Source organism: Sardina pilchardus, chromosome 2 (assembly GCF_963854185.1).
Source record: "Sardina pilchardus chromosome 2, fSarPil1.1, whole genome shotgun sequence".
NCBI lineage: Eukaryota > Metazoa > Chordata > Actinopteri > Clupeiformes > Clupeidae > Sardina > Sardina pilchardus.
The window spans coordinates 30,667,605-30,811,783 of record NC_084995.1 but is presented as its reverse complement, the minus strand read 5'-3'; the positions used below and the strand labels follow the sequence as shown (position 1 = coordinate 30,811,783).

Sequence of the window (144,179 nt, the reverse complement as noted above, 5' to 3'; positions counted from 1 at the left end):
GAGGAGGAGCCCATCGTCGCCTCGTAATGGCAACACGTGAGGTGATTAAAGAACTGACCGGGGAGCAGAAGGACCGCCTTTAACACCTGAGAATGGCCCAGTCCAACTAATCCTGGACAGGTCACATCAATTTTGTTTACAGCCCCAGGGAGAGGCTATGGCCCAGCCAGGCAACGCATGAACATGCTGAAATCTGTGGGGAAGAAACGAGGAGTGGGCTTCCCACTTTACGCTGTCTCAACACTAACTTATGTTGGCAATCAAAAGCAAGTGATTTTACCCTGGGTACCACCAGACTAGACTAATTTGAGTCCCAATAGGAATTACCTATTCTGCTGCAAAACTTACAAAACAACCGATATTTGGTTAACATGGCTCAATCTAACAACACACTTTTTTTGTTTTCACATCAAAAGAAAAGTTTCAGCAGCAATCACAGGTTCAGTGACGGTAAAACACCTTCAAATCTGTTTATCACAAGGGCATAGGCTAGTTTGACATTAAGATGGTAACCTCATGCAGAAAAGGGCTCTAAATCACTGGTTAAGTAGAAACAAGATCTGAGGAAGCGTAAATGATGCTGTCCAGACTCATGGGCAGGGATAAATTCACCAAAGCAGCGACTGGAGCTGGATTAATGTGTGCTTCATAAATGAAACGCATCCGGTTAGGGCCAGACAGACAGGCATAAAAATAACAAATGTTGACGATCAGTCCCAGTGCGGTGCCGGTGCCAGTGCCAAGCGCTGAGCCAATATAGCACCTCATTGGGCTCGAGGACTGGACAAGGGATGGGGCGGGAGGGAGGGAGGGAGGGAGGGAGACACTCTTCATAGGAAAGCGCATTGGCAACTTTAAGTTCTTAATTTGGAAAGTTTAAGAGTTTTGCAAAACTCTGAGTTGGTGTCTGTGTGTGTGTGTGTGTGTGTGTGTGTGTGTGTGTGTGTGTGTGTGTGTGTGTGTGTGCACGCAAACGCGTGTGTGTGTGTGTACTGTATGCATTGTTGAGGCATATGAAACACAGGTGATGAATTATGAATGCTTGATGTTTCACCATTTAATTAGATGGTCATGAAACACTGTTGTCATAACCTGTGAAGTTAATTATTTAAATGTAAAAACATCAATCATGGGTGGTATTGGCAGCATTTGTAAGTCTGTATTATATATATCAATTCGAAACTGTGACGTTTTCAATTCCTAGAGATGAAATGACTCACTGGCTCCGTTCGAATCGGGTAAAACTGCTGCCTTCTAAGATATCTAACTAGAGAGCAAGGCAGCGAAGTATGTGGGCTACTGTACATGTACACTGACCGGATTAAAAAAAAAATCAGCTTTATAACTCTGTACGTAAGGTCTTCTGCTCCTTCTCACACCAAACAGCTTCAACCTTTTATCTTATCAAAATCAGCGTAAATTAAATGCTAATAACAGTAATTAAATCATGTGTTTTCAGCTGAAAAGGAATAATTAGTTCCACTTATGAGTTCAGTCAGAGGGGGCAGGTCCCCACCCTAGAACAAGACTTGCATCACTCTGGCAATAGAGAGGGTATTTATGACATGACTTCAAAAAAGACAAGGCAAATAACACAAAACTCATGCACTGCGCTCCTTCCAGCAGAATGACTGTGAAATTGTTTCTTTAATGATCAGATCTTTGCCCTTCAAAATCCTCTACCTACAACCTCCACAGCAGAGTTCACACAACTCTCTAACAAGCAGCTATATCTGATGGAAGCCAGTGTTGACTGAGGAGTCTGCAGCCGTGACAGGACCAAGGACATGAAGAACGAGTCTGACTCAACACAGCAGGAGCTTGTTACATCACGGCTATCTATACTCAATAGCTGTGTTCAGAATAGGCACTCATTACACGGTGCACTATATAGTGAATAAGCACTAGATAGATAGATAGATAGATAGATACTTTATTGATCCCCAAGGGGAAATATAGTGATCGAGTGGACGTTCCAAACACAGTTAATGACTATTAAATGCACCACGGCTTGGGTAGCCACTCCAAGTCGACTCTCTGGTGGACATCTAGCCAATAACCAACTCTCTAGTGGATGTATCAGTTCACAAGCACTCCCGATGGGGTAGCTTCAGTAAGGGTTTTGCAGTCTGAGAACCAAGACATAACACCAATTATTATTATTTAAAAGCTGGGTATAATGTGAAAAGTCATAGAAAATTAACAAGAGAACGACAGCAGTATCTGTCACACCATTCTAGCTGGCCCTTAGGCTGATACAGTATATGGTGTAGTTTTGAGCTTTCACACTATGCACTAGTAGACACACCACCCACACGTCTCCACCACCAAACCTCACTGGCTGTGTATCGACAGAAAAGCTCTTTAAATATGGACACGCTGTCGGAATATGGTCAACCCAAGTCTCCAGCCACTTCACCACATCAATGGCAAGACAGATACTGCACCAACAAACCTTGGAATGCCAAAGTATGAATGGCGCAACCATCCATAATGTATATAGCAGAAAAACAGCGGTATGGGCAGAGGGGTAGTGACCACACCGCAGCCTTGAGCTGACAGCCCAGAGGACTGATTTACCTCCATCACTTTTCAATCACATTGATTTACACCACACCAGCCTCACTATGGACACAGTTGCAGCAGGCACAGCAGCTACAGTAGGACCAATGTCCATGAGTTTAAACTGCAACAGGGTAACGGGCCCTCTGTTCTAGGTTATGAGACTTGGCAGATGCACTATAATAATCTTAAGGAAACAAAATATTATTGTGTAAATATATACAGACTATAGAAATAGAATATTAGTTGGAAATGTTTCAATAAACACTTCTATTTATGCTACTTTGAGGAATCTACTCTGGCCTATTTGATGCCATCAAATGCATCCTTCTTTGAAAGACTCTGTATACAACAATGACAGGAAATAATCATTGAGCAGTTATTGCAGCTTAAGATCTGACACAAGGTCTGAATATCTATCTAACAGCGCAGAAAGTACTTTAACACTGTTGGATATTGGCATTCAAAACTTTAGAGTAGGTCACATTAAGTTCACCTGCAAAGATTATAGTGGATTTTTCACCTGAAAGCCAGATAACCCTGACTTTTTGTCAGTAGTGTATGTGTCTGACCAACACTCCAATATCAGACACAATCTAACCCCAAAGCACACAGCAGCCTGGCTCCATCGTGGACACCAGTGGTGGGAATATGCAATGATCTATTGAGTAACAGACACAGTTTTTCATTCTTGTTCCTCTGTCTAAGGCGATGGTATAGATGGAACCTCCTTCTGAATAATAAAGACTATGTCCACGCTGTGGGTTCTGTGTCAGCATTAACCACCACAAACAAACCTAGTTGTTGTCCAGACGTGAGGTTTTATTATGCTCAAACAAATTGATGGCAGCCTAATAATATACACTTTTCATTAAAGATGAACGATGAAAATCAATTCACCACCACACGCATTGCAGGATTGCAAAACATCTGCAAAACATCTCCAGCAGGACTGAGACTTCCCTCACCCACATCTCATACCAGCAGAGGGCATGTGTGCGCAGTGTTTTAAACACTCCAGCACTAGACTTATATGAATCTTCATTCATAAACTACTGTATGCTAACACAGTATAGATATACCAATATGCTAATTATTCAACCACAGAACTCAATGCTCAATCTGTTCAATAAGCTGAATAATAAGCTTATAGGAATCTTTCCTTTAACCAAAACTAAATCTACACAAAATTCAGTGTTGTAAACCCCAACAGTCAAACTAACTCAAAATATTTGAGGAAACGAATTACCTATATTTTTTCGTACATAAAGTTATCAAATCATTTTAAGCTAAAACAATACGATTATATTTATGGTGACTGTAAAGTTCTATATACTGTATTGCATTTCTCACCACTGAGCAATGGGTACTAGTACCAGATAGCAGCACATTAATTTGCCATTAACAGGGAAGACACAGATGTTCAACACAGTTGGACAATAAAACCATGTGACAGCTACAGATGTGCAACTTGTTATCGGTTTCACATCGAGAGCACAGAATACTTGTTGAGTCAAGTGGGTCTCTTAAGTTTTGCAGTGGACTTCACAATGGTTAGCCTGGCCATACTCCACTTTAAAGGAACCATATGTAAGATTCTGGCCAAAACTGGTACTGCAATCACTTTCAGAATATTGTAGAGTGGTGTATCCCATCCCCCTTCCCCCTGAGTTGAAGTTGGCAACCCAGATGCCGAAATACTACTGATTTTGTGATTAGTAGATAGGTGGAGGGTGGCGCATCAGGCCAAAACACAAAATATGTAAACATCAACATCAGTTGAGGGCTGCAACTTTTTAAATGACAATATCCTGGCCAGACTATGTTGTCAGTGATATAAGTATTTGAAATGAGCATGATTTCTTAATGTCTAGTGACATATCAGGGCCATTTTATGATTAATGGAAATACATTTCTTACATACAGTTCCTTTAACTGCATCTACCCACCAGCACATATTAAAGTTCACTATTAAGACACAACCCACGTCCAACCTTGCATCAATATCTTAGCGTTCAGGCAGTAATGTCAAATCCACACCTACTATTCAAAAGGCTTGGTCTTCTGTCTCTTAATCAGTCATGGGTATGTTTCGGGCACAACATCCTATCAACCAATGAGAGTGTCATCTTTCAAATCCTTTAACAGCAAGCAGCGCAACTTCAAACAGCAGCACATTTAAAGGAATCTGCTTGCATGTAAGACCCTGTATAGAACACAGGAATTCCACTCAATCTTGCTTTACTGAAACCTATTTGTGATTACATAGTCTCATAGGCAAAACAGTTCTACACAGTTATCTATCTATCTATCTATCTATCTATCTATTTATCTATCTATCTATCTATCTATCTATCTATCTATCTATCTATCTATCTATCTATCTAATGCAAGGAACGCCTGTCTGTGTGTCACTCTGTCTGTCTGTCTGTCTGTTCCACACATAACTCTCGAACCACTAATCCGACTGCTCTCAAATTTGGTGGGTGTCATCCTAATGGCACGAGTGTGTGCAGTGCCAAATTTCACGTTATACGAACAAAAAATGCCACATCTACGGGCTCTGCACTAGTTTCACTAATGATTGACAAGGTGTTACAAAAACATAGCCTGAAAAAAGAAACCCTTACCCCAATAATGTTCGAATGAGTGAATAAAAAATCATAAGGATGTTCATCCTGCAGAGTTGTTTGGGACTGCTTGCTAAGGGCTGCTTACAGTACATCTCATGACAGTGCAGCTTCAGTTGTGCTTTACATGCGCCTTTCACTACAGACCAGGTTTTTCTGGGTCATGATTTTTAGAGTGCGAAGACGGCGAATTTTGACTATGTGTTAGATAAGAATGAGCTTTGCGTCGCGCTTTGCACCACTTTGTGACACGTTTCTGATCACCAAAATAGAGCCCTTTCAGTTAAGCTTAAGGTTGTTGCAAAGGAACATGGGAATCTAGGTAATCCCAAAAACAGTTGAGTAGCTCTTTAAACTTGAACCTGAACCTGAACATTTTTAGTTTCCAAATAGTCATGCGCTACTTTAATTTTTTTTACTGGTTAAGTTGTGTTAAATCATTATTTTGAGTTAGTTTGACTGTTCAGGTTTAAAGTCACCGATAGGGACGATTGACTGTCAGCCCTGGAATTGCAGCGCCTCCCACCTCTCCTTATTCTCCCCACATGGTGCTAGTGGGCATGGCTTACACTTACACCCTATCTCCACTATAGGCTTCCCAAGACTACGGCAAGCTGGCAGCATACTCTCAGACTATCCAAATTCCAATTCTGATGAGTAATTAGTGTGAATTATGTGTTTATATTGACACATATGTACAGTAGGTATATTAAATATCCAAACAGATTTCCCATTAGCCTATACATTAGCAACATTAGACTTTATGCTAAAATATGTGCAATCAATAATATGGCTGAAATATTGAACACTTGGCTTTATGAATACAATTATGTGTAATCATCATGGCATAGAAACAACAGTAACAGCACATGCATTCCTTCCCAAACATGAGGGGAGACTATGCAGACCCAGGACCATGGCAGATACTAAATTAAGTGAAATAACCATTTGTAGTCTTTGTGTAGACTGGAATATTTAAAATTTCAACTGAATATGAAAAATAACAATTAATTAAACTAGACATGATTATAATCCTTACCACTGACATGTTCTAGAGTGATAAAAAATGTTGTTTTGAAAAGTTTGAATTGCTTAATTGATTAAAGAGACTTGAAATTACTTCACTCGACTTTAAATATGAAACTGATACTTTCTACACTACAAAGACAATGATAAATGTTTTAATATTGCTATGCTCTTTTGAACTTAAAACTGGCTCCAGTGTTTAGTGGGGCACAGAAATGAGGAGCACAGCCATGATTGGCCGATTCACATGGGCCTCTCATGACCTCTGGTGGTGGAGATCGGGAATGCATTTTTTTTAGAACACTGAGGCAAACACAATGGAACACATCTCTGAGTGATGAACAAGTTGGGCTGATGCGACACACATGTGCTTTGTGTATCAAAGGAGTGCTCTCTGTCATAGAGATTCTCTCCTGATCCAAGCACAGCTCCTTACCATCCCTCTTATAGTCTGGCAGGCCTCTTGAGATGTCTGTGGACAATGGAGTCCACTGTGGCTGGAATCTATACACCACCTTACAGCAATTCCATTACTGTATGCTGTGTAGCTAACCTCATCTTGAGGGCTGTGACTGAGACATTTCTCTTTTCTGTAAGTCTTCTTGTGGGCAATTCCCACTGAGTGACTCAATGACATAGGTCAGGGATTACACAGACAGTTCTATGTCTGAGGGATCCCTCTTGACAAATAGGACAATATGGTCTACCACATAGCACACATGAGAGCAGTCCCGCAGGCCTTATGATAAAGCTTTCCAATATGGCTGTTATTTCTGCTAATTCATCATTTAAGCTCTTCATTTCATAGATTTTATCCCTGAAGATTCTCACTTATGTGTGTGTGTGTGTGTGTGTGTGTGTGTGTGTGTGAGAGAGAGAGAGAGAGTGTGTGTGTGTGTGTGTGTGTGTGTGTGTGTGTGTGTGTGTGTGTGTGTGTGTGTGTGTGTGTGTGTTGTAGCCTGCATGCCACACTGGAATGTCATGGTCCTCTGACTCTAACACTGTTTGGAGTTCCTATTCCTACGATTAAGTCCCAGGAGCTCAAAACCAAAATGGACAATCAACTAATTATTATCCATATCACAAGTAGGCCTATCATCTTTACAGTGAATGAAAGCAAGTCATTAAGGTAACATCCCATCTTCCTTAGTCACATTCAATTACACATTACAAACACACTCTGAATCTAAACCCTTGTGAATGTAGGCTGCATATTATTTAAAAAGTATAGGCCTAGGATTGAATTTAGCATTTCTTGTGTCAATGATTGTACTCATCACATGCATCTGTGCTTTACATGGGACATGTGTGTTGTGGATTACATGGGGCATTAGTTTGATGTCTCATCTTTAGTACCTAGGTGCAGTAGCCTATAATTCAATTTCACACCTGGGTCCATCATTGTGAAACTAAATGTAGCGGAAACAGACGCTTTTCGCTTTTTGCTTTAAACATTGGCAAACAGGAGGATACGATCCAGCTTGACACGGCTGGAAAGAGGTTATGGGTGGACCACACTGAAGCATGGTGTGCACATCAAAGGGAAATATTTAGGACTGTGTTAACACACTCTCTCTTCCGTGGTCATGACTTTGCCAATATTCAATCACTTGTAGGTCATTGTTAAAAGGCCTATTCATACAAAAATATAGATTTGGATAGAATGGAAGAAAATGGAACTTGAGGGTACACAAACATTGAATTCTACAGTGCATTGTCCCACTAATTACCATCTACCATTCCGTAAACAGGTACGGCGTGCTGGCAAAAAATGTCCAGGCTAACAGCACTATCTCACTAAAGCATGACAGTATCACTCTATTTGGCACGAATGTTTCAAGGAGAATGAGTTAAACGTTCAAGAATTCTAGCATTCATTCCAAAACAGATCAAATCAGATTCGTATTTCCATAAATTGCCAAGGGGTAGCCTACTTCAGACCATGTAGGCTAACTGATGGGACAGAAGTTTAAAATGCGCTTACCTTCTCTCCTTTGACCGAGCCTCTTCTGTAGTTACCTGCGCCTGCTGATGAGTTCATGTCTCCTTTCCCTGCGACAAAGCGCATTAAAATCAGCGTTTCGGCAGATAGGTTTTCAAGTCATTTATAGGGAGGCCGAAACGTGTCAATGTAAATATTACCTTAGCGCGCTTTTCTATTCCACTCTGTTCCTGATGGTGCGGCGCTCTTTTCTGAAGTTTCCGACTCGCAGTCACAAGTTCAGCTCGTGCCACACTCGTTTCGTATCGCCAAACCAATTTTGGCGACTTTTGGTGGTTCACTCCTGGTACTCCTCAGAATTCACACACTCGAACATTGTACACGGTATAAAAATGCGTTAAAAGCCCACTGTGTTGACGGTGGGTTAGTTTCCGTGAGAGCACATCAAAATACCCAATGCACCGCCCACCCATTCGACTGCAGTGTGCTAGTTTTCCGAACGAAGAGAGCAAAACGATCAGAGGCAAAAATAATTCCTCCTAACGCAAAATTAATTTTACGCTTACGCCACCGAAATGCTGCATTTTCTCCCACAGATGCATTCAGTGTTATTCCAGAATTAACTGGATTGTTGAATCTCTATGGTAGCCTAATCTATGAACGCATTCTCTGTTGTGATGATGTATGGGGATTGAATGCAGCTCACCTTTACCCAAAATATAACTCACATTTTTTTAAATATAGCAGCAGCAAAATCATAAACGTTTACTTGAACGGATCTCTGTGGCACTCATCAGAAAGTTTGCTAGTCGACCCGTGTCCGAGTTTATTGAACATTGTTGAGTCCAAGGTGTCTGTCTTGCCTACAATACATTCTCTGATTGAAGTGTGGTTATCATTTGTGACAGCAGCTTTTGAAGGTGAAAACCCTCACTGCAGTGCAGTGCCATGTCCCATGGCTCTTCCCCCATTAATGAATTCCTTCTGCCTTAATTGGTGGGAGCAAAAAAAAGAAGGAAAAAATGGAAAATGAACCAAAGTGAAGCAATTTTACAAGAGATGTGTTCATTAGTGAAAATAAAATGAGCATTACAGGATCTCAGTAGGGGGTTAAGCAGTGGGACTGGTTTGGGGCTAGAAGAACCTGTAAGTAGGCCATGCTGTGCCATTGGTGGATGTGTTTCATACAAGCACTACAGCCATATCCATTGGGATGTTATGGTATGGACAGAAAAGCCCATTCAGCATCTCAACCCATTTGCCATTTCCTCTCTCACTTTCTCACTCCACAGAACTGCATCTGTGTCTGTGACTTGCTTGCTCTAAAGACCCTGTTCTAGAATGTTGTAAACATTTGAGTGCATCCCTTCAAATCCTTGTCCATGTGATGGTGAAATAAAATTCAATACAGTTTGTGAATGCAAAGGGTTTTCAAGGGTTTTATTTCATATTCAACTCAGTGGATTAGTTGTGCTTTTTATGCAGTGACTGTAAAACATTATGGCCAGCATTAGTGTGCATAACTATTTACTGCGTACAAAGGTGCTTCTGAAGCTTTAACCTAGGTGTCAGCTGAAAGGCGGCGAGAACCTGTGCTTTCATAATTAATTACAGACATCAGGAACTGCATTCATTATGCTCGTCTGTGTTAATTGTGCATCAGGTCACCTTTTTCTGCCCTTGCATTTGGTTTCTTCGAGCAAAGCCAAGGACAAGACCACTTCCAAAATATAGCTGCAAACAGCAATGAGGGGGCCTTGCAGCCTTCCAAAGTATGACCAAGAAGTAGAATTTCATGTTTAATGCAAACAAATGAACAGGTTGCTAAATTGAGATAAGCACCTTTACAAATCAAAACACTAATTGGTTGGTCTGAAGATCATCTGTGTCATACAGTATGTTGTGAAGAACGGACACAATTTGTGACCAGAGAAAACCTTTTCATGTTTTTGAGGGGGAAAAAAACAACAACATTTGAGATGGATATCATCAAAATTCACATTTGATTTGAACCTGGCTTGATTCAAGGATTCTATCTATGCTTAATTTTGAGCATACAGTTCAGAAGTTACGATGCAACTGCAGCCTCAAAAGATTGGTAGCGCTTGAGGTGCAGACATGAAACTTGGTGAAATTAATCAGGGGACCATCCCAATGAGTGTGCCAATGATGCCAAACAGTTCTGGAGGCTGCCATGAAAAAATAAAAAGAAGAAGAAAAGAAAGAGGAAGACAACGTGGGAACACAATGGGTGCCTTCGCAACCTCGCTACTAGGCCATCAATAATGGAGAATGAGGAAATGGGCCCATGGCTTGTCTGGTTTAAGTTCCCATAGAGAGGGAATTTAACCTGGACGTATACACAGGAGGAAATGCCTTACTGGTGTGAGGAATGTCATTAAAGACCACAAGGAAATAAATCTTGCAAAAACAATATAATTATTTGAGCACTTGTGTCCATATCCTGTTAGGTTGAAAAAGTGAAATGCTTTAAAGCAAGCATACTATCCATTTTAATAGTCACAGATCAGATAAGATTGAAATGGTCCCAGTGAGAACACACTGTTTATTGAGTTCACAACTTCAACAAGCCCTGAAAATAATATCACCCCTCTTTGGAGCTTTTCCATGTTATGATTTGGTCTTATGTAACACTGAGTTAGAGTAAGTTTGGCTCTTTCATGTTTGTTTCCTAAGGACACAACTTTGTCCACTTGAGAGTTACTAAGACAAATAACCAGAAGGAAAACAACAGCAAATTTCAAAGCCCGTGTGCAAACATGCGGCTTCCTCGTGTTCCTGATCTAAGCGTTCATCATGGTGTCAAACAGCACTAGATGCCAACATTGCCATAGTGACAAGTCAATTTAAACGCCGTGGTGCCCTCACCTCAATTTATGGTTTCAGGGGGCTGATGAAAGAACATTTGCACTGCTGTAATAGTTGTGGTTGGCAAAATCAAGCACATCTCAAACACCATCATGTTGTGCTTTCATTGATAGTTGATAGTCAGATAGTTGACACGGTGCTGCACAGTCCATTTTCACAGCAAAGCAAAGGTAATGCAGAATGATTTTAGACTGAGATTCTAACAGCATTGATTGCAGAGATTTCAGCACCTTGGACAGCATCCTAGCTGGACGCTCAATGCAAGCAGATGTCATCTTTAGAAAGCTACTCTAGTAGTCAGTAATGCCATCCTGTAACACACTGGGGAGCTTTATGGAACACCAGAGCACAGCCATTGAGCTGCAGACAAACAGAAGTGGCCAAAGTAATAATTGGCGTTGTACTACGCCAGTTGTGACACTGGAGTAACTGGCTTGGCAAGCAATAGCAATTCTTTTTTTGGCCAAGCCAGCTGATGACTGAGTTATCTGAGCCTTGTACATTCAGCAGTGAAAGTAGAACCCTAACATAACCATTGTTGCACATCCAGTCTATTATTAAACACACCTTTGTCCATTCAGTGCAGACGAGCTCAGCAGGCTCTCATATATTCTCTACCACCACGCAACCCTGACACATCGCTGGACACCTGCAGACAGACGCTGACTGATGATGACAGTAGAGTATGTGGGTAGGAGGAATTAAAGAGCAGTGTGATTGAGCGTACTCAACAAAGGCTGATTAAATGAGTGTACAAAGTCACATAGCGCTCATTAAGATCCAAGTCATATCCCTCAGTGTTAAGATGCAAGAGGGAGATGCATGCTAAAACTTTACCACAACCATTACCAGTACATTAATGTAAATGAGTGACACATTAGCTGGTAAGCAGGTTGTATTTACAATAGGCAACTTTCCAGTGTCATAGTCCATAAACAGTTTTAAACAAATGATAATTATCAAGGTGTTTTTTCAAGCATACTTTGTGCAGGCATGGGTGAATGGGCTTTGCCAGGGAGACTAAGTGTGAATCTGTGTGAGGGGAATTTGTGCCCACAATTGTACATCTATCAGATGGTAGGGAGAGAGTATGCCTTTGCATGGTATTAAATGCATATTCATGGATGGATCTTTTTTCTCTGAAATGCATTAAGAACGAAGAGCTGCTAGATCACTGCTGGAGTCAAATTTAGCATCGCTTATGCTAGTGCACCCCAAGGGAACTCCAGATGAATTTCTAGAGTTTGCCTTTTCTTCTACACTTTTATCAAATTGCATTGCGCATGATATTCAAAGTCAGTCCTCTTAATCACTCTATCACTCACAACATTATGTATGAATGTGTAGCCACCGTGTAAAATTCCTAATGAAATATTCAAAATGGCTGTCTTTATATCCTGATGACTGGATTTCCTGGCAAAAGCAATGTCTTGAGAACTCTCCTGGGATATGCGATCTGTAAATAGAAGCTGGGTACACTGAAATCAGCCAAGTAGGATGTGTCATTTCAGTGTGCCCAATGTGCTGATGTTGCCTGTATCACCCCACCACCACCAGACTGGTTTTGGCCTTAGTCCGGGGCAGCATGTACCCTCAGTACAGCATGATCGGCAAGAGTGACTATTAGCGTCAAACTGGACTGAGGATGGCAATTAGGCCAAAGTTGAAAATACATTTTCATATTGCACCATCCTTTCATTGATTAGATTGTAACAGTCATTCTGGTGGAATTAACTTTCCAACACAGTCTGACTGGACAAAACAATCCAGATACAGGAGACAGATTGGCATTTCTGTCTGCCAATACCTAACTGTGTATACTTCACACTTAAGAAAGGGTCTTCTTTTGATGATATGGGTTTGTGTCCACTGCACACTCTGTATTTTCTAATATTATCATATCACCTCATTTGAGTCATATGAAGTGTTGAACAGGCTCTCATCTATATTAGTCATAGAGTTTATTGGCTTCAGTGTTCACTTGCAATCCATAGAAAATCACTACATTTATGACTTGGAGTCAAGCACCCAGACAAGTTATACTGAATGATGATGACACATAATTACTCTTATGTTAGCAGGTGAGTGGATTTAAATTATATATGAAGGTTTGAATGTGGTTGAGTGTCATCTGCAGCAATCAACCTGGGACTTACGTGACAAAGGATATGGAGAGAGGCAAGTTGAGAGGAACCATAACAATCAGAGATATTCAGGGAAACAGAGGCATAACGAGATGACATGTATCCTTTCAGATTCCTTTTCAAGGCAGCATCCATTTGGAGCACACTGACAATTATAGCACACAGCTTCCTGGGAATGCAGGACACCTGATATGTGCTGAAGCCTTCGATATCTAGATACAACATACAGTATGTCCCAGTCAGCAGTGGTGGTCATGTGGTCTCCTTACACAAGTACATCGATTTACCAACATTCAGAAAATATCATGTTCCCTGTCTCCGCTTTCAATAAACCTTTTCCTCTCTGGAGGAGGATAAGGCATCAATCAGCAGAAAAAAAGAAAAAAAAAACAGTGACCTAATTATGGTTTCCTTGCTAGATGAGGTTTCAAGACAAGTTCAAAAGACTGCTGAGTAAGACATTTTTGAAGTTTTTGTTCGGTTAAATATACATCTTGATGTGGATGATTCCCATCACTACTTGAAAACACTTGGCACACTTCGATCTCGAGAGAGACTGAGGAGACCACCTTCACTTAAGAAAGTAGGACAATGAAGGCAGGCTCAATTCAAAGAAGTTATTTTAAACACAAAAAGCAACATTAAAGCACATTTTCTCTGTCGTACGTGCGCCATTGCGCCATCCAGCAAATAACGATGTCCACAGACAAGGTAGAGTATGTTGCATGGTTTAATGATAATGTATTGCGACATCGAAGCAAGTCAAATTTGTAATTTCTTATGTGTCATTCCGATGAACTACAGATCCTCCACCCGATCTGGTACACTTACATAGTGCTGTTATAGCTGATATGAGGGCCACGAATGCAGAAGTGCCGTTCAGCCTGTAACGAGTTGATGAACCACTGAAATTATTTTGGAAACATTATTTTAAGGTACAAAAAGTGTTGCTTTAAAACACAACAAGAAAGATTAATCTGCTGTGGTATTGGAATTCTGAAATGGTCCGAGGCAGGTGGAGTTTTGAAAACAAAGAAACCACAATTGTTTATTTACCATTGATTACTAATTTTGTTTGTTCAAGAGGTATTCATTGCTAATAGAGCGCAATCAGAACGTTTTCAGACCTTTTCAGAAGTTTTCCACATTTTGTTATGTTTCTGACTCATCTTGAAATGAATTCAATTCATTTGTTTTTTCATCAATCTACACTCAATGCTCCAATACTCAATGAAAAAAGAAGGTGTTTGGAATGCTTTGTATTGGAATTTATATTTAAAAAAAATAAAGACTGAAATATACCATTTACCTAAGTATTTAGACCCTTTGTTATGACGTTTGCAATTAAGTTCTGGTGCGTCCTACATCAATGGTACTTGAGATGCTTTTAGAACTTGATTAGTCCACCTGTAGCTAAATGAATTCATTGGACATTATTAGGAGAGGCACACATTCTGTCTATAGAAGGTCTCACAGTTGATGGTACTGTATAGACCATAGATGTACTGTATATACAGTATGTCTATGGTATAGACCCTTTCAAGAAGAAAAGCAAAAACAATGCTTGAATGTTCTATTTTGTTCCCAAACTGCTTCCGCTGCATTAAGATAACATATGGAATTAGACAGTGGGCCAACCACGTTTACTATGCTGTTGATTGATCATAGACGTCAATGGATTAATGCTTAAGATGGCATCTCCCGGCCCACTGTCCAAATGTTAAAAACGGAAACCTTGTGGGAACAACTATGATACTGATAATGGAACTCTATTGAAATGGTCTATATAACTACCCATAATCAGCATAATAAGTCCACCATCATCAGGTGGACTTCAAATTGAGTTCCTCCTTTGTTTCTCATATTCGTTTCAAAAACACTAAAATTGTGGGGATAAACTCGCCTGTTGATCAAATCCATTTCATTTAGCCTCAGCTCCCTCAATCTGATCTGAAACCTGGGCATCTCGTGTCAATTTTCCAGCCCTGAGTGGCCTGCCTCTCTGATAATGGCCCAGGGCCAACTGAGAGCCAATTTCACTCTCCGCCTGCTTCAAAGACCAGGCTCACTTGAAGAGCCGTGACTCGTGAGCACCCACAGGGCCAATGGGGTGCCGTTGCCACGGTGCGCTGCCCCCCCACAGCTCTTGGGGTCCCCCCCACCTTCTTGGTCTTGCGCTTTAATTACCTCAGACTGCAGTCGGCTGGGTCACCTCACGATGCAGAGCCTGGAGCTGATGCCCGGATTAACATGATGATGCAATCTGGGAACTGCACTGAGATGTTGTGTAGGTGGGAAGAGCACAGAGGGGTTTTTTTTTTTTTTAATATTTTTTCACATTGTGACATTTTTATGCCAATTTTTGGTCTGTCTGTAATGCCAATTGAATGTAATGCTCAAGAATGCCAATTTGTGTGTTTTCTCTCTTCCCTTTCTGAAAAACACTTTGTTTTCTATTCATCAGTTTAGTCTATATTTGTACCATTTAAATTCACAAGCAAGATGTAGCTGTGACCTTCCAGATTTGCCCAGCATACCATTATACAGTATGAGATGAAAAAATATATCATTCAGCTATTGCAGCATTTTCCTAATTTTCCTAACACATTCTTCGGCATGTGTGTAAAATGTGTCCGACCATAGGAGTAAGACAAATTCGATTCTTTCACCAAAGCATTAACCCTGGTGAAAAACAACTGATCAATGAAGTAAAAAATCTCTTGCCGTTCAAAAAGCCCCCATGCGAATAATTGATTGGTGTTTGTTGAAACAGAGCTTTGTGGTGGTGTGGAACATCTGGGCTGGATCCAAACAGCGAAGTCAGCCAATCATTGTTAAGTAAATCCAAGAGATTTGTTATTCTTTTACTCAGTGGCCCTGTCTAAAGTACCAGGAGAGCACAGGCTATGTTGCACTGCAGGAGGCATTGATAGTGGCAGTTACATGAATCTCATTGTCCTTCTGATGGCATCTTTGGTTATCTCTTGGACTGAAGGAGAGACAGTTACACTACTCATGTCAGCCTTCCAGTACACCTTAATCTATAAACCTACAAACAATACAAGCAGAGGGGCAGAGAGGTGTCCAACTTGAGTATATCAAGTACACTTGGCTCTGTCTGCTATCAGAATATTTCATTCAGTTACTCAAAACATGTTATGAGGACATAACACAAACATTACAATATTGTATTAATGTAAATGTGGTTTCAAGGCCAAGGATACTTGCAAATACAAGGATTCTAGTCTCTGCATTTCTCCCATCTGTGAATAATAACACACAGAGCACACAGTGAGCTGAAGCACAGCACACACTAACCCGGAGCAGTGAGCTGCCTTGCTAGAGCGGTGATCGGGGAGCAGTGAGGGGTTAGATGCCTTGCTCAGGGGCACTTCAGCTGTGGATGTGGGCATGGGAAAGCAGTGCTCAACCACTTCTTCCACCCACATTTTCCCCACTGATCAGGGATCAAACCAGCAACCCTTTGGTTACAAGCCCGAAGCCCTAACCATTAGGCTGCCCCGAATATTGAAACAGATCAATGAAACTGAGTATAATAGTGTCTACTGAAGCAGCTCGACTTTCATCAATTCTACAGTTGACAATGCTGTATTAAAGGGATATTCCGCCATTTTTGGAAATACGCTCATTTTCCACCTCCCCTCGAGCAAAACAATCGATATTTACCTTGTTCCCGTTCATCCAGCCATTCTGTGAGTCTGGCGATACAACTTTTAGCTTCAGCCTAGCATAGATCATTGAATCGGATTAGACCATTAGCTTCTCGCCTGCTAGCTTCATGTTTAAAAGTGACTAAGATTTCTGGTAATTTTCCCATTTAAAACGTGTCTCCTCTCAAATTAGAAAGTGCAATAAGACCAACTGAAAATGAAACCTGGCGTTTTTCTAGGCTGATTTGACATGGAACTACACTCTCATCTGGCGTAATAATCAAGGCAACTTGCAAACGTACCATAGGCGCAGTGATATCTTACGCAGCATCTGAAAATAGTCCCCATAGACAACAAGCAGTAGTAGTGCCAGTAGCTGCAAGTTGCCTTGATTATTACGCCAGATGAGAGTGTAGTTCCATGTCAAATCAGCCTAGAAAAACGCCAGGTTTCATTTTCAGTTGGTCTTATTGCACTTTCTAACTTGAGAGGAGACACGTTTTAAATGGGAAAATTACCAGAAATCTTAGTCACTTTTAAACATGAAGCTAGCAGGCGAGAAGCTAATGGTCTAATCCGATTCAAGGATCTATGCTAGGCTGAAGCTAAAAGTTGTATCGCCAGACTCACAGAATGGCTGGATGAACGGGAACAAGGTAAATATCGATTGTTTTGCTCGAGGGAAGGTGGAAAATGAGCGTATTTCCAAAAATGGCGGAATATCCCTTTAAGCTCTCTAACCACCCAGCCCTTTCTCTTCATTCCCAGGCATCCCACGTGCAGGCCGACGGTCAGTTTTGGCTGGACAGGTGTTGGGTGTCCCCTCCCAGGTATCAAGGTGTCCAGGTGTAGCGACGCTCTGACACAAACACGGTCTGACTCTGGATAAATAGCTGTCTGCAGTCCTTCCTGGTGGGGTAATGTTTCAGCTCATTCTGGGCAGAAAGGTTGCATCCCGAACTGCTGATCGATGTGAGTGTGGGTTCATTTACAGTTCTCCCCACCACACCGTAGTTAGGGTTAGATAAGAGGGCAGGTATAGGATCTGTGATACTGTACAGTGTGTAACTGAATAAGGCCTGTCCATAAGCACAGAGGACATGCTATCATATTTCTGTTACAGTAAAAACAGCCATCGAGCAAATTCTTCTCCTCTTCCTTCCCACTTTCTTGCTGTGTATGCACCATAGACCTCCATAACACAGTCATCCATGCTGCATTCATGGCGATGATTGGACGGATCAGACTTTGTGTCCGGACAATTTGGCTGAACACCGAGGCCCATCTCAGTGGCTGTGACAGGGGCAGCCATGGCCTACTGGTTAGGGCTTCAAGCTTGTGACCGGAGGGTTGCCGGTTTGATACCCGACCAGTCCACGGCTGAAGTGCAAGGCACCTAACCCCTCACTGCTCCCCGAGCGCCGCTGGTTGAGCATGGCAGCTCACTGCTCTGGGTTAGTGTGTGATTCACCTCACTGTGTGTTCATGTGTGCTGTGAGTGTTCACTAATTCGGTTAAATTGGGAAACGAATTTCCCTCACGGGATCAAAAAAGTATATATTCTATTCTATTCTATTCTATTCTACAGACATACGCCCCATCCGGAGCACGCCTCGCTCAGGTGCTGACACCTCACCTTGAGCTCACAGCTCACCTCGCAGCTCATCCACCGTGAGCCCAACGGCACCATCACTTGCAGAGGCCCACACAAAGGGCAGAGGACAGTCTCGTGGCCTCTGCAAGTGATCATTGGGTAACTACACAGCAGGACTATGGCTGATGGTCATGTCATGTAAATACCATAAACATAAATATGAGAGTTGTGTTTTTTTGAGGGCTTGATGTAGTAGTATGTAGGCTACAGCTGGTGTAGTGCAGGTAGACAGTATGTACAGCTGATGTAGTACAGGAGTCCAGGGAGATAATATTTACAGCTGACGGAGCAGCTTGAAGACTCATACTGGGCGCCAAGAGAGATGACAGAGATTCACTCCCTGCAGGAAGTCTAGCTTTCTTCCATTCAGTTAGATGGGAACGCAATGTTGCAAATGAAATCATCTCTGAAAAAAAGCTGGGCAGTTAACTTCATCATCAGGAATGAACTGACGAGCCGCTGCCCACGACCACATAAAAAGGTCGTGCAAGTGCAAAAGAGGTCATGAAAGTGTACCATAAACTTTTACAAGGAGTGAGATACTGAACGACCTTGTGTACGTACACTTAATGGGCCCGGCTGCCTATTCAGAAGGCATAGCTGCTTTATCCTTAATGGGTGCTTCCGGCTGAGCGAGAGTGGCGCAATGCCGTGCCTGCACATTACCCGAGGGAAAAACGATCCCCTCTGGCAGCGTCAGAGGCCTGCTGCGCTTGAGTGATACCTTAAAGGTGTAATTACAGGACAAGCAGCTCCTCGCTCTCGATTACCTTGTGTTTTCTGACCCTTTTAATGCTGCCGCTGCCAATGACGAGGTGCAGGCCAGCTATTTCAAACGGAGATAAAGGCACGTTAAACTGAAATGGAGGTGCACATTGGGTGGTAAAGTTTGATAATGACGGGCTTAACCTTGATAGCCCTTTAATGGTGGCTGCTGCTATCTGTGCGTTTGCTAGGTTCTGCTCTCTGGGAGTGGAGATAGCAGAGCATTATGATAAAGGGTAATGCACATTTGTCTTGATGAGAACTCGACAGTTAATGGGGAATATGTTTATTTGTTTTTCTCTCAAACAACATAGACTATGAATTCCATGTTCTACAGTAAATATCCTCTTTGATTTTTTGTGGTGTTACGGGTACATTCTGTTTTTCAGATGGCTATGATGCTGAAATTAAACAAAATCATGTAAGACTAAGATTTTTTTTCCCCATTACATATACTTAACATAACCCCTGTGAAATGTGTCTATCCTGGAAACGCCAGACAGATAATCTTCACTGGTTTGCATGCTGTTGTCAGGCTGTAGCAGCATTCTCTCCTGAATCATTACGATGCGATGATTTCTTAAAGCAACTTTGACAATCCAGAGCCTGAGCTCATTTCAGACCATATGTCCTCTGACTGTGACATGAGGGCTCAGAGGAAGCACATGGTGTTGCAGTGCATGTGTTTCAGGCTATTCAATCCGGCTTGTGTGCTCCTTTCATTGCCAAGGGGAAATAGGATCCTTGGTGCAAACCAGTGTCCTTGGCCATGTGTTTGTCCACGCAGCTACCGGGTTAGAGCCGCGTTACACATGTGTGTGACTGAATAGTAGTGTCTGCTTGTATATTAGGATCCTAAGATCTGTATTAAGATATTAAGATTACTTCCAAATCTGACACTCCAGTCCTACACGGAATTGTGAAATAGCTTTGACCAAATAAATTAATCAACTATTTAACTACCATCTCAGCAGTTAGATCCACAGATTGATAGCACTTCAATATAACCTAAAATCATCCTGCTTCTTGTATATTTTTTGGCAGGTCATATTGCAGAGTAAACGTACTGCAATTATCAAATTTGTTATCAGAACAGAAACCGGACACAATGGCTGTTTACTTCCACTTCCAAGAGGATGACTTGGATGTGGGCTTGGTTAATAAAAAGGATAATTTTGTTGCTTGTTCTCATTTTTTCAGAGTGCCAATGGGAGCCATTACAAACCACATCTGCATCAGCTCATCTGCACTTGTGCAAATGAAAGTTGGACTTCTATGATTTAGGGGCCAATGGTTGTCACCATTGCTCGTGGTCAACATTAATCATGAGTTTGCTAGGCGCAGCAGGGGAACCAACCCCACAGTACCGGCTCCCACCCCAGGAGCCACCCATGTTGTGATATTACCGGAAATAAATCACTTCCAAGCTGGGCTTGTGGATTTTGTTTTCCCTGCCAAGCATCAATGAATGTGCAAAGACTGAATGCACAGATCTTGCAATATCTCACCAGTCAAATCGCATTGCAGGGAACACATGCAATCAAGTGCCACAGTCATGTGTGAAGGCATGCATGTTCCCTACAGATACGTCTCTGGAGGCCTTTACTGTACACTGAGCAGCTGTTCTTCTGTAGCCTCCAGCACAAGACTGATAATGAAGACACAGCACGTGGGACAAGCCGTCATCATAGCCGCGAATAACTGCATGCCAGTATTCTCCCACTTTCATTGCCTCTGCCAATGCCAATTCAATCCATGAAAACAAAGATGGATGAGGCAAATGAGATTGTTTGTTGTACCACAGACGCTTGATGCTTTTAAATGCGTCATTATCATTTGTGTCCTGTCATTTTACCAACAGTGGAGGTGAATGTCCCATATTACTTTGATGAGAACACATCCTGAAAATAAATCTACCCTGATGTTCCCATATATACTGAGGCTGATTCTGTGTCTTGGCTTAATCCTTCAATTTAAACAGCAAGCTCAGGATTTAATCTGATACTCTGCGTCTAACTCTTCTCTGTTACGTAAGTCTAGAAAACCAAACAAAATCCATGATCCATCATCACCCACACACACACATACACACACACACACACACACACACACACATACACACACACACACACACACACACACTCACACACACACACACACACACACACACACACACACACACACACACACACACACACACACACACACACACACACACACACACACACACACACACACAGATGCATACACAACCACATAGATATATACACAATTACTCATTTACCCAGCCTTACTTATGATGATGGCAACAAAATAATCATTTATTCCTGCAAACACAATTACCATTTTGAGTTCATGGCACAGTACAGAAACAAACAGTGTCATAGCTCTCATTGTATTTACTCCTACAACAATCCCCCATTCAGGATGGCGTATATTCAGCTGTTAAACTACACAAAAGAATCCAAACAGACAAAGTTGTAACTGCTAGGTAGTTTCCCAAAAGTGTAGTACGCTAACAGAAGACATGCTGGCTAAATGAAGTTCTGCCTAATATAATGAAAAGCAATGCCTTCTGCTCGCATGCTGTGATTCTCATTGACTATTGTATTTATAGTAGCAAGGTCTGCAATGCAGCTTGAATATGCTTCCCATGCACTTCAGGAGGCAGAACAGTTGACGTCAATCTGACCCACTGTCTGACAACAGTAGCCAAAGCTGCAATCGAAGAACAGAACAGAACAGCTGTATTTACCAACCCTGCCCTCCCCCTCCCCACACAAACACACACAAACACACACACAGACATGCATAGACATGCACACAGACACGCACACACACACACACACACACACACACACACACACACACACACACACACACACACACACACACACACACACATACAACGGCAAAAGGTGAACAATATTAGACGCCAGATGAAAGACTTTTTTTTTTATTTTTTTTTATTACATGTAATGTCATCCATAGGAGTTACATAGGCCGTACTCTATCTAAAACTATGTTAGAATTTTTTTTTTTCATAACTGCTGACTGATACAATTCAATCATGACAGTACACAGATTATCATAATTATGTAACTGTTTATTTGTTTGAAATGGACTTCAGTACACCTGTACATCAACTTGTCATGATCTGTACTTATCTATGTAGAAGACAGATCACTTACTGTAAGTTCTCACAAAATCAAATGACAGGTCACTTCACTTGCATGTACAGCCTCCCAACCGTTTTTATTTGTTTTTTTATTTCCAATACATATTCTCTAAACAGGTGCTGTGCAATCTTCACACATTCTATGCTTCATTTTAATTAGCCTATGCATGACATTAAGTGTGCCTGACACACTGTAAACCAGTCATTTTAAACGTGTGATATTTATTGCGATGTGATATCAAATGTAAACTTCTTGGACATTTAAGTAAAGTGCTTATCTAATTACTGTAGATTCCAAGCTATTTCCAGGTGAACTAGTTCTACTGTAAATATACAGCATAGATGTATGTAACCGCGGCGCTGCATGGTGTTGCTATGGGTTAAAGTGTGTCAGTTGCGGCGACCCATGGATAGAATTTAAAAATGAGGCGATGCAGCAACCTCCACATTGCTTGATATTGGTGCAAATGGTTTTGGCTACTGAATTGTGATTGGCCTTTGGTGGGCATTTTCTTGAGTGAGCCCAACATTAGGAAATATGAGCAAATGTGGCCCCACAAAAGCATTGTAGCTTCCTTGATATACTGTATAGAAATCTGTAAATTGCAGCGCCCTCTATGGACAGAATTTCACAGAGTTCATGAATGGTACCATATTTGTCTGTGGCAGAAGGGATCATCGTGTTTTGTGGGTTCACAGTGGGTTCATAGGTCAAACCTCACTACAGTCATTGGCAGAACACTTACACTCACATGTATTGAAGATCTTATTTTACAAACCGCATTATTAGAAATCTCTCTGTTTATTTGATCATGTTCCAGGAAGTTTACATTTCCATTATGCACACTGTTAAGCAAGGGTGACAATAGCTTAATGACTCATTAATAAACATATGACTCATTAATAAACATAGACATATTTCAATTTCCTACTTGAACGATTTCAATTGTTTAACCAACTAAACACAGTTTTATTCAGTTATCTTTATACATGTCACTCACTCTGTTGCATAAAAAAAGACAGTTAATGTGCACACATCAAAAAAGAAATTAACTCAAACACCTGACACAGAAGTAGTGGCAAGCCGGGTTGTTTGTTTCACTGATGACTGACACACTTGAGTCTATAGTCCCTGAAGTGAGAATCTGACGCGGTTCCTCTGACTAAGTCTGCCAGTGCAGAAATAAAGTGCAGAGTAACTGGCATGTGGGGCGCATGGCCACAAGGGTCCTTATTAATTTCACTTACCCCTTTACTCCAGTGGTTGATTCCGTCCCAATGGGTGGCTAATGAATTATTGACAATGAAAATCGTACACCCCTGCCAGGGAGGTTTCAATGAGTCATGTGTTTGCTGTGTGCTGTCCTACTTTTAAATCTTCTTCAAACTCCAATTTAAGGGGAAGAGATCATTATATTGTGTGTATAAGTGGCACATGTTCTCACCCCTTAATTGGTGAAAACAGGACATGATTTCCACATCCATATTCAGTTGTATTGGACATGACTTGCACAGAGGCCGAAAACATATAACATGATTTGCATCTGCATACTCATTGTAAGGTTAGGCATTGACTTTCTCCTCCAGACAGACTATAGGAGAGTACTGTATGTGTTATATCCACAAAGGACACCCCTCAGTCTCTATCTGTACAAAGACAATTCTGCTTATATTTGCTCTGGAAACTTCTCTCAGAGTTGCCAGGTGGACACACAGACATCTCTGCACTCTACTCCCACACCTCCCAGCCACAGTCAAACCACATTACAGTATGTTACAATAGGCTACTGTCTGTGGGGAGACTAACCAAGAAAAAAAGTTTTAAAACTACTTCAGTGTAGAAATATATTGTTCTCTGGAGACCCTTTCTCCACGGATGTGGCAAATTAAGATCACATACTGAAAGACTTTTTGGCATCTTGGCTACAGACATTAAAGAGCACTTTAAAAGTGATTTTGATCAGCTCCCAGATTTGAGAGATTAATTATGCTCAAGTATGAATGATCATAACGGGTTTATTTTTAAAAATCAAAGTCATTCAGACATTCTGAGTTCAAACACAAACACAAGCAACTCAATTGTAATCTGACAGATATCCCCGGGCATTAATGATGGCTTTAAGCATCCTCTCAAGTAACTGCAGCTACAAGACCAGCAGAGAGAAAGATGTTGGCACCGAGTACCTAGCATTTGTGTCAGGACAAAATACTGAGGGAGATGAACGCTCTGTATGATCAGGACGTCGGCGTGTCTCACATTAAATATGGCAATGCTACATCACAGATAACCTGGGATACTGTCATCACATTAAATATGGCAATGCTACATCACAGATAACCTGGGATACTGTCATCACTCACACACATGCTTCCGCATTTTCTCTGATAATATGCACTTCTGATGTCGTCTCTGCATTGGGCGACAAGCTAGAAAGGCTCATTAAATCCACCACTGGTGGTTTGTGAAGCGAAGTGAAGTGAAGTGAAATGTCACCTGGGGGGCTGCTGCTCTGCTCTGCTCTGCTCTGCTCTGCTTGGCTAGATGGGTCAGGCTGCATGTTCACATCACAGTTGATGCTGGGAGTGCTTTGGTTTGCGCAGGGTGCTCAGTGTCTTGGCTTTGTCTGCACAGGTTCTCCACAGAGATCCAGGCTTTCTTAATTGCCGGAGCATGATGCGCCAGGGATTTGAGTTTGCCCTCGTTTAGGACCGCCAACAGAACAAAGAGCTACAGTAATGTAAGGGCAAGAGTTCACAGATCGCCTCCCATCTTCTTTCCACATCAATAAAACCTGAGGATGGAATGTCGCTTCTAAGATGGCTTCTTCTCCTGAGATGGCTTCTTCTCCCGTTCATTGTAAGCGCTGGAGATGATACCCTCTAATGAGATGGTGAGGTCATGTGTGACAGACTACCTAGTGGGTTTAAATATGTATGGCTGGACACAGAGGGGGAAACTGGCGATGCGTAACTGTGGGGGCCTCAAACTATGTCTCCATAATGCATGAGGTTTGAATATTGTTTGAAGCACGCATGGCCCAAATGCTGGTTTATTGCAATGCACTACATTCATACTGCACTAATAAGTAGTGCAATGCTTTGTTGCGTCATCTTCATTACTGGTGGCAATAATTCGTTTATTCATTAACTTGCTTCTTTCATAAAATTCTATAGCGCACTGATGAATAAACAAACGTAATGTTCACAACTGACGTAAAAGACACAAATCAATAAAACTGACATAAAAAGACACAAATCAATAAATCATTGCCTCTTATATATTCTCCTTTGAGACACTGAGACATGAGCTCTGATTCAGACTCTTTCAGGTTTGCAAATACACAATGACAAAGTGATGGAGTGGGAGAAGCAAGCACTCACCCTGGGTAAAGCAGCTTCTCATACCCATATGCTCAGTATGCTGCGGAGTCGGACTACCTTCGCAAAAAAATAGCAGAACATGGAATTTTTATTTATTCTTTTATTTTTTTTAAGTTTCCAAAGTTTCGACTTTCTTCATTTATTTAGAGTTGAAGTGTGCTTCAACATTTGACATTATATAACACTGACCACAGGAAATGGGCTTTGAGGCCATCTTTTGATACTTTATCCTATAACTCAGAATGTGGAGTATGGTACATAATGCAGCTTTGAAGTAAAAATAATAATGGCTATCAGAAAATGTTCCGATCAATAAAGTCTTACTGACTCATCATAAAAACCTAACAAAGCTTCAAGGACTATGTGTGAATGTTAATACTCTTTGTAGTACAAAATAAAGGCAACTTCAATCAATCAGAGTATCTCCTCAACCATGGGTGTCTTCAAAAGAACAGAGAAATGAACGTCAGTGCTTCAGTCTCGTAGCTCAGAGGTTATCCCAGAGCAGACAGAGGAGTCCTCACTGGGCGTGCATGTGAAGAAGGGCAAGACTGTGAGAGACAGCAGTGAGAGGGTGTGGAGTGTAGCACTGGATGGCAAGCAATACAGCTGTAAAGAAAGAGAAGTCATTGGTCTTACTGAAAAACTTGTATTAAAATGGAGACACTTTCTAAGCCGAGTTTTAGTGGAGGGGCTAAGCAGTGTGAAGGGGCTGCACCCCCTACACACTGCTGTTGGACCATCATTGGATAATAGAAGGGAGAACACAAGGAGAAAGGTGTCCATCAAATGTTCTGAATTCTTACTTTTAGTGAGATACCATGGTGCATTTGGTCGGCATGGATGGGCACAAAATAATATTCCTTCCAGAGCTGTACAAGTAACATTATAGGAGATGACATATCTGATTGAAAACATCGTTAAGTAAGCCAGTGAGGCTTCAGGGGTGTCATAAACCAAGCTGTGCTGCATATAGCCATTTCAGCACGCCTCTCAGAGCCGTGCTAATGTGTACACCACTGAGGAATTAAGGTACTCTCCATCAGTGTTATTAAATGGTTCCCAATCCCAGAGTTTTGATGAGTGCACATAAGGAGAATGTGGATAATACAGTGTGATTTTTGAATGTTAAAAATTGGTGAATAAACTTTTGAAAGATGGCTAAACTCTAATAAGAGGTGGATAAACTCTATTTCTGACATTTCATTGTGTTTACTTGCGTTTAGCCTCCACTACAGCTCTGAATGTGGGAAAAGGGGTCATGTGTCTAAGACTCTAGAGACCAAAGGTTAATTCTATCTGAGCAGTATATCCCTCACACACATTGCAAGGTTTTAAGACTGACTTTGACCGGATTTGTTTTGGCAACGGATCTGGCATCAAGTCATGAGCTTTCTATCCAGAGGGGGCTGCAAACATCATGTCAAACAGAGGAAGGGACTCCACCGTAGGAGGCCAACGCTTTCGTCTCTGGTGTCAGCTTCAGTCCACTCCAGATATCAGTAATGTGAGAGGACCAATGCTGAACATGTAAGTGATCCGTGTTGGTGAGATGTTGTTCTGTGTGGATCTCTTTCTCACGCACTAGGGCCACAATACAACACCTGGTTCCCCGGTTGCCTTATGTACACAAATGAAACTTTGATATTTGAAAAAATATACGCATATTGTTTTTACTGTGATCTAAAGATAATGGCCGGGTTTCCCAAAATTGTTAAGAAGCTCTTAAGTGCTAAGAACTTCTTAGGAGCGTTGTAGGAATGTTCTAAGAACACTCCTAAGAAGTTCTTAGGACTTAAGAGCTTCTTAACGATTTTGGGAAACCCGGCCAATGACTTGCTGTTAGATGTTGGTGCTTAGTAGTAGTAAAAATGATAGTCATAATATAGCAATGAAGGCATAAGGCATTCTGATAAGACTGTCTGCTCCAATAAGTGTAAAGACAGTCTGATCAGAGGAGACCATGGTTGCTCTAGTGTCACCCTTTGGGAGAGATGTTGACATCAAGCGCTGACCTAATGAGACACACACCTTTTGCCATTATGTGCCCGAGTACATGGACGGATAGGCCAACAGATGACTGATCCCATCTAAATGTGCAGGCTCAAACCTCTGTGCGCTTTCTCTGCTGACTTGGCAGACCCATCTGAAGGTCTCTCTGTCTCATCTTTCAAGAGGACCCCATTGATATCTGAGAGTGTCTTCAGGAGGAAGAACAAGGTCACCTTCATCGTAATGAGGCCCCTGGAGCCCCATGTCATGGGGCCTACCTCGCTCACCAGCTTCAGGGCCCTTCTCCTTTGCGGGACGGGGAGCAAGACTAACCTGGACCCGTTATCTGTCTTCACTGTCACATTTAGTGTCTCAGTGCCACAAAAGTATAAGATGTAATATATGTATGGTATTACAGGGCACATATTACATCAGAGCAATCTTTATGAAGAAAATGTTGCATTATTAAACAATGAGTCATCTACAGCTATCTATGTGTTGAATTTTTGATTGTTAAAGATATGAATTAATTATGCATTAATGTATTGTAATACATTCTACATATCTAATATGATTCTGTTGATATATAGTGAAATTAGAGATAATTTATAGGATATTTAAATATATCTTCACTTCTGTACTGTTCTAGTTGACCCATTCGTCTTTGATGGGACATCAAATGGGACGGGACATTTTCTTGCACCATTGATTTTCATTCATGAAATACAATTTTGTTCTGAGGTTCTTGCTATTTTCATAAAAAGGCATAGACATGACAAGTGAAGTGATTTTGCAATCCCACAATGCTTATTGGTTCCGCATTTTCATCTTTCGATTGCAATCATGTTAATAAATTGGCAGGGCAGTGCTGAGGCACAAGTGGGCCGAAGTGCACAGGTTCTTATCTATGGTCATTTCCCTATCCTTTAAAAGATCACCTAAATTAGCTTAATTTACCTAAATTAGCTCCAAATAGAGTAAACCCAGGAATGACCCCCATCACCACACACACACACACACACACACACACACACACACACACACACACACACACACACACACACACACACACACACACACACACACGATGAAACAATTGCATATATCCTGACTTTTTCCCTCATCAAGGTAATGGCCAAAGGATGGCTAAAGGATCAAAGAGTTCAAAAAGAGAACGGCCAGTCCAGTCCTTCATGTACCAAACTCTTCATCACAATCCAATGCCCTGAAGCATGGCCTGCATAGCCAACTACTGCTGCTATACTGCTATACTGCTGTTATTGCATTAATATCTCACGCCTGCATGATGTGCATGACCCAGTGTCTTTACAACCCCAATAAGTCCTTTGAAAAGGATCAATTTGATATGAAGGTAGTGTAGTGGCATAGTGTTAATGCTCTTTCAGGTCAAGAATGTCAAGGCACGTCTGTCTTGACGAAGTTCTTGGATTAAAAAATAGATGACTGAGCCTTCAGCCTTTTGGAACATGAAATGCCTTTCAAAAGGCTTTGTTGTACACACTGGCAATGGATCTAAACAGAGCAGGAAACTGCAGAGAAAGGGATGACAGAAGCTTTGTAAATCTATTTCTTCAAGTCCTCTGTTAAAAAGTAAATTTAGTTGGAATAATGACTTGGCTCTCAGACTACAAAGACATAACTTGACCAGGTCAGTCACTTGATGCTGCCCTGCAATTTATTTCCATTGCACTGTTCAGAATATCTGAGCATATTTAACCCTTTTGAAATCTTCATATTCTGTCTGTCTGTTTATGCATTTATTCTGTCTGTTGTTGGTGTCAGAGTGCTTTTTAATGTCATACAGCAGTACATTTACATTGCACATTCTCTTGTAAATGTAAATTAAGACCATATAATAGGCCTGTGTATTCAATCTCTGCTTTATACCTTTCATTTCTTATCATGTCACATTTGATATACTCCATACAAATCCATCGTGAAGTTTATATGTGTCAATAAGGAGAATAATTCAGGCTTTTCCATCTAATTACAAAATGATTGGGGCACATTGTTTCTGCTCAAAATGTAACATGTACTGTAACAACGTGTATATTCAATAGTATGCACAAAAGAGAGTCAAGGGCTGTGGTTGACTGTTTCCTTATAACTTTGGTTTGTTCTGCTGTCTAAATATCTTTTCTCACTAAAAAATATTACTCATTAAAACACCACAAACACCATAAATCTCACTGAAACACCACAATATTGCTTCAGACCTTGTCCAAGGTGACCATTCTGTTTGTTATTGCTGTTGTATCTTTGGAGCCAGTTTCAGCAGATTCACTGAATGATGACATGTCATGAGATGGAAATGTCGTTTGTATTTCAACATTTAATTTCATTCCATGTCTTATTTCAAAAATAACACATTGCAATTATGGTCTTGTTTTGTAAAAGGGCTCTATTTGCATGTGTGTTTTCTAGCAGTAGCACTGAATGACCTCCTTTCTGTCTGTGTGATGTCAGGATTAGACCAAAGCGCTTTCCGCTTTCATCAAGTTAACGGCAACCTCTAGCAGTCTTCTGATGTAGAGTGACAAGTAAACACATAGAGGTTATGCTGTATACAACTAGGCCTAAATAAAGTCCACCTGCTCCTAAGGCCAGAGTGTTATGATGGTATTTGTCTTTTGGCCTGACAATGGAAACTATGTAGCCAGTAGGACAGGATGAGCTATAAGAAATGATAGATGAGGGAGGTTATGACTTTTCTGCGTGGGTCAGCGTTTTTAATCATTTAACATTTTGTCAGTATTTGATTCAGAGCACCTCATTGTTTGCAAATCTGTACTAAATTGTGAAAGCTTATACAGTATGTGACGAATAGCCGATCTGGCAGTAGTGATAATTCTGCCACATTATGATACTAGAACTCAGACCAAGGTCACTTAGCTTTTGTTAGATTCAAAGTTCTGAGCTCTGAAAATGACCGATTCACCATACACATTAACTTTCACAGAACAGCTCTGATGTATTTCCCCGAACTTATAAATAGCTGCTAATTAGTTTCAGCCGTGGGCAAAAGAATGGTTCATCAAGAAGGGACTGCACCCAATTTTGCATTACACTTAGATGCTCCTCAGAAGTTTGAAATGAGTTACAAATTAACCTTAAAATGTCTCTTTTTGGCCAAACTTTCACTATCAGAGAGCTTTGAAAATGATCGAACTTATTAATTAATCAATACAATATATAACCATGAATACTGTACTTTGTAGGTCATTCCAATATATCATTTCACAATATGTCTTATGAGAGTCTTTTAAATGTATGTGTAGGCTAAGGTTGGAGGATTGTTGTGGACGGCGGACGCTAATCATATTTCACAATCTTTTAATTGTGTTTTAATCTCCTCTCAGTTCAGACGACACATACAAAGATTGACAAAATAAACAAGTATAAGCTGTCTCCATTCTATCAGACTAAAAATACAGAGGAGACATCACAAGCCCAAACCAGGCTCACAAAAACCCTGCCAAAGGATGGAAGTGGAGACACAGTTGGCCAAGGTGCTGTTTAAGACTCTGCTTTTGACCCAGTCAGCTGGGGTGCCAACTAAGCAACTTTGATGGTTGCAATGCAATTTCCCATTGCCAACTAACTAAGTTGCTGACTGGCTAGCAACTATGGTTTTGGGAAATGCATTCCTTCCTGAAAAGGATAAATCACTTCCACAATTACAATCACAGGCATAGCTGAATGGAGTCATGACCTATGACACAACATTAAATGGAAACAAAAGTTCCTAATTCAAGTCCAGTGCACCGAAGAGAATCATAATGCTATGTGTCTTGAAGTTCCTGTACCTTGATTTGCCTATACATACTCAAACTCAAGTGTGCTGCTAACAAGGAAATAAAACAGCTATTTTTTTTAGCTTCTCCCACACAGTGAAACATACTGACTGTGTTAGTGGTTAGTTTCTCTTTTCTATCCACCTAATAAAATCCATATTTTCACTCACTTTTGCTCGGTTTTAACTCCTCAAAATCTGATACGATCATCAATTCCAACATGGTGTTCTCATTTCCTTTGGTTGCAGAGACAGTGTAGGAACATCAGCACCAGAAATCTTTTTGACCACCTATCAGGCCTTTGCTTATTTCTACATCAGAGTTGAACACTGGATTCATGCTAAAGGTTTTTTTTAAACACAATGAAGTGGCCACCCTTCATATCACTGTGAGATTCAGATAATAGTGCTTTGCACCAAATCCAATGCAGGATTTAAAAGTTTAATTCAGAGCACCAACCTGTTGTTGGTGCTAAAAGCTCATCTCCGGTGGTTCAGCATCACTCAATAGATGGATTTGGGCCTGTTTCATGGTGCTGTTTTGTGTCTTCCAGCGGACTCCTTTTTGAATGACACAAATGCAACACCTCGGTCTCAGATTTCATCATAACAAGATATTGATTTTTTCTCAGCAGTCCAATATCCTGTACAGAGCTGTGAGCCATAATTTCTAAGCACATGATGTTAAACACAGGGGGGCTAACTGCTTTTAAGTTTATTTATTTTAAAGGTGTTTATAAGGTGTTTGTATTTTTTCCTCCTCATGTCCACACCCCTTGCATCCACCTTTTTATATCTTCCTGATTCTCGTCACCATTAAAGTTGACTAAAAAAGGACCTTCATCCATTTAGCAATACATCTGTGGGCACTCAAACATTATACATACAGTATGACAAGAAATCTCTGTTAGGGCTACTTGTAGTCCACAGTAAAGACCATTTACACCCAAGAATGGAGCATGTTTGACTGACAATGTCTCATTAAAACACCTAATTGAGGAAGTAAAAATGCCCTGTGTTTCATGCACTGTGTCTTAATAAATCAACAGTCTGAAAGTGATGCTAATAATGGGTCATTATTTATGCCTGATGGGAGATGAGAAGAGTCATGTCAGTACCATGAGGACATACTCTTTGTCCTTAAAATAAGCTAACAAGATGCATCTTTTTGTTTGATACATCTTTGTGAAATCTTTAAAACAGAGACAGGACAAATGACTGTACCGAGTGTACCGTAGGTATCACCATGTATGTGCAATCTGCACTTTAGGAACACTTGTTTAGAACATTTACAGTACATTTATAGTGCTACACTGCCACCTGGCTTTCAATAGCAGCATGTCATGTTCTTTTGTAGGATGCCAGTATCAAAGATGTGGATACTGAATTAAATGTCAAGTACTTTCTCTCTTTTTTGTGATTATGCTTTTTTATATTCCATCAATAAAAAACACATCAAACAGAGAGAGCATATGGATGAGAATAAAAGATAAAATAATAATTAAAAAAACATACACACACACACACACAGAACACAACATACTTAACAAACACTGGCAGCAAACTCATATTCGCTGTAGAATATTCAAAGAAACTCTCTAAGGGCAGAGGCTATATACATCCAGGTGTTTACAGTGGTTGTCTTTGCCTTACTGATCTTTGCAGTTGTCAAGACACACTACTGAAAAGAGAAAATTTAATATTAAATACTTTGTTATAATAATAATAATTTATGAAATAAAATGTATTTTATCCTAATTGTAACCCGAAAAAAGTGGTGGTATAGCCTACTTACAAGATTTCTGTTATGAAAATGTAGTTTTTGTTGCATATTACAGAGAACATTTGAACCAACAGATGTAAATTCAGCCACGTAACTACCAACACGCACATACACTGAAGCCTATGCACTCGATCATTCCCAAACCTTGCCCACGTATTCCATCGTAAAAAGTGGCATCAGGTCGAGAAGAGGCTCTCACATTTCTGCTGACACATAAAAGAATCGTGTTCTACACCAATCCATCATGCTTATCTTTCTAACACTCGGTATTTGTTTACAGTGTGCTCTGAATAGTCCCTGAGTAAAGTAAGTGTCCACATGTCTACAATGCTAGAAGTTACAATATTTACAATGGATATGCATTTAGATGGAGATGCTGAAAACACCCTTTCCAGATGAAATACCATCAGATTAATTTTCATGAAGAAGGCAGTCTACTGAGATGATGATATCCACATCTGGATGTGACAACTATGGCAACATGAGTCTATCAAGTACCTGAAAATCATCACTGCAGTCACTTGTGCCACAATGCCCCCATCTAATTAGAATTTAATTAGAAATTCAAATCCTGGCAACAACACACACCATCTTTGTTTTGAAATTACATTAGTCCACAAATCAGACTTGTGTGACTTGGTGTTACCTAAGGTATAGCCTCACACAACCAGTACTTTGTTTCAAGATCTCTAGGCATACATAATGTCAAGTTCTTTCATTCTTTCATCATATAATCTTTCAAAAACTGAGCTCTTGGTGTTTCCAGCAAAAACAGCCATTCCCCAACAGATGAACATCCAGCTTGATTCATCCTCATTGACTCAAAAACTGAGCTCTTGGTGTTTCCAGCAAAAACAGCCATTCCCCAACAGATGAACATCCAGCTTGATTCATCCTCATTGACTCCAACTAGATCGGCACGTAACTTGGGTGTCATAATTGATGACCAACTTACTTTCTCTGAGCATGTTGCCTCAATTGCAAAGTCATGTCGGTATACCCTGTACAACATGGTTATCTCCAAGCTGGACTACTGCAATTCCCTGTTAGCTGGCCTACCTGCTTGCGTATTAAGACCACTACAGTTGATTCAGAATGCTGCAGCACGACTGGTCTTCAATCAGCCAAAGAGGACACATGTAACCCCTCTCCTAGTTACTCTCCACTGGCTCCCTATAGTAGCCAGAATTAAATTTAAATCTCTCACTCTGGCCTATAGGACACTGACTGGATCTGCTCCTAGCTACTTCAGTTCTTTGATCAAGATGTACATTCCCAACCGCCCATTGCGATCTTCTGAGGAGCGTCTGTTATGTCGACAAACCATTCATGCTAGGTCAAACTGTAGATCCTATTCTTCAGTGGTTCCGTGTTGGTGGAATGAGTTGCCCAGTGCTCTCCGTTCCAGCAACAGTTTTGAATCTTTCAAGAGGGGTCTTAAGGCATATTTGTTTAATATGCACTTAGTCTTTTGAGCGTTTGTTATGGTTTGTATAACAGTATTGTTTTGTTATAATTTGTCCATTGTTAGAATTTTACATTTATTCCTTAAATTTAGCCATACCATGCTATAGTTATTGTTATTATATAATTAACTGAGTGACTTATTTGATTGCTATTCTCATTTCATTGTTTTATTTCTCATTAGGTTAGTGCTTAATTGATTGTTTTATTGATAATATTGCTATTCTCCCTTTTTGTAATTGTTCACTGTTATTTAATTTGTATTGTTATTTATTTGTATGTCGCTTTGGACAAAGGCGTCTGCTAAATAACCATAACCATAACCATAACCATATACTGTAGATAAGGCTATCTTTGCTGCAACCCAACAACAACTTGACATTAAAAATACAGTGCTGCACTGATCTGTTCTTGCCTTTGCTACGATGTTTAGGATCACATCCCTTCCATTGGTTTGCATGTTTTAGAGCCAGTTGCTCCTTTAAGATATTAATTAATTAATGACTTAATTCCATCATGCTGTCCCCCAGATGTTACCATAATGATAGAAGTGTAAAATGCAAAATTATCTGAACTCATATTTACCACAAAAAAAAAAAAAAAAAAAACAGATGCATGTTGGACATTACAGTAGCCTTTTATCCTGCCATGAGTTTGAGCCCAACGTGAATACATGCAAAGTAAAGTAAGTTAAGGAGAATACATTAAAGAGCATTTATTAAGGAGGGATGGTTACCTCTTGAGAGACAAACATTGAAACTAGTTTTGAAGACTGGGAGTCATCTTCTAGTAGGATGGAGCAGAGGGCTTTTTTTTTTTTTTAAATCCAACATACTAGGTCAGATGCTGATCTGGTGTCTGATCTGTAGATATTCTTGAGACAGAATTGAAAAACAACTACTTAACTTAACATTTATTTTACCTGCTTTACTTAGGCATACTTATCTAATGATGGTGTGTGTTGACATAGCTTGTGACACAGATGAGGCCTAAAACTTAAAGCCTGTCTGACACTGATCTATTCTTCACAAGTGAAATCTGGCAAATGGCCCTTGATATTGCCCAATTTAATTCCAGTCTTTGATATTGTTTCACTTCATTTCATGTTTGAGTGCTAAACAATTGGATAAACCTGGGGAATTCGGAAACGTTTTCATTAAAAAATATGTTTGAGTTCTGATCAAATCTGATAGCCAGGCCTAGATTTAAGCCTGTTATGATTATCTGGGTGTTCATAAGCTAGGCATAGTCTAGTTTTTAGCCTACCCCCTGGGAAGAAATTAGCTTCATTAATTTCATTTCATATTCATAATATCCTGCAGTTTTCGGTAGGCTATTCTATGTTATTGTAGCCTATGGATGGCTCGTCAAACTGGTCAAACTCCATGCTCTGCATCGTGGATAGGCTATGAATTCTAACAGTTTCTCAAACTATGTTTGAGTTTTTGTCTGCTGTTGTTGTTAATAAATGTTATTCACAAGTGGCCAAATGCATCTAACATAAACCACAGGAGATACATTTTCAACATTTTTCTAAAAGGCTGAGCTGATCGGTAGTCTATCTACTTCACGTAATGTCCCTATTTAATTGAGGGCCTATTGTGTATTGTTTATGTCCCTCTGACTATTCAATAACTGCATTTATAATTCGACATTGCATCAGGATGTGCCCTGACCCAAAAGGTCGCATAATTTAGCCTTTAGTCCTGTCCCATATGGCCCGGTCCGGTCCGGCCAAAAGTCCCAACCATATTTTGCAAGTACCCTGGAAAAACGTCGCCTCACCTGCTGAGTGCTCCAAAATATCCCTCCGCAGGGTCACTGAGTGATTTCCAATTAGACAAATTAGATGAAAACATATATATTTGTGTTTACGAAGGACCTTATTTTTATATATCATTGCACACTGATAGTTAATTCACTGATATGTGGCCACACGTTACAAGTGGTGCGCGGTGTTTGATAGGTACTATTTGTCAGAGATGAAGCGCTTTGAGCCGTAATTTGGTCATACTCAAACATGGCTACCGTGGAGAGTGGGCAACAACTTTAATATTTGTATTTATATGGGAACAAAGTATCCCACTTATGCTCTTGCAAAATAGTGTTATTGTATAATTGATTCAAAATATGGGGTTTAGTGGTTTGTTTTTTCATCCAGTGCTCTAATTCGGGCGATTTTCTGGAAACTAATTTTTACGGGGAATTGTAGCTAGCTTGCTCCAAGGCTGAGGGGAATCAGTTGGATAGCAAGCTGGCTAGCTAATCGAATGTTGGCACAATTTCGCTCGTTCATGTATCCATTTTTGTGTCCGGGCATTCTTTTTTGCATTTGGGATTTATCGGAGGATTTTAGTTTCGACTGGTTGCCGTGTTTTTTATCTACTGGAACCTTTATGGATGAGTAAAATACTGCCGTTACAAGACCGTTTGTGTTCAGCGATGTGGGATGAAGAGGATAAAGGAAAGTGGTCTTTGGAAATTTAGGGGGGACGGAGTGGGCTTCGCTGTTGGATATTATTTTAAATATATGGTCCTCTCCTGGATTTTCTACGTTAGTTGGAGTACAGCTGAAAACCCTCGATTTGCATAGCCCACTGCATCGGCTGATAGGCTACCCGCTCCTTATTCTTTCACTGGATAGCCAGTGGTCTTGCCCCAACCCCCAAGCCATCGAAAACTAAACAAAGTACTGTATGTCACATATGACATTCATGGTCATGAGGGAAATAATTCAAAACTGATAGGGTTGGAAAGGTAAGTTGACATAGTTTTAACGGTCTATATATTTCCCATGTATTTCTCTCCCAGCAACCCAATCCTACGTGTCTGTGGCAAGCGCTTTTTTACGTCGCCGCCGCTGCATAGCGTTTCCCTACCAGTCTCACACGTCATCGGTCAGTTTTTATTCTGTCGCCCTCGTAATCATAGACGGGTCTGACGGCAAATATTTTGCGTGCTATTTATTTTTCTTAAAAAATGAATGTTTAGTTGATGCATATAGACCATGGGCACCTCTGTTTTCAGTATTAACACCCAGTATTAGCCTCTCATGCTGATCTCCGGCCACATGGTGAACGTTATTTTTCTGCCTTGTAGCCTTCTGAGGTAGCTTAATATAGGCCTAATGATATGATTTGCAAGCTAGAATTGACTGTAGACATACCAACATTATTTACTGTGACATTTTTCTTACTTTTAGTGGATGACACTCGCTAAACAAGGCTACAAGTCGTTACAGTATAAGTCAGCGCCCACCGCACCGAACAAAGAGCACAATTTCTTCTTGTAGACTTATATATTTGGATAAATAAACCTGTTTCTATATGTTGGTAGCGACATTTCTTGGTCACTGCAGTGATTAAGCATGAGTTGTCGCTTTTGCGTGAAGCTATAGGCTACTTTTGGGCTTGTGAAGTTTACAATTAGACTAATGCAGTTTGTGAAGTGAAACAATGACTTCTGGACATCGGCAATATCGTATGGAGTTATTCAGCAGACTATTTGTGTCTGTTTTGTGTAATGTTTTGATTAGAATTGCATCTTTTTTATGAACAGATGTAGGCAGCATGGGTTCTTACATCACTTTGGGAAAAGTGAACAAAGGCAAAAGCAGGATTGCTCTCCAAGTGAATCCATCCCTGTCTTTGTGCTGTCTTGTTTAACAAAAGATGCCAATTGTTGCCACACGTGTCTTGGAAACTAGTTAGCTCTCCACATCACAGTTAAGTGTGTGATCATATTTTGATATATCTCACATTTTATTAATTGGTATGAAACATTGTAGGCAATGCCTGATAGATTCTTCTTGTTGAGGTGTTCCATCTTTCCCTATGATTGGATCATAAGCGTCCATGCATAGACAATTTGCTACTGTTTACAATATAGATGTTATGTGTGTTAGATTGGAGACTCTGCGTGGCTTCATCATTTGATTGGTAAATTGAAATGAATAGTCCATGTTGTGAAGGTGGTTGTGCTCACAGAATAGCCTACAGTTTGACCTAATATGCCTTTTCCTGGAATTAATATGCCTAATTCCAGGAATAGCATAGACCCTTAACCTGCATCATACTTGTAAGAGCTTTAAGCGAATGCAAGTATGAAAGTTGTTTTCATTCTCTACTAGTTGAATGAGTGTCAAGGCACACTACTTACCAGGCAATGTCAGTGAAATAGTTTGCTACATTACGTGCCACTTGTTTGAAATATGTATTGGCCTGTATTTTGGCCCGTATTTTGGCCCGGTTAATGAATACAAAATGTAGTTTGATTAGTGAAGCTTTCCGGTGTTGATGTGCTTTGCTTTCTATCAAAATGACTGCTGAAACCAACTAATAGAACAATTTACTGAATGATTTAGGCTAGCATCAGATCATCATAAAATAGATTCTCACCCACGGTTGGAAGTTCAACTGTTGGTATCATTTCGGTATGAATGGCAGAGCATGTTTCTTGTGAAGGTAGTAGATTGTATGCACATCCATTAACAAGGGCTGTTGGTCATACATCTGTGTTATTTGGAAAACACCTTTATTGTAGGCATCGGAGTGAAAGTAGGAAATGCTGGTTGGTGCATGGATGGAAATAAGGTAACCCAATTCATGGTGATTTAGAACTTTATTATTTTCATCATCAGGCATTAAGTGTGCAGGCTACTAATAGGTTTGTGTCATGACTACACAGGCTTATGAGGCAAACAGGGTTCTTTTATGTGGTTACCTGGAAAACGCTTTCTTATTATTTTGTAGCTTAAATTAGTAACAATGTGGTTAATAGGTTAATATACCCCTGTCCACAGTTATACTGGCTTTTAATGAGTTGTCCCTGTTTCAACAATATACTGAAAGTTCTGTAAACACAGTTTTCAATAGCACATCCAGCCAGCAGTTGAATTTACAGCCAGTGGTATTGTGCAGGTTTCCATGGGAACACTGCAAGCTCAACATTTCAACCATGTGACATTTGCTTTAATACAGCACTAAATATTGCATCACAATTGTAGTATTTCTAGGATGAATTCATTGTTTTCTTAAGAACAGCTATTGATAAACTATATCAATTGCTTGCATGGCAACAGAAAATTCTACTTGCTTTGTAAGTAGTCTTGACAGGCCTTTAAATCATATGTTTTGGCATAATGGTCCAGCTTTGGGGACCGTCAGATTTGGCTTGAGTAGTTCCAAAGCTGATTGACATTGTCAATCAATTCACCACTCTTGTTCACTCATGGACGTGGTAGACTAAACTGATTGTGAGGCCTAATTGTTTACCCAAGATCCTGTCATTTCCAGAAAGGCAGCATCCCACTGGCAGCATGCCTGGTCAGCTGAGAGAACAGGTTGGTAGACAAGCTCCACAGAGGCATGCCTTAATGGAAGGAGCCTACCCTCTCCCATGAAATCACAAATTCATCTCTTCCCTTTCCCATTTTAATAGTTGTTATCATGAGCCCTGGTAGTCCTGTAGAACAACAAAATGGAGGAGAGCTCTACCCAGTATAGGCTCCTCCATCCATTGAGGGGTGGACTCCTTTTGCAGGGTTGGTGAACAAAGGAGAAGGAAAGAGAGGAGAAGCAAGCAGCAGCAACAGTCCCTGAGATTCAAGTTGCTCTAGAGAGGCAGTTAGACATACAGTACCTATGTGAGCATGACACAGCAGTTGTCCTTTAAAGAAAGTACTGTAAGACTTAATGGTGTAAAGGTACACATTTGTACTGAGATTTGTACTGAGATATTTGCACACCAAACCGAGAATATTTTGCAAACACTTACACCCCTAGTGTGACTTATTGACCCACACGTATGCACCTCAGTTACAACTTAATAAGGTTTATGTTGTGGGGTTTAATATCAATCATTAAACCAGAATTGTATAACCTTTTTGTTGTTTAGAGACCATGTCAGCTGTAAACTTCACTGTGCCCCCCCCCCCCCATTCATTGTTTGGCGTAGTCCCTTCCATTTACTATTTGCATTGAGATATTATGTACTATTAACAACACACACACATCATGGATTGAATTGCTGTCTAAGGTGTCCTCTTAGAGAGGTAGTGTAAAACATTAGAGTAGGGTTGACTTCAGTTCAGTTACATGCACATCCACACTTAAAAGTATGAAGTCATAAAGTAAGATATACTGTTTAACAACAACTGTGCAGCCCCTCTGTTTACCTTCCAGAATCTCCTGTCACATTTAGAATTCATAAGTAAATGGCATGACAATGGCAATTCCCCTCCAATCCATTCATCAAGTGTTCAATCTTCTTGGACTGTAGGTGTTCTTGGGTGGTGATGAGTCTATTACACTGGATCAAATGCAGAGAGATATTTAGGATTAGGGCCTTAAGTGAGATTTTTTCCATGCGCTGTGATTTAGCTGTTTGCTTTTGGTCCTGACCAGTTTTAGTTCTGCAGTCTATGGAACAGCTTAGTAAGGCTTTGCCAAGAACACTGCAATTTGGTCTGGTCACTGTGCACACTGTCTCAGGTATGCATTTTGTCACAAGTGAATATATCAAAAGACATCGTCTTGCAGTGTCAGACTGCCAGTGAAAACCTTCAGCACACAGTGCTTTGAAAAGCAGAATATGGAATATCCACTCTCTTAAATGTGTTGAAAATAACACAACTTGTGTTGTTTTCAGCATATCTCTATGTCCAGATTCTCTCAACACAGCTTGTGTTGTTTCTAATACATTGCTTTTGTTATACTGTGAAACACAGCATTTGTGCATTTTTTATACAAAGTTAAGCTGGCATGTAGAGCTGAGTAAATGGATAAACCCCTATATTTCCCCCTTATTTCCAGGATCATGACAACTATTTAGTAATGATAAAAGCATACACATATATTGTACTGTAGGGTTAGCCTAGAAATCTAGACGCATCTTAGCGGCAAAAAATATCTTTTGCCTAGCGGGATGGTCTAGTGTCACATCGTTAAGGCCAATCCTGCGTCCGGCACCAAGTCAGCCGGTCCAATCAGAACGCTCTATCTGTGTACCGAGTCCTTGAGCCCGCCTTAGCACGGTGACGACAGAGCTGCGCTACAGCGAGATAGCAGAACAACCATAGAGAACAACGAAGATGGATGAGGCTAACGAAGCGCGCTCGTTTGAATGGGCTTTGTCATCGACTTTGGAAAAGTTAGACTTGCACTCAAGCACTCAAGTCATTCGTTTTAAAGAAGGATGTATTTGCCGTTTTGCCGACCGGCTACGATTGGTCTCAAGTGCTGGCCTATCGTGCAGAGGCAGTTTGAAAGACAACAATTCATCCCCACAGGCTTCAGCTCTGTGAATGGTCCGACTCCAGACTATACATTTAATGTATAGTTTGGCTTGCCCAGATACTGTAGGGCAAATATAGTACAAAAAACGGCAAAATGTCAGAAATCAGAATGAGTGTTTAGTTAGGTTACAGGTGCATTTTGAAGCTCTACGCGCAGGGGTTCTCAAACCTCTTGGGACGGAAGCCCTTATAGGGAGAAAAATGTCCAAGCCCCCCCCCCCCCCACTCCTTATGATTAACACACATTCACAAGATCAACTTTTTTTGCTCTTCAGTATTGTTGGAACTATTTGTATTCTCTGAAGTTGTGGCCAGGTTAATCATACCATATTTTGCTGGCAGGTGTATTACTCACTCTTTCGACAAAAAAAGAAAGACACCCCCCCCCCCCCCCCCCCCACACACACACACACACATTTGATTTGTGTTTAAACCAAATTTGTGTACCAGAAATGAGATCAGACTTTTTTTTTTACTATCATAATCTTATAGCTTCTAACCAAATGGAATTGTTCAGACTTTTGGGAGAGACTGCTAATGGATGGTCAACTATGTGTGATAGGTGAACACACAGATAAACTATCCATTTCCTTGGTCTCAGTCATGCCTATGTTTTTGGTGTAGAATTTGGGATTAACTGCAGCAGAAAGCCATGATTTACAGTTAGGACTATTTGGATGGCAACACAACTTGTGTAATTTGCCTCTATGCACCACCACATTTTTATACATTGCCACACCGTTTTTGATGCTCAAAATGAAATGGACAAATGAGTTAAACACAGCTTCATGACTAACGGTCTCCTCGTTATTTGAATTGTTTATGTTAGTGAAGGATGCCACAACTAGGCTGGGGGGGAAACAAATCTGTAATAGCAGGAACCTTAGGAGCAACCAAATGAACAGTTTGGTACATTCTTAAAATGAAAGAATGCCCTGGTGAGTTCACCAACACCAAAAGTTCTGGAGGAACATGGACAACTAAGGTACATGAAGGCAGAATTCTGTCCTTGGTAGGAGGTAGATGCATCATTCTCAATGTCTACAATCAAGAGATGTCTGCAACGCATGAATACAAATACAGAGGATTTTTAATCTAGGTGTAATCCACATCAATCAAGAGGTTAGAGTAGGTTTTGTTTGGAAAACAATGAACAAGATTCTTTGAACAGATAAACTCAAGGTTAGGTTATCCCCAAATCAGGGGAAGAAAGAAGTATGGTGATTTAAAGGAATGGCTCATGATCCAAAGCATGTGTCCTCATCTGTAGAGATGGCAATCAGAGTACCATCACAATACTCTTCTCATGATGGAAATAATATCACGATTCAGTGATTCTACATTACTCGATACATTGGAGAAGTTTAATCTATGATACATTAAGCTATCTTTGTTAATGAAGAGGAATAAAAGAGCAAAAAGATATAAATTACATTATGTATTATTTCATGGCAGATTCGAAACCGTTACAAAGTGAGTGCATGTCGTGTATAGGGCTATACTCTGCTAAAATGCTGTCAAATGCAGCAAAACTGATCGGAGAGTGCAGATGGATAATATCCCCCCAAAAATACTGCAAAAGTAGCCCAAGATGAAATATTCTTCAATACCTAAGTCAGTCACCAGGCCTCAACCCAATTGAGCAGGCTTTTCACTAGACAAATCTGAAGGCTGAAAGACCCACAAATAAGGAGCCATTGAAGGAGACTGCCTGAATTCTGGAACCCATCAGTAAACATCACCAAATGCTGAGTTGCCCTTCACAAGATTTTTTCCCAGACTTTCAAAGCAATCACTGATTGCAGAGGGCTTTCCTTCAAATATTGAATCATTATGATTATAGGCATATATTTGTCCAATTTCTTTTGAGCCTCAAAAATGGTGTGTCAATGTACAATTCTTAAACAGTCAATGCAGTGTTTTTGTTCAACCCCTTGAATTAAAACTGAAAGTCTACGCTTCAAGCCCATCACAATTGTTTTGTTTCAGATCCATTGTGGTGGTGCATAGAGGAGAAATTACAAAAATATTCTGTAGTCTGAAAGTCTGAATAGCCAAAGACCTGACAGTATGCCTCCTGCAGTTGGCAGCTTTAAGTTTATTATTCTTTTTTTAAATAATAACTTCAGTGACATCATGACTTTTGACATCAGTGCTTGGTAACATGGTTGATAATGTGTTTAAATGTTGCCTTAAGTAAGACGGTGCCTTATTTAAACTGTTACATTTGTAAATTGAAAGTAGTTGATCGGTGATGAAAGTCCTTAGCCATCTGCACGTAAAGGCATCAAAAGTATCAGCAGTTACATAATTAGAAAATAATGTGGAGAAGAGCTGAAACTACACAGCATTTGCCATGTTTTAATTTCTGTTTTACACAGAAATTCAGAAAATGGGGATAGCATTCAGTGTATACGCAAAGTTCAGTAATTGACTTGACATTTCAAGTTTGTTGTTTGGGTGACGTTTGAGATACAGCTCTGTGTTTTTCTCTCCCAGAATGTCATCAGAGGATAAGAGTCTGGACACCTCTGACAAAGGACCGTCTCCGCCTCCTGGCAGCACAGGGGCCACGCCTACAGGAAGTCCTGCCCCCCCTGACAGACGCCCTCGAGGACGTCCTCGGAAAGATGCAGGGTCCACAGCCCCCCTGCCTGGCCCTGCGACCAAGCCCAAAAAAAAGTAAATTTAACCTCTGCTTTCCCAAAATCCAAAAATGCTTTGGTATAGGGCAACATTTGAAACATTTGCTTTTGAGTATCTCTAATTTAGGGTGAGGATATAACCCCTTTTTGATGCTTCACATACAAGACCAGCTCGATGACCAATTGTTATCCAGACCAATTGAGTCTCTGCTTCAGTTCAGGTCTCCAGGACTATACGAGTGTCATAGGAAGAGTTGGCTAATTGTAGGTTTGTGTACTACTAAGATCTAACTCAGAGATGTATGCAGCGTAAGTAGTGGCAAAGAGGGTGAGAGGGGAGTTGTTTGACATGTTTGTGTGGGAACCATGAAAGACTCAGGTGTGTCCTCACTTTACCCTCTCAGGCCAACCAGGTTCGGTATCAGTTTTATATAATATCTCCCCTTCTGCAGGCAGGAGACAAAGGAAGGGGTTAAATCACATCCCAACTGCGGGTCATAGCTACAATATGTGCATTGCTGTATTTCTTATGACATTGCTAGGTAAAACATGAAGAATGTAAATTGCACTTAAACCGTTATAAATTATATCCTAGATGTTGTTGTTGTTGTCGTTACGAGGTGGTTTTAATAATGGTCTGGGTTAGACGTGGTTTGGAAGGCTACTGGAAGGCTGTTTTTCTGTGTCATGAGTGCTGAATGCATGATTTAAGGTATTGGACTTGAACAAAAATTGTACCGCCTGCTCAATACACACACACACACACACACACACACACACACACACACTCGCACAATATGCTTTGAGGGTTGGGTTGGATTGGCTGACGTGAGATTGGTGTGTGTGGAGAGCCATTCCACCTACTCCAGTGCCATGTTTTGGAGCTCTCCCTCAGACTGGGAACTACTTATCACAACAGCTTTTTTTTCTTCCCTCTATGGTGGGATCATGGGGATAAGTTATAGTGCACTGGGGTTGGGGGGTTGGGTGCCCAACAACAACCTGAAAGGTTTTGTTCTGCTAAGGACTGAATCTCTCTATTAGCAATAGCCAAGAGGGTCTACTTGTTCATGTGAAAATGAATATGTGTGATTGCAACAACAACTACAAACCCTGTTGGTTGTTTCTTAATGTCTATAAAATGCCTTTAGGTAGATTCCACAATTTGTTACGATGATTTAGCCTGGTAGTGTGCTAATGCTACAAATATAGTTGTAGTGGTCTATAGTGGTTTGAAAACATGTCACAGGTATTGGTATGATATGAGGCTTTGAGGTGAAACAATAGAGTGTTTACAGCATACTTTTTACAGTTCAAAGCTTTGTTGCATCGAAAATGAGCTGTTAGGTTGGTGATATCCCTCAATATTGCCACCAACCTGCCATCCAGACGGCTGGATGTACCTTCACATAGAGCCTCAATGTGCACAGCCAACCCTCTATTCGGGTGGCTGCTAGTGTGTGTATGCTTCAGTATAGAGCCATATACTGCCAGCCCTCTCTATCCAGACGTGACAAGAGATTGTCTGAGAGGAGTTATGCATTTTTAATCCACTGTCTACTACCAGCCATCACAGGACCACCTCTAGCAGCTGCATGTTTTGTAGCTGTTGAATACTCAATCCAGCGCAAAATGTTCTCTTCAGAATATAATTATCATTCTGGTTTGCGGGACTTTTCCTGAAATTACATCTCGGCCGTTTTGCAGTGCATCTGACAATGCGTTTTCTTTTATACGAGTGTTACGAGGGTGGTCCTCTGGTGCTATTGGTGTTTGTGGTGACTGTGAATTGAATCTGTAGACTGTGCTTGGACCGTGAAGGTCTGGCAGTGAAGGGTTTTACTTGTGCCGTCTCATGGGGGATGATGTCAGAGGGTTTAAACAGGAAGCACAGGCCTACGTATTTCTCAGCAAATTTCCTAATCAGAGATGCTGGCTATTAGACAATAAAGAGCTATTTCAGTCACTTTTGTTTGTGAAGGGATTATTTACTTACTTTTTGAGACGTCGAAGTACAGTAGGGCCACGTATTCTTGTGCTCGTGTATTTTCAGCTCTGATTACAGGAGTTTGCCCCCATTTTCGAGGGCGGGGCCACGCTGGTTATCTGGTGGAGGAAGTCATTTGGAGGGAGGGGTGGGCTGGCATCAGGCAGATTGTGATTTCTCTCTCTAGTGGCATCGATAATTACCCCTCCTTTTCTTCTCCCACCCCCACGCCCATCATACCCCCCCCAGAGATCTGTTTGCTCTCGCCCGCCTCAAGTTTACTCTCTCTCCACTTAGCGGGCTTACTGTGGATGTTGCCGTTTAATTTGTGTCCCTGACAATTATCACCTTGATGAAGTGATACTACTATGCTAGGGTTGGAGAGTTGCCCAGTCGGATTCCTCACATCCTGACATATATCTCTCCCTTTTTTTTACTCTGTGCACACGTGCCGCCATGTGTGTGTTTTTTAATGTGCGGAGAGGTGCTCGAATATCATTTGCAGGCTCGTCAAGTCTTATTTGACATTGAGCCCTCATTTGTGAGCCAGCAGAGTTTTGAAGTTATTCAGAGTCAGGCTCTGTGTCTCTCTCGTTGCGCCGCGCCGCACTGTTCTGTTCTCCCACCTCACAGAGGAAATGATTTTGCCCCGTCATGCCATCGTGCATGGCGTGCATCACTCACACTCTGACTGATCGTGCATGCGGTCGTGTCATGTCGTGTGCAGATGCAGGTGTCGACTGGTTAGCAGCCGAGCTGCAGAAGCACAGTGCAGAGCAGAGCAGAGCAGAGCAGAGCAGAGCAGAGGAGAGGAGAGGAGAGGAGAGGAGAGGAGAGGAGAGGAGAGGAGAGGAGAGGAGAGGAGAGGGAGATGTAGACAGATAGGCGATGGGCATGGAGGGGCGCTGTCCTCCAAGCTCTTCTTTCTCCTCCCCTGCTGGCTGCTGGTCAGTCATTGGGAAAAACAGCAGAGCAGCTGAATGAGTTGGGGGAATACAGGCGTATGTGTGTGTGTGTGTGTGCGTGCGCGTGTGTGTGTGGAGGGGGGATGGGGTGTTGAGCAGCAGCGGGAGGGAGAACGAGGCGTCCATGTGAGAAGGCCGCGAGGCAGCACGGTGGGAGGTGGACATTTGAGTCGACGCGCCGCTCCTCCCGACCGCGCCAGAGATCACAAATCAAAATAAACCCACAGCAGTGGCAGGCCCACCGTTAACCAGCCAGCCAGCCAGCCAGCCAGCCGAGCTGAGCCCTCCCCTTAACCCTCTCAACACACACACGCGCACACACAAACACCCACACACACATACACCCGCACACACACGGGAGTGTGTAACCCTCTCAACACACACACACGCGCGCACACACACAAACCCACACACACACACACACACACACACACACGCACGCGCACACACACACACGCCAGACAGTGGGCAGTCATCTCGGGGCCAGGTGTGCCTCAGAGGCATCTGAATGGTATGGTTTAACCCCTACGGTTTACTATGCGTGACTAGACATGTGCTGTAGCGGTTATCTAGGCTGTCTGCTCAGTGGATGGGTAAGAATAGTCGAATGCAGTGGTTAGTGGATCCAGTTTTCATATCTTTAGTTTGTTTCACTGATGTGATGGCTTTGGAGTGAAAAAAAGCTTGAAAAAAACAAAACAGTCTAGTGACCTCAATCAACTTCTGAACTATATTATATTATAATTATATTGTACTTGTAGATCTTAAGATGAGCCTTCAGTTTTTTTCCCCCTACAATAGGTGTTGCTGTGAGTGAGAAATCAATTTAAACAGAAACTAGACAAAATAAAGTACAGAAGCGTGTGATGTTTTCAAGCTGAGTTGTTAAGAAAAGTGATGAGTTGATTTGCTCTCTTCAGAGACGGCCCAGCTTTAAAGGATAGATGTGCCTAATTGTCTTGATGAAGACAGCTTGATAACGCAAACTGTTTTCAAGTTCTTATCCTACTACACAACACTCCAAAATCACCTCTGAAGGACATTTTCTTCAAATGATGTTCTGATCAAATTAGTAAACACTTACAGTAACTTGCTCTGAGGGCAGTTCTAAATGCAAATGCACCTTTGACTGTCTTGAGCACAATTTTGCATTGGTGTAATGGTGATGAACTCTGTTTGTAATGTGTGTGTCTATCTATCTGTCTAAATATTCAGCTCTGGGGAAAAAATTAAGATACCACTGCAGATTTTTCTGATGTCTTCCTACGGTTGCTGAGTGACATTCGAATGAGTTGATGGTCATATTCAAAATGAAGAGACCATTGCCAATTTGACTTGTCAACTCATCCGAATTTCCACATATATATGTATATATATATATATATACATATATATATATATGCATTCAGGTCTATGTGTGTCTGTGTCTATAAATATGTGAGAGTACAGTATGTGTATATGTGTATGTGTATATATAGACACATACAGTACATGCATGCATTCATGTGTGTGTGTGTGTGTGTCTATAAATATGTGAGCGTATGTGTGTATGTGAAATGAAAGACCTCGCCCCGGTCTTCTTCATGAGCAGCATATACACGTCCACCCGTTCAGCTGGGGCTAGCCATTACTGGCCATTAAGAGCCAGTGACAGCTGTGACTGTATGCAACTAATTCATGATCATCTCCCCATTGAGCTATCGAGCACTGTCCAGACAATAATTAGTTTTCCTTTATCTCTCTCTGTCTTTTTCTCCCACTCTTCCCTCTCTTTCTCCCCGTTGCTCTTATCTCTCTCTCTCCTTTTCCTTTGTCTTTCTCTCATTATCACTCATTCACATATTCTTTCATTCACGCTCTCCTCTCTTCCTCCCTCTTTGTCCCGCCCCCTCCACACCACCCTGTTTCTCTCGCAGGAGTCGAAGCCGCGGCAGGGCACTGTTGGAGGATGACGAGGTGGTGGAGACCGCAGAGTTGGCTGAGCCCGCAGCCAGTCAGGAGATAGGTGAGCCACCCCCCCCCCCCCCCCATCTCCACCTGCCTCCTTAGTGCCATCCCTCCTCCATCTCTCTCCCTCTCTCTCTCCTTTCCTCTCTATATATCTCTCCCTCTTACCCTCTCTCCCTCTCTCCATATCTCTTTCTCTTTCTGTGTGTCTCTCTCCCTCTCCCTCTCTCTCTCCTTTCCTCTCTATATATCTCTCCCTTTTACCCTCTCTCCCTCTCTCCCTCTCTCTTTCTCTTTCTGTGTGTGTCTTTTTCTCCCTCCCTCCCTATCTCCTCTCTCTCCCTCCCTCCCTCCACTCCATTATCCCCCCCCCCCTCCCTCATCCTCCTCTCCCTCCTCCTCCTCATCCTTCTCTACCTCTCAGGCTGCTGGAGCGTTGTGCGTGTGGAGCTCTCCCAGATAATGGGTGCTGGTGTGAGCGAGCGGCCGCCATGTCTCGCCCTCGCAGCCTCCACAGTCAGAGAGAGAGAGAGAGTGAGAGAGAAGGATAGAGAGAGTGAGAGAGAAGGATGGAGAGAGTGAGAGAGAAGGATGGAGAGAGTGAGAGAGAAGGATAGAGAGAGAAAGAGAGAAGGATAGAGAGAGAGAGAGAGAAGGAGAGAGAGAGAGAAGGATAGAGAGAGAGAGAGAGCGAGGCTTTAGCGAGTCTGTCTGGCAGCCAGTGCGTGGAGGAGCAGTAGTACGAGCTGATGAGGGCTCCTCTGCTTTCCATGTCCCACACTCCACCTGGCCCCACTTGTGAGGTGTAATTGAAAGGATTTAACTTTAGCCACGAGGCTGCCCCTGGCTTTTCCCTCAGCCCCTCTCTTATTTCTCTCTCTCTCTCTGTCTCTTTCTCTCTCTCTCTCTCTCTCTCTCTCTCTCTCTCTCTCTCTCGTTTCCTGCATTGCTCCTGGCAATGTGATTTTAGGTGGAGTTGGAGCGAGTGGGCTTGGTAATGCACTCTGAGAGCTTCTTAAAATCCCCCTCTCTACGCTCCCCTCATACACAAACAGTTGTGTCCATTTTTTTTTATTTTTTTTTTCCACTCCCAACTGATGTATCGAGTGAGTTGTGAGAAGTCCACAACTGCCAGACAGGAATCCCTTAGGAGCTTCAGATTATGTGGCAGCTGTGTGTCTGGAGTAGAAATATCAGCTCACCCAAGTCCCCACTATACCACTACACCATCTCATTTATTTCTGTGTGGGTCTGAAAATAAGAAGATGGTGGAAACAGAAGATGTGGAAGAAACTCAGTAGGTGCTCAGTGAATGGGTGGAGTGCTACTAGCAAGTGAAGTGAAATGCACAAAAATTGCATTTTGTTTAATCTGTTGCTCTACATTTGTGATATTTTGTCATATTTTTCGAAACAAAAAATGCACCAACAAAAGAATCAAACTCTTTCTAAATTCTCATAAAGCCTTTTTTCCTTGAAGTGGAATGGTGGTCTCATTACGTTTACCCGCGAGTGAGTCACGTCCCTCCACTCCAGGAGTGTGTTGGGCGGCCATTTTCTCTTGTGTCTCTGAGCATGTGGTCTCTGCATTTCTCCACAAAAGGGTGGCTTGGATATAAAGCACCTAGACACCCCCCCCCCACACACCCACCCTCAACAACAGCAAAAAAAAACCCATAGACTCATCACATCTATCTGGCTCATTTGTAGTTGTTTGTGTGTGAAGTGGTTGTGTTTTAGGACCAGGATATGGGAAGGACTATGGGTTAGAATGGAGGCAGTGAAATGGAGAATTCAGAAAATTAGAAAATGGTTTGAGTCACTTGGAACATTAGGAATTTTCAGTGGTCGGAATATCTCTTGTAGTGTAGTGATTCATTGGCTTTGACACCTGAGTCTTAAACTGCACCTGCTCCCTCTCCCCCCACCCCCCAACCCCCCTCTCTGTGTCTGTCCCTCAGAGCCAAAAGAGCAGCAGGAGATGGGTGAGAGTGCCATGTTGGCGGCAGGTGACGGCGAGGGGGGGGACAGCCCCTCTCTCCCCCTCCACCAGACAGAGGAGGCAGCAGCGGCACCATCAGCCTCGGCCTCAGGAGTAACCAAAAGCAGGTCAGACAAGCGCTCAGTCATGACAGTCTGCTGAGTCACTGCTGTGTGTGTGTGTGTGTGTGTGTGTTTGTGTGTGTGTAAGTGTTTGAGTGTGTAGTATGTGAGCGTGTGTGCATGTGCACATCAGCATGTCTCTGTGTGTGTAATACAAGGGCACGTTTGTATTGTAATTTTTTGTGTGTGTTCTGTGTGTATTTCTAAAGGGGTTTGCAGGGCTTGAGAATAGAATGAAGATATGTGTGTTTTTGTGCTTTTGTGGATCACCATTAGCCAGCACATTATCAGTACTAGGAGTAGGGAAGCTACAGCACCAGTGCGGTCTGGCTGAGGAGATGGCACTGGAGGGCTGAGTATAATAGTCTCCAGATATTCCTGACAGTTCCGAATATAACACCCCTGTTCACCAGGCTGAATAGAACGCCTCTGTCCAGCAGTCTGGTTTTGGTAACGTCGCCTTACTTGCACAGGATAGTGGGTGAGTCATGAGGTGCAGATACTGGGATACAATCTTGGCTATGTGAGAAACCATGCCGATTTATACTGGATTTGTACTGCAGTCCTCCTCAACCTTGGCCTTTGAATCCAGCTCCAACCAATGATTGCTGTGGTTGCTTCCTTCCTGTCTTGACTTTGTTTTGATCGAAACAGCCCTGTAACAGTATTTAACTCATTTGGTAAGTGTACCAGTTTTAGGATCAGTGGGAACAACATTGCTAGTCTGAGCAAGGTTTGCTAGTCACACCTTAGATGGCCATGTTCTATCACATGAACAGATTTGAAAATAACAGCAAAATGACTGATTCCAACTCTAGATATTTTGCTTACAAACTGATGTGATTGTGCACATTGTTTCAGCATAATGAATTGGTGGGCCAGCCAGTATATGTACTAAGTATAGATGGAAAAGCAGTGTAATGGGTAATGTTGTGCGCTTTCAGACGAGGCGGGCTTCAGACCTGGAATGCAGAACCCTGTCCTACTGCCTTAGCATTTCAGCATTAACCAGTGCAGTGAGGTTAATGGGTAGGGGCATTCTCTGACATCCAAGCGTGCCCAGTAGACCTAAGCAGTGCACATGTGTGCTGGTGTAATTTGGGGAAGAGGTCCCTGATGCTTTCAGGAAATCCACCCAGAATGCATAAACAAGCATCAAAAGCTCCACAGCCCCCTCAGCAGTCAACCTGCGTTAGCCCACCGGGAGTTGTCCTGGGTGCCAGTCCTGGAAAGGTCGCCCATTGATCTCAGTGCTAGACAGCTCTGTCAGGATATACTACTCTCATTGGGACAGGAGGAGGCCCTCGTTTGTCAGACTTTATTGGCTGTCTCACCTGTTTGTTTATTCATAGCTCCCTTTAGCTACTGGCTAGCTATCAGCTAACTGCTCTAACCCACTGCCAGGGAATTTTGCTAAGCTACACTAACGGTGTCAGACTAGGTTATTGCACACACAGAGAAGAGAAGGTCATGTATCCATGTGTCCTCTATTTACATGGGAAATAAGCTTATTTCCCAGAAAATTTACTTTAATAACAGGTGTTTGTTTGTTTGTTTGTTTATGCAGTGAACAGCTGTGTGCCTTATATTGATAACCTTTCTGCTCTTTGGTTTGTTTGTTTGTGCAGTGAACAGCTCTGTGCCTTCTGTTATTGTGGTGAGCGGAGCCTCCTGGGTCAGGGGGATCTGAGGACATTTGAGGCCACACCCACTCCCAGTAGCCAATCAGGAGGCAGCACGAGGGATGGCGACGATGGCGACGGTGGCGGTGACCCGGACAGCAGGACCCCCAGGCCGACCGTGGCTCCCAGGGCGTTGTCGAGGTAAGCTGATTGGCCGGGGCTCGGGCCGGGCGGCGCTGTCACATTGCGTTTGCCGGCGACTGGTCGGCGCTGGGAGAGAGTGAAATGGCCTGTGATGGCCTCTGTAGCGGTTTAATGAGCTGAGCTAAGTGGCTTGCTCTCACGCGCGCGAGGCTGCCGGAGGAGGAGAGTCGCCCGCCTGCCAGCCGCCGCAAACGCGAGGGCGCTGCGAGGGTGATGCAAAGACGGCAACACAAAGAGTACGTCACTCGCGCCTAAAACGGGCGCGCGCGTGTGTGTGGGTGTTTGCGCGAGCGCACGAGCTGTGTGCATCTGCGCGGCTGACAGAGTGTGTCAGAGCGTGTCCAGAGGCAGACACACACAGACAGTGTGCGTCACTGGTGCGTTCACACTCTTTTTGGCTGGTCTGACTCACGCGGCTGACCGTGGTCATGGCCCTCTTCTGCCTGGGCTGACTGATGGAGAATATCGCTGCGAATATGTCACGTCTGCTCTTTCCATTTCCTCGGCTACGGCCTTTTCCTGGTCAGACGAGGCCAGGTCGACATGATGGGGCTAACAGGCTAGGCGTGCTCCCAATCAAATCTTCCTTGAAGCCGCTCCATGCTAATCAGCCAGATTAAGTCTCCGGACGTCTCCCCTCATATGCTCTCCAGATGCGACTTCTTCTGAACTTCCTCCCCTGCGTAGCGCCATATCCTTCCTCGTCTCCTCAGCCTACGCGAGGCAGCAGCGGCTTTTAGCGTTAGCGCGCTAATATGCTCGCCTGGCATTGTGCAGGGAGCGCCCCTGAGCACAGCTTCTGTGAAAGGCCACGTTTTTCTTGCCCAGGTTTTAGCCAGATCAATTAGCGTGTGTCAGCCCGGCGTTAGGCCCAGCGCTGCTGCCCTTTTCTCCGAGAGCCGCGTGAAGCCCGGCGATATGAAGGCCCAGCTCACTCCTCTCTGAGCCTGTGCCTGGCCGCACAAAAAAAAGATCCTCCCTGCGCTCCCTTGGCCAGCTGCCTAATTTGTCTCGGCTTTTCAGAGCCAATCAAGCGTCTCCCAGGGGGTGGGAATGGCGAGGGGGGGGGGTGGGGCGGGGGGGGAGTGGTGGGTGGTGACGTAATGCCCCCCCCACACACCCCCCGACAAACGTGGCCTTGGCTGCCTGCCAGCTCAGCCGTGCATTGTCACAGCGGGAGCTGCACGATTGGTTGCCGCATCTGGAAGAGTGCCAGTGTGTGTGTGTGTGTGTGTGTGTGTGTGTGTGTATTTGTGAGAGAGTGTGTGTGTGTGTGTGTGTGTGTGAGAGAGAGAGAAACACAGACAGAGAAAGAGGGGGGAGATGGAGAGAAGGCGGGGGGGGGGAAAGGGAAGAATGAAGTAATACCTTGAGAGACCTTTGTTGAGGACGTGACATGGCAGAATGTGTGACTCTGTAGACCAGTATTTAAAAAGGTATTTTGAATAAACGTCTATTCAGCAAATCAAATTAGTAGCCCTGCATTGATTATGATTCTTTTTTAAAAAAAAAAATCTTTTTTAAAACAACAAAGAATATGAACGAATCAGCAAAAGATTTCAGGGCCTCACATATAGCTTAGGCCAGTGTGATGATGAGGGTGAGGGGACAATGATGCAGGGGACTGCCTGTTAAAACTAGGGTTTTTGGCTTGACCTGGTCATTCCTGCTTCTTGGTGAAGAATCTGTTGGCATGTTTGCAGTTGTGATGTCTGGAGCATCAACCTGTAGCATCAACTCTGATGGGAACTTAATTGACTATGTACACATTAACTAGACTCCAAGGACCATGAATTGATGTTGAGGTCAATTTTTGCATCAATATTTATGTGTGACACATCAAAATACTATATGTGCTTTCTCTTCACCTCTGGAAGTATTGTCATTACTTGTTGAGCGTACAAATGAGATACATGTAGGCCTCTTCTTTGAGTATAATGGTTTCACCTTGAAGAAGCATTACGGAGTTTTGGAACTACATGTAACGAGCGGCTTCCTTGCACCACCACCACCCTGTTGGCTCTAATAAAAGCATGCTAACGTGCTAATTGGAATCATTTTGTGATTCGTCGCTAATTTCATGCTGTGAAGAGTCTTCTCCTTCGTCCTCTCCAGAACCACAGAAATACAAAATGCGTAGCCTGGAGAAGGACAGCTGTGTTTTTCGGTCCTTCTTCACATTACTATATTCTATCACAACAAATTTTGAAGATACCGAAAGTAGTTGATCGCCAAACTCGCCGGCAAGTGGCTAATTGTTGCTTTAAAGTACGTAATATATCTCCCACCGCTTCAGGTTGATGGTGCTACTTTGTTTTTTTCTCCAACTGGGCAGCCAGTAGCTATAACAACTAAACTGTAGAAATCCCAGTGTGTTGCTATTATGTCTGTGATGTTATGCTAGATGCCAGTATAGTGGCTAGCGCTCTGCTAATTTGGAGTCCCCCGGTGTGAACGCTGCTTCTCCTGGGGGGCGTGGTCGGTGGAGGAAAGACTGAGCTGGTTGTGCTGTAATGAGGGGCACTGCTGCGCTGTGATGATGTGCCACTGAAGGTGCTGACATGTTGACACGAGTCCTTTCCCCAGAACGGGCCAATCAATCAGTTGAGTCTGGCTGTGACCAGAGAGGCGGCCTCGCTCCCACCCCTCAGGCCTCCTCATTCTCCACCATGCATCCACACGGCATACTGATGAGTGGTAATGGGAAGGGATCCATACGCGCCCAGGGCCCGTATTAACAAAGGATCTTAAGACTGAAAGTAGCTCATAACTGGCCAATTTAGGAGAAAGAACTACAAATTATTGGCGTGTCAGTCTTTACTTTGGAACCTGTCACTCATCAGCCAATCGAGCTTGTGCATGGGAGTTGAAATCAACCATAGCAACGGAGCTCTGCTTCTCCCTAGGAGTTTTCATTTTTCCATATTAAAAGTTTTGTGAATAAGTTGAAGAAGAGCCGTTTGGTTGAAAATAATGTGTGCGATTCAGGAGTACACTTTGTGAATATGGGCACTGATGCTTAAATGCGTTTTGCAGTCTTGTTTAAGCTAGTAGGTTATGGCCTCTTTACAGTATTTCAATAGCATTTTTACAGCATATATCTATGTTTGCAATTTTTTCATGTCGGTATCTCTCTCCCCCCCCCCCCCCCCCCCCCCCCCTCTCTCTCTCTCTCTCTCTCTCTCTTCACAGCGCGGAGGAAGGAGCTGGCAGGTTTTGGGATGAGCTTAGTCACGTTGGCCTCCCTGATGGCACGGATGTCCAGACGCTCTTTGATGAGTCAGGTGAGGCTCCGCTGCATTAATGGGTTCGGCATCTAAACCCCCATGCCCACTGGGAAGGATACCCATAATGAGAGAGGGACCTTTGAGATGCCAAACACAAGCTCGTGACGCAGAGGTAACAGATGCGGTGTGTTGCTCTTGTCTGCTGTTGCAGGACGGTGCTGGGCCCATCAGCGTTGTGCCGTGTGGTCGCAAGACGTGCGCCAGGGCGAGGACCAATCACTGCTCAACGTGGACCAAGCCATCCACTCAGGGAGCACACAGGTGAGGCGCCTTGGGGGTTATGTCTCGGCACAGATTTTCACTCGCTTTTAAACACAGGACTGCTGGTTTGCTTGCTCGGAAACACACAAGAGATCGAGACGAGTCTGGATTGGGATAGAACCTTGATTTGCACCCTGTCAAGCTCCATAGGAGCCTGGCTGTGACACTGCTTCCAGACATCTGTCCAAAATAAAAGCTAGAGACGTATTTCAAACAGCGCAGAACAGATAGAAGCTTCCGGGACATTTTGCGGTGTAGTTGGTGAATCACTACCGTATCACATCGACTAGACTAGAGTAGAGACGACCAGCTCCATAGCCCATGTCATAGCCCGACTAAGGTGAGTATGGTATGGTAAGAGACATGGTCGTTAACAGCAACAATAGACTGTTATCCATATACATCTGGCGCAGCTCCACGACTGGTCCTGTGAGTAACGCCACGTGCTGTCAACCTGCTCCAGTGCTGTCGTAAGCGACGTGAGCGGCGTGATGGATCTGTCTGGCGCTAAAGGTCACCGCTGATCAGCGTGGCACAGCCCGCCCTCCCCTCCCTCCCTCCTGCCCGCCTGCGCCGCGGAAAAGGTCAAGGCACTCAGGAACACTCTTGCCTCCGCGGCTTAGCACTTAGCATTTAGCACTCCCCTCCCCAATCCCAGCCCCCAAATGATGGGCTTTTAAAGCCTTCCGTATCCTTTTTCCAAGTGGCTAAAGCGGCAGCAAATAAGCCACAGAATTATCAGCGTGAACTGTGAGTCGGCCTGCTCGAGTGGGCGGGTGTCAGGCTCGGCGGTTTGCATGGGATGCACGGGGCGCATTAAAAATGCTGGTCTTCCCCGACCCCAGTGTTTTTTTTTCCCGACGGATTAGTTAGATGTAGCTCTGTGGCTAATTGCAGTTCGCTAACTGTGGGTGTTGTTTTGCCAGACTGCGACAGACAAAATGGAATAATTAAAGAGCACAAACGCATGCTAGCTGTCCTGTACCTGGCTCTTGACAGCCAGAAGCAATCAGGAACATGTACATCGATAGGGCTGTTACTTTTAGGGAAACTCTGTAGCGTTGGGAGGAAATGTGTAGGAGCGTGTGAGGGACGCTGAAGAGGAAGAGAGCTGGTGTAAAAGGGAAAGTGAGTCTTGAGAAGGAGAAGTGAGTCAAGCTGAACTGGGAATTATTTCCCCTTCCCGTTGAGGTATTTGGTTCACCTTTCGCAGAAAAAAAGTTGGAAACTGTGGCAATGCCCTCGACTGATGTCTGGGTTTAGTTTGTTTTTTTATTTGCGTGTAATGGTTTTGGTCTCGGCTGATATAGTTGCACATGACCGTGATGGGAACAAAACAGGAGGTGAACTATACTCAGTTTGAAGGTAAAGTCTGTGGGAGTGTATACGTATTCCCACATGAGTGTGAAGAGTGCCTGCCATAGGCGTAATAGTATGTAAGTCCAGCCAACTGGAGTGGTAAACCTCTCAGTAATTGCACTGACCCTGGAAAACCTTGAGTCCAGTTTTCTGTGAGCTGTAATTATAGTTTGACTGACATGCAGTTTTCTATGAGCTCGGTTGCTGAGATGGGTTTTTGAATAGGGTCCCATCGTTGCTGCGGTATCCTAGCGCTTGGTGTTGATCTTGGTGTTTGGAGTGGACTGTTCCCTATGTAATTTTGGTGTGGTATGGTTTAGCTGCTGCAGGATTGGATGATGTGTTCATTTCACTCATGGTTTTGATGGCTCGCTCTCTCTCTCTCTCTCTCTCTCCCTCTAAACCTCCCACTCTCTCTCTCTCACTCTCTCCTTCCTCCTACTCTCTCTCTTTCTCCCTCCTTCTCTCTCTCTTTCTCTCCCCCCTGCAGTGCTGTGCATACTGTAAGCGCCTTGGAGCATCCATCAAGTGCTGTGAGGAGGGGTGCGATCGGATGTACCATTATCCTTGTGCGGGGGCTGCCGGAACCTTTCAGGACTTCAAGAGACTTTTGCTCTTCTGCCCTGATCATATTGAATTAGCCATTGACAGATGTGAGTGTTTTTGTCTTCTTCTCATTTTACTCCTTGCCTTTCTCCCCCTTTATTGTGTTTCTCCCCCCTGTGCCCCTCCTTCCCCTCTCAACTCTTTCTCCCCTTGGTTCCCCTATTCTAGTTGTCCTCTACCTTAAAACATCATATGGTTTCTCTTTGGTCTTCTTCTCCATGACGATACAAACACATTCCTCCTCTCACTTTTTTCCTCTCTCTCTCTCACACTCACACACACACACCCTCATCCTCTTTCTCTCTCCCTTACCCTATCTCTCTCTCTCACCCTCTTTCTCTCTCTCTCTCTCCCTATCTCCCTCTCTCTCTCACCCTCTCCCTCTCTCTCTCTGACCCTCTCTTTCTCTCTCTCTCTCTACAATTCTTTTATTCTGGGTCCCAGCTCTGGAGGAGGTCAACTGTGTGCTGTGCGACAGCCCCGGTGACCTCCAGGACCAGCTCTTCTGCACCAGCTGTGGGCTGCACTACCACGGCATGTGTCTGGACATCGCAGTGACCCCTCTGAAGAGGGCAGGCTGGCAGTGCCCGGAGTGCAAAGTCTGCCAGACGTGCAAGTGAGTTTGCCTCCCGCTCCGCTCTCTCTTTGTTTGTCTCCTCATCTCCTCAGGCCATCAGAGCGATGTCGTCCATGAGGCTCATTGAGGAAAGAAGGATTTACCAGAAGAGATTAAGTGGATTTTTTCCCCCGTTGAGCTGCTAGGTGCTTGGTGTCAGGTTTGCTGTCTTTGGCTTCGTACGTATGTCCTGTCATGGTAAAGGTGCTGTTTTGTGATGTTTGTGTCACTCCAGGAACCCAGGCGAGGACACCAAGATGCTGGTGTGTGACATGTGCGATAAAGGCTATCATACGTTCTGCCTGCAGCCGGCAATGGACTCCTTGCCTGCTGGTGGCTGGAGATGCAAGGTGAGGAACCCTAACATCAGCCGTAACGCACACCTATATTGTAAATCATAGTCAATAGAAGTCATTTACTCATCATTTGCAGGTTTGTCGCATGTGTGTGTTCCCTGGGCCTCAATGGTGGGCCTCAATGTCTCTTCAGTAGACATCACCACCACCACCATAGATTTGACCTGAGCCTTGCTGAGTGCGTGTCTTGTCTTGTCTTGTGTGTGAACTCTTTGTAGAACTGCCGCGTGTGTGACCAGTGCGGCACGCGGACGAGCGGCCAGTGGCACCACTCGGGGCTGCTGTGCGAGGCCTGTGCCGGGCAGCAGGACCCAGCGCTGGCCTGCCCTCTGTGTGGGGGCGGACTGGACCCTGAGCTCCAGCCCCACCTGCTCTCCTGCCACAGCTGCAAAAGGTACCTGAGGATGGAGGGGGGAGGAGAGGGGGTTAGAACTGGGATGCTGGGTAAATGATGGTAGATAGATAGATAGATAGATAGATAGATAGATAGATAGATATTCAATTAAATTCAAAGAACTTTATTTTTCCATTAGATAGATAGATAGACAGATAGATAGATAGATAGATAGATAGACAGATAGATAGATAGATACTTTATTGATCCCCAAGGGGAAATTCAAGGTCCCAGCAGCTTAAGACACCACACACAACATGCAATACAATGTAAAATGAACGATCCAATTAGAGTGGAAGAATGAATGACCCAAGTAGAGTGGAAATGAGTGAAAGGATGAACGAATATTTGATATTTGAATGACTATAATGAAGTCTATTCTGAAAAACCTACATTTGTGTGTGTTAATGGAAGAGTTAAGGATGGACCGTGCTAACATCTGTTGCGTTTGATTTCATTCATTTGATTTATCTTTTTTCTAAATCTTTGTTATAGTCCTAGTCCTTTTATCTCATATGTTCTGGTTTTGTTCTCTGGCGCTCCCTTCTCATCCACGGTGTGCTCTATTTTTAGGTGGCTGCACCTGGAGTGCGAGCAGCAGGTGGAGGGCTTTGTGGAGCCCCCGCCAGGGGAGGACTACGTGTGCTGCGGCTGCCAACGCTCTAGCCCCGATCTGGACCCGCCGCACAGGGACCTGGAGGCCCGGCTCACGCTGGCCCCCTCCGGCGCCGAGGAGGAGCCAGGGGACGCGCCGGCCGAGCCGCAGCCGTCCAGCCCCATGGACTGCCCGCCCGGCGGAGCGCCCGGGGAGGAAGACCCGGCGGCTGGCGCCGCAGGTTGTGAGCAGGCAGGAGAGCAGGTGTCTGGTGAGTGCTGCCGGCCACACAAGGGACGCTGTCTCTTTAAGACGTTATGTTTTCATTGGAAAAAAGCCCATCCCCCGAGCGCACACAAGCTAAAGATCTCTGGATCTTCTCAAGTGTAGGTTTGGTCTAGTAGTGGGTTTAGATTTGAATTTAGATGTGGCCTCTTTGGGTGTGTGTGGTGGCGGGTTTTTCTGTTTTTTGTTATTCTTTTCTTTAAAAACAAACATTTTCTGGGTGTTGGCCAGAAATGTCCCAAGTTTGCCAAAGGTTGAAACGGCCCATGAAAAGTGCACTTCATGTGGCCAGGGTTTGTTGTTCCTCTGCAGTCCGGAGACTCCCTGGACTCGCCTGGTAGCTCCGGCGTCAGCCTGTGGTTTATTGGATTAGCTGTGCTGGATGAGTGGCTGGAGCCGGCGGGCGGCGGTAGCAGTTTAGAGTTTTAGTTGGACCTGGGCCCTCGCACGAGATGCCAAGAGCTTCATCTGATCTGTCTGGGCACGGTGGCCATTCAAGGTTTACATGTTGGTTTTACGTGTCGTGTACCGATAATTGTTTTTCTGTGCAGGTAGGTACATTGATGTAGAGCAAAACTCATCTTGATGTAGAGTAAAGCAAACATAGTCATCCTAACCACACGCACATGCACACACATACACGTACACACACTCACACACATACACACACACACACAGACATATGCACAGCTCCTGAGAGGCTGGGTGTGATGAATGGAGTTGGGAGATGTCTGCTGGGGGAGAGAAGAGAGAAGCCTCATATCTGCTGCCAGCCTTTGTAGGGCCTCCTAACGTCAGTGTGTGCCAGAGACTGGGGAGTGGCTGCTGAGCAGGTGCTCACTGGGTGAGGAGAGGAGGAGGAGGAGGAGGAGGAGGAGTGTGACTGGCCTTCAAGTGTGTGAAGTCACTACATTTGTTTTTGTCATGGCAGATGAAGAGTCAGTGTTTGGTCTCTCTTTCTGTATCTTTTTTTTTATCGTTCTCCCTGCCTCTCCCTTTGTCTCTCCCCCCCTCTCTCTCTCTCTTCTCTCTTACTCCCAACCCTTCTCATATGCTGCCATGCATCCAAATAAACACAACTAGTGCTGGCTCTTTAGCTGAAGGACCCAGCAGATTATTATCTCCACTTCTGTCAGCGGACTAAAGCCACTCTGCTCACTTTGTGAGACGCTCTCATGTGTACCCAATGGAAACACTTCCTGTCCATGGGATTTCACAGGATTGAGGCGTGTCTTTGACTTTCCGTGTTCCACACTGACAAAGTGGGAAACATCTACAGACTTTAAAGCCGCCCATCGCCGTGCTCTAGAGATTTCCAGGGCATGCAAGGTTGTGCTTGTTGTGAGAAAATCTACGAGAAAGCAAAAAAAAAAATACGGCCACCTCCGGAGCTCTCTGTGTCAAGGCGTTTGCCTGACAGTGCTGGTCACCCGTGCAGGCTTTTTGCACATTGTCACGCTTGTCGTTTCCCGCGGCCCCTTGAAGTGCCGTCCGGTCCAACAGGACTGTTTGGCAGCGAGTCCTCTGCCGGTGTGTCCAGAACCGGCGTGTTCACACACACCGGGGTCCGTAATGGAGCCACTGTGGCTCTGGCAGCTGACTGAGTCATCAAGCCCTCTGCCATTCAACAGCCCTCTAGTCCCAGGCACTCTCCACTCTCAATATTGCCCCAAACTAAGACTCTGTTGAAAAATGCATGTAGACCTGGTAGACGTTTCATAGAAAGCCACTTGGAGTGGGTGGTGGGTGTGTTTGTGTGTGTGTGTGTGTGTGTGTGTGTGAGAGAGAAGGGGGGGGGGGGTAGAATAGAAAAAGAAAGAGAGGAGAGCAGATGGTTTTAAAAAATGAAGCACACAGTTGTCAGCACACAGTTAACTTGTGCAAACTATTCACACATTTTCATAGTAACTGATAGTGTGTGTGTGTGTCTGTGTGTGTGTCTGTGTGTGTGTCTGTGTGTGTGTCTGTGTGTGTGTCTGTGTGTGTGTCTGTGTGTGTGTCTGTGTGTGTGTCTGTGTGTGTCTGTGTGTGTCTGTGTGTGTCTGTGTGTGTCTGTGTGTGTGTGTGTCTGTGTGTGTGTGTGTGTGTGGTCTCAGAGTCTTGACTCACCAAATGTTTGGTGGTCTCAGAGTCTTGTTTCTAGTTTTGGAATGGTTCTGTGTGAGGACTTCCAGAAGAATGCTTTGACATGCTGCCCTACCGAGCGCCCCCTGTGTGCAGCGGTATTGGTTTGGCCTTTGACTGAGCCCCGAGTGCCTGTCGCTACTGGTTGGTTTGATGCTACTGCACAGCCAGAGTCCCCGTGCTAGCTTCACCTCCAGCACGACCTGAGTGGAGCGGAATAGCGCTCATCATGGTTCACTAGCAACAGAATAGAATAGTCCTCTCATCACGGAATAGCCCTCGTAAAATGGTTCCAATCTGGCTTGCCAATGGGATGTGGGTGAATAGAGTGAGCACAAAAGAGGTGATGATAAAGTAGGTGTGTCAGAATGAGCGCTGTATAGACTTCAGATTCCTCAGTGCCGCTGATGAACGTATTGGCAGGCGTGGCACTATTTGCATCTTCCACGGTCGTGTTGTAGGAGGAGGGATCCGCACGTGTGACCTCCATAGATTGGATTCCAAGGCTGAGCATGTTCCTTAACCTCCACCCCCCTCCCCCCACCTCCAATGGAGACCCATGTGTTTTCGCTACAGATGGATGTGGGCATGACGTCTGAGTCTCTGCCATCGGCGGTGAAGCAAAGCCAGGAGAGGCTGGCTTCAGACCAGCCAACCGCCATACATTTGCACAGTGTGAGAGATCTGTAGTCCCAACCGCCCAACGTCCACGTCAGACAACACATACTCCTGCCCCGCAGTGACATCTGCTGTGTAGGAGTTGAGCCTAGGCCACAGGTTGCCATAACACTAAACTTGAAGATTGTGGACTGGTGTTAAAAATAGATACGTTTGGCCCCGGCAGTGGCGCAACTGGCTGGGGCACCTGCACCGTACGCCGGCGACCCGGGTTCGATTCCCGCCCCGTGGTCCTTTCCGGATCCCACCCCGACTCTCTCTCCCACTCACTTCCTGTCATTCTCTCTACTGTCCTATCCAATTAAAGGCATAAAAAGCCCAAAAAAATCATCTTAAAAAAAAAATAAAAAAAATAGATACGTTTGATATTAGGGTTGTGCGTTTGGCTAGTGATGAAATCATTTCGCTCCAGCTTTCTATCAGAAACCACGAGAGGAGAAGACTCAGACTGCCATGTCACTGAAGTCATCATCCAACAGATCTTGGGTTTTTCCTTGTGTGTTTCATGTTGTCGTTGTTGTCTGACTTGACTTTGTAGCTTGAGGCTGTGCGTCTGTAGACTGCGTCTTGATACTTGAGACCTGAGCCCGCTCACGTCACTCTCTCTGTTCTTCCCATACCACTGCTCTGTAGTGCAGACAGACTGAGGGCCTCTGTTTGAGGTGACGCTAAGACGAGTGGCTGGCATCAGTTCTAGGCATTGAAATCTATTTCTGGTTGATATAATTGCCTCCTATCCTGCAAAACGTCCTAAGCTTTAGTCAATATTGTGGGTGATTGAGTGAATACTGAAACCCACTGCTCACATTGTGTGCTGAAGGGAGATAAAGCTGTAAACCCCATATTGTTTGTCGGCCCACAAGGGCAAGCGTTGCCAATTGTTGATGATTCGCTCCTTAATCCTCATCATCTTGCTCCTTCGCTGGTTGTCCATCCCGTCTCATTTTCTGAAATTCACACCATGCCCAATAACTTGCGGCCATGCCCATTTTGTCCTCACTGTACTGTAACACTTTCCATTCCCGCTCGGAAAATGAGTTATGTAAGAAGAAGTAAGGGCCGCACTGTTTCATTGACTGGCTTCTCCTCGTTCTTCTCTTGCAGAAGCCAAACCGCAGCTGGCAGGTGAAGAGTCGTATGAGGTCACATGTGCTGCAGAGCCCAGGGCGACAGCAGCAGGTACGAACAGGCATTTTACTTCTCTACAAGCGGACCAATATGGGTTTATCTATGGCTGATGATGACCTTTTGAAATCAGGGCAGCCGATGACCGATATATGATGCAGATTTTTTTGGCTTGTTGAATTAAAACATTTTTAAAGCCATCCATTCTATAATTATATTTATTCCATGCACATTGCTATCTTGTACAGTAAGTGTTGAGGGTTGATAGATTTGGGCAAATGTTTGGTAGGGTGCATGCATGATGATTCCTCTTAGTAAGAATAGAGGTCTCAAAGCCATTAAAGCATCTTCCCTAAACAGTCCTGAAGCATGTTTTTGTTTTGTTTCACTGAGTGTTTCTGCAATCACACAAAAATGACTGGCTGCACTTATGACGAGTATTTTCAGCACTAGTAAAGTGTAATCACACTTTTGAATGTTTTGCTTTTCTCTGCCATGGTTGCTAAGAGCAGAAGCTGTGTGTGTCTGATCAAGGCGCTGCTGGAGCGTGTGTGTGAGCGCTTTTATGCCCTCGTACAACCTCCGAGGGAGAGAAATTCTCCAGGACCAAAAAACAGAATTGATAACGCTGGAGCTCATCAATACGGCAGTCTTTGATAATTTAGCCCTCAGGCACGTTATTGGGTTTGGTACAGCTGATAGAAGGCTCCCTATCAATACTGTTCCAAAGTAGCCTAAAGATATTCGCATTGTTCTTCCCAATCTTACCCAAGTTAACTTCAGCTTTACTGGGCAACACTCGGCTGTGCTAGTAGAGAGGCAGTTTGATTGACACAAGGGGCGGCATCACACGTGTTCTGCTTGTTAATCATCTTAAAATGCTCAGGCATTGGCCAATGCAGATTATTGAGAAATGTACACAATCAGCCCGATTAATCGCCTGACTAATCGATTGGCTGACCAATCGATCAGTCAACCTCTGACAAACTGTGTCGCTGGAGAATCTGAATGTGAGGGCTCATGGTGGCAAAACAAATTTCAAATAAAAGTGATTATAGATAATAAACTCCAGTAATTCTAGATAAGTATAGTTATGATGGTGATGATGAAGGCAGAATGGTATTGATAATAATGATGGTAATGGTAGAGATAGGCACAATTTGTAGGTTTCCTTTTACAGTGCACATGATGATATCTGAACCCTTGCACATGTGACCCCTCCTCTGTCCTTCTCTCTTGCAGCTCCCCCTGAGGACACGGGGAACCAGGGGCCGGAGTCTGAGGCCCCAGAGCCTCCCCTGCAGGCTGCAGAGCCTGAGCCACCTCAGGGCAGCACGGCCACAGCAGCGCCCCAGGGAGAGGAGCCCGAGCCTGGGCAGGAGAAGCACGAAGCCCCCGCCCCACCCACCAAAGAGCCCACAGATGCATCAGCACCAGCTGTGGAGGAAGCCATGGAGGTCTCCGCAGATTTCTCCCCAGCTGCTAAGGCAGAGAGCAGAGAGGCGAGCGGGCCGACCCTTGTGCCAAAGGAAGAGAGAGCGACGGAGAAGGAGAAGGAGGAGGAGGAGGAGAAGATGGAGAAGAAGAAGGTGCTGAAGGTGGAGAAGGAGTCCAGCTCCAAGATGGTGGAGGTGAAGGAGGAGGAGGAGGAGGCGCAGCTCGGACCCCCCGAGGCGATGGAGACCACCAGCAGCGGGTCCATGCTCCCCCAACCCGCGCCTCTAGCCGTGGCGAAGAGCGACGCCCACAAGCCATCGTCCGTCCCAGACGTCTCTCAGGTGCCGCCGCCGTCGCCGCGCACGTCTCTGGCCGAGACGGTCCAGGCGCCGCTCCAGCTCCCGCTCCCGCTGCCCGACACCGACCTGGAGCCGCCGTTCTCCCCAGTGGACTTCAGCACGGCCATTGCCCCCGCCATGTTTCTGCCCATGACCCCCAAGATTGGCATGGGCAAACCGGCCATCACCAAGAGGAAGTTCTCCCCGGGAAGACCCCGCGTGAAGCAGGTGAGCAGCGCGCTGCGTGCCTGTGTCTCTACGCTGTACGCTTTATGTTACAGTAGATGCAGCAAATTACAGTGCACAATTACAATACATCCTCATTGTACTTTAATTGGTAACCAGATGTTTTATTTAATTAATTTTCTATTCAACCAAGATTAAGTCTATGCAGTTACGCTAGGTGATAAGTTTGTTTTGTATATGACCGTGACATGAGAAAGTCACAGGTAGATTGAGATTCTAGGATATATACATCCCCTTCCCCCCTCACATTGTCAGTGAGTGACTGCGTGAATCACCCACATCCTCTCATCATGGCTCCAGAGCTTGTCTTGCTCCCCCCTTCTGCTGTCTCCTCATTCTGACTTTCCATACAAGTGCCTCCACCGTATACACAGTATATGTTGTCAAACTCACACAGAAATAGCATCATGTGCACACACACACACACACACACACACACACACACACACACACACACACGCAGCCTACGGAAGGCAGGCTATGTCTGTCCGCCTGCACCTAGTGTCACGGCTCCTTAGCTGTGGTGGGCGTGCGGAGTTTCGGTCTGATGAGAGCGCGCCGTCCCCACGGTGATTCACGGCTCGTGCCCGCCCACGCGCTTCGCTTCGCTTTCCGTTTGCAGCAGTCGTGCCGCCCTTGCCCGCGCTCCCACTCGCCTGACACGTGTGGCCTGCAACCGCGGTTAACCTCTGAGTGCGGGGGGAATCGGGCCAGACTCCTCTCTCTCTCTCTCTCTCTCTCTCTCTCTCTCTCTCTCTCTCTCTCATTCTCTCTCTCCACATTTCAACAGCCATAAACAAAAATGCCAAGAGGAGAACTCACGAGGGCACGGTCTCGTCATAGCCCCGGCTTTAAGATTCCACGGGCTGTTTGAATGTTTTATCGCTTTCACAGCGTGAGCGTGCAGCAGCAGTCAAGCTTGCCTCCAGTTTTACACTGATTTGAAATCCATTACTGATGGCTGCATAATTGTACTTACTAAGGCCCGTTCCCACTGTTCATCCGATACGTAAGACTATGATGGATTGAGATTGGCCCTTAAGTGTTACACAGTCATTCACAAAAATCTCTGTGAGGGTAATGCCCAGTGATCTCATTCCTCATGCTGTAATCGCTATAATGTGCACTGTGGACTTTGCTGTCCTCATTAGCTACAGTGATATTATAAACTAGTTTTTACTGTCATCTCAAAGTCACCACTGGATGTGTGGACAGGCCTCGAGAGACTGTTCATTGGCACCTGCTCATTGATTTACCAACTCTGAGTGGAGTGTTACTTTCCGCGGCTCCATTGTGTGGCTGTGGAGGCGGGGCCGCCCTGTGAAATGAGACGTGATGTAAAGGGCTCCTCTTTCCACATGGGCAGACTCGTGCTCGCTATGGGCTCACGTCACCTGCCCCTCCCCCCCCACCAGCCTGTAAACAAGCCCAGCCACTAATGTAGTTACCATGGCGAAAGGTTCCATGCCACAGTCTGTGCTCCTGGCACATGGAATCTGTGCAGTGATGTGTGTGTGTGTGTGTGTGTGTGTGTGTGTGTGTATGTATTTGAGGTGTGTGTGTGTGTGTGTTTGAGGGGTGTGTGTGTGTGTGTGTGTTTTTGTTTGAGGTGTGTGTGTGTTTGTGTGTGTGTGGGCGGGGGTGGGGGTTGTGCTGTCGGCACCCTAGCTCACCACCTGCACGGAGCCTCCTCCTCTGCCAGCGTCACGTCACGCCGCGTCCCCTCGAGAACAGCAGGGACGCCGCCGCCGCTCAGCGTTTGCCTGCGAGGCCCAGTGAACGCTTGGCGGCACGAACTGAGCTGAGCGCGTCTGACACGAGAAAAGCCCATTCTCTTTGGCCTCCTTAAACATTCATGAAGCATGGACAGCTGCATGACACACTGATGAAAGGGATATGCATGATGGTAGTTGCACTCGGTTATTAACCTCCCCCTGGGTCTCTTGCCATGTCACAGCAGTGCTCCCTGCCAACCTTTCACAAGGAGCTGTTTCACGGTCGCTGATGGTTGAGGTCCCCTTAACATACTGACCCCCCAGCATGTGCTGTATCGCACAGGGTTCGCTCCAGAGGCAACAAAGCACACACCACGTACTGTAACTTACAGCGCTGTCATTACTTAACTTAACACGAGTCCACTACACTCCATATCTCTCATTCTCTCATTTGTTTTATTCATTCATTGCACTGGTCAGTCATAACCGCCATCTCTCTCTTTTTTGTTCTTATAATTCTCTCTCTCTCCCTCTCTCTCTCTCTCTCCCTCTCTCTCTCTCCTCTCTCTCTCTCTTCTCATTTTTTCTCTGTCTATGTACGAGTATGCGCATGTGGAGTGCTCTATGTGTCTATGCGTGTGTTCTCTGCCTGCTCTGTTATTTTATGTTGCTGCATGTTGTCGCCCCCCCCTCCTCCTCTCCTTCTCACCCATCCCACCCCCAGGGAGCGTGGAGAGGCCCAGGCCGAACCGTCTCCCCCTCCTGGTCCCTGGAGCCCCCAAAGACCAGGCAGCCCACCAGCACCCCTGCCTGGGGCATCAGAGTGGTAAATACCAGACTATTAGAGGCTAGAGGGGGCTTTAGGGCGGGTGGATGGGGCGGGGAGAAGGGGTTGGATGAGGGAGCAGGGAGAACATGAAAGGCGGTAGCTAGAGGCTGGGAGTTGAGGAGGGAAGCTGGAGAGTTTGGAAGTGTTGCAGCCAGCCAGCCAGACTGAGCGCAACAGGACTGATCAGAAAGCCAAGTGAGCTTTAAGTCTTAGGGATTTATTACAGAAAAGGTAAAACCACAAACATGGAAAATGGGAAATAAAAAAAAAAAATAAGAAAGGGGAAAAAAAAAAAATCTAAGATCTTTGCATTGTGGGTGTACGGCCCTGGCCGCTGCAGGTCTTTCTCAGATGACCACGAGAGACGCATGGCCGCTGGGGATTGAGAGCTGACAGCTCTGTGGATTTAACCTCTGTGTTTATGTGAATGAGTGTGAATGGGGGGAAACTGGGCGTGCGATCGCTTCCTGCACTAAACACTAAACACATGGGCATGGCGCTGCATGCGGGCCTGCTGACGGGCAACGCGAGGCGGAGGCACCACCTGGGGCACCACACCAGATGTTTTGTGATAGGAGGGCAGAGGGGACGGGCACGGGTGGGAAGAGCTGTAGAGGAGGCAGGCGCAGTGGGCACTGCCATCTGCTAGCATGGCACCAGGGGCACGGTGGTGTTAATCCACAAGCTACGGGGGCAGGGAGCCAACTCAAGCCCTATGTGCTCTCACACACAAACACACACACACACACACACACACACACACACACACACACACACGCACACACACACACACACATGCAGAATCCTAAAGACAAGGCCAAGGCTTGCTCTCATCACATATCCTACAGAGATGAAAATGAGATCATGCTGGCACAGAAATGCACTGACACAGTCCAATACACATACAGAGACAAGTGCATGCTCTGTCAAAGAGTCTTGGCGCAAATATTGTATGTACCTCTACCTGACATGACCTTGTGTTTTTGGGAACAGTAGAAGCACCAGAATCTCAGAGTGTTGCACTGGGTCAAAAACATAAATGCAACATTATTCAATTTTTCATCAGTGATGGCTGTCCAATTCTCTCTCGTTCCAAAAACAAGATAAAGAATAACTCAGCCCTGTAGCCCCTTGCCTGCAGGTTGACCGTGAAGGACAGCTTGAGCCTGGAGACCGAGAGCGAAACTGAAAACGGAAATGTTCTGAAAAGAGGAAGGATAGGGTTAACTCTCGGGAAATGAGTTTCACTTTGACCGCCCCGATGGCTGACCCTCATGGATATGTTCTGACAGCGTAATGGGGCCCAAATTACCAGAACAACAACAAGAGCACCCCACCCCCGCCTCATAGAGGCTGATGGTCAACCCAACCCCACCCCCACATACACACACACACACACACACCTCAGCCTCCACCTCTTGACATTTTGAGACCCCTCTAAAATTGCTGTTATTAGGGAGGAAAAAACAGCCTTGTGCACACTGGCTGTCAGAATTACGCAGGCCCCGTTGTTTGTTTTTACCTCAGCTGATTGATAGAGGCCGAGTCGAAGCCAAAATGGCAAGCTGTTCATTAAAACGCAAACAAGGTGCTTCAAGCAAATTAGTTAGCTGCTCCCTTCCCTTTTAGAGGATGAGTGATTTTTTTTCCCTCTTTTTTTTTTTTTTTTTTTTTTTTATGTGCCGCACATGACAGGACAGGCTGAGTCGTAGTCACAAGCGACCACACGCACACACACACACACACACCACTTGAGAACTTGAGAAAAGCACAGATGCGAAAGGGCAGACAGGCTGAAAAAAGAACTGCAGTCTGGTTGACCACGCCAGACGCAGGCGTCAACAGTGAAGTGGCCGCTGCCGTCCCGTCACCTCGATTAATTGCTTTGTAACCGGCTGCAATCTGAAAAAAAAAAAAAAAAAAGCTAAAGGTGAGAGTGGAAGTGGGTGAGGGAGCCAGCATCGGCTCAGGAGGTATGATTGGAAGCCCACCCCCCCTCCCCGCTCCACACACACACACACACACACACACACACACACGCACACACACACACACACACATCCCCCAGCCACCATTTGGCAGGGAAAGTTTTTAATGAAGTCACCACTCGCCGTGCCTGTCGTCAGAGGAGCAGGGCCCAGCAGCAGGAGTGAGGGGTAATAAGGATGAGCGCGGCTGTCTGGGGTCTGTCTGCAGGCCAGCGAGCGCTGGCATGAGCTCCAGGGTGTCAGGCGCAGAGGGGGGAGGAGAGAGGGGGTGGGGGCAGGGGACAGAGTGTTGGCAGTGGGGGAGGGGAGCCGGGCTTCAGCCCTCTGAACTACTCAACCAGGCTTGGCTCCTCTGGCAGGAGAGGCAGGCGGGGAGAACGGCTGGCACGGGCTTAAACAATAAACACACACAGGCCCACACACACACACACACACACACACAAGAACACACACACACACACACACACACCACATTCACACACACATTCACACACACACACACACACACACACACACACACACACACACACATACATACACACAGATGGGAAAAAAGAATAAACGAGAACGCAAATGACCACAAAGCTGTGAATGCCCACCAAAGATTAATAAAAAAATTGTCGACTGTCCATGAACTTATAGACATAAAGGGAAGATTTCATATATTTCATTTTTGCAGCATCATACCGTTGAACATGCTGTAATGTAGACCATCTCCACCATTTTAACTTGAGAACAAACAAGATGGCTGCCACGGCACTGGTATAATGGAGGGACTTTTAGGGCTGAGCTATTGGCCTCTACTAGTTGAATGGGCAGAGAGGAGCAAGAATCCATGCGTTGTATCACTAATAATGCTTCAGTGAACCAGACAAAGCAGCGATGGAGACACACTGCCCTCCCAGTCAACCTCATGCAGCACAGGTAGTACTGACTACAAGGGGTCTCAGGGACTTGCTTCAGACATTATTCTGTTAAGTGCTGAGGTGACGGAGTAAATGATTGCTACTGCTACAAATCCCAGTGCATTGATGTTTTTATTTCAGACTCTGCTCAGTGCCTTTCTTGAAAGGCCATCTTTCTCCACTGTTAACCTGATTCAATCAAAGTGCAGCCCCGGCCCTTTGGTCGACGATAACTCCAACGCAGAGGGCCCAGTAAGGGCAGGTCTCAAAGCCACTGACCGATCAGGATCCATTGATTAGCTGAAGCCAATGGCAAGGGCTCCTTTGTGTGCCTTACGGTGATCTTGTCAGCTTTAATGGGCCTTCGTTAATGTGATTGGCAGGAGAGAGACGAAAAGGGATTGAGTGGGAGGAGAAGGTGTTGAGAGTATCCTGGGGGTTATCTGACATTAATGGTCGCCTGGTTCACTGAGTGAGACCCAGGAAAAGAAGTTAGGCTTCGGTAAATGGCAGTGCAAAGGAATGCATTCATTCCAGGAAGGCTAGGAAGCGAATGGCCTGTAAATGATTGTCAAACAAACACCAAACAGTGCCATTGTGTCTTCCTATTTATTATGTGTTTGTCACTTCTTTTGCATACATAACCCAGTCAGAGGCCCTGCTGTTGGTTTTCTGTTGTAAAATCTACTTGGCATCTATTCCCATTCCCCAGTAGAGATCTATCTTTTTTTCGTTCTCATCTTTTTTTCCCTCTTTCTCCTCCCTCCCTCCCTCCCTCCCTTCCTTCTCAGGGTCGAGGCTCGGGCTTCCCAGGGCGGCGGAGACCCCGCGGGGCGGGCCTGTCTGGGAGAGGAGGCCGCGGCCGCTCCAGGATGAAGAATGGAGTCAGCCCCGTCCCCAACCCCGGAGTACGTGTCCGTTCATTCCTCACCAGCTCCCAAACTGGTGCACTGGTGATTTTTTTTGAAACATTATTTTATTTTTATTATTGTGCTTAAAGCGAAGTCGTTACTCTACTAAACAGTTGTAGAGCTGAAGGTGTGGGATTTGAGCCTGTGTCTCAACGTCCCCTGTTGACACAAATGGCCCATATCCCCGGGCTGTATGAAATATGTGTCCCGTTGGCCCATCCTAGCACAGCATTGGCGATGGGACGCTAAGAATTGGCTTCATGCTAGCTCTTGTAATGTGGGGCGTGGGGCTAAGATGTAACATGTCCAAGAAACGCATGTTTCGGTGTAGAGTTAAGTGTTGGTGGAGCTCATCTAACCTAATCTCGTTTATTCTTTTTTACCCATCTGTGTGTATGTATGTATGTGTGTGTGTGTGTGTGTGTGTGTGTGTGTGTGTGTGTGTGTGTGTGTGTGTGTGTGTGTGTGTGTGTGTGTGTGTGTGTGTGTGTGTGTGTGTGTGTGTGTGTGTGTGTGTGTGTGTGTGTGTGTGTGTGTGTGTGTGTGTCCGTCCGTGTGTGTGTGTGTTTATGTGTGTGTTCAACAAGCAGGTGGGCGCTGCGGAGCCCTCTTATCTGTTCAAGGAGGAGGAAGAGAATGCCATGCACAACACCATCGTCCTCTTCTCCAGCTCTGACACCTTCACCCTCAAGCAGGTGTGTGTGTGTGTGTGTGTGTATTCTTGACACATTTTACACTTTGATGTGAGAAACAATTGTGTGTGTATGTGTGTGCTAGGCTGTCACAATCACAATGTGAATGTGCGTGCGAGAAGGTGGTGTGTGTGTGTGGGCGAGTGTCTTGTGAAGGGTGGTCTCTTGTGGCACGTCTTGTCTCGTGCTTTGGCAGCCCTCTGAGTTCAGCATGCCTGCGTGTGTGTGTGTGTGTGTGTGTGTGTGTGTGCGTGTGCGTGCGTGTGTGCGCGCTTGTGTGTGTGTGTGTGTGCGTGTGCGTGCGTGTGTGCGCGCTTGTGTGAGTGTGTGTGTGTGCGTGCGCGCGCGCGTGTCTGGGTGTGTCTCTGGGTCTCTGACTGGCGCTCTTGTTTTGCCAGGACATGTGTGTGGTGTGCGGCAGCTTTGGCCAGGGTGTGGAGGGACGGCTGCTGGCCTGCGCCCAGTGTGGACAGTGCTACCACCCGTTCTGTGTCAACATCAAGGTAAGCCCCACAAGCCACCACGTTAAAACAGCCATTTAACCTCATTAGGGCCAAGCCAGCTAATCTCTGCACACACACACACACACACACACACACACACACACACACACACACTCACACAAGTACAGTGCGGCACAGTTCAAGCCCCTGAGTTGATGTTTACAGTGAAGACCTTGTGTTTTCACAGCACTTTTGTCATCAAAGCCCTCAGCTGCAAAGGATTTAAAGCATCTGATTACCTGCTTGTTAGGCCTCTGTGGTTATGAGAGGATGACTGATACCATTCAAGGTGTATTCATAGATTAAAGTGACTAACATGGCAACAGACCAGGAATTGTGTGTGTGTGTGTGTGTGTGTGGCTTGAGTGGATTAAACGACGCACCTAAACATGAGTTGTAACTCAGTCAACTGGAAGTCTGTTGCAATGCCTTTGGTCCTTATCAGATAATGCTGCCACTTAAAGCAGACGCTAAGATCTGGGCCACACATGTGCACGTACACACACGCGGACATTCTTGCACATTTCCCCATGTAAACAAAAAGACAGACCAACAGACAGACGCAGACACACACACACACACACACACACACACACCAACGCTCTCTCTTATTCATTTATCTGCTTACTCGTGGTTGGCCAAACACAACCACCACCATGTGCTGACTCATACACACAGACATGCACACACACTCTCCGTCTGATGTTCTTATGTCGCCCTCTCGCTCTTTTCCCCATGTGTGTGTGTCTGTCCGTGTGTGTGTGTGTGTGTGTGTGTGTGTGTGTGTGTGTGTGTGTGTGTGTGTGTGTGTGTGTGTGTGTGTGTGTGTGTGTGTGTGTGTGTGTGTGTGTGTGTGTGTGTGTGTGTGTGTGTGTGTGTGTGTGTGTGTGTGTGTGTGTGTGTGTCAGATCACCCGGGTGGTGTTGAGTAAGGGCTGGCGCTGCCTGGAGTGCACGGTGTGTGAGGCGTGTGGACAGGCCACTGACCCGGCCCGCCTGCTGCTGTGCGACGACTGTGACATCAGCTACCACACCTACTGCCTGAACCCGCCCCTGCAGAACGTGCCCAACGGCGGCTGGAAGTGCAAATGGTAACCGCACTCACGGACACACCAACCTTGTTTTAGGACATCGCTATCGTTTTTGTCCTTTATAAGACCTGAGATGCAGACATACTGAACCTATGTTTTACTCCAGACACACACTGTATTGGTAACAGAGTGTGTCAGATAATGCAGAAAGTGGTTTGAATGAAGGTAGCTGGCCCCACCTTTTTAGCGTGACATCTGCATCCCATGTTAATGGTTGAACAGCATGTTGTTCTATTGTCCTGATTGTACTTTGCATCTGGTCTTCCATGGCTGGTCAGTAAAACGGGTGTAAGGGGTCAACATCAGTCCGGCACCCCAATCTGGAAGAGGCCTGAAACAGAACATGCCATTGCATCCATGCTGTGTGTCCCATTCATCTCTCTCTCTCCCCCACCCATCAGGTGTGTGTCCTGCACCCAGTGCGGTGCCACCTCTCCGGGCCTGCGTGGCGAGTGGCAGAACAACTACACGCAGTGTGCCCCCTGCGCCAGCCTCACCAGCTGCCCGAGCTGCCTGCTGGACTACAGCGAGGAGGAGATCATCGTGCAGTGCCGCCAGTGTGACAGGTGTGTGTGTGTGTGTGAGCGTGCGCCGCCTCCACAGCCCAACGCCCAGCTCTGCTGCAGCATGCTGCTGCACTCTCGCTCAGGAAGAGCTGCTGCACTCTGATGCAGACGCAGACCAGGCACAGTTATTTTAGAGCGCTCTCTCCAATGGACATGGGAGCAGTGAGTTGAGTTGAACACCCAAGAAATCAGTGGTTTGTTCATGTACAGACCCCCCCGAAAACCTTGTGTGTCTTCAGAGATGAGCAGTAAAACCATACACAGACACACACAGAGACACACAGAGACAGACACACAGACAGACACACACAGACAGACACACACAGACAGACACACACAGACAGACACACAGAGACACACACAGAGACACACACAGAGACACACACAGAGACACACACAGAGACACACACAGAGACACACACAGAGACACACACAGAGACACACACAGAGACACACACAGAGACACACACAGAGACACACACACAGACACACACACAGACACACACACAGACACACACACACAGACAGACAAACCGAGTGACACACTAAAGCGTCCTCTGCTCCTCCGCCTGCTGATGATGTGTTTTTTCTTCCGCTCTCTGCTGCAGGTGGGTTCATGCCTCCTGCCAAGGCCTGCACTCGGAGCAGGAAGTGGAGGTTGCCGTGGACAATGGCTTTGATTGTACCCAGTGCCGAGGCCGCGCCTCCCCCTCTGAGAGTAAGGGCATCCTGCAGCTTGATTAGCTCTTGCATAACACAGGGCCGAGTCATAGAAAAAAAGCCCAATAAAATCATGACCCTGCCTCATCTTGCCGTCATGCACAAATGTAAATGCATGCAGTAATGTATTATCACAATTGGTGTCCCTCAGGGAGATGAATTGGATGGTGATTTGATCACTTTAGATGTGTTGTGTAGTTGTGCTGCATCAGCACTTTGATGTAGATCTAATTAATGATGTTGTTGTTTTTTTTTTTTTAAATATGTAGCGATAGCAGCGGTAGCAGCCATGGCAGCCGCAGAGGCCTACGAGCCCCCTGTTCCTGTGCAGTCCTTCCCAAAGGTTAAAGACCTCGGTAAGCTCTCACCACTGATGGGGGTCTGATCTGAGTAAAAAAGCTGAACACCAAACTAAATTTCTCTATATGTTTTATGTTAGTATTTCTATGTGTCACATAAACCTTGTATCCCTTGTATCTGTTTATATAACCAATAGGAGTCCTGTCAACAGCATATAATGAGAATCACCTCATTGAACTTAACAGCATGGTGAACGATGTTGGTTGTCCTGAATGCCTCTTGTGGTAGTATGCACTGCACTGGGTCTAAGAGCCGTGTGTGTGTCCCTCAGATCCGGCGCGGACCTACACTCAGGACGGCGTGTGCCTGACCGAGTCGGGCCTCAGTCAGCTCCAGAGCCTGGCGGCGGCGGCCTCGCGGCGCCGGCGGCCCAAACCCAAGCTCAAGCTGAAGATCATCAACCAGAACAGCGTGGCCGTGCTGCAGAGCCTCCCCGACCAGCCGCTGGAGCTCTCCCGCGAGGTCGACCTGGACGACAGCCGGGGTAAAGGTGCACAAATGGCGGGCGTGGTCGAGCGGTGATGTCACCGCCTAACCATCGGTCGGGCCTGGGCTCTGTTCTCCAACTTGCTTCCGCAAGCTTCGGTCACTTAGGATAAAAGTGTTGGCTAGATACTAGTCAGCTATAACTTTAACCTCATCACCATTCAATACATAAAGTTACAGCTAGACATTGTCAATTCAGACTGCTGAACCAGGCATCTTTGAGTGAGAAACTTCGGCAAGTTAATGTGGTCTTTTCTCAATGGCATTTTTCCAATTACATTGAGCCCATGCAAAATGTGCATGTGTTGCTTTGTAATGGCTGTAAAGGGGCCTACTGGATTCCGATTGTTTTAAATTCATTTGTAGAAATAGATACAATCATTGCTGAAGGCCCTCATCTCATAAGTTAATGCACAGCCATGATTCTACTGTGAGCTGTCTTGAAGCTACTCTGCTTTCTCGGCTTTGTGAAATCTCCAAATGCTCTATCAGTGGAGAGTCATATCTCTCCGTTTCTCAAGTTCCAGAGAAATGTCAACACTTGCTGTGATGATTTTAAATGATGTTTGTCCTATAACTCATCCATGAAGAGAGTGTTTATGTGATCACTTACCATTCAGGGAGAGCTAGGAAGCCATGCTGTATGCCTGCTGTCCTCCTCCCACAGTCCTGCTTGAGCTTGAGGCCTGACGTCACCTTGTTTTTTGTCTCTTTCTCTTTCTCTCTGTGTGTGTGGGTCTGTGTATGTGTGTATGTATATGTCTGTGTGTCTGTGTGTGGGTGTGGGTGTGGGTGTGTGTGTTTGTGGGTTTGTGTGTGTGTGTGTGGGTTTGTGTGTGTGGGTTTGTGTGTGTGTGGGTTTGTGTCTTTGTGTGTATTTTGGTTTGTGTGTGTGTGTGTGTGTGTTGTGCAGAGGGGGAGCCGGAGTGTGAGGGGAAGTCTGACTCCAGCCCTGAGAGAGAGGCCGTAGACGACGACTCCAAAGGGGGTGAAGCTGGCAAGAAGAGGAAGAGGAAGCCGTACAGGCCTGGTAAGGCCAGGGCCCTGATTGGAGGAGGCCGTACAGGCCAGATAAGGCTAGGCCCCTGATTGGAGGAGGCAGCTGCACCAGAGCGTGAAATGGGCAGCGGGAGCGTGTGCTTAGCAAGCAAGATGAGACGTGGGATATTTCCTTCCCATAATCCCTCACAGACATGTAGTTTTCAATTTTAGGATTTCCCATTTTGTAGTATGATTCGTTAGATTAAAGATAAAGAAGTTAAAAGCCAAGGCATCACAGATGGCACTCACATCTGAAAACACTTATTTCAATATTTCTGTGATGTTACAATGAAGCCAGCATTGAAAAGACATGAGATAAAGATCAGTTATTCAGTGAAGGTTACTCCGATGATGTACTATTTCATCTTTTGTCACCTATGTCCTGTTCCGCTGGTGTCTTTTACACTGTTTCATCTTGCTCTCATCCTCCCTCAGCTGTTTTTGTTCTGTTCGGTCTCAAATTGATAATAAGAGTAAGGTTAGTAGTAGTAATAATAGCCCTTTATTTTGGTTTTATTTACTGATCAACATTACTTTTTTTTAGTATGCTTGATGGTATGCTAAAGCCTAGATAACTATTATTAATGTACTGTATATTCTTTGGAAGCATACTGAAAAAGTCAAATTTTTAAGGCCTTTCACTAAAAGTAAGGGTTTTTGGATTCTTATCAAGGCTTTGTTCCATAGGCATTGGGGGTTTCATGGTTCGCCAGAGGAACAAAGCAGGCCAAGCTAAGGCCAAGCCCGCCCTGACTAGGAAGGACTCGACAGGCTCTCTCTCCGAGATCCCGCCGGTTAAGGACGAAAGTGAGTACCTCTCATGTTCTTCAGTAACTCACCCCTGAATATCTACCCATTTGAGTGGCAGGCATCTTAACATCTAAGTTCTCTTTTATTCTGTGGCTCTGCATATGAGTGTGTGTGTGTGTGTGTGTGTGTGTATCCATGCTATCTATGCTTTACCCATCACCCCTCAAAAAAGTAATACATCAATGGTGATGTCTGCTCTCTGTAGCCTGGGGGGATCCAACTCCTGACACCCCACAGGATGAGAAGCCTCCTGTAGCCGAGTTCCCAGAGAAGACCAGGAAACGGTACAGGAAGAAAAAGACCAAACTGGAAGAGGAATTTCCCACCTACCTGCAGGTGTGTTGCTAGCTCCATCTTGCTCGGACTCAATCCATTTTAACATCCATTTAAATAAATAAATAAATTCAGCATCTATCTCTGAAAACATAATTTGAGATGTAAACACGAGAGAGGATTATCGTTCTGATAATTATGATTCTGATGATTTATCAGTATAATTGTTTGGGAGTATTATCAAATTCGTTTAGTTTAATTGGACTTGGGACTGTACAAATCAACTTTTTTAGCACAACTTATTTTGAAGTCTTACTGTGGGCTGGCCTTTTACCCACTTTCCTGTTGTCCTGCCTCCTACTTCATTGCCACATCTGTCCGCACATCAGCACGCGCTCTCAGCCAGACAAGCTGCTCTGAAAGAATCCCAAGATGTTGTAGAACATGATACGCGCCATAAACCATCGGCCTTCACCATCCTCACCTTACGGGGGAAGGTCACCGCATGCTGCCGCATCGCTAGGCAACCACTAAAGATAGAACACTGCGTTGGAACATTAGCAAGCAAGCTATACACTCGCCTAAGTAGGGGTGTGTTGTGAGGAATCCACGGAGAGTTTAAACGACGTTCCTCTCCCTGGTGTCCTCCTATGAAACCCTCTCTTGTTTGCGTTTCAAACTGACGCTTTGAATGTTGATCCGAGTTTGACTTTTCCTGAGACTGACAGGCCTTTTTAAGACCCTTCCCTTTGCACCTCCCGAGAGTTTCCTTTAGGCGTACGAGTGCCTGCGCTTTAATGAGGCTTCGGAGAACACCGCTCTCCTGTTTTGAAAACTGGACCAACGTGAGTTGCATTATCTTAACGCTGGCTGTCACTGGCGGGGGCTCCTGGGCCCTTCCCCGTCATCGGAGTCCTTTTTTGAGTCGGTCACTGAGGCGCTCCGTAGAGGGAGGAGCCCCCCTGGAATGAATTATTCAGTTTCTGGGAGGCACGCTTGTGCTTTTATGGCGCCTCCACAGCAGGGTGCCTTCATGTCTACTCAGAGAGCTCAGCTGTGCTGCTGAGGCTAACTAGACTGAGGGGGAGGGGGTGTGGGGAGGGGAGGGAGGTGGGTGGGGCAGACTCTATGACGTCACTCGCTTGAGAAAAGGGAACGCACGTTGTTGCCAAAGTGCGTCATTCTGTCGCGGGTGCCCTGAGTGCATCATCATGACTGCATCGTGCGTCGCGGGGTTTAATAAATGAGTGTCCTGAGGCAGAAGAAAAGCGAGGAGGCATTTCTAGAGGAGTGGAGAGCGATATGTGGAGGAGGGCTTTCCTAGGACAGTAGGGTAGAAAGGCTGTGACACACACTGAACCAATGAGGGCAATGGAGAGGGAGATGTGGAGGAGGCCTTTCCTAGGACAGTAGGGTAGAGAGGCTGTGACACACACTGAGCCAATGAGGGCAAAGTAGCTCTGCTCAGGGGCCATCTGCTGCTTCGCTTCTCGACGTCGTCAGTCAGAGGCAACGCTGCAGCAGGCCCATCTGCACATATGTTCTGCACCTGATGTTGTAGGCACTCCGCTGCGCCGCCGCTTAAAAGAGAAGTCTCCACTGAGACTAGCCTCCTCGTCATAACACTGGCAAACATTTCATGAAATTGTGCAGTTGTTTGTGTTTGTATGCTGAGACCTCAGAGTCTACGAATGAATTTGTTTTGTTGACACCGAACGTAAGGAGTCCCTGTTTCTAAATACAAATCACCCGTCATTCACAACAATCAAATGAAAATCGGTTGAGATTTGTTATTGTGAAATGGATCGTTTGCATCCATTTCAATCCTGACACACCATGCCATGATGCACAACCCCTCGACATGGACGCCCTGTACTTTGCGCTGTGCTAAAATTCTGTGCCGGTATGTGCAGGAGGCCTTCTTCGGCAAAGACCTGCTGGACAAGAGCAAGCAGAGTCGGCAGGGGGCGGAGCGAGGCCTGCTGGAGGAGGAGCGTGTGCAGACGGGCAGGAAGACGCCCCGCCCCCAGTACATGAGCCCCTCGGCCGAGTCTCTCCATAGCAACACGTCCACCGCAGGCACCGCCACACCTGGCAAAGCAGCCGCATCCCGTAAGTGCAGACACACATAGACACACACGCACACACACACACACACACACACACACACACACACACACACACACACACACACACACACGCAGCAGCATGCATAAAAGCAAGCACCCACCCACCACATATCTCTCTCTTACTCATACTTTCTTTTCTTTTGACACACATACACATTCCTCACACACACACACACACACACACACACATTTTCTGCAAGAATTGTCTGTTAAATGGCGTATAGTACTGTATCCCCTGTGCATATGAGCGAGATGGATCAGTTCCTCAGCCGTCTCAAGCTCTGTCTCTGTTGGATCCTCAGGGAGTGGCGATGACCCCCTGGTGGCCCTGACTGACGTGCTCAATACTGACACGGATCTACTGGGGATACTGTCAGGAGACTTGGGAAAGCCCTCCGATGAATCAGGTAGGCAGCTGACAGTAACCAAAGACTGTTCCCTCTCTCTCTCTCTCTCTCTCTCTCTCTCTCTCTCTCTCTCTCTCTCTCACACTCTCTCTCTCTCTCTCCTTCCCCTCTCTTACCTCACTCTCTCTCTTTTTCACTCGCTCTTCCTTTTCTTTGTCTCTCTCTGCTCTCGGTCTGTCTGCGTCTCAGCATTTGATTTATATGAAATCATTCTACTCTACATTCTACCAATGCAAACGCTACCCAGTTTTGTTATTTTTGTTGCCATGCTCATAGTCCTCCATTTCGTGTCTCTTTCTGTTTGACTAGCGGTACCGCTTCTGAGGCTTTGCATTGCTGTCCTCTGATTGATTTCTGTGTGATGTTTTGGTTCTTGTGGCTGTTTGTCTGTCTCACCATTGTGCTGCTGTTCACTCATCTTGTTTGGTTTGGGTTTCTGTAGGTCTTGATTTTAGCCCTTTCCAGGTTGATGGCTCTCCCCCTAATTTTGGTAAGAGCCCAGCAGCCTGCCCCTAGTTAGTTTTAGCTGTCTATTTCAGTGTGTGTGTGCGTGTGCGTGTACGTGTGTGAGAGAGAGTATGTATATGGGACATGGGTGTGCAAAGCCTAACATGCATGTTTTTGCTTGTCATTCTCACACTTTCTTTATTTCATCCATCCACCTGTCGATTGAACTCGATATCTAATTGCTTTTGTGTGACATTGTCTCCAACCCTTGGACCCATAAAGAGATGCACATTCTGTAAATGGAAATAAACCACTTGTGACCTTTGTTTGCTGCATCCACATGTGCCAACATTAGCCTTAGTACTTAGCAACCTTAGCAACGCAGCATGTTACATCATTTGTGTCATCATTTGAACCTCACACTGGTTCCCACTGCAACTTCACGCTGCACTATGCTTATCCTTCTTCTCAAGTTATTCTGCCGCTTCCCCCATCAATGAGTCTCTCTGGGCCTTTCATGTAATAGACTCCACTTACTTAGAAAAAAAAATGTAAAAACTGTTCGCATCTTTCCAAGTCGTGCTGATCTCAAGGGCACCGAGGACTGAGTGCTGTTCAGAGGTTGCGTATTTGCAGCATATGCCTTTTTCCCAGCCCTGAGTAGCCGCGGTGGTAATGGGTCCATTATCCGTCATAAAGTATTCCATCATAAGTTTGGAATGGGCTCCTGACGCTCAGTGAAAAGGTGGCCCTCTCTCGCGCTGCGCTCTCTAGCTAATTGAAAACGGCATGGCGATTTGGGCGCTCGGCAGAGGTGGGTGGCCAAGGACGCCACCTCATTACAGCGCAGGAGTGGGCAGCATTCTAGGAGCCTTTTCAGAGGAGAGCCGCTGGAGTGTGGCCTTCGGCACTGTGCAGGCAGGGGTGGTGAAAAGAGAGGCAATTTAATGGACCCCCGTAGAGGGCCTTGACTTCACAATGGCTTTGTGGATTTCTATTTATGCAGCACTGAATAATAATGATAATAATAATAATAATAATAATAATAATAATAATAATAACAACAATAATATTTTTTGTATAAATATAGATAAAATAATCAGAAATGCCAGGCGTCGCTCCAGCAGTGTCAACTATGTTTAAAAAAAATGTTAAAATGCTAATTGGCTTGCGACTGTGACCCCTTACTCAGTCACACAAGGTACAAACCAGCTGTATAAGGTCATCGCTCAGACCTCACTTTATTATTGCAGTGCTAACATTAAGTAGCCTGGCTAACGCCTACCACTTCTCAAATGAGACGTGGTCTGGCAACCAGACGTTCATTTTCTCGTATTTGAAAAAATGCCCAGATCCGTTCATTGGGCGCCACGGATGTCTATCAAATACGCATAGCTCACCCAACTCGTTCGTATGCAACGCTAAGGGCTGCCGTAAATCCTTTGGCGTCGAATGTAGACGCAAGAAGGCAACGGAAACTTCTCGGATGTTCTGTGATTGGTTCGCCAACATCAGGCGAACATTTGGGCGTTAGTTTCCAGACTGGCTTAGCAGCGGGATTGAAATCACCGCGCAAGGCAGTATGGGAAAACCCAGGCTAAACATTAAGCACTTTTTTGTCAAACCTTATTTTGGCATTAATCAACAAGCTGGTGGTCTCATATAAGTGGTGGTAATATAGTAATGTGTGTGTGTGTGTGTGTGTGTGTATATGTGTTGTGTATGTGTTTGTGTCTGTGTCTGTGTTTGTATATGTGTGTGTGCATTTGTGTGTGTGCGCGTGTGCGTGCGCCTGGTTGCATGCATGTACAGCTGGACTGGACATGGCAGAGGAATCCCCTGCAGGGCCCCAGAGTCACTCGGGCAGGGGGGTGCGTGGCATCCATGAGGAGCCCCTGGATGGCATCCTCAGCCCTGAGCTGGACAAGATGGTCACCGACGGTACGTCTTTTGCCTTACTGCAGCACAGGCAATGATGGTACACTAGTTATTAGATTGGTAGTCCTATGAATGCCATCAGAAATCTCAGGTTATTATTGTTTTTTGTTTGTTTTGAGCTGTAAAAATAATTCAAACACTGTTTCTTCATGTTTTATCACAGAGTCCATTCTCAGCAAACTCTACAAAATTCCAGGTATGTATAATCCATGTCATGCTGTGGACATTGATTACGTGTGTGCTCTGGATATTCTCTCTTTGCTAGTGACAGTACAATACGTGTGTGTGGTGTGTGTGGTGTGTGTGGTGTGTGTGGTTTGTGTGGTGTGTGTGTCTGTCTGTCTGTTTGTCTGTCTGTCTGTCTGAGAGAGAGTGAGAAAAAGAATGTGTGTGTGTGTGTTATTATCATTACTAAGCTTCCCCAATCTCCAGCTGTTAGTTAATCATAGCACTGCCCCCTACAGAGCTGGAGGGGAAGGACGTAGAGGACCTCTTCACGGCAGTGCTCAGCCCCAGCACCAGCCGGTCCCATCAGGTGCCGCAGCAGCAGGGCCCTGCCGCCATGCATGGACCCCAGGGTGCCACTCTCCCTCACCCCCCTTCTGCTCCAGGTACTGGCAGCCTCTCCTCTGGGCACTCAGCTCGACTACACAGACAGACAGTCACGGAATATTAGCATCAAATACGTGGATCCATGCCGCATGAGATTTGGGTTTTCATTAATTCGTTCAGAAATACAGAGGGTATCACAAAATACACAGCACCATAGGAATGATTGAGTTGAGTATTCTTTTTACGCTTGTTCAGGAAATGGGATGTTTCCACGGATGCCGATGGTAAACGGACTGGTGGACCCCAGCCAGCAGTTCCCTCCATCCCAGATGAACCCTGGAGCCGGCTCCTGCATGACTGGCAACTTCAGCCCACTGCAGCGCATGCCCTTCCCAGACAACATGAGGTACAGCAGGAACACAACACAACAGCCATATGCAAGATCAGAAGCATACTGTACCACTCTCTCTCTCTCTCTCTTGGACTGTTTAATGGATGAACTTGTAATGGATAGTGTCTTTCTTAGCATTGCTAATGCAGCCTGATGAACTAGTATGGACCTTATACTTTTTCGCATCTTTGATTTTGTTAACTCCACACTAGTGATGGCAATAGGGTTGTAGATGTGGTGTAGATGGATCAGCAAATGTACTATTACCCCATAATGTGTTAAGATTGAGTTGTTTAAATCTCTGCTTTTTTCACAGGGAGCACAAGTTCCATCCCGTGCCCGGTGGGGTGGGTGGTGCCTGGGCCGGTGCTGGCCCACCTCCAGTGCCCGGACCGGGACCAGGGGCCGAGGGGGAGGGTGACGCCATGTCCACTGCCCAGAAAAGCACGCTCAAGTGGGAGAAGGAGGAGACACTCGGAGAGCTGGCTACTGTGGCGCCCGTCCTCTACACCAACGTCAACTTCCCCAACCTCAAGGAGGAATACCCAGGTGTGTATTCACAGAGCCTCAGTTTCATTTGGGGCAGCCGTGGCCTACTGGTTAGGGCTTTGGGCTTGTAACCTGAGGGTTGCCGGTTCGATCCCCGACCAGTCCACGGCTGAAGTGCCCTTGAGCAAGGCACCTAACCCCACTGCTCCCCGAGCGCCGCTGGTTGGGCAGGCAGCTCACTGCTCTGGGTTGTGTGATTCACCTCACTGTGTGTTCACTGTGTGCTGTGTGTTCACTAATTCGGTTAAATTGGGTTAAATGCAGAGAACTGAATTTCCCTCACTGGATCAAAAAAGTATATATTCTATTCTATTCTATTCATTATGTGCCCCACACCTTAGTAGACCGATGAGCAGCTAAGCCTGATGTCTTTTGATTGGATTTTTCATTTTGTAAGAAAACATAAAACAACTAATAAACATCAGGTGTCAATGGATCAGATCAAAATGGCTGTGAATCACCCCTGGATCGTTGTGAATATAAACCAGTTTCGTTAGTTACGTTTTATTCATCTGTGTCTCCCTCTATGTTTGCGCTGCAGATTGGTCTACGAGAGTCAAACAAATTGCAAAACTCTGGAGAAAAGCCAGTTCACAGGACAGAGCCCCATATGTGGTAAGTAGAATCCCTCAAGTGCGGTCTCAGTGAGTGTCTTTTCCTTGTAAACCTCTGCTGTTGAACTCACTCATTTAGGCTGGGGAGATAAAAAGCCTTACCCAGATAAGCCGCTGTAATTAAATAAACCATATCCTAGATCTATTTAAACAGGTTGCAGTGAAAGCACAGAGTTCAGAGTCTCCTCCCTGCACTTTTAATTAAATTCTCCGAAAGTACAAATACAGGAGGACCCGCTCTTAATTAATAATGAACTTTGGTGTAATCATTTCAAAAGGACTCCTCAGTACCACTTTACTCCCATCCATTTCTGTTCAAAGCAACAAAAAATCCAAATGCCTCATCTGACGTCGCCTCAGTCGGCAATTTGACTGACTGACTCACTCTCTCTCTCTCTCTGATTTCCAGCAAAAAGCCAGGGACAACCGAGCAGCGCTGCGCATCAACAAAGTCCAGATGTCCAATGAGCCTGTGAAGAGGCCACACGCCCAGCAGCCGGTGCAGCTGCCCCAGCCCCCGGAGGTGTTCGACCCCGCCATCCCGCCGCTGGACACAGAGCTGCTCTTCAAGGACCCGCTCAAGCACAAGGAGTCCGAGCAGGAGCAGGAGTGGAAGCTCAGACAGGTGAGAGTATGTCCCCGCTTTAAATACTTCCTTATTTTTTTTTTTATCAAGTTTGACATTCATTATGGAAAATGGATTCAAAACTTTGGCTTCTAGAAAGACTGACTAGGGCTAGCCCTGTGACAAAGAGTTTTGAGCCATCACGGTGTGCTTTGCAAGGTATCAAGTTTTGATGTGTTCGATAATACAACGTTTTATGTGACAGACTTGATGTATGTTGACATTGTGCTGGCTCTTTTGAGGTTTTTTCCCCCGAAATCTGATTGGACAGCCTGTCATCTCCATGTACATTTGGGTAGCAGTGGCACCGAGTCAGTTTATATTCTCTGTGTCACCTGAATGACCCTGCGGTCCCATAAACGGGATAAAACTCTGAGACTTGCGATAGGCACTCAAGTTTATAGACAGAGTTAGCCACTTTAATTGGAAGTCCTTGGGTGACTGGGCTTTTTTAATAAACTTGGCGAGGCGAATTCTGAGTGTCTCATTTTCAAGAGCCAGGCAAACACTGGCGCTGAAAGAAAGTCTGCCCGAATCAAAGCATGAAATCATCAATAGATGGAATTGAACTGGCTGAGACATCAGACAGAAGCTGTGATGTGCACCCAAACACAGCACAGCTGCTCTCGCCGTTTGCCAAAAGCCAATACAGTCCGCTGAAAAGGTGAATGAGTGCGAAAGATTTTTTATCCGAAGGTTTGTGGGTGTGTCGTTGCATAAGATGTCAGTCAGTCTTTCTAATTGTATTCTCAATGGCGTCTTGTATCTGAAAATATCCATCTATTATATCCATTAATTCTTCCCCTTTCAATAATATATACTTCATCTGCCCTTTCTTACACCAGCAATTGAGACAGAAGAGCAAGCAGCAAGCGAAGATCGAAGCCACCCAGAAGCTGGAGCAAGTCAAGAACGAGCAGCTGCAGCAGCAGCAGCAACAGCAGCAGCAGACCGGCGGCGACGGGGAAAACTCTGGCGGCCAGAGCCCGCTGTCCCAGTCCAGCAGCGACAACCTGTCGCCCATGCAGCAGTCCAAGAGCACCTTCTCCCGACCGACCCCTCACATCGCGTCCAAGGACGACATCTTCCTGCGTCCGCAGCTGCCCCCTCCGTCGGCCGGTGGCCAGGGCTCGTCCTCCCAGCCTCAGTCGCCGCAGATGTTCTCCCCTGGCTCGTCTGGGTCGAGGCCGTCGTCTCCCGGCGACCCTTACGCCAAGATGGTGGGCACGCCAAGGCCACCGCCCATGGGTACGAGCGCGCAGCGCAGGGGTTCTGTTGAGTCGGGGAAGTCGCCCAGGTCTCTTTCAGAGGAGAGAGGCAAGCATGAACCCTTTGGGTCTCCGACGTCACTGAGCAGCGATCCCTATGCCAAACCTCCGGACACCCCCAGGCCTGTAACCTCTGGAGACCCCTTCCTGAAGCCCATGGGCCCCCCGAGGGCCAGCCCCTCTATGGAGGGGAGGCACATGATGGGCTCCCCGGGTCACGATCCGTTCTCCAGACCCGCACAGCGCAAGGAGGCCTACCAGCGAGGCGCCCAGAATAGGATGATCCTCTCCGACCCGTACTCGCGCCCCTTGCTCACGCCCATCCCAGGGAGCAACGAGTCGGGCTCTGTCCAGCTCTTCAAAGCCCCCATGCCACCCGGTCAAGCCCAGGACCCATACGGAGGAATGCACCCCGGGCAGCGTCGGCCGAGCGGGGACCCGTTCGAAAGGCTGGATGACCCGTATGCCCAACCCCCGCTCACTCCGCGGCCTGGCATGGGCCAGGAGTTTGCCAACCCCCAAAGGCCTTCCCGTCAGCCCCACCAGTTCTCCCAGCCTGGCCCAGTAATGAGACAATCTGCCCAGAACCCATATGTTCACGCACCCCCTACCCCTCGACCTGATTACAGCCAGTATGACCCCTACTCCCAACCTCCAGGCACGCCTCGGCCCATGTCTGACCCATATGCTCTCCCTCCAGGCACACCTAGGCCACATGACCAGTATAGCCCCTCCTCAGACCCATACTCCCACCCGCCCACCACTCCCCGCCCAGGCCCCAGGCTCTCGCCATCCCTGGCCGTGGATCCTTACGCCCAGCAACCAGGGACTCCGCACCCAGGGATGGGCGACAGGTTCCCCAAGTCCCCTGGCTGCCAGAGGAACCCTGATCCTTATGCTCAGCCTCCTGGCACACCGAGACCCATGCCCATGGGAGGGCCCCAGCAGATGCTGAATGACCCGTATGCCCAGGCCCCGGGCACCCCGCGCCCCGGGGCAAGACCAGGCCACATGGTCAATCAAGATCCTTTCTCTCCACCTCAGGCCAGGGCCCAGGAGGCGTTCGCTCACCCGATGACACCCAAGCATCCTGGAATGCACGATGAAAGTATAGTTCTGCCGTCCATCCCACCGAACCAGACTCCCGTCCACGACCCGTTTGAGCAGGCGCCCATGACGCCTCGCCCGCAAGTCGAGAAGGAAACACAGGGAATGGTGGGGCACGTTCTCAACCCCATGGCCACTGGGCAGATGCCTCACCCTGCACAATTCTCCGCACCACCCGAAGCTCAAAGTGTTTCACTGATGGAGGCGGAGGAGAGGATGAGACAGGTTTGATTTTTTTTTTACATGCATTTTTTTTTGGATTTTTATATGCATTGTGTTTCATTAAATCACTGGATGGTTGTATATTGTAAAAGATGCATTTAAATGTTGAGATGAAATTCTAAAACTGAATGTTAAACCGTAACATTCTATATTATTTACCATGCATTTGTTTTTGACTCCACAGCGTCAGAGAATCAGAGAGCTTATCCTGAAACAGCAGCAGCAGAAGGGTGCCAATCGACAGGAGAAGGGGCCCCAGGAGAACCCCATGTCCATGGCCCCAGGAACCCCACAGCACTGGAGTCAGGGGGGACCAGGGCCACAGGTGGAGATCTTCAACCGACCTCCACCGCCATACCCTGGCCCAGGGCCAGTGAGAGGCCCCATGAGGTTTCCTGGACCCTTCCCAGGTGACCAGCATGGTCCGATTGCCATGGAGGGGCAGTTTCCAGATGGCAGTAACATGGGCATAAGGCAACACATGCAGAGGTGGGTCAGCAGAATGCCAAATGTTGGAGATGGTTTTTAATGTAATTAATAATGGATGAATGTTTTCCATACTATCTATTATTTGTTCTTAGCCGTTTAAATATTAATGCTCTGAAAAATCCATGCTAAAAGAAATGTCTCAACTCAACAGATTTGGGTTTCCTGGTGGACAAGGGCCACATGGGCCTCTCAGACCTCCACACCCAATGCAGGAGGCCATGATGGATGCTCACCCGCAGATGAGGAGGTCCATCTCCGTTGAACTTGGGAAGCCATTCGGTGGCCCTCCCATGGGCCCCCAGCACTTCCCCCCTCGGGGAATGCCAGTGCAGCAGCACAACATCATGGGTCAGCCTTTCATTGAGCTGAGACACAGAGCCCCAGAAAGCAGGTTTCGACTCCCGTTTGGGCCTGCCGGCATGCAGGGCGGCCCCATGGACCCCCTTGCCCAACAGCACAGGCTACCAGGGTTCAATGTCAGGCAGCAGATGGGATTCCCACCTAATCAAGGTCCCAGGCTCATGGAAGGAACCATGATGAATCAACACCAAGGATCTGCTCCTCAGATGCAGATGTCCTCCAGCATGGACAACCTGAACCAGTCACTTGGCTTACCAGGGCCTGGTGGTCTTCAGCAGCCGCCCCTTATGAGGTCCATGAGTCAACCGGCCTCAAGTGAATCGTCCCACATTGCGCCAGTGAATCTTTTCCCTGTGGCTCCCACTGAGCATACAGATGAAATTCCGATGTCCAGCACTGAAGGAGAGAAGCTGGATGCTGACGAGTCAGCTGTGAAAGACTTGGAGGATGTTGAGGTCAAAGATTTGGTTGACGCAGATCTGGAAAACCTCAACCTAGATCCGGAAGATGGTAAAGACTTGGATCTGGAAACAAATGACTTGCACCTTGATGATTTCCTGACATCTGGAAAATTTGACATCATAGCTTACACTGAAACTGACTTGGATCTTGATGTCAAGAAGGACATGTTCAATGAGGATCTGGACCTCAGTGATCCTATAGAGGACCACAATGAGACCTCTGATCCACAGAAAGCACTTTCAGAGAAGAGGAATGGCGGTTCTGCCGGTGCCTCGACAAAAGGACAGTCAGACAATATACTGGAGGCACCTACGGGTAAAATTAAACAGGAACCTTGTACTAGTCAGAGCTTGAAAGAGGAGTCTGACATTAAGACAGAACCCAACACTAGTTTGTCTCAACCTCTGGGCTTGACTGCCTCTGGGGATATCAAGGGCTCAGACCTTTCTCAGCCAACAGCATCTCAGCTCTCCCAGTCAGTGAGTGTCCCTGACTCCACACCTGTGCTGTCCAGTCTACTGGTCAAGGAGAAGCCAGGTGAAATGTCTCTCAAGCAAGTGGATGCCGCTTCTGCTGTTCAGAACAACCCAGAAGTGTCCAGCTCGAACGTTCTCAATCAAAGCAACTATCCACAGCAAGACTTGAATCCCACCCTGGCTTTGGAACAGGCCATGGGCTCTACCCATGGAGAGACTGCAATGGGAAACCCCAGCCAGATCCAAGGGCAGGCTGCAGACCAGGCCTTTGGGCTGGATCAGGATGCGATGCTTGCTGATGATCAAGCAGGCTCCAGCCATAGGCCCCTGTTGCTGGAGGAACAGCCCCTCTTGCTGCAGGACTTGCTTGACCAGGAGAGACAGGAACAACAGCAGCAGAGACAGATGCAGGCCATGATAAGACAACGCTCGAGTGACTCGTTCTTTCCAAATATAGGCAAGTCCTGTTGCAGATATTATCAGTATTGTCTCTCCATTAACAATGGGCCTCATGCAGCAATATTCTCAAGTTTTCTCTTATTTTTTCCAAAGAGAGCACTTGCTCTGCTGTTCTAAATGATAAATGCCACTTGATCATAAAATGGCTTGGGTTTGGGATCTCTATGTATAACTGCGGGAGTTCTCCTTTAAGAGAAAAGCGAAAATAAGAAAATGTTAGGGGAATCCCAAAAATGAATGCGTGCTAGCTAAATTAAAACAAAATCGAATACAGTATACTGTATAAACAATGAGAGAGAATCTGTTTGTTTAATTTGTTGCACAAGGTCCAATGTATCACAACACAGGTAATGACAACTATTCATATATAAAGCCTATTTTAATAATTCACTTACTTCTGCAGATTTTGATGCAATCACAGACCCTATTATGAAAGCTAAAATGGTCGCACTGAAAGGTATCAACAAAGTCATGGTTCAGAACAACATGGGGATGACGCCCATGACTGTCATGAACAGGTAAGGAGTGGAGTACATGGAATATTATTTTTTAGCATCAGGGTGCTGAATCCATCGACCAATCATAATACGAGACCCTTTTTTTCCCTTGTAGGCTTCCACAGGCCGTTCAGCAGGCACAGGGGCCTCCGTGGCCTGAAGGTGCTCCAGTGGCCCCTCAGGTTCCTGTACAAGTTCAGGTACAGTACCGTAATTTCCTGACTATTAGCCGCGGCTTATACATTGATTTTGCAAAATGTGTTCAGCTATGAGGTCAATACAGGGAGGCAGTTAATATGGTGTTAATATGGTTTTGTTTCTTTTAACTTGCATAAAACACTGTCCTGCGGCTTATACACAATACGGCTTATATTCGGGAAATTACTGTATGGGCACATCAGACAGATGTCAGCAAAGACTGCTCCATACCAGCTCCAATCTAATACTCATCATTTTTCTTTTTCATGATTTAGGATGCCAAACCGGCACCTCATATGGCTAGGCCCAACCCCCCGGCTATTGCCCCAGGATTTTCAAGTAAGTCACTGATCTGGAGAAACTTGTCACTGTACCAAACCGATTACAAGTTAGAAGGTGATTCTTCATCTTCCAAACCAGATACTACCTACTCGCGTTACAGCTCACTAATCCTCCCCCTTCTTCCTGCCAGATGACGCGCAGCAGAAGGCTCAGTACGAGGAGTGGCTGAGGGAGACCCAGCAGCTGCTACAGATGCAGCAGAAGTTCCTGGAGGAGCAGATCGGAGCCCACCGCAAGTCCAAGAAGGCCCTTTCGGCCAAGCAGAGGACCGCCAAAAAGGCCGGCCGCGAGTTCCCCGAGGACGACGCGGAGCAGCTGAAGCATGTGACCGAGCAGCAGGGTGTGGTGCAGAAGCAGTTAGAGCAGGTAATGCAGGGATAACAAATCACTCACACTAAAAGGTTTTAAGAGCAATAAAATGTTAAGTGTATAGTACTGCTGATACATTTGGAGTTGCTCACACTTTAACATCTAGACAAGGGCTTTCAGTTAGTCAGTTTTGATCTTCTGTAGTTCTCTGATAGTGTACATCTCCTACTCTACTTCTAGCATGAAACACTGCATGAAGTGCATTTATATCTCTGACATTTAAGTGTGTCTTGTTTGCTTTTATGGTTTTGACGTGTGGTCCCCTGTGTCTCTTCCAAAATAGATCCGTAAGCAACAGAAGGAGCATGCAGAACTGATTGAAGAGTACAGAGTGAAACAGCAGCAGCAGCAGCAATGCAACATGCAGCCACCAATGATGCCCGGCTTGCCAGGTATGCACGGCCCCCCTGCCATCATGCCCGTCCGTCCTCCCATGAGCCAGCAAATGATTGGCCCATTGCCCCAGATGCCACCGATGCCACCGATGCCAGTCCACCCAGGTCAGCCTGGCCCTGCTCGCCCTCCCAACATGCCACCAGGCTGGCGTCCTGGCGGCCCCATGCCCATGCCCGGTCCTATGCCAGGCCCTATGCCCATGGCAGGCCCTAGGATGCCACCCATGATGCCAGTCCAGGGCCCCATGATGCCAGTCCAGGGCCCCATGATGCCAGTCCAGGGCCCCATGCCGCAGCCCCCCCAGGTCATGCCAGCCGCGGCCCCTGCCCCTCAGACGGGCGGCGAGTCCCCTCACGTGAACTTCGACGACACCAACCCGTTCAGCGAGGGCTTCCAGGAGCGCGAGCGCAAGGAGCGGCTCCGCGAGCAGCAGGAGCGCCAGCGCGTGCAGCTGATGAAGGAGGTGGAGCGGCAGCGGGCGCTGAAGCAGCGCATGGAGATGGAGATGCAGCAGCAGCAGCAGGCGCTCATGAGTCCAGAGGGCCTCCTCAAGCCCCCGATGGGCCCCGTGCCCATGCCCATGTTCAACCAGGAGATGCCCCACGACTTCCTGCAGGCCCCGAAGCCTCCGCAGCCCCAGCACCCTGGCCAGATGTTCCCCCAGCAGCAAGGTCATCCGCCTGGGCTCAGCGGGGAATCTCCTGGCGCCTTCATGGGCAACGGGCCGTTCCCGCAAGACATGGCACCCGGATTTTGGCCAGACAATCCCGGTATGGAGGCGGGCAACTTTGCCCCAGGTCAACCCAGACCACCCAGATTTGGGCCCAACATGATGCCTCACAACGCGGGCAAATCCCATCCCTTCGGGCCGGATTCCTCTTTGCCTCTTCCGCCAAACTTCCCGGGCTCAGGCCCGTCGCTGATCCAGCTCTACTCCAACATCATCCCCGAGGAGAAGGGCAAGAAGAAGAGGAACCGCAAGAAGAAGAAGGACGACGACGCCGGCTCTCTGAACGCTCCGTCCACACCGCACTCCGACCTCGCCGCCCCGCTCACGCCCTGCGTCTCGGACACGTCCTCCACCCCGACGCGGCTCTCGCTGCACCACGGCGAGCAGGACATGTGCGAGTCGTCCCAGCCCGGCTCTTCGACGCCCGGCTCAGCCACCAGTCAGCCTCCCTCCGAACTGGAGAGGCAGCTCTCTGGAGGCAGCTGCGGAGGCGGAGGCGGCGGCGGCGGTGGCTCCTTCTCGCTCCTAGAAGGCCACTCCAACATGACGTCTGGTCAGCTGGATCGGATCCTCAGCAACATCAAGCTGGAGCAGGTGGAGGGCGCCAGCGAGTGCCACGGACCCCGCGCTCACGACATGGAGCACATGGGCAGGGTGAAGATGGAGGCGGAGAAAGAGGGCACCTCCCCCCACGCGGCTGGCCTGAGTCCAGCGCACAGCTCCAAGGGCGAGATGAGCAACGAGCTCCTCAAGCACCTGCTCAAGCACAAGCGGACGCCGCCGGCCGCCATGCCGCACCAGAGGTCAGAGGACAGCCTGCGCTCCGAGGAGGACATGGACAGCAAGAACTTCCTCCGGCAGAACTCCCTGGACAGCAACGGGGTGAGTAGAGAGCAGGCTTCACTCAAGTTATAATACTTTTTAGAGTGCTGACCAAAGTATGAGCTATAATGGAAGCGCACGTCTATTTTGTACCTAAATATTTCCGCCTTGTAAAAGCAGGTGTTAAATGCGGTTTGTGGTTAAATGCATCAATAAGAGAACCTTTCAAAGACAACAGAATCGCTAATTAGAACACCAGTTTCTTTGCACTACATCAAAAGCAACCTTAACTTTAGTTGGCCTTTTGAATGTGTTACTTTCACTTTCATGTCATCCACTTAAACTTTCCTACTTGCTAGATTTGACCAATCCTCCATAGCCAACATGCTGAAGTAGGCCTAGTTTGAGTAGAACTACTGCTCTTCATTATCTTCCTGCTTGTTGACATCATGTATTGTATTATTTCATGATCGCTAAATGTTTGATTCCTTTTAATGTTGTCATCAGTTAACATTCAACTGCGCTTCTGATTGAAGTGTTATTCAGTTGTTAACCTTCATAAATTGCGGTAGAAGGCAGAGAGAGGCACTGTTTACCTGTTGAAGTCCAGGTTTGATAAATACGACGTTAGCATGCGGTTTCTGAGTGTTGGCCATGGCGCCAATAATACTATGTTTGCAAATGTACGTTACATGTGGCCCATGTGTATATATATGGCTACTGAGTGTGATCATTTTTAAGAAATTATTTATCATTTTGTAGATAATTTTTTGTAGTTTCTATGCTCCAGTTGAGTTCCCTGAGTGGATGGAGTTAGAAGGTGATGTGAACAAACTAGTGGCCTACAGAAACTGGTGCTCTGGAAAGGGAGAGAGGCATGACATATGAACGAGAACAGGACACAGTATGACATCGTTCTGCTGGAGAGGAACAGTAATGCTGTGGCTGGAGGTGGGAGTGGAACTGAAAAAAAAAGCACATCTTACACAGAACTCTAGTGTAAACTCTCCAAAAGGAAAGTGCGTAGTAGGAATGATGTATTTGCTTCCATTACATAGACTCCTTGATAAAGTGATTGTTTAAGTTGCATTTTTGAGTGCAAATCTGGTTCCAGACCAGCTGGAGAGAGCATCTCATTTTGAGCCTAAGAAGCTCTGGCTGGTGATGGCTCCGTAGAGGCATAGGCAGATAGGTCAAACGCTGAATGGCTCGGTGACATTTACAAAGACGACTTGCCTGGATGCCATTCTTGGCACCTTTCCTCCCGTCCTTTGAAAGGACGATTTCATGTCCCATTTCAGCATGAAAAGAGCGCTTTCCACCCCGTGACCCATCCCTCAGAGGCACATCTGAGAGCCGAGGGCCCCTCGGTGTGAGTGGCATGGGGGCTCCGTGCGTCTGCACATATCTCACTTGTGTTCTAACCTCTCTCCTCCGCTCCGCTCCTCTCCTCTCCAGACGGTCTCGGACAGCCAGATGTCTGGGCATCCGGAATTTGCCGGCGCCTCGCTGGCCGGCGAGCAGCCCAAGCGGAAACAGCGGAACAAGAGAGGACCCAAGGGCGGCGAGCGCCCGGCGCCACGCTCCAAGAAGAGGAGGAAGGAGGAGGAGGAGAGGAAGGCCGCCGCTGCCGCCTCTGACCCTGCCGTGACCCACTTGAAACAGGTAAGGAGATGACCGCACTGCCCGACACGGCGCTCACCTCACCCGAACAGCGGGGTGTGTGAACAGTGTGCCTCATCGTTAGCATGGCCTAGTCATTACCACCCTGTATGAGATACAATAGAGACAATACATAGATACTGTAGATGTTAAAGTGGATCAGCAACAATCTCCAAGAATCCTATGGCGCGCCATATGGACTCACAGTAGTACTTTTATTATGAATTATTAGCCATTTGAATGATGGGTAATTAAGACACCCAGCACCCCCCAGTGCCCCCCAGTGCCCAACGTCTGTGTGAGATCCACATCATCAGTTTCACCAGTTTGCCAGAGCAGTGCTGCTTTGTACAAAAAAACAATTTGTGTGATGCGATATGATGGCAGCATGAGTGTGACTGTATCCATCAGCAAAAACAGTAATTTTTTTAAGCCCTGTAGCTATGTTTTTAAACCGTGTCCACTTTCTGCGAATTTGCGGTCATCATTCTGCCTAATTCACGATCACTAATCCAGTTTTGATGGCTTTGTCTTCTGTCAAAACTAAGCTGCGCTTATCCTTCTAAGTAATCTCTTCTGTTACTTTTTTTAATTGCAAAATAATCTGGCAAAGTGAAGATAATTGGTTTTATGGGGCTTAACATGTGGTGGGATTAAAAATTCAATTTAAGTTTAATAATAAAAATCCTATACAGAGAAATTGTCGGGGATGGCGTGTATGTGTGTAGTGTACACAGCGATGCGTAAGAACTCCATAATACTGTACACTAGTGTGTCTCTCTCTCTGCTCTAAACACAAGTCCTCTACATTCCACAGCTCTCTCTGTTGCCCCTGATGGAGCCCTTGATTGGGGTGAACTATGCCCACTTCGTGCCCTATGGCAGCGGGCAGCTGGACGGGGAGAACCGCCTGTCCGGCTCCTTTGGCAGCGCCTCTCTGGACGGCGTGTCTGACTACTACTCCCAGCTCATCTACAAGGTGAGAGAGGCGACCTATAAAATAAATGTTTGTACTTTCTAACATTTTATTCCTGGTTATTATTACTTTTGAATGCTTCAAGATACTTCAAGAGAAGACCCGCTTAAGAACTAATTATTGTCATTTTTTTCACTGAACATTTGGTAAGCCTCTCAACAACAGCAAAAAAAAAAAAAAACCTAAATGTCACAGAAAATGCCAAGTAGTCATCCACTTGACACCCGTAGTCATTTAGCCCATGACGTCAGCAGCTGGAGAGGTGGGCAGGTCTGCCGCGGTGGAAGTGAGGTGGGGGTGAGGCGCTGGAGAGGGATAAGCAGGTCCCCACTGCAGTGGAAGTGAGGTGGGGGAGGGGGAGGCAGGTCTGGAGAGAGGTAGTCAGGTCTGCTGCTGTAGAAGTGAGGGGGGGGTGAGGCGCTGGAGAGAGGTAGGCAGCTCCGCTGCTGTGGAGGTGAGGTGGGGGTGAGGCGCTGGAGAGCTGCCTGGCTGTCGCGTCTCTCCAGGAGATGACTCACCGCCGCCTGGCCTTGTTTTGTCTCCGCAGCAGAACAACTTGAGCAACCCGCCCACTCCGCCGGCCTCGCTGCCCCCGACGCCGCCTCCGGTGGCGCGGCAGAAGATCCTCAACGGCTTCGCCACCACCGAGGAGCTGGCCAGCAAGACGGTCATGGGAGGCCACGACGGTAAGGGCCCAGGGCCTGGACGAGCTGCAGAGCCACAGCTCAATTAACACAGAGACTGCCCAACACTTGTGCTTAATTATTGTTCTCATGTATTAATGTTATTGATTTTATAATGCTGATTTCATTAAATGGAATAATGCAATAGACTGAAAGACATTCACAATGTGTTAGCTTTAAAGCTAGATTATGCATAAATGTTAAGCCACAAGTATTGATTCAAATATGCATAAGTGAATAAAGCCAAATGGCTGGTTGTGTAGTGGTGAGGGGGTAGGCAACTAATGGATGAATGTCCTCTGTTGTTCCCTATGGCAGTGACTAAAGGCCTGCTGCCCAGGTCCATGCACGTCCAGCTGAAGGCTGAAGAGGAGCTGCTGGCCAGGGCGCTGTCCCAGGGGCCGAAGACCGTGGACGTGCCAGCCTCTCTCCCCACTCCTCCGCACAACAACCAGGAGGAGCTCAGGTGAGCCCAGGGCCGTTTACGGCTCCCTGCAGCTAGTGTGAGGGGGCGGTGTTTGGCACTGTGAGGCATGCCGTGTTTCATTTGCTAGCCCCTCAAATGACCTTTCTGTCTGCCTTCTGGTTTTATTTCTTATTCACTCTATTGCTCAAAATCCCCCCTCCTTCTCTCTCTCCTTCTCTCTCTCTCTCTCTCTCCTTCTCTCTCTCTCTCTCCCTCCCTCTCTCTCCATCTTGGCGTGGGGCCCCAGCAGAGGCCAGGAGCACTGTGAGGACCGAGACTCTCCAGACAGCTTCGTCCCCTCCTCGTCCCCTGAGAGTGTGGTGGGCATGGAGGTCAGCCGCTACCCTGACCTCTCCCTGGTCAAGCAGGAGCGCCCCTCCCCTGCCCAGTCACCGGTCATCCCCCTGCTGCCCAGCTGCAGTGGCAAAGGTACAGCCAGCCTACATTGGTTTAAATGCACTATGAACCGGTCAATGGCCCAGGTGGTGATGGTTTAAATGAAACAAATTTTCAGAACTGTATTGCATTTTCGGGCCTTATGAAATCGCATCGCATTGTATTGAATCGCACCAAATCATTCTGTATTTAAAACGTATCGTTTCTGAATCGTATCGTAGGTTATGCATCTAGATGCATATCATACATATCAAATCGTCCTATAAGGGAGAGATGCACACCCCTAAAAGTAGCCACTGTGACTGTGTGAAGACTAAGGAAGTACATGTGTAATATCATTATGCTTACACAGTGCTGTCTCTCTCTCCCCATGTTGGTTGTCGCTCTTGGCCAGAAGCAGGACTCCTGAACATCAAGAAGGAGCAGCCCTCCATGTTCTACGGGCCGCCCTTTGGGGCTCCGCACAACGGCAGCAACGCAGGGCTCGTTTCCATAGCAATCACCCTCAAACCAGCTGCTGCCGAGGTGAGTTTGTCCTCGCCGGCGTGCTGTAGTGTTGTTGGGGAAGGAAAGAAAGATGGCAGGGAGAGAAAGACGCCTGAAGAGAATCAGGCAGGGTTGTAAGTGTGAGAGGGTAATCGGAGCTATGCTAGAGATCATTTGAAACATCTTAATTGGTATTTACCCTTTAAAGGAGCTTTTTTTTTTAATGTCTGATCAAAGAAAATGTGTGAAATATCTAATGGTATGTCATAGCTGTGCATGACGTGTATGTTGAATGCCCTGCTGTATTGTAGAACATCACAGGGGTGGTGGCAGCCATCGCCGACCTGCTCCGCGTCAAGATCCCCAGCAGCTATGAGGTGAGCAGCGCCCCGGACCGGCCCCTCCACGGCGCCCCCGGTGGCCTCAGGGCGTCTCTGCAGGGCCCAGAGCTGCGCCACCCCTTCATGTTCCACGGCGCTCCGGGCGGCTTCGGAGGCCCTGAGGGGGCAGCGATGCGCTTCATCAGGCCTCCGCCACAGCAGAGGGCCCTGCTCATGCAGCAGCACCTTCACCACCAGCAGCAGCAGCAACAACAACAACAACAACAACAACAACAACAGCAGCAGATGCAGCAGATGCAGCAGATGCAGCAGCAGCCTCAGTTCCCGTCTGACAGAGGTGAGGAAAGCACACGGACACACCAGCATCCCCAGGGTTGTGAAGTGCACCCCAGCGGAAACTCACTAGACATGTTCCGCTCGCAGTTCAAAGCCTAAAGTAGGGTTCAGACCAAAGATTCCCGACGAGACGAGACGCGACGTTCTAAAACCTTCCGACTGCGACTCAACGTGTTTAATGCTCTGCGACGGCTTGCAACTACGTGCAACTTCTAATTCACACCGCTGCAACTCAGTCTCGTCACGTCGGGAATCTTGGGTTTGAATTGGGCTTAATGTTCACAGCATTGTTGTCATGACTACTTACAGTACCATGGTGCCACAAGAGAGGTAAATTAAACATTTCTTTAGATGAGACAAGCCCAATAACAAGCTTTTCATTTTGAGCGATTGCTGAGGGACCATCACATTATCCTTCTTGAGCGGTTTTGACGATCTCTCGGCTAACTCTAGGATGATGCTCACGATGACAGTAATGAGGATGGGGCGCCTTGTCATCGTCTGGATGTGGCTAATCAGGCCCCCCAGCCCAGCTGGACGCTCTATTGATTTTTGTATCACCGATACAATCCTTTGAAACTCACAAGACGGACTAATGATTCTGACCCGTGCCCTTATTTTTACAAACCACCATTTATCACTGTCCGATACGGCTGTAGCCTAATTAACACCATCAGCTTGCCCCCCCCCCCCCCCCCAAATAGGTCAATAGGAGATATGGGCAATTCTCAGTTGCTTTTCATCTCTTTCAATGAGCAATATGAGTCTGAATTCGTTTATTATAAACAAAAGAATACTTGTTTCTGTTGTCACAGTTCGAAGTCATCCCCCCCCCCCTTGTTTCCATGCACTGCACTCGGCTTTTAAAACTCTAGCTACCGCCCTGCACACACATTTATGCATGCACACACACTTAAGCACACACAGACACACACACACACACACACACACACACAAAGGGGAGAGTGAGAGGAAGAGAGATCAGTCACACTAATGTACTCATACACATAGTGAGTGGCAGGAGTAGGGGATGAACAGAAATTGATATATGGTTATGGATGTATGGATAAGGATATGAAATTGTCCATATAAATGGAACATTTTTGCAGATTTTATATTACTTGGTTTAAAAAATGTAAAATTTGTGGACATGTCAGATTGACCTTGTTAACTGTGGCAACCCCATGCAAAGCAACTCCAGACACAGATGAATAGAGTGGTTTTCAATTTCCAGAATATCAAGACACAAAAGTTATATGCCTACTAAAAGTCAAAAGCAATTGCAGCCTTTAGACGATAATAATACAAGTCAGAGGCCACTGCAGCGTGGAGACAGTTCAAACTTATTTTCAATACCAGCCATTCAAAGCACTCCTAACTACTTCATTCTCCAGCCATCTCAGATTGTTATTTACTCTCAATAGCATTCCGTCTACTAACAATTACTACATAGCATGAGGTCAAAGTCGTTTCCTTTTTAAGTTTCTGCAACATGAAAAGCCACAGAAAAACTCAGATGAAATATTTGGACCTGGACAGTTCCACTCGGTGGCCCTCATAAAAGCAACCCAGAGACCGTAGCCAATCCCTTCAACCCCTTCTCCACCTAATGTCCATTAGTGCGTTTGTGCTTATGGGGGGGTCCTCGGTTTTTTTGTGCTCAGTATTTTCAAAACTCTGTATACGACTCTACTAACAACCCAATACACCTAATATGCACTTTCTTTCTTCTACGTCCTTCTCCTTCAACCATTATCTCATTTGCACTAGTTGCACCGCACAAGCTCTTGAATTTCTGCATCTCATCCTCTGGTAGTCTTGTGGTGTTTTTAGTATTTATTGTTATCCCAAGGTCTTCTTTGCTCATGCCCCCAGTGCTCGGTGAAATAAAGATCTTTGTGAAAACTTGCTGGATTTCTCCAATAAATGAATGAATGTAATGGTTTCTGAATGTAAAGCACATGTACTGTGCTTTAGTTGGTTCTGTAATATCACAGGCTGAGTGCAGCAGAGAGATAACCTGTTGCCCGGTTGTGTTCCAGGTGCCGGCGTGTCCAGAGAGAAGTTTCTGAAAGGTCAGGCCAGCCCTGGCTCCAAGCCTCAGTGGTGCCGCCACTGCAAGGTGGTGGTTCTGGGAAGTGGAGTCCGCAAGTCGCCCAAAGACGCCAAACCCACGCAGCAGGTAGTACCACTTCAGAACGCTACCACTACTGATTTTTATACAGTCTTCGTTTGACTTTTTATTGTTTATTTATTTTTTTAATCCGTGTAGTGTCTCTAGTAGTGAGGGGCTGCTGATCAAAGATGCTCTGTAGACGTATTGATTCATTTGAGCTGTTGCTCAGAGGAACAGACGCAAACACACCGACTCTCAGAACGGAGTCAAACACACCCAAGCATGTTGGTGGAAACCCCGGAGGAGCGAGCAGCCTCAGTGCAATTAATGGGTTACATGAGAGAGACTGTGGGGTTAAGGGTGGCCTGTGTGTGTGTGTGTGTGTGTGTATGTAAAGGACGCTCAATTTTCTTTAAAAAAGAAAGCCCCAAACAGTTAATCCCAGTTCATTGCTCAGTCCGTTTGAAGTCTTCTCCCAAAGTGCTGCGAGCATCGATAAAGGATCATGTGCTTGGAGTAGCCTTTGATATCTCCCCACGCAGCCCCTGCCTTTTATAGATGCATTTTGGCTGAGGGATGGCGTAGCATGTCAATGACACCTCTCTCACTCAGACGCGTGCTTGTCCTCTCTGCCCTGCCTCCCTTCCCTTCCCTTCCCTTCCCTTCCCTTCCCTTCGCTCCGTCTCTCCTCAGGACCTCCAGTCCGCTGCGGAGGGCGACGTGGTCTTCTGCAGCCACAGCTGCCTCATCCTGCACTCCGCCTCGTCGCCGGCCAAAGCTCCCGTGGACACCAAGGTCAGTGACCGATCCGGGTGCCTGTGTAGCAGGTGTTTGCTTGTGTGATGTGTGTCTGACCAAGTTGGAGAGTTGTTGGTTGCTTTTGTTGTTTGTTCTTGGTTGCATGTGTTGTCGTTGAGGTCCATGGTGTTGTTCTCCTTGTGTGTGTGTGTGTGTGTGTGGTACATGTTGGAGTGTTTTTCCACTACAAGGGGTCTTCATTAGGAGTTGTGGATGTCGGTGGTGATCTACAGTCTAAAGGATTCTCTCTCCTCTCTCTCTCTCTGTCTCTATCTCTATCTCTCTCTCTCTCTCTCTCTCTCTCTCTCTCTCTCTCTCTCTCTCTCTCTCTCTCTCTCTCTCTCTCTCTCTCTCTCTCTCTCTCTCCTTCTCTCCTCTGTCTCACAGGAGTCGGTGGAGCTGCTCCCTGCGGGCGAGCCCAAGGAGAGTCCCTCCCGAGCGCAGCACCCGTACAGCAACAACATGTCCTCCCTGGACGTGCACTGCCTGGCCCAGCTGCAGCCCAAGCCCTCACCGCCGCCGCCCAGCTCCCCACTGCCCGACCCGCCCAGCCCGGAGAAGCCCGTGAAGGCCGAGCCCGAGCGGCCCGAGATCAAACCGCCCGCCGAGACCCTGAGGGTGACGGTCAAGCTCAAGTCCCGCGGCGCAGACCAGCCGAACCACCACGGCAAGCGGCAGAAGGCCCGGCGCTGGCAACGGTGGAGCGTCCGGCTGCAGCTGACGGTGAAGAAGGAAGGGCACGGCGGGGCGGGCGGCGCGCAGCCGCTGGACGACGAGGCGGAGGTGGACCGGCTGCTGGCCAAGCTGGCCATGCCGCTGCGGCCCAGCCCCTCGCTCCGCGACCGCCGCCGCTGCTGCTTCTGCCACCAGGAGGGCGACGGGCTGACGGACGGGCCGGCGCGCCTCCTCAACCTGGACCTGGACACCTGGGTGCACCTGAACTGCGCGCTGTGGTCCACCGAGGTGTACGAGACGCAGGCGGGCGCGCTCATCAACGTGGAGCTGGCGCTGCGCCGCGGCACCGCCATCCTGTGCGTGTGCTGCCAGCGGCCGGGCGCCACCACCGGCTGCCACCGGCTGCGCTGCGTCAACGTCTACCACTTCACCTGTGCCCTGCAGGCCGGCTGCACCTTCTTCAAGGACAAGACCATGCTGTGCCACGCCCACCGGCCCCGCGGCCAGGGCAGCGGCGGCATCGGCGGCGGCGCCAACGGCTTCGGGGGCGCGCCGGGCGTCTCGGGCGTGCCCGCCGCCGCGCTGAGCGCCGCCGCCCTGCTGGAGCACCAGCTGCGCTGCTTCTCGGTGTTCCGGCGCGTCTACGTGCAGCGCGAGGAGGTGCGGCAGCTGGCCGGCGCCGTGCAGAGGCCCGAGCGCGGGCACACCTTCCGCGTGGGCAGCCTGGTCTTCCACGCCATGGGCCACCTGCTGCCCGCCCAGATGGCCGCCTTCCACTCGGACGCCGCCATCTTCCCCCCGGGCTACGAGGCCAGCCGCCTCTACTGGAGCATGCGCCACGCCAACCGCCGCTGCCGCTACCTGTGCTCGGTGGAGGAGCGCGGCGCCTGGCCCGAGTTCACCATCCGCGTGCAGGAGCCCGGCTACGAGGAGCTGGTGCTCACCGACAGCAGCCCCAAAGGTACGCGGCGCGCCCACCTTTCACAGGTGCCCACAGAGCCGATGTGCCACCACCACAGCTTCAGCGTAGTCCCAGTCTGACAACTCATAACGCCCCCTAGCTGTTCCTCAGGGTGGTGCCACTGTCCTGACTAGAGTTATACAAGATCATGTCCAGTATGAGGAGTGGTGAATGTCTGGCTCTCCAGTCCATGGTAACATTAAATGGCCTATTTTCAAGGCTGCGTGTTGAGATGAGATTGAACACATTGGCTTGTGCTAGTTGCAAATATGCTAGCGTGTCCACGGCACCTCTCCTCGTTGTCAGAGGGAGAATCCCATAATTAGCCTTATGTCGTCTGTGCCCTGTGAGTAATAGTCCGTGTTAGCTGTCTCTTTTCATAGAGCTGTACACCACAGCATGAGATGACAGGACACATGTAATTAGATGACACTGCACATGCTGTTTATAGGTGTGTGTGTGTGTGTGTGCGCGCGTTTGTGTGTGTGTATGCACATGTGTGTGTGTGTGTGTGAGGTATGAGTCTCTGCTCATTTGATACAGTAAGTTAAATTCAATCAAGGAAACAAGTTAACTGATAACACACACCTGTGCCGTTAGTCACTTTGAATAGAACAGTTTTAGAAATGAATAAGTGTGTGTGTGTGTGTGTGTGTGTGTGTGTGTGTGTGTGTGTGTGTTCACAGGAGTCTGGGACAAGGTTCTGTGTCCCGTGGCTGAGCGGAGAGCCGAGTCTGGCACACTGCGCCTGTTTCCTGTCTATCTGAAGGGAGAGGATCTGTTCGGACTCACCGTCACTGCAGTGGCCCGCATCGCCGAATCGGTAACACGCCGCCACACCTTACTTACCAGTGTTCATAGTTAGACCAGAGATCACTTCATTTTAATGTTTTTTTGGATATGATTTATTTGCAGGTCATTACGGTTTATGACACCGAAGCTTTGTACTGTGTATTTGTATATTTGTATTGTTAAGACAGAATGATTAGACTTGGTATGTTTGGCCCCATGCTGTAGGAGCTGAGCTGCCTGTTCACACAAATAGCATGCTGACTGACACCTGTGCTCTGTGTTCTAGCTGCCTGGAGTTCAGGCCTGTAAGGGTTACCGGTTCCGGTTTGGGCGTAACCCGATGCTGGAGCTGCCGCTGGCTATTAACCTGTGTGGCAGTGCTCGCTCTCAACCCCGGAGCAGCCCCCACCATGACAGGTGTGTGTGAGTGTGTGTGAGTGTGTGTGTGAGTGTGTGTGTGTGTGAGTGTGTGTGTGTGTGTGTGTGTGTGTGCTTTTGTCATTTGTCAGTGTGCATCTGTTGTCTGTTGCTTTAGATTTGCGTTTAGCTTAACAAATTGAATTCTATAGTTGTCATTTGATGATGTTTGGAGAGTTTGGTTTATTTGTTGGCCTGATTCAACATCGGGTCCTTAAATTTACAAAAATAAACGTTCACTGATTTGTTGTGTACTTGTCTAATGACCCGTTGGAACATGAGTAATGAGCGAGGTGTGTGTGTGTGTGTGTGTGTGTGTGTGTGTGTGTGTGTGTGTGTGTGTGTGTGTGTGTGTGTGTGTGTGTGTGACCCCCACCCACCACAGGCTCCTGGACGAGAGCACGGCCTGCAGCCGCTCCATCCAGAACTCGGCGCCTCCGGAGGGGGGCACTCCCTACAGCAAGCACTTTGTGCACTCCAAGTCCTCCCAGTACCGCCGGCTGCAGAGCGAGTGGAAGGCCAACGTCTACCTGGCCCAGTCGCGCATCCAGGTGTGCACTCAGTCTCTCACACTCCTCCTTCAGTCCAGTCCCTCCCTTCACCTGTGCACCTGTGTATGAGATAGGCCAGCTCAGGTGGTGATGCTATTAAACACTGTGTTAATCAATTTCATTTTTAATTTAATTTCACTTATAGAGCGCCAAAACATTATACGTCTCATGGTGCTTTACAGAGTGTTAAAACATTCAAAGAGAGCCCATGAGTAACAGGGGCGAGGAAAAAGATACATATAGGAAGAAACCTCGGACAGATCCACGACTCCACATATCCGTCTGACCGCTTATGGTTCAGTCGGAGCATCGGAGTGACCGCAGCAGCGATCCATGTAGTGTGGCTGTGGACGTGTGCTGCGCTGGACGGCGGGGCGGGTTTGTGTTATTGTCATTAGCTGGAGACACGCTGGAGTGGAACAGGGCTCAGGGCCCGGAACAGGGAGCCAGCGGAACCGCAGCTGGCCTCACGGAACTTCCAGTTCTCCGTTCCGCTCATTAAAACAGCATGAGGGCGAAAATGCTCTGCTCACTCAGGCGGAACACACATCTTAATACGCGGCTCTTCCGTTCGCTGATGGACAGAGTCCGAAGCAGCCTCACTCGGTGCTCTATGCTCAGTGAATTTCTGCCACCTGACACGAGAGAGTAGAGGACAATTCAAACAGCGCTATGACAGTCGAGATTTTTTACTGAAAGTCAGCTGGCTTGTGACATTTTGCCATGACCTGTGACTGGCTCATTCCGATGGGTGCTTTTAGACATGTTTTAGAGGCAAGCTGTCTCAAATATGAATGTTTTAATGATCCTTCTGTTGCTCTACACAAAATGCTCACTGACACATTTTCTGTTCTGGTGGTTTTGGACTTTTTTTCGTGCAGGGCTTGGGTCTGTTTGCAGCCAGAGACATTGAAAAGCAGACCATGGTGATTGAGTACCTTGGCCATATCCTGCGTAAAGAGGTGGCCAGCAGAAAGGAGTTCTCGTACAAATGTCAGGTACGTGTTTTGGTCCAACCAGTGATCACATCAGATCCCGTCAGATCCCATGTGAAATCACTTGGCCAGACTTGAAATGTTTTGTCTGTTATACATGATTTTCATCTGATTATGAATTAACATGGCAAAACAAGATGTCTTCATAGTCTTAACTCACTTTGCTGTCAATGTAAATATCACTTTAATTGAATGCAGTTAATCGGTCAGGAAAGTCACACTACCCTTGAAACTAACGCTAACACTCTCCCTCTGACTTGACCTCAGAATCGCGCCGTGTACATGTTCCGCATCGACACTGAGCACGTCCTTGATGCAACGCTCACTGGAGGACTGGCAAGGTAATGGCTTCTCTGTGGACACTTACAAGGCTGCTCAGATCACAGTCTGGTAATACCAAATCACTCCGTGGTCGTAGTATAGAGAGGTTTGATTTTTTTTTTATTGAAAAGAAACCAGCTGTAAGTGGACAAGATGAGTTTTGAAGCTTTTGCCAAGTGAGATTAGATACTGCTTTTCTGGTTAGGATCTGTTATTGTAGTGTGTCTGACAGCGCCTTAGGATGTGAAAGATATATTGCATGTTTTGAGAATCCAACCTTCGTCACAGCAGATAAAAAATGCTTTTAAATTCTATTGAATGCACATTATCTTGTAAGTAGTTTCACATTTGGACTCAGGATGTCTGTGCAAATGGACGGATGGAGTCATCCCAGAACCCTGTCTTTGAAATAGAGATGTGAGAGTTGAAGGGGTTTAACCAATCCTTTTGGGCTCTGTCAGTCTAGTAGGATGATCTTAAATCTTGTTGACTATACTCCCGGTTAAATCTCCTAACGTGTCCGTGTTGCGAAATGCTCGTGCAGGTATATCAACCATTCTTGTGCTCCCAACTGTGTGGCCGAAGTGGTGACATTCGAGCGCGGATACAAGATCATCATCAGCTCCAACCGACGCATCGAGAAGGGAGAAGAGGTGCGTGCCTCGTCCTTGTCCTCATCATACTTTGTGTGCCTCCCTGAGCGTCCATCAGTCTTAGCCACAGTCTTTGCACTCCTAATTTCCTCGCCTGTTTTTCATTGCAGCTCTGCTACGACTACAAGTTCGACCAGGCGGACGACCAGCACAAGATCCCATGCCACTGCGGAGCAGTCAACTGCCGCAAGTGGATAAACTGATGGGCTGATGCGTCGACAGAAAATGGAAGGGGGGGTGGGGGGGGAGAAAAAACACGAATCAACACATGCATTCCTTGCCATAGTTCACAGGCACATTAGTCCCTGTGGAGAACAAGTCCTTCACTGACTAGAGAAGCATTTTCAATGGGGCTCAGACGCGCGCCAGCCTTGAGTGGCGTGCAGAGATTGGTCGAGGTCTTTGTCATAATAAACCACTGAACACAGTCTGCAAGGGAACATTTAAACGGTGGAGCGTCTTGGCAAGGGGCAGCAGCCCTCACTGGTCTCAGAGGAAGACGGTTCAGTGACCCGCATTTGCCATGAGTGCATGTGTATATGTGTGTGTGTGTGTGTGTGGGTGTGTGTGTGTACCAGTTTGTGTGTGCGCTTGTGTGCATATACGCTCTGTGTGTGTGTGTGTGTGTATGTGTGTGTTTCAGGGGGCAGAATTCACCAGCGAATGAGAGGAGAGCACTGTGCCGGCCTTGCCTTATTGGTTGCAAGAGGGGGCAGGCCCTTTAGTTTAATCGTCATAGACCTAGATGTGTACAGTAGGTTTCAAATGTAGACACCACTGAATGGAGAATGTACGGAATGAGCTTCCGCGAAGGGAAAAATTAACTTGCACTAAAAGAAAAACACAAACTCACAAAAAAGAACACATTAAAATACTTGATTCCATGAGTCAGTTTTATCCTAATTTTCTCTCTTTGGTTTGTGTAAGAAAAGAAAGCAGTTTTGTATTTATTGCCGAGTGAATGAATGATGAGTGAATTAATTAATGGAAAAAACTATGTGTTTTAAAAAAAATCATTGCCAAACTGTGGTTACTGTCCGCGGTTTGTAGGAACCCTGTTTCATGTGTACAAAGTGTATAAAAAGAAAAATATAGGAATGATTGACCAAATACTACCTTAACCATATGGATGTTTGGGTGTTCCGTAGGCGTGTTTTGTTTTTTGTCTTTGCAGAATTATTTAATGCGGTTGTCCAATATTGTTTGGAGAGAATATATTATATGGCTATTTTGTACAGAATGTGCAAATAATTTCAAGAATTCACAAGAAAGTATTTTTGTTGTGCTTAGACTTTAGTATGCTAGTGTTTAATTTTCCGTGATTTTCACATGAATTCTGACCACTTGAATAGTCTTTTTATAAATATATATATAAATATATTTGTGGTTTTCATCAAAGATAGTTGGTCATGTGTTACAGTGGGTGACGTCCATCACCAGAATCCCCAATGTGGACTAGATCATGATGGCATCCTTGTCGATCAGGTTTCATTTCTGAATTAGTGAGAACTGTGAATTTTTAATCCACCCAAACCGAATTTTTAATCATGTTTTTAACTTTGTCACAAGTAGAATGCATTATGTTTTGCTCTGGGTTTTTATATGTGTTTTGTACATATTTGTAATATGACATTGATGAGTTTTCGACTATTCAACAAGTCTCAGAAGGAAAACTGGTAGCTGTTTAGGAGTAGTGTGTTTTCCTGAGGGCTAGACACAAAGAAAGCATTTAGTACAGAAACCGTTTGCCAGGAATATGTATGCTTAGTCTTCAGAGATATACTTTTGGACAACTGAATCAAGATGGCATTTCGTTTTATACCCTAACAACCTTAATCCTGTACTCACTTTTCTCAAGCCTCACAAATGAAATATAGGTCTTCAGTTTGAACAGCTTGAAGTTGACAAATTGACAGTCTTGAACTTGTATTGTACAGGGCATGTATTTTTGAACTTGCAAAAGATAAATTGTATATATTTTCTCAATGAACAATTGTAACTAAATTGTTTCATGAATATTTTTCTTGTCTTGTAAAATAATGGTGTTTGCGCAAACCTTTTTTTGGCGTTGTCATGTACAGTAGTCCATAATGTTTTGGGAAATGAAGCCTTTTTGAAGTATGCAGAGTGATATGGGGTTTGGAACTGAATTTAGGAGCATTTACAAAAAAATAAAATATTTTACATCTTAATGCCTTTTGATTAGCATTAATTTGTTCACCACCAATCACATTTGTCTTATTGTGCATGTTTGACTGTCGGTATACACACATTTCAACAATGTATGTAGCATGAACTCTTACCAAAACAAATCTACATTCACACATCCCATGCAGTAATATTTTGCTGAGTTGGGTTAAGGGTTTACAATGAGTTAAAGGGACACTTAACCGATTAGCATTAACCTTTGTATCTTTAGAAAACCAGTCATGTTTTTGAATGGTCATGCATCATTCCCTCAGTTTGCCTTGAGATTGGAGAAATACGGATTTCAATGTTGGACTTCCTGCTTTCAATGATGTAAAAATCATCATTTTACATCATTGAAAGCAGGAAGTCCTATTCATGGGTTTCATTGAAATCCGTATTTCTCCCATCTCAAGGCAAACTGAGGGAATGATGCATGACCATTCAAAAACATGACTGGTTTTCTAAAGATACAAAGCTTAATGCTAATCGGTGAAGTGTCCCTTTAAATGAACAGAGAAGTGTATTAAAAATGTAAGTGCTAAATTATCTAAAGCCTCAGTGTTGCCTCATGCGAGCGCTGCTTCATGGTCAGCCTTTGTGTGCTGTGCTGTGTTTTGTGCTCAGAATGATCGTGATCTCCCGTAAGGGAGGTGCCCACCCCACCTCCCCTGTGCCGCCTCACTGGTGGGTGTGGGTCTGGGGGGTCTCTGGGCAGCTTGCAGTGGTGGGGGGGGGGGGGGGGGCATGAATAATGCAGACAGACGTGGGCAGAGGGAGTGGTTGCTATGTTGGAGGGGTAAGAGGAGAGACTGGCGACTGAATGCTTTTGTGCATCGTCGTGGCAATGCAGCATGTAATGGTTGAGTGGGTCAGCCTCTGTCAAACTGCGCATTTCTGAGAAGCTGGCAGGAACAGGAGTGTCTGTCTCTCAGCCCATCAAACATACTGTAATTGTGTGCCTAAAAAAACAAACAACATAGCTGGCAATTACCTACTAATCAATAAGAACAGTGAAAGTAATACAATTAGTGGGCAGAAGCTGTTTATAACTCTGTGGACTAACCACATCATCTACCTTCCTTTGTCAGATAGATGTCGTTATTTGAGCACAATTGTGCTTAGATTACAGCGTGAGCGCTGACACAGGGGCAACACAACAGGAATTACCAGATAATGGAGGCATATTGAACTTTGACCTTTCACTGAATGACCCCTCTGTGCAATACAAGCTATCTTGTTGGGATGCTGACTGGGCATGTTTCACCACTTCAGTTCTCTCTCTAGAACCACTCGCTTCAGCTCTGCTCATTTTCAAAGTGATCTGAGCTTTCTCTCTTCTCCTCTCTTGCCTACTCTCCTTCAGTGTCTGCTCTGTTCTGTACACTGTATCAGAGCTTCTGCAGTTCATTCCAGCTTTCATTCCTCCATCTGTTTGTCATTTTAACCCACAAATGGACCAGCCTTTTCATTTTCTATGCTATTCTGCAAGTTACTGTGGAATGCAATTAGTTGAGTTCAAAATTATGCCAAATGTATACCTGGTAAGTATGAGACCTGAGCATGCATTAAAGCGGTCAGACAGAGTAGGCACCGGTGTGTAGCTCACTAGTGATAGGTAAGTGGCTGCTTTTCTATCATAGTTATTTAATCCCTGGCTTGCTGAAAAAGGCTGAGACTATACAGTGTAGAGGGAACCTGAGCGAAAGATCTCCAGCTGTGACTAGCAGGGGTTTCTGGCCTTTCAGAAATTACCCCTCACCGGAATCCAGCCCGGCCTCACTAAATGAGCACATGAAGTGATGGCGCTGGTGGGGAGGGGGGGGGGAGGACTTCCTGCATTTCCTCTCCTCACAGGAGCTGGTCAGAGTGACCTGAGGGGAGGTGAAGCCGAAGAGCCTGAGTAGCCCCTGCTCCATCTCTCCCCCTGGTCCAGCATGTGCTGCTGCTGCTGCCCTTCTGACTCCATTTCAGCACAGACATGTACATCCTTAGAGCCCCATCTGCTGGTAACTGAAGTCACAGTCAGCTGTCTTTTGTGCTCATGCAAGACCAGACATTTTACATAACTTCTTCCAAGGAATGTACTCGACGTGAGCAAAATCATGTGTCATTATATCCACCACATAATACTTGTTTGCCATTCAGTGAAAAGCAATACAAAAGCAAACAAGAGCATATTGTCAGCAGTGTAGAGGTGTAGTCTGGCTGTCACATGATCCAAGTGGTGATGCCAACACCCTACCAGGCTGAGAATATGGTTGGTCGTCATCTGTGGCTCTTTCAGGGGAGAGACGGGACTCTTAACTGCATGGCAAAGTCGGGCACACAGCACTGAAGCCCCTCCACAGAAAAAGGGAATAGATGAGTCACTGTTTGCGGCTGTGCGCATCACCTGCCCACGCCAGATGGACTGAGCGGAGAGGGGGGGGGGTGGGGGTAGCTGAGGCAGCCTGGGTAGGTGGGGTGTCGCTGGCTAGGCCTCATACGGCTCGTTAGAAGCACAGCCACCCAATGGCAGGCCCCGCTTGTTTTCTTGTGCCGTTAATGCGAGCACTGTGCTTGTGAGAGAGTGGCTTGGGCCTCTGCCCGGGCCTCTCGTTTTCTGTGCACTGGGCCAGGAGGGGAGGAAGCTACACCACAGTGACGTGCACTGCGGAGCTTCTATTACATAATGCTGGATTAGAGGCATAAACAATCCTTCATTAAGGCTGTGGCATTTAAGTAAACTGGAGTGTATTTCACTTTTGAATTGTGTGTGTGGTTGCACTCATAAATAGGCACTGTGCCTAGACTGGTATCCTAACTGAAGTAGTAGTTGGATTTACAGTTTAGGGCATACAATCAAGTGTAATCCATGCAATTCACTTGGAATTAAACAAGCACACCACTTAGGTCTAATTTATAGAAATTATGATGGTCAAATTGTAAAATAATGCAAAGTCACAAATATTAGGATGCTTCCTTGGTAGACAATAACTTGAGACGTACAGTGTCGTTTGAACATCAATTTAATGCGTGGAGGGATTTGTGTTTACCTTGTGACGCAGGCTTTTCGACGATGCCCCCAATTGCACTCTGACACACTGTATCATGCTAGGCGTACGCTAGAGCTGCACTGCCATCGTCTGACATGCGTGCGCACATTCCGTGTTCAATCCGCCGTAGCCGTAGCCTACCTGCAGTGTATAAGAATTGATGTCAGTGCGTAGTTTCGGATTATGTGAGAACAAACTTCCTGGTCCGAAAGCAGAATCGCTTGGTGTGTTTTTTTTTTATGAGGAAATGTTGTCGCACCGCTTCACAATGCAAGACTTATAGATTCACTCTACCCCGGACGGCGAAAGAAGGGATGCATAAAGCGATTCGCTTGTCACACCTTTTTAAAATGGGATTGCACCACGCTCTGAATGCGGATGTACAGGGCTAACACATTTCAGAAGAAAACCATTCCGGGATAAAAGGGCAAAAGGATGTTATGGATGTGCGAAAGTGCAATTCTTAAAATCAGTTGGTTCAGACTTTTCTCTTTTTTTTCTTGCAAGGAGCTGTTAACAGATGTGCCTAATTCCACAGCCATGTGGTATTAAAAAGCGTTTTACTATCTTAAAATGGGAAGCACTGTCATGGAACCTAAGAACAAAGATTCCTCCAAGAAAAACTCGAAGAAAAAGAGAGTCATTCGTTTAAATATGCCCGTAAGTTTGCAATGTTTACATTTCCTATCAGTTTCTGGTGTTTTGGTCAGCTTTTGGCAACTCGCATGTGCTCTAGGCGATGTGGGCGGGTCCCTGTAAATGTTGACATATGAGAGACATTTGTGACAAACTGCGGTCGTTCAGCAGTTGCATCTTTCCAGTGGACCTATGGATTCTAGTGTTGGGGACAAGATGAGTGATTTGTCTTATTAAGTTTATTGGCAATATTTGGCTTCACATAGTGTTTCTGAAAACACGTTTCTAGCTAAGACTTTCCCAAATGTGTAGGCTACAGCCATGAAAAGATATATTGATATGTTCACTTGTAGGCTATAATAGTTTATAGACTAATTTGTATAATCTCTTAATTAACCAAATGTAACTGGAATCAATCAAAGCATCCTCATCAGAATTCAGGAATCTGGTAACATCCTCACTTCCTGAATGTTGTAACAAGCAGCGCCCATGAAGGAATTTGATCACATATGACATCTACAGGTTATTGATAGGCCTACAGCTGATATTCAGATGCCACTCAGGTCACTTGGCTCTGCTCTGCACTCTTCACGAAAAACAGATGGCTTAAAAGATACCACTCACAGTATCAAGGAGTAGACCCCCACCCCACCTTTGTCAATTTCTTTGACACTGCCATGACATGTGTATTAATTTCCTTATCTCCATAAACTCAAAATGAAAATAGGAGATCCATGACTTTTATCTCAGGGCTACCCTGTTTTAGTTTGTTTACCAGTGGCACAAAAAAAGAGGAAGTAAAGGAAACAGCTGTGGAGGAACGTGCCGTTCTAACCCCCCTGAGTTATGATTCGCCAGAGCTATGCAACCCTTGGCAACTGATGCAGAAATATTTATTCAATTTCCCTTTCTTGACTTCCTTGCAGTATGTAGAAAGTCAGCATTTTTTGTGAAGCTGTGGTGAATTGTGGAGCAAGTCAGGGGGCTGAGCCTCTGGCGTGTGGGTACTCCCTGAAGGCAGATCTGTGATATAGCCTTCAGGAGTGGTATTGCTCTGAAGACTTCTTTAACGTCTGTATCGCCCTGCCTCAGAGTCCTTTCCTTTAGGCATGTAGACGGAAGGCTATCATACATATTTATTATTATTTTAAACATAGATGAAGCCCATATCTAGTGTTTATTTTTATATGAGTGATTCTGTACATACCCGCAGTACAGAACTGGGAATCCTATCATCATTTTACCACTCTTATCATCTGAGATAGCTGAATAGACATGCAACATGCATGCAACGATTTGGTACTTTAAAAGGTATGCTTTTTATAAGGCAACTAGTTTTGGCATCATGTCCAAATTCATTTCGATGGCAGCCTGTATGACCATGTGAAGATAAACACATGTGTCTTTCCCACAAGCCATGCAGGATGAACCATGCTGTTATGTGTTCCATGTGGAATTTGAGAGAAAACCTTTCAAAACAAAACATTGCTGATAATATTGTCAAAAAACACCAGCATGTCAGACAGACTGCATGCCTTCTAGATTGCTAGCTTGCTAGTTTTAGACCAAAACTCCATACTGCTACTTTAAACCAGAGAAAGTTGGATGATGAAGTAGCCTACAGTAGGATGGTCACCATGTGCAGGTAATGGCCTCTTATGCTGGTGTGCAACAGAGTGATACTGCATGTCAAATCAGACAGAATCCAGGAAAATGGTTGCTGCACCATGTCCACCTAATATTTAGGACCCAAAACTAAGATCTGTGAACTATTTTGGTTAAATCTTTGATTTTGTATCCTTTTTACACTTTAAGAAATGTCTTATAGACCCTGTAGTAGATAGGGAACAATAATGCAAAGCTGGTGATATTAAGGGACTTGCAAACTCATTAAACTCATGGCACAAGATATGGGAAGAAATGTGCGTGAAAATATTAAGGATAAAACAAAGTGTGATTGTGTTTTTTGGTAATGATGTTCATAGGACTAGAATGGTACAGTATGGGGTAGCTAGCTTGGTTAAGTTACATTGTATACCTATGCGTTTTCATTCTTGTCCCTCAGGCTAAACAATGATTTTGACTCGATTTATTTTTATATGTTGGCACTGGCACTGAGCTATACGTTCACATAGATTTTCAAGTGCATACTAGGGACCCCACATGCCATTTAAATCCTATGAAAATGACCGAATGTCACTCCTTTTGCAATTTGTTCTAAATCTAGAGCCTTTTAGAAATTAAATGAGAATGCCGTGCAAAATTTGAATGCTGCAGTCATACTGAGAACATGTTTGTCTTTCACCTTACAAAGCTTTGGCTGCCTATGAATAATATTTTTCATTATATTAATGCCCAGTAAGTAATTTCAATGAAAAATATATTAAAGGCCTTGGTTTTGGGACCCATTCTTTATATATTTATCTGATTTGACACAGAATTACCCAAAAGTCATTGGAATCAGTCTCATATTTAAAGTATTTCAGTCAGAACTTATGACCTGATGTTTCTGTTATTATGCTCTTCCACATATGATATGACATGTTTATTTTCATTTTGTTTCTGTCCTGTCCCTGTCCCTGTGTATGTGTATGTGACTGGGAGTTTTGAGATGAGGGGATATTATGTTTCTGCCATGTGTTGCAGTTCTGCATGTGGGTACCATCCGGGTGTACCCGTGCAGTAGTAGCTATCTGCTCCGTATTGCCAGGTTGGCACTAGTCAGGGTCTGAGTCAGTGTTTCACGTAAGATGAGATGACCAATGGATACTTAAACCCTAACTGTTTTGCTGTTTGGTTAGAGCACCTGGTGGTATGTTGTCATTACTCCTTTGACGTGCATTGCTGTAAATAAAACTCTGTTCCTGATTTTTCTTGCCATTGCCTGACTGAGTATTCATTCATTATTCTGTCGTATCAAAATAACCATTATTATGTTAACTTCACATGGTATGATTTAAACACACCAATGTCTAGAATATCACACTCTCAGGCTCAGTAAAAAGTATGCTGTCAACACATAATCACGACTGCTCTCTGTATCTGCAGGACCTCTCTGCTTTCACCTCCAATCTGCTGGATGGAGAGACTGACAGGAGAGAAAAGGAAGATATGGCAAAGGTAATACCCACCCAGTAAATTCTCTATGACACTGATTGACTGTCATTGACATTGTTTCGATTTGATACATTGTGTCTTCATTTGAATTGGTGACATTCTCCGTTCCATTTAATTTCATTTCATTACTCAATTTGACATTTAATGAAAAACAGATGCTGCCAACCTCCTAATTTGACCACATTGTCGAGGGAGTGTCTGTGTTGTTTTTTTTTTGTTTTTTTTTGCAAGTGCAAGATTTTCCCGGACAGGCGTCATCTTTGTCATGTGCCAATGTAATATCACACACATACACTTGCGTATAGAGCCAGCCGTGACGCAGGCCTGTAGTAATAAATGCCCCAGTGGCATAGCAGAGAGGGGCACAGACACGTCACAAGGGCCGTCAAAATAGATTTCACATGACACCCATGATGCAGACATCACACTTTGTCCGTTTGAACATTTCAAAAGCTCTGGCAACAGAGACTTGAGGGTGATAACGTGGTTCAAGGATGGCACGGATACTGTAACCTTAAGGTTGGTGTATTTGAGATTGTATCTGTTGGAGATTAGAAAGTATTAAGCTATTTTTGTTGTTGTTGTTGTTGTTGTTGTTGCTTTTGACCCATTGATTTGAATACTGTACAAAAGCCTGCCCTTATTCCTGTCCTCTCTCAGCTCTCAGTTTGCCCGTCTCAATTTGAATGAAAGTGCATGCATCTGTAGGCTTTAGGTCAGCACCACTGAACATCATTGTAGATAAGCTATGAAACATGTTGAATATTTCAAAATGATTGGATGAACACCGTACACTAACACTCACTTGTAGTATATTGTATGTTAATATCGTAACCCTTGTACACCTGGGTTCAGATGCATGCGTGATCGAATTGGCAGACCTTTTCGTCTCGTTTTTTTTTTTTTTTTTTTTTACAAAAGCCTCAAGGCAGCCCTCTGTGTTGTCATAGTATGTTGATTTACTTGCCAAACTCCTTGGTTATAATTGTCAAACAGGTCAAAACAAGCTGTGGCCCGACAGTGAAAAGGGTGGATGGCCAACACAAAGGAGGGCGTGTCTGTCTGCAGCTTATACAGATCCTGTCATTCAGAGAGTACAGCAATAGCAGATAGACCGATTCAGGTCTGAGGAAAATGCGCCTCCTTATATATAGACAGTGTACGATTAGGGTGACACTTGGATAGAATCTGTGGGTCCTTCACCTGATTTGGATCCATTCCAAAAATGGAAGGGGTCCTCCTTGACCCATACTACAACTTTCCAATGCGTTTCATGAAAATTCGGCAAGTAGTTTTTGGGTAATCCCGTTTTCAGATAATGAAACAGATGACAAACAAACCTTTCAAAATTGTTTTTATTGGTTTTCAAAGGAAGTGACACACAGCCATAGAGAAGGTCAGTAACTTCTATTGTTATTAGAGTTTTGCAATTGCACCTATGACTCCCCCCACCCACCCTCCCAACCTCAGCTGGCAATTGCCAAAAAAAAGGGTCAGACTTTGAGGGGAAGAAAATAGATGTTAAATTAACACTTCTGTAGACTACAGACTGGTTTGCGTCTAACCAGAAGTGCAAAAAAGCAGAAAGTGCCATGTGATATATACAAAGTACAGACAGGTGGTGCATAGACAGGACAAGAAATATAGTGCAGTGTAGACAGTAGTATACAGTTAGCTGGTTGCCACTGGGATGCAGAGCTAGAGTTCAGTAAAGGGTGATAGCTGCAGGAAAGAAGCGTACTTGCCTCCCGGAGTGGAGTGGGGTGAACAGTCTGTGGTTGGGGTGGGAACTGTCTTTGATACTGATGCGCGCTTTATGCAAACATTGCTTGCCCTGGATGCCCTTGATAGAGGGTAGTGAGGAAACGGTGATGCCTTGGACAGTTTTCGCTACCCTCTGCAGTGCTTTTCGGTCATGGGTAAAGTAGCTGCCTACCATACCAAACCGTGACAGTTGGTGAGGATGCTCTAATTGATGCAGCAGTTCACCAGGATCTGAGGAGACAGGGGGACTTTCTTTAGTCTCTTCAGAAAGAAGAGATGCTGGTGAGCCTTCTGGATCAGGGTAGAGAACTTTGGACAAAAAACGTGTCTGCTAAATGTAATGTAAAGTAATGATAACGATTATTATTACCAGACAAGGGCAAAGAACTGCTTCAGGGTCGTGGAAATAATCTAAAAAGGATCCCCAGGTCTTATAGAATTTTCCTCTGAACTATGGTATGGAGAGAACTTTTTTCCAGTAACAGACAAGCTACAGTATGTGGGCTCTACAACCTTAAATTGAATCAAAGAGTGGCACAAACAAACCCTCTTGGCGGAGATAAGGAACACCATTGCTGTGGCATTCAGTTCTTTAGCCAACACTACATCAAAATGAACACAGTCCACTGGCTGCAGCACATTGCACACAGTTGTATGTAGTCATGTCCAGTCTGGTCAGCACGCAGACCATCTCAGTTAGAATTGAGAGTGAGTCTGGAAAAGGTTAATTGACTCACAACTTATAGCAGGGGCTTGACTAGCAGTGAATCTAAACTTAAATTGGTGCATTAAACTCTTGCCAAATCATTTCAGAAGTGCAGCAGTCTTGTAAACAAAGGTTTTGAATGCAGTTGTTTACTCAATTCCAAACAAATAGGCTTCAATGGCCTCTTTGTCAAATGAACCAGCAGAGCAAATCTCAAAAGGTATGGGTATTCCCAGGTCATGTAATGCTGGTGTGCAGAATACTTGACAATTTTTGCTAGCGAGAGTTTAGATTAAAGTAACAGAATGTAGCTCTTTTACCTTAAAATGACTGCTTCAAACTCATTTTACTGCCACTCTGATATACAATATGGAGTCTCTGACATTGCCTGGTGTTGCACTATGTAGCACTGTTGTTCCAGGTAAGAGAATCACCCATTTTGTTGGTTTTAGATTCATTGGGTATTCCCTTAGTGCTAAATGGCCCAGTATGTTGAAAACTGTCGATAAAGGGTATTGCTACATTGCTACTTTAAGTGAAAAACCCTGAACCAGAAAAGGCAACCAAGGCCTAAAAATAATCAAAATTAGAATAAATCATGTAATTTTTTCTTTTATTTTATTGCAAATAATGTGTGTGTGAAAATACTGTGTGTACATTTTGTTAAAACATTTGTAATTGTCTTCTTTATGTAATGTAAAAAATAGTTTTTTAATGTAATCTCAAAAATAGTCTTAATCTGGGCATCCAAGTGAAACATTTTTTTTCCCTCTGCTCCTTAGGGAGAGGGTAGCGGTCACTCTGCGAGCCCCACCAAAGGCCTCTTTGTGAGGTGCTCCAGCCCCATGTCCGCCCCTCCCCGCACGCACACCAGCCCGGGCTCACCCAAGACCATTTTCCCCTACCCGCCCTCCACCCCCGGCCACCAGGACTCTCCGCCCAAGTCCCCCCGCCGCCTGAGCTTCAGTGGGATCTTCCGCTCCTCCTCCAGCAGCTCCGCCCCGGCCAGCCTCAAGTTCTTCTCCAGGTCCAGGAAAGGTAATGGCCGTCTCTCTCCGTATCCTAGTATCATCGGCCACTGTGGTGTATGATTGGCCAGGAGTGAACAGTCCTGTCTAAGAGGGATCAGTGTCAGTTCCACATGTAGCAGAAACACACCTGATCAAGGCTGACCACTCACTGCAAGTGTGATCTCAGATTAGCAGGGTGGTATGACGTCTGGATAAGTGTGTGGTGATTGAGTATAGAGAAATTCTGAAGAAATGGGCTCCTGGCATAACCACCGCAAGACTCAGTTCTCTCTATAGTTTCACACCATATAGGCTTTTCACACCATTTTCTCTAGGTGTACAGGTAAGGGAAGTGGTTAGTGATCATCACACTGAAATGGATGTCTAATAGTGCATTCATGTGGCTGGGAAGTGGGAAGGTTCCCACTTTGGAACTCCATACTTCAGAACTGAGAGTGTTCATGTTGCTAATGTTCATAGGCTAGCTAGCCAGAAGGCTAACATCTCAGGGAAGTACTGTTCAATATCGCAATCACCTGCACTTATGAGTATAACTTAAGACTTATTTGGGCGTTGAACAAATCCAATCCACTATGTTGATCTTACATAAAAAATAATTGTACAGTGTGTCTCCTGGGTAACATAGGTACACCTGGTAATTTTTTTCAGAATTTTTTTAGACCTACAGTAAATGCGTGAGCCCTGGATGAATTGATGTGGAATGACCCTTTGAGAGTTTTTTCAAAGGTATTGTCAGGTGAACTGGCGCCAGTAGATTCAGAACAGAAGTATGGTAGAATGCTTTTGTGGGCAGTGAAAAGAGGTCGGTTAGACAATATTGCAGGCTTTTGAACATTTATCAGGATGTTGTGGTTTCCTGTCTGACTCACAAAGAAAGCTGTGACAGGATGCAGCGAGATCATACAGGCTTTTGATTCGATTCTTACCATTTGTTTAGAAAAAACACTCCAGCAAAGGATAAGAGAGGCATTAGACCTTTGTGCTTTTGTGCCCTCGCATACTCCTAGCTGAATTAGACTCTTAGAAGACTGTTTACACATTAAGTGATTCACACTGTGCATGTTTCCTTAGGTGAAAGTGTTCTGTTCTGTCTATCGTTTGAAAATATACATACTACCATGTCCTTTTAGGGCCTGTTCTGCCCTGATGAAGGCAATGTTGGCAGGATTTTATCCGTTCTATTATTCCATCCATATCAATAAAGCCTTTCTTTTTACATCATACTGTATCTGTGATTTTTCACAAAAGAGTTACCTGCTTGAAGAACGCTGAAGCCTTCGTGTTTAGTTGTTTAAGGCCTTTTAGTGACCTTCTAGCATTGCGTAGTAGGATATCACAGTGACAGCAGCCGTTCTTACCACTAGTAACTATGAAAAGATCAGTTGGCTTGAGTACTTCTGTCTGGCACTAGAAACAGCAGCACAATGTTGTGGCCAGGAAATATGACATGTGCACTTGACATGTGAGATAGTGAAATTGAGATTGCATCTTACCAAATCAAAAAATAGCCCAGCAAAGCTCGGGGTTGTGAAAGTGTGTTTGTGCGCTGGTCCCTCTCTGGTTATCTGTATGGCAGCATCTCTCCTCCGGCTCAGTGGCTCCAGCAGGATTTGCAAATACACGAGAGGACTTCTTCTTCCTCTTTTTTAAGCCCAGTCCTAAATTTCAACAAGTTCTCCAAAAATGTAATAAAAGTTGGGGAAAAACAATAGGGCTTTGTATGACATGCCTCTTTTTGGCTCTCCCCAGCACCCTCTCAAGCCAAGTTGTTACTTGATATTAATTCATGGAGGTCCCCTGTACCTAATATTCCGAGTCTATCATTTCCCCTTAATTATGATATAACCAGTGAATAAGCAAAAATACCACTGAAACATTGTTGTATGGCACAGTTATGATGGATAAAGAGACAGTTTTCTTCCTGGCTAACACTTGGGCAATAGTTTTTTCTCCTATATAACATTCTTCAGAATTGAACATGAATCACGAACATGATTTACATTATGTTGAAAGTTATTTTTAATTTTAAATCTGTACTTGTTTACTCCCTGTCTTCATTCACTACATTTAGCTGGGGGGAAAAGGAGAATTTCATCGCAGATCCTCAGTCAACACATGAGTCATTTTCCAATGCAGTTATACAAGGTGATCTCTTTTGGCATTGGCTAAAGGAATATTCCATTTTTCTAATAAACAAGGCTTTGGTAAACAGTGTTTTCTCTGATGAGTAGCTGGTAGCCTTAACCCCACTAAAGCTCTACATCCAAAGCCCTGGGTGGATGCTATGTTCCCGGAAGGTTTTCTTAAGTAGTTGCGGTGGGAGTTTGTGTGTGTTTCCTGACCAACTGTTTTCTTGGAGCAGATGGGGGTTGATGTCTGATACGTCAGACTCTAACCGCTATGTCCATACTCTCAAACAATAGGCTCAATTATTGTCTTGATCTTATTGCTGAGGGGCCATTTGTCTAAACATATTTTCCAAGAACACATTGATCTAAGTAAAAGGATAGATGGATAGATATCTACACTAGCCACCAGGAGGCGATATGGGTCATTTCTAGTGTGGTGTGCTCACAATGGTAAGTTTTTTACTATGAATGATGTACAGTATGTATTATATGGTTTTTGGAGTTGATTTTCTTGAGCATGTAGATCTGATTTTGTATTCTGCCATATGATTAAGGCCGTATGATGGCACTTTTACTATTACTACTACCTTGGTTGGCCAATCTTTCTGCTATTATTATATTTATATGGCCTTGTGGTGATATCATTCCAGCTCCATCTTCTGCTTCATCAGAGCCCTGTAGTGTGGATGTCAGTGTGTGCAGCTAAAACCAGAGATGGCAGGTGAGGGGGGGACATTTTGGCATGAAGCACAGTGACGGGTGACTGTCGCCGGCGGTCATGAGGACACGGGGTCACGGGTGCCCCACTGTCAGCTGAGGCGGCCTCAGCACTGTTAAAGGTCACCCTCCCAAGAGTGACCACGAGACGACGACGAGAGACCAGAGGTGTCATGGGTTTGCACCTACCGGACCAAGCTGGACCGTGATAGGTGATCGGTGAAGATCAGTAACAGAGGAGTGAGGTTTTGTGTAGTCACTTTGTCAGCTATTAGAATAAAACCATAGAGATTATCATCCATATATACAGTACTGATACGGTTAATCTATTATTCTGTTGGTCTTAACTCATTATGTAATTTGTGGTGGCGTCTGTGTATGTGTCGAATGAGGAACTGAAGCCTCAGTGAACTGAACCAGAGATATGCAAATGATTTGGCAGTGGGCAGGATGTGGGCGGAGACTTGTAGTGGACCAGACCAATGAGGGTCCTCATCCGGGCTGGCTGCTCTCCTTTTACACAGTCCTGTCATGCAGGCTATTTTAAAGAGACACACAGCTGCACCTGACCTGATTTTCCACACACACTCTCCTGGGATTCCCACCACAGCGGAGAGGGAGGGAGAGAGAGAGAGCCAGCACTCAAGGGAAGAGAGACTCTGACTCCCGGTGTGGCATCAGTGGCTAGCACGATCCAGCCCAGCCTGACCACGCAGTGGAAAGACACCTCGAAGACGTGCAAGATGTCCGCTTGTGGAAGATAGCGTTTGCCAAGGACATGAGGACAATTTTCGCTGACGATCCGCTCGTTTGTTGTCATGTCCTCGCCTTGGCCACGCCACCCATGTTCCTGCTCGGCTGTGCCTTTGGATGAGTGCGTGAGCACCAAGGTCTGGGCCACTGTCTGCCTTAAGCCACAAGGACGCTGCTTAGCTGTGGTATGTTATGACTACTGATTGATGGACCTGCTGGCATCCAAGGTGGCTTGTGTCGTGTGCCCGTGATTGCCTCACAACGATCTCCTGTGACCTCTAATTTGAGCAGAAATTCCTGAGAGATTGCTTCAAGAGCCATAGATGCTCGTGGCATTGCTGAAGGGGCTTTTTGAAGCAACACTGATATTGAATAGACATAGAAATGAGGCACATCCTGGTAGAACGGGACATGTTCACTTCTTGTTGAGTGCTGGACAAGACTATTCTCCTGTGTATCTCTGCTCCCCCGTCCAGTCTGAAGACACCACTGTGAGTGTTCATGCCCATCCTCGTGTGTAGGTGTGACACCTAAAAGTGGGGGACGTTCCTCGGCGCCCAGACGCGCCTGGAGCCCTCCGCTGGCCCCTGTCGTCCCAGTCCTCTTCTCTTGACCCAAAGGGCATGCTCCATCTTCAGCCCCAGCACAGAGCCCGTGTGTCCAGATGAAGAGGTTCGGCAGCCTGCGACGGAGCAAGAAGCGCAAGGAGGAGGAGCGCTTGATGGCCAGACGCCAGTCAGAGCCCCATGGCCTGCTCGGTATACTGCAGCGCAAGAGCCCACACATCATAGTAATATTCACCTGCCTTAGCTGGCCTGACTGAAGAGTAGTACAGTAAAGTACAGGACAGTGCAATACAGCATGGCTAGGTTGTCCAATAGAAAGGCACAGTAGTGTTGAAGCACTGGTACAGTAATTTCCTGTGTATTAGCCGCATTATGTATAAGCTGCAGGAGAGTGTTTCCTGGAAGTTAAAAGAAACAAAACCATATTAATACCATATTAACCGCCCCCATTAACCTTATAGCTGCAAAATCAATGTACAGTATAAGCCATGGTTAATAGTTGAGAAATTACGGTATGTCCTTATAAATGGGTGACTCTCTGAGAATGAGTATTTCATTGGTTATCCCTGCTCTAGATAATGTCTTTTGGTATCACTGGAAGGGACAGAATTAGAGGGGTTGAAGCTGACTATACGCTGACTTGGCTCTGTGCAACTGTGTGTAAAAGATGTGAATGCACTTGTGTTTCATTGTCAAGCTGAAAACAGCAGGGAATAAGAATCATTTATTCTGTGGGTGCTGTTTATGGCAGGTCTCAGATGCATCCTCCCTATGACATCCTCCCATCGTTTTCCCCACTAAAAAGCATGGCTATGTTCTCTAATGCAAATGTGATCACACCACTTGTATTGCTGCAGCTGTGGTGCTTTGCATGCTCCCAAGGCTGTGTGGTGTCCTAATCGGTCAGACTCAGGCCACCTCCAAAACACACCTGTTTGGGCTGGACTGAGCTGTCAGCAGATGCTCGTGTTGATTTCTTTACGCCACTTCCCCTTTTGCTCATCACTTGTGTTGGAACCGTCCGCTGCTCTGAACGAGGCTCTGGTGTCAGGTGGGCATGTGATTTAGGAGGTGAGCTGCCAACGTCAAAGGGCAGTCCCTTTATTCTGTGTAGTTCACCTGTGGCATGGGGGCATGACCCAGTTTCGCCCCACCTGATAGCACAGTGATATACTGTAACAGTTACAAGCCAGAGGAAATTCACATTCTTGTTATCAATCTGCGGATATGAAGCTTTTGCAAAAGCACTTTAGGGACCTGTAATCTGAGCCTCGAGAGTACTTCTGCCAAGTGGAAATGGAATGTTTATGTGATGTCTTCTGCCATTGCATTGCACAATGCATGTGATGCTAAAGGCTATCCATTATTTAAACATATTCAAGCCGCAATGTATGGTCAATATCATGTTGTCTTGTCCAAAACATTGTGACTGCTCTAGTGGTAGCTTCAGTTGTCTTATGGTCTTATGGCATGAAATCAGCTTTACCGGTACTATAAATATTATCACACTGACATTGTGAAACTATAATTGAGATCAAGAATGGGTCTGGGGACCCTTCATCTACTTCGGCTTCCAAGGGGTGTAACCAGCACGGAAATTAAACTTACATTTACTGTACATTCATTCATTTGGCAGACCTGTTGGCATAGCTTAAACACTTCTCACACGTAAGTATAGCAAACACATTTGTCAATGGTTTTAGGGCGCTTTCACACCACTAATTCGATTATTTGGTCCGCTTCAGGCAGTGAAATTGTTATTATGTAGCATATAGACTCCAGTGAGGTCCGCTTTCACACCAGAAAACGAACCAAAATTAGTCTGATAGATTTTTTTCTCAATGTTTATCTTCCGGTAGAAATCGGCGCCAATTTTGACTCACTATTTTGACCTACAGTCTATGGTTTGGACCCCAGATCGCGTTCTCACCAGAGGGACCGCACCAGAGGTCTACTTTTGGTGCGGAGTCAAGCGGACCGAGACCTCCTCTTTTTGGAGGTCTCGGTCCGCTTGTTTTGGTGCGCACCCGAGTGCGATTAATGCTTTCACACCAACGAAAACGAACCAAACTAAGAGGTTTTGGTACGAATGGACCGTTTGGTGCGCACCAAACGATGTTGGTGTGAAAGCACCCTTAAATGCCGTTGTGTACGGTACTCACTTCCAAAAAAATAAATGGCATCAGTGCAGCCATTGGTTGTGTTGAATAGCGCTAAGCTAGCTGTACTCTGTCTGTCATCATATAAACCCCATGCAGGATAAGTGGTTGTGATTAGTTCCTGGATTTTGGGTGATTCAGAAATGGCTTCAATTGGACAGTCTCCAGACAGACCTGCAGAGTGAAGTCAGATTTGCCAACAGGCTCGTATGGATTCATCCAGGCTGATCATATCCACTAATGGTTGTATGTCAAACCATGTATGTACAATTATGTCTGTGCATTTTGACTGATCTGCCAAACTCTGCTGAACCAATGTGCCAGCCTGCCAAGAGTTCCTCAGTGGGGGGTGGGTTGTGGGGAATACAGTAGTGGAGCAGGCATGGGATCTACAGTGTGCAAAGTATGTCGAGGCCACTTGGCTGCGGACCTGACAACTCCTAATTGGGACTGGCTGTGACCCCTCGCCCCGAGTCAGGGAGCCCCTCTCTCAGCACACGGCCTGTGTTCCTCTGTCAGATGTCCAACACATGACAGGGGTACAACATAGTCACAAGCCCCTGGCTCAGATATTGGTTTCCTGAAGTGGTCTACAACATTTGAGCCCTGGAGGCTTTAATAGCTCCAGGGCTTGTGTGTCATTCATACTGACTTGGGGAGGCTTGCCTTTCACTGGCCTACTTCCCTAAAGGGGAGGTTCTGGTGTCAGGGGTTAAAGCAGGTCGTCAGGCAGACCCGGTAGCCGGTGTCTTATTGATGCTGCTTATTTCCTGGCAGTCCTCCTTTAGATTAGTGGATATTACTGCCATGTCTGCCCCTGTCTATACATCCTCTCCTCCTTTCTCATCGTGAAATATTGTATACTGTATCGCAGGTTTTGTCTCACTCGTCCTCCTTTTTTAATATTATGCTGCTCTCTCTCTTTTTTAAATCACACCAGTGTGGGATAGCTGGTTCCACCCCCCCCCCCCCCCCCCCTTTTTCATCCTCTCTCATTGTCACATGCTGCAATGCGCTGTGACATATTTCAGATAGACTCAGTTACCCCAATAGCCCCTGCCACCCTTACAGATGACTGCCCCCCCCCCTCCTTTCAGGCACAACCATGACATTTGCTGTTTGCTAAATAAGATCAAGGCCACATGTGCTAGGCATATTAATGACTTGTTCCTCAAATGCCAGTGGACTCAGTTGACAGCTCTGGTGCGTCTCAAGTGTTTATTGATGTTTTGATTGAGGTAATACCATTTGTAGTTACTATTTTTTTTTTAATGCAAGCAAGTATAGAAACCTAACCTGTTTTGAAAGCTCAAACTTGCAACTAAAATACCTTTTCCAGGGCATACAGAATTGCACATCTTCAAACGGAGGATCTCCCAAAATCAAAAGTATCATGTCGTGGTCAAAAGTAGATGCTGATCTGATGCCAGAGTCCAATTGACTTTTGTCATAGATTTTCTGTGGGAGGCAAAATGAATCCACAGTTATAGATTGGAATCCTGCAAGGTGCAACTGCAGGCAGTGTTGGGACTGTGACAGATCCATATCGGTCAGCAGTTGTTAGCGCATTGGTGTGACAGTGATGCCTCCCTCCCTCCCTCTCTCTCTCTCTCCCTCCCTCCCTCTCTCTCTCTCTCTCAAACACACACACACACACACACACACACACACACACACACACACACACACACACACACACAGACACACACACACACACACACACAGTCACTCACACACTGTAACTGTAAGTGTGAGGTTCTTTTGGCAGGCAGTACAGCAGAGCAGCAGTGGACTAGCATGTGTGTGCTGCACTGTGTCTTATCTACTCCCGTGGAATGTGTGTGACCGCAGCCAGGGCTAAAATAAGACGCCACCATGGCGGAAATGAAGCGGGCTGCAGAGAGATGGCATTAGGCCGCTAAATGTCAGGAGATAGCGAGGATTCCAGGAACGACCAGCACTGAGGGAAGCCTGATAGCACTCACATTGTGTTCACTGCTACAGTTACTACAGATTAACAAACAAGTTATGTGCATTTAATCTTTTGGTCAACAGCTTTTATCGAAAGTACTGTAACTCATTGCATAATGTAGACTCTTTATTTTTCAGTCATTGTGTTTTGTGGGAGTTGATCAGTTATTCTTATAGTTCCTCTACAGTAGTTTACCTGCAAGAGCTCAGTTAAAATCATTTTTTTTTCTTTTCAGTCACATTTGCCCTGTCTCTATTTGCATACAACCACACATCTAAATTCCCACACACGCACACACATACACTCACTCACTTAGTGTACACACATTACTGACTGAACTTTAAACAAACTAGCTTTTTGTGGAGGACTGACTGAATGTTGTCCAGTGAGTATACGTATGTTGTATTTTGCTCAGAACCAGGTACAAACCCAGATTTACATTACATTTATGATGGGTGACAGCTTGTTACTTCATGCAGAATATTTGGAGTTTAAAAGTCAATTAAACTTCATTTAAATCTTCATTTAAGAGGTTTATTGAAAGCAGGTCATTTTCGACTGGGAGGACAAGGGGAGTATGCAAAATATGAAAACAATATGAGGGGTAGGCCACCGCACTAACAGCCACACAAGGGCAACTGACAGAGAATGGCAGAGGCAATGATAGTTACCACGGAAAGCAGCTAAATTGAAAGAGGAAAAAATATTGAGGTTCAGTCTGGGCTCTAGAGCCTCTACAGTTAAGGTAAAGTACCAGTAATCCTTCAATTCATGATGGAGAAATTTCAAAAGCAAGGTTGTTCTTAAAGAAGACCTTTCTAGAATCTGTATCATCCTCTATTTTGTGGGAGGGACACATATTGTGTAGTTCACCAGAATCACCACATGTCTAACTCTGCCCCCTGTAAGCCTATTTAATCACTGTCTTCAAAACCTAGTCTCTGTTTCATTATGACATTTCTGTGTCCTCCCAGCCTCGGGCCTGTCCTCTCCGCCCACCACACCAACCCAGACGCCCAGCCCGCCGGTGTTCTCCGTGGACGCCCAGAGCCCTGTCCCGGAGCGGGGGGAGCTGCGGTCCCGCTCCCCCTCCGCCCCCTCAGAGTCCATCCTGCGCTACAGCCAGCCCCTCTCCTCCACCAAGCCCCCCATCATCGCCTCTGTTTCCAAGTCTACCTCACGACAGGTGAGCCACAGACACCTTTTGCCTTTTGCCTTGCTTTGATGTTTGGATGCCTGAACTTGGCATTGTCTATATAATGTGTCTGGAGATATTACCACGACTGTGAGGTGTTGAGGTTTAATTTCGTGGTTTAGGTCAGGCCATTTCTACATAGTACATGGATCAAGTCAATATGGATCAAGGAAAAACATAATCCTCTGTTTTTCTGAGGACAAAATGTTGTCCCTGTGGGTTGATCAAATACACTTGTCTTCTCCTATTCACTTAGACCATTTTCAGGCTAATTTACCAGGAGGTATTTGTTTGAGTAGCACACACACACACCCACACGGCATAGAAACTGTTGTGACCGGATAATCAAGACTCCGCTGAGCTTGAATGGCTTGATGCACTCCATGTCAACAAAGCTGAGTCAAAATGCCATCTGTTCTGATAGGCTCATTTAACCACTATCCACCCCACTGGCTCATGTATCAAAACATAGTTTCAGCAGCACTGCATTTTGTCTAATGAGATGTGCACTCCAGTCAGCCATTTGCTCTGACTCGACAGCGAACTGATGAGATGGGGTTCGATGGGTAGGCTACCTAAAGTTATTCTTTAAGTAAACTGTGCTTCCATATTGTTATTGGTGAAATACAGATAGTCCAAAAAAAGCTATATTGAAATGAGATATTTGTAATGTCCTTGTTTTTTGTTCGTTTGCTTGTGTGTGTGTGTGTGTGTGTGTGTGTGTGTGTGAGAGAGAGAGAGAGAGAGAGAGAGAGAGAGAGAGAGAGAGTGTGTGTGTGTGTGTGTGTGTGTGTGTGTGTGTGTGTGCGTGCGCAAGAAGGGAGAGAAGAGAGAGGGAGAGGGAGTCAGTGTGCCTGTGCGAGTGTGTTTATGTGTGCATGTGGGTTTCATTTTTATTCATCATAAGACATCAGGGGCATCCTGCTTTGAAACCCTTCTTCCTCGTTAACCTCACTCTGGCTGAGGGTCGTTACACAGCTGGCAGTATTTCTGTCAGGGCCAGAAACACATCTCGCCCATGCGGATTAAAATGGAAGCCAGCCTGTCTCTCCTCATCCATCTGCTTTGTTTTACTGCCTCGCAATCCAGAGGGTGGCACTGGTGAAGTGTGGAAGGGCGGTGCCATGTTTACTGTCGCAGAAATTGATAGCGAGTGGTGGTGAGAACCTCTGCAGTCTGGAAGGGGAACACGCTGTAGTGTGTGAGCCTGAGGCTGCTGTGGAGATGAAGGCTTTGTGGCTCTATGGGGACATGTGCTAGAGTGGGCTTTTCCTGGTGTTGTCAGTGGGCACTGCCTGGTATTCTCACATGCCATGCCCCTCTGATACTGAGGTCGGTCTCAGTATTGATTTTTTTTTTTTTTTTTTCAGTCTGTGCCATGGCAGCCTACCCCAAGTCTGTTCACCCTGGATGCACCATTGCTCTACTGATCCCACCACGTGTAGTTTTAACATGTTTAAATGTAGCCTACAGATATGGCAGCTTAGTGAGTCTGTAATATCCCTTACAAAAATAACTGCACTAGGCCTACTGTATGTAGGTGCAATGCAGTTTTAAAAATAAGTTTGTGTATTCAGGAGATCAATAATTCCTCCAACACTGCAGTTTTGATTCACATAAAACTGAGTTTTTTAGTAGGCCTAGGCTATGACTTTCGGAAGATTAGGCTACAATTGTATCTAGTAGGCTAGTAGTAGATGTTGCTGTGAATTACGCAGATAACCTATAGTTTACGGAAGGAGTGTTCAGGTGATTTAGGCCAGAAACCGAGTAGCTTGTGTACAAGTTTGCAGAAACCTGTCACACAGCCTTGTGGTAGGCCTATGTAAGCAAGCTTCCTTCAGGGGGTGTGCCTGTGCCGGGTGCCTGATCCATGTTTTACCCATAGAGTCGGTTTGCTTGCGCCCCTGTGTGAGCTATAGCAGCGAGGACACAGACAAGGGCAAACATGAATGAGCACAAGAGCAATAGTTTCGCTTGCCCTTCAGCGTAACTTCATTCACAGTTCTTCTGAAGGCTAAATGAAGGAAGCACACCGTTTGCCCCTTTTCTCTATCGGTTTCCCTGTCGGTTAGCTAGGTTACATTTCCCGGTTTCACTTCGAGTCGTGAACGTCAGGTTAAAAAGTCTTCACTCGAGAGGTTAGAGATTTAAAGCCTGCTCTTGTCCACAGGTCTCTGGATTAGCCGAAGGCATGCTGGAAAAACTTGAAATTGAAGATGAAGGTAAGCATGTGTGTTCTGTGATCATTGTTTCTAAGGAGCTATTTGTAGAAAACGCAACATAGTAAACTTTTGACGATGTTTCAGTCTTTAGCCTGCGTTTTTAACTTAAATCTAAAGGAACCAGAATACCGCGGACATTAAAGAACTCGATATTTAGTAGCCTCTTGCAACAAGTTGCAGGCGATTGCAAGATTGAAACATGATGCTCTGCAAATATTTCCAGATATTGTGTTGCCTATCCAGCCAGCAACAAGAGGCATGGCATCAGCCATCCAAGTTTTGAATTGCCCACTACTAAGCAATGAAACGTCATGGAATTCTCCGATTTTAGGCGAATTTATTGAATCTTGAATCAATTGGTCCAACTCGCGTTATAGGCTATCATGGAATTACATGCCTGCTATTGATTCGTATTTAACCTAATTAAAACTACTTACTGTCTCAGGCAAAGCAAACGTGAAGTAATCATCTCTCATTAACTGATAGCCTACTGGAAATGTTAAACTTTATTGTGTGTTCCCACAGCGCCTGAGGAGCCAGAGAATGACATGTATATTCACTTCATGAAGTCTCATAATTGCTATGATCTCATTCCCACAAGCTCGAAGTTGGTGGTGTTTGACACTTCTCTACAGGCAAGTGTTGTCTTTTATCACAGTCTTTAATACTATACCGCTCTTGTCAAACCTCACTCTAAATTATGATTTCAAGAAAGTTCGTTTGAAAACATTGCCTGTCAATATAAGAGGTAAAATAATAGTGAACTGTATAGTGAAATAGTGAACTGTAGCCTACAAAGCATAAAATGTTGTAGGACACAGCTTTATTTAAGGTAATAGGGTAACATTATAGGTTGGTATTCAACCACTGCTATAATAATTTGTCTGTAGCCTACAATTGCTTGGTTAATCTTTCCCAGGAATAAGGCAGTTACCTCTTTGAAGTGGTGGTGTATAGCTATAAAACTTGGCGTGCCCAGGTTAAACAGTAATCATGTATAAGTATTAACTTCTGCTGCCTTTGAGAATGTGACCCTATAGCCTAGTAGTCAATCACAAACTTCTCACAGTCCAACAGTAATCAGAAGGCGTTGGTTAACATTGGACCCAAGGGACAGATTTATTGTCTTCTGATAATAGACTAAACCCTGATTGGTAGGAGTGCGGAAAACAACAACATTCTTTAAGCAGATGACTCAAATCAATTAAACTAAAGCTATCAGCATGAGCAAATAGCTCCTCTTCCATTTCCATGGCGGCCTCTGGTCCCTCTTACTAACTAATAGTCTAACAACTAAATCCTATGGCAATTCCTCCTCCACAAAACCACTGCCCAAACAACCAAAACTGTCCTGTAGCAGCATCGCTACAATTTGCAGTTACTTCCACACACGGATAATGTGCCCTCGGAGTAGTTTGTGCTCAGTGCTCTGTGTCTTTGAGCTTATGATGAGCTTGCCCGGCCTCCTGTTTTAACCCCCATCAGGTCAAGAAAGCGTTCTTTGCTTTGGTGGCCAATGGAGTTCGTGCAGCGCCACTGTGGGAGACCAAAAAGCAGAGCTTTGTGGGTAGGAACATCTTCAGTTCCAAACATATACAAAATACACACTCTCCTCCGACGTCCGTCAGTCATTGCTATCCAGTTGTCTCCATGAGTCTATGGGCTGGATTTTACAGATCTGGCTCATTTTGGTGTGTTGTAATCAGTTACCGTGACCAAAACAATTGTCTCTTGTTCCTACAATTCAGTTCAATTCTATTCATGTACTGTATACAGCAAGTGGTACCCATTTGCCATAGCTTTACATTGATTTGCCTTGTCCTTGTCTTCAGGAATGTTGACCATCACAGACTTTATAATCATTCTGCACAGATACTACAAGTCACCGCTGGTGAGTCACTACTCTGTACCTACTGTTGATCAGTTTGAGTCCTTCATAGTGATGGTGATGGTGATGGTATGCATACGTTTTGTTTTACTTCACAGGTTCATCTATATGAGTTAGAGGAGCATAAGATTGAAACATGGAGAGGTAAGCAGCACATGTGTATGAAAATATAAATATTTTTGAGGATTGATTTTAATCCTTACGAATTTTCAGTCAAGCACTAAAAGAGAACCTAAATGGAATGTTCTATGGAAAAAGCTCTAGTCTAGGACTATGTATGGGAATGGGCACAGTCACATCCCTAATCCCTAAGTAATAGTCGTTCTTTACTTCCAGATCTGTACTTGCAACAGACGTACAAGCCATTTGTCAGTATATCACCTGAGGCCAGGTAGGATGTTTTTCTTTTATTAATCTTTTATCTGTATGAAACTATTTCAAACGTCTGAATACAGGCATTTGGAAAGCAAGAAGACTACAGGCTTTACATTCATGAGTTTTTGGACTCTGGATGTGAAAATGGCAGTGCCAGAAATTGATGCTGTATGTTAACAACCGAAGTTAGCCTTCTGTAGTTTGCCTTTAGCTCTCCTCATCCTGTCATTTATTTGCCTTCGACTCCCAACATATGGACATCCTGATCAATATTGACACAATCAAGGAAATTAAAATGATCTCTACCAACGCAGCATGCAACTGTTCCTGCACGTATCTGTTTTGTGCTATGTAGTATACTGTGACTAACCAAAGCAAAGGCCATTTGAAGACGTTTGTCTGCTCATGTTCCACAGCTTGTTTGAAGCCGTCTACTCACTCATCAAAAACAAAATCCATCGGCTGCCCATCATCGACCCGGTGACGGGCAATGCCCTGTATATCCTCACACACAAGAGGGTCCTGAAATTCCTGCAATTGTTTGTAAGTGAGGGACACATTCACAGCTATATTTAGAAGTTGTTTGCAGTATTCATACTGTATTGTATGTATCAGTGGAAAGTCATTTAATGAACTGTTGGGGGTTTCTTAAAAGTTGTCTCCATTTTACTTGGGATGAAAAAACAACCAAAGACCTGGGTGTCACAAAGGATTTATATTGATGTTGACTGTATACTGTATGTGTACTTGTCTGTGTATGTACAATAGCTACTATCTGCATATTTGTAGTGATATGTTCCATATTTGTATATGGCATGGATTTCTATACTTGTTTTCTCCCAGGTATGCGAGATGCCAAAGCCTGCCCTAATGAAGCAGACATTAGGTGAGATGGGCATTGGCACCTACAAGAATATTGCCTTCATCCGCCCAAACACACCCATCATCAAAGCTCTGAACCTGTTTGTTGAGAGAAGGGTGTCAGCTCTTCCTGTCGTGGATGAGTCAGGTAGGAACGTCAACATTCTGTTCAGCTTCTTGTTGATGTAGCTGATGCCTGTTTCAAATAGATTGTTTCTCTTCTGTTGTAATGTTGTACCTTGACTGCACCTTATTCCTTCTCACAGGCAAGGTGGTCGACATTTATTCCAAATTTGACGTCATTGTAAGTCTTTCTCACGCTCTTTTGAATTGCAGTTAATTCCGTGTATATGCAGGATTAGTCCTTCATCCATGTGCTTAATCCATGTATCTCTCCCCTTCCCTCTCCCGGACTCCGTCTGTATGTAGAACCTGGCCGCGGAGAAAACCTACAACAACTTAGATGTGACCGTGACCCAGGCTCTAAAGCATCGCTCGCAGTACTTCGAGGGAGTTGTCAAGTGCAACAAGCTTGAGACCCTGGACACGATTGTGGACAGGATTGTGAAAGCAGAGGTTCAGTCCAACACCTTAAATGCGTTTTTATTTGTCCTGCCACTAGACACCACCAATGCTGTGTCTGTACATGTGTCATTCATTCTCAGTAAATGAATGACGAGTTTTTAAAACGATGTCTTCCGCCCTCTCCAGGTGCATCGGCTGGTGGTGGTGGACGAACGCTCGTGTATCGAGGGCGTCATCTCCCTGTCTGACATCCTGCAGGCTCTGGTGCTCACCCCTGCAGGTATCGATGCCCAGCACTCCTAGCCCCTCTTTCTCCACTCCTCCTCCTCTTCCTCTTCCTCCTCTCTCTCTTCCTTCCCACATCTACATCTCAGATGCTGCTCTGCCACCCTCCTGCTTCACCACCTTGGCACACGCCCCACCCTCATGCCATCCCCCACCACCCGACCCCTCCACCCCTCAATCTCTCTCCACCCCTCAGTCTCAGGTACAGCAGAGCCTGCACTGTAGCACTGCTCTGTGCCTGCCTGTGGGTCTGGCATGGCTTCAGCCCACCAGGAGACGTGTGTGTGTGTGTGTGTGTGTGTGTGTGTGTGTGTGTGTGTGTGTGTGTGTGTGTGTGTGTGTGTGTGTGTGTGTGTGTGTGTGTGTGTGTGTGTGTGTGTGTGTGTGTGTGTGTGTGTGTGTGTGTGTGTGTGTGTGTGTGTGTGTGTGTGTGTGTGTGTGTGTGTGTGTGTGTGTGTGTGTGTGTGTGTGTGTGTGTGTGTGTGTGTGTGTGTGAGGAGCAGAAGAGAGAACGGATGTTGGCTGACTGGATGCATGAATCTCTCTTGTCTGTAGAGGCTCCGTTGTGTGGTGTGAATTTGAGGCCATGTTTTCCTGTCTCCCCTTGGATCACACCTACCTCTCTGTGATTGTGATTGGTTGTTTCCTGGTGATGTGTGCTGTATTGGCATTTAGCCTGTGACATGCCCCAACTCTGCTCACGTCTTTCACTGAACCTCTTTCTCTTCTGAAAACGTCCAGCAGTTCACTGCCAATGAGCATGTACAGTATGAGCATATACTGTACATGGTGCCATACATATATAAATCGTAAGGATTGAAAATATTGTTATTTATCCAGTGATGCATGTAGGCGATTTTAATTGTTTGTGAATTGAAGTGGATGGTGTGATGGATCTGTGTATACATGTGACGTGTTTTATCATTTTACCATGAGTTCATTGGTCCTCTCTCTCTCTCTCTCTCTCTCTCTCTCTCTCTCTCTCTCCCCCACAAATAGCTGGTGAACGGAAAGAGAGTGTAGCTGAGTGACAGGGGGCTGCTGTGGGCCCACAGGGGGCAGCAGGTCTGCCTGGTGGAACCAGACCAGTTGGCAGAGCCCTGAGGCTCCTCTGTGGTCTGGTGCCCTCATGTCAGAACTGCCCGCCTGGTGTCACACCTGGAGTTGGCCGCCCCTCAGTCCTCAGCACTGGGATGCGCAGGATGGAGGCTGGATGGACATCCCACTGTTTCATCCTCCTAACAGAACCGGGCCTCGTCTGCATTGGATTCAAAGACTGGCGCGAGTCGCGCGACTCCCGTGGGCGTTCTTGATCTGTCTGTATAATGCCAACCGGGCTTGGTCATAGCCCTTGCAACTGCTGTAAATGTTTATTATCGGCACACGTATTCTATGCTGCTCCTTGCTGAAATTAATGGCAATAGTGCCAAGTCACTCACTGTGTTTAAACCTGTGGCGACTGAAGCCATAGACCTTATGCTGCATCATACCAACTACTACAAAACAGGCTTAGGCTGCATGCTTTATGAAAACGTTTGGAAGTTTGGTGGGGATAACACTGCAGAAATGATTTGGACTATATGGTTGAGTTCAAGCCAACGGCATGGAATTGCTTGTTGTGTGAACCACTGGAATGGTTGAACCAGTTCAGCAGTCAGAATGGCAAGCAGTCTTCGAGCACACTTTGTTCTTTAGTTTTGATGACCCTAAGGCCATAAAGCCAGAGGGTTGCAGTGATTGTTAACTGATTGTTTTAGCCCCTCGAGCTGAGGCTCATTCCTCACCAGTAAGTCCATTTAGCTCTGCTGATGCAGGTGTGCTTCTGCCATGTTGTCCTTGTCCATGAAGTATTGTGCCTTGGAACGGTCTAGCCTGCTGTAAAGCTATCAGGGGATTCTCACAGATTCTGTTGGGAGAGATCCCTCTATTACAAATAATGTGAGTGTCATTTGAGAGCAGCCCAATAGAATTGTGTCCATTATTTTTGTGGGTTTTTACGTTCCTGGAAAGGGCACATATTTTTCTATGAGACATATGCTTTTGAAAGATTACTTTTAAGCTGTATTTTTTTTTTAATATAAATACTGTAAGCTTTGTATCTGTGTGTGTATTTGTGTGTTGCTACAGTGTGCTTTCACTGACATGGCTGGAATAACACTAGTGTGGAGAACCGCTTTCAATGGGTTGTTGTCCTGCCCTGTGCACGCTGGTGATGACCAGTGATGTAGTACCAGCTCCTGCCTGTGGAGGCAGAAGAGCGACATGGACGTCCTAATGCACTCACCATGCACTGTAAATATGGCCTCTCAGTCAAGGAGCGTGGGCCCTCCATTTTCATGTGTAAATATTGTCCTGAGACATACAATGTCAGAGTTATTTTCTTTTCTCAAAAGTGAAAAATGATTAAGGATAAAAAGGAAGTGTATTATATGTAAATAAATGGTTTAAATAGTTACATTTTTGTCAAGATCCTGTTTTTATCACAACACACAATATACACCCAGAAGATCTCAATCAAGGCTTCATACTCACATGCTTTTCTTGGTCAGTATGTTATACGGGCATGAATAGACCTGTAATGTTAATGGTCTGCCTTGAGATTAATTTTGTTCTGTGTTATCTGTTGGGGCTCTAAAGAAATCTGTTCTTAAATTCTTAAACAGACCCTATAATACTCAAAAATAATCACTCAGGTGGGAGGTGTGTGTGTGCAACATCAATAATTAATTCATTTTTGAGTCTTTTTGTCTGGGTATGTTAAAATGTGGTGATTCACAGATTAAAGCAGTAGTATCATCCTCTAATTATTCCATCACACTGCATCAACAGTGTGACTTTACTGCGCTAAGTTAGATGTCATGCAATGCAAACTAGGAATGTGTTAATTAACTGCTTATCTAAACTGAAATGAGCACCTAGAGGTTTGTTTCCCAAAGACAGTGGGTTAACTTGCTCAGAATGTAGTTTTAGAAGTGCCCACTTGGTGGCAGCACAACTCTGTTAGAATGGAAGGTGTGTATGCGTGAATGTCTTTCGTTAGTTTGATGTTTCTTTTCAAGAATAGTTTTTATGAAAGCAAAGAAATGTATATTATGCCACTTGTTTTGGATGCTGAATCCCTGCATCTAACCACTGGGTACCCTGGTAGGATTGATGAAGTTCAAGCATATGGTACTGAATCTGAACAGTATCAGTCAAAGATGTATAGGCTTCACTTGAGCACTTCATCAGTATAATTTGTATAACCTCATTATCTTCCCGAATTAAGGGTCCATCAGTTGGTCACCCTCTGTTGCTTTGTCTGTTGTTTCACAGATGCTAATTGCCTAGCACGAGCTCTATCACCTCCAACTTATTGATTTTGCTTCAAATATCAGAACAATTTCTTTCATTTTTTTCAGGTTCCAGTGTTTTTGTCTTTTCAAGACCGCTATCTACTTCTCACAGTTATGCCTCCTAACTCCACAGCCCACAGAGATCACACATCCAAAAAGCTCTTTTATGTGGGCCTGATCGATACAGCATGAACCCTTGGACCTCAGTTGCAGTGCTCTACTGACTATAATAGTGCTCCAAAACTGAGGGAAGTTACACTGTGAGCTTGAAACTAGCCACAGGAAAGTCTAATTCAATCTGAGGTTTGACCTGTTCTCCTTGACCCTCTTTAATAGAAATGAGAATAGATTTAGAAGAAACATTTATATTATACTGTATCTTAAGTTGAGCTGAAACTGCACTGAACTGGCTGTGATGAGAGGAGGGCTATTCCACAGCTAAATACTGTTTTCCCTCTCACTCTATTCCTAGTTCTCATGTATATTTTCTATTCATAAACAACATAAGACATTTTCCGTTGGATTGATAAGCCATTGTCAATGAACTTTCTACACATTATTTAACACAATTTGGCATGTATCAACCTGTCAACTCTGAAAGGAATGGAGAAGAAGGTGTGAACTAAAGAGAGCAAGCTCATTTGCCACATACCACTGCACAGGGTGGGGCTTTGTTAATGTCTTTTAGGAAGAACAGCCCTCTCTGTTCTCTCATTCTCAAGCTAGCTATGAAACTGACATTAAGATTTTGACACACTGTGCAGCCATACTGTATATGCACCTATGGTCACACACACACACACACACACACACACACACACACACACACACACACACACACACACACACACACAGAGTCACACACACACACACACACACACACACACACACACACACACACACACACACACACATAAGGTGAATAGATTAGGGGAAACAGGTATGCTTGGTATGCAGGTCTGGTGGACACTCATTGATGACCAAAGAGAAAAAATGATGAGTACACCTGCAGTCCCTGGCAGGCATCCTCCCATGAAATGGCAACAGCCGCATCACTTAGCGCTACCTTGCCCCTGCACCAGGGCCGGCCACTCGGCCAGGCTCCGTTTTTGAGGACTCCTCACTGCTGGGATATGCACTACGGAGAGCATGAGCACACACCGGACAATCTCATGAAAGCCTGCAGCTGATTTAAAATTCTCCTTCTTCAGAGCATGCTGTGTATTTGATATGCACGACGCAAGAGAAGCCAGAGAAGAGAAGAGAAGAGAGAGAGGGGAGAGAGCGAGAGAGAAAGTGTGGAAAGCTTAAGAAAATGGCTCGACCCAATGAAAAAAAGAACTCTCCTCTCTATTCTCCTCCTCGGGGATCCCTTCCTTACATGCGCCGCATTAGTTTTAGCACATCGCGCTTTTCACAAATTCTGCGGGGCCAGAGCCGCGCCTGTTTGAAGCGCAGTGTGCTGTGAATAACGAGCGGGGCTGGGGCGCGAGGGAGGGTCTGTGTGTGAGAGACACGGCCGGGTGTGTGAAGTGAAACCTTGCCTGGGGGAATTAGTTTTACATTCGGCGCGTTTAGCAGCACAAGGGAGATGGCGAGGAGAGGAGGAGAGGAGAGGACGGCTGACAATGTCATGCTCTGGGGCGGCTTTGAAGTTTGGAGACAGCACAGTGGCTCTGCCTTGGCTGGCTGGCAATGGCTCTGGCTTCCCCCTCTCTCTCTCTCTCTCTCTCTCTCTCTCTCTCTCTCTCTCTCTCTCTCTCTCTCTCTCTCACACACAGACACACACATACACACACACACTCACACACAGAGAGAGAGAGAGTGAGAGAGACTATATCTGTTTGTCTGTGTATATAGCTATATCCTTCCTCTTTATTTTGTGGCGTCTACTTAAACTGTAAATTTATGCACAGTATACTGTAGGCCTAAATCAAATAAAGCAGCTAACTGAACAGAAAATGCCATTGAACATCCTATAGGCCCCGCCACAAGCCTGCAAGAAATGTATATTTATTGAAATATATATTTATTGAATTTAGTTTTGACATGAATTAAGACATATCCCACCATGCGGTGGCTCATGTCCTATTACAGGAAATAGTGATTTAATTTCCCTCAGGTTAAGACATATGGTATATTATGCGTTGGGAATGGGTTAATGTTTTGTTACAGTAACACAATTTTTTGTAAACTTTGAGACCACAACTACAAGAAAATTCTAATGAGGGGAATTTGGATGTGCATGTGGGGCCCTCCCAGCCCACTGACTGAATACAGTATGATGAAAGCTACTGCAGTAATTGCTTTATGTTATCATCACACACACAACAAGACATTTTAATCATCTGCTTTTATTTATTTTTTGAAAGGGTGGTATTGGAATACAAGATTCCAGTAGCTTATTTCAGAAATTGTCCCATGCGTAAAACTATTTACAGTGTAACTGCAACCAGAGTGACTGACATTACTATGCTGCACAGACTGCAAGGGTTATAGCAGCTTTTCACAGAAAAGGCCAGAACGTGTACGTAATGCAGAAGGATATCTGTGTGCTACACTCTGCCACGGTGCTGAACTGCACTGTCTGTTTACAAGTTTGTGTTTGATTGTGATTGCTTCTTCCTCCTCCTTTCTAAGAGCTGTACAATGTTGCATATCTATACCTACGGTTTTCTTAGAGTGTTAATGACTACATATGAGAAATGTGAGTTGTTGATATACATTTGAGTTTGCACCAGGCTTTGGGTCCATCCTCTTTTACCACATATTTTCCTGTCCATCCTCCTCAGTGATGTGATGCAAAATAAACGGAACTGAATCTCATGTTGCACTGTTGTGACGTACAGTAAGGCTACATCTGCTTGATTTACACACAGTGTTACAATTATAAACACGTAACTAATGGATGGTGAACACACATGCACTCTGCATAATGTTACACAATCGAAACACAAAGAAAGCCTATAGCTATGACAGATATT

General features: G+C 45.5%; 3 protein-coding genes across 16 annotated transcripts in view; 2 read left to right on the top strand and 1 right to left on the bottom strand.

Annotated features, from left to right (window-relative positions):
* Positions 1-8,279, bottom strand: part of LOC134070233 (dipeptidyl aminopeptidase-like protein 6) — a 96,891-nt gene extending 88,612 nt beyond the window's left edge. Inside the window, exon 1 of the mRNA XM_062526520.1 lies at positions 8,203-8,279. Coding sequence (XP_062382504.1) covers positions 8,203-8,259 — 57 coding nt within the window. The 5' untranslated portion in view covers positions 8,260-8,279. The remainder of the gene's footprint in view (positions 1-8,202) is intronic.
* A 28,660-nt stretch (positions 8,280-36,939) lies between these two features.
* On the top strand, positions 36,940-109,968 carry kmt2cb (lysine (K)-specific methyltransferase 2Cb). 12 transcript variants are annotated; one of them, XM_062526422.1, is made up of 61 exons: positions 36,940-37,652; positions 44,689-44,871; positions 49,703-49,791; positions 51,694-51,841; positions 53,464-53,658; positions 56,854-56,945; positions 57,100-57,209; positions 59,059-59,221; positions 59,619-59,790; positions 60,026-60,140; positions 60,365-60,540; positions 61,114-61,406; positions 65,327-65,401; positions 66,590-67,350; positions 69,808-69,909; positions 73,597-73,758; positions 74,307-74,411; positions 74,807-74,911; positions 75,820-76,001; positions 76,403-76,567; positions 77,176-77,285; positions 77,557-77,643; positions 77,919-78,137; positions 79,047-79,163; positions 79,862-79,981; positions 80,190-80,320; positions 82,171-82,369; positions 82,689-82,793; positions 83,236-83,283; positions 85,053-85,181; positions 85,342-85,374; positions 85,643-85,789; positions 85,986-86,136; positions 86,438-86,670; positions 87,212-87,285; positions 87,694-87,915; positions 88,755-90,509; positions 90,691-90,995; positions 91,147-92,750; positions 93,156-93,270; positions 93,365-93,449; positions 93,723-93,786; positions 93,920-94,155; positions 94,442-96,166; positions 97,565-97,771; positions 98,586-98,747; positions 99,292-99,430; positions 99,746-99,893; positions 100,141-100,322; positions 100,684-100,814; positions 101,087-101,453; positions 103,495-103,634; positions 104,262-104,363; positions 104,754-106,002; positions 106,689-106,825; positions 107,081-107,211; positions 107,597-107,762; positions 108,644-108,760; positions 109,025-109,098; positions 109,623-109,731; positions 109,842-109,968. In XM_062526422.1, the coding sequence occupies exons 2-61, from the start codon at positions 44,690-44,692 to the stop codon at positions 109,932-109,934; spliced, it is 15,060 nt and encodes a 5,019-aa protein (XP_062382406.1). In that variant the 5' UTR covers positions 36,940-37,652; position 44,689; the 3' UTR covers positions 109,935-109,968. The 12 variants fall into 12 exon arrangements, with proteins under 12 accessions (XP_062382406.1, XP_062382493.1, XP_062382462.1 ...); XM_062526509.1 differs by having other exon boundaries at positions 73,597-73,713; positions 77,919-78,131; positions 87,694-87,909; positions 100,144-100,322; positions 109,842-109,955; XM_062526478.1 differs by having other exon boundaries at positions 73,597-73,713; positions 109,842-109,955.
* A 5,067-nt stretch (positions 109,969-115,035) lies between these two features.
* LOC134070143 (5'-AMP-activated protein kinase subunit gamma-2-like) lies at positions 115,036-140,315 on the top strand. 3 transcript variants are annotated; one of them, XM_062526400.1, is made up of 16 exons: positions 115,036-115,616; positions 118,641-118,712; positions 121,962-122,217; positions 131,481-131,692; positions 133,875-133,926; positions 134,452-134,561; positions 135,412-135,493; positions 135,759-135,817; positions 135,913-135,958; positions 136,151-136,205; positions 136,606-136,732; positions 137,033-137,198; positions 137,317-137,354; positions 137,480-137,626; positions 137,762-137,855; positions 138,860-140,315. In XM_062526400.1, exons 1-16 carry the CDS (start codon positions 115,530-115,532, stop codon positions 138,889-138,891), a joined length of 1,635 nt encoding a protein of 544 aa, XP_062382384.1. In that variant the 5' UTR covers positions 115,036-115,529; the 3' UTR covers positions 138,892-140,315. The 3 variants fall into 3 exon arrangements, with proteins under 3 accessions (XP_062382384.1, XP_062382391.1, XP_062382398.1); XM_062526407.1 differs by lacking the exons at positions 115,036-115,616; positions 118,641-118,712; positions 121,962-122,217 and adding an exon at positions 125,667-126,567; XM_062526414.1 differs by lacking the exons at positions 115,036-115,616; positions 118,641-118,712; positions 121,962-122,217; positions 131,481-131,692 and adding an exon at positions 133,302-133,738.
* Positions 140,316-144,179: the final 3,864 nt, after the last annotated feature.

Bases quoted from the DNA above. Each gene is read 5' to 3' on its own strand.
- kmt2cb (XM_062526422.1), top strand. From the start codon at position 44,690: ATGTCATCAGAGGATAAGAGTCTGGACACCTCTGACAAAGGACCGTCT. The intron at 82,370-82,688 runs GTAAGTGCAGAC...TTGGATCCTCAG, and splicing joins TGGCAAAGCAGCCGCATCCC to GGAGTGGCGATGACCCCCTG. The intron at 93,271-93,364 runs GTAAGGAGTGGA...TTTCCCTTGTAG, and splicing joins CCCATGACTGTCATGAACAG to GCTTCCACAGGCCGTTCAGC.
- LOC134070143 (XM_062526400.1), top strand. From the start codon at position 115,530: ATGGGAAGCACTGTCATGGAACCTAAGAACAAAGATTCCTCCAAGAAA. The intron at 115,617-118,640 runs GTAAGTTTGCAA...CTGTATCTGCAG, and splicing joins TCATTCGTTTAAATATGCCC to GACCTCTCTGCTTTCACCTC. The intron at 136,206-136,605 runs GTAGGATGTTTT...CATGTTCCACAG, and splicing joins AGTATATCACCTGAGGCCAG to CTTGTTTGAAGCCGTCTACT.